General features: G+C 45.3%; 3 protein-coding genes and 1 long non-coding RNA gene across 7 annotated transcripts; 1 reads left to right on the top strand and 3 right to left on the bottom strand.

The window, feature by feature from the left end:
• Positions 1–28,187: 28,187 nt before the first annotated feature.
• On the bottom strand, positions 28,188–30,547 carry LOC147005817 (uncharacterized). 2 transcript variants are annotated; one of them, XR_015046226.1, is made up of 3 exons: positions 29,200–30,547; positions 28,449–28,516; positions 28,188–28,313 (listed from the first exon to the last, which is right to left on the bottom strand). It is a non-coding gene; the product is annotated as an uncharacterized LOC147005817 (long non-coding RNA). The 2 variants fall into 2 exon arrangements; XR_015046227.1 differs by having other exon boundaries at positions 30,025–30,547.
• A 277-nt stretch (positions 30,548–30,824) lies between these two features.
• Positions 30,825–44,324, top strand: Slc20a1 (solute carrier family 20 member 1). 2 transcript variants are annotated; one of them, XM_029473964.2, is made up of 12 exons: positions 30,828–31,058; positions 31,522–31,671; positions 31,775–32,131; positions 32,259–32,399; positions 32,577–32,662; positions 36,633–36,729; positions 38,850–38,969; positions 40,097–40,363; positions 40,467–41,025; positions 41,534–41,716; positions 42,345–42,429; positions 43,397–44,324. In XM_029473964.2, the coding sequence occupies exons 3-12, from the start codon at positions 31,792–31,794 to the stop codon at positions 43,556–43,558; spliced, it is 2,040 nt and encodes a 679-aa protein (XP_029329824.1). In that variant the 5' UTR covers positions 30,828–31,058; positions 31,522–31,671; positions 31,775–31,791; the 3' UTR covers positions 43,559–44,324. The 2 variants fall into 2 exon arrangements, with proteins under 2 accessions (XP_029329825.1, XP_029329824.1); XM_029473965.2 differs by lacking the exons at positions 38,850–38,969; positions 40,097–40,363; positions 40,467–41,025; ... (1 more) ...; positions 42,345–42,429; positions 43,397–44,324 and adding an exon at positions 36,820–38,843 and having other exon boundaries at positions 30,825–31,058; positions 31,522–32,131.
• Positions 44,325–100,062: 55,738 nt separating this feature from the next.
• Ckap2l (cytoskeleton associated protein 2L) lies at positions 100,063–128,637 on the bottom strand. 2 transcript variants are annotated; one of them, XM_021153963.2, is made up of 9 exons: positions 128,572–128,637; positions 127,782–127,848; positions 122,412–122,463; positions 117,427–118,670; positions 114,478–114,685; positions 107,440–107,595; positions 104,253–104,313; positions 102,423–102,606; positions 100,063–101,104 (listed from the first exon to the last, which is right to left on the bottom strand). In XM_021153963.2, the coding sequence occupies exons 1-9, from the start codon at positions 128,606–128,608 to the stop codon at positions 100,879–100,881; spliced, it is 2,235 nt and encodes a 744-aa protein (XP_021009622.1). In that variant the 5' UTR covers positions 128,609–128,637; the 3' UTR covers positions 100,063–100,878. The 2 variants fall into 2 exon arrangements, with proteins under 2 accessions (XP_021009622.1, XP_021009629.1); XM_021153970.2 differs by having other exon boundaries at positions 102,423–102,603.
• Positions 128,638–131,158: 2,521 nt separating this feature from the next.
• Il1a (interleukin 1 alpha) lies at positions 131,159–141,589 on the bottom strand. Its single transcript, XM_021156519.3, has 7 exons — positions 141,523–141,589; positions 140,649–140,703; positions 139,506–139,554; positions 138,121–138,349; positions 136,277–136,450; positions 134,584–134,708; positions 131,159–132,394 (listed from the first exon to the last, which is right to left on the bottom strand). The coding sequence occupies exons 2-7, from the start codon at positions 140,693–140,695 to the stop codon at positions 132,206–132,208; spliced, it is 813 nt and encodes a 270-aa protein (XP_021012178.1). The 5' UTR covers positions 140,696–140,703; positions 141,523–141,589; the 3' UTR covers positions 131,159–132,205.
• Positions 141,590–142,804: the final 1,215 nt, after the last annotated feature.

Raw genomic sequence — 142,804 nt, 5'->3', positions numbered from 1 at the left:
CTCAGAGATATATCTTGAAATACCTATGTCCAGGTCATCCTAGATTTTAAAGTCTTGAGTTAACAAATCTACTACTATTTTTATGGGCCTACATTTATATGTGACTTGGTGGTTTTCTCTTGCTACTTTCAATGTGGATTCTTTGCTCTGTATATTTAGTGTTTCAATTATAATTATAATACAAGATGGGACATGATCTTATACCTGGATTGGCATCTCCTTTCCCAACTCTGGGACGTTTTTAATTTTTATTCATTTATTTAATATGTATATTTTTATGTACCACATGTGTGCAGAAGCCCACAAATCAAAATAGGCCACTGGATTCCCTGGCACCAGAGTTATAGATGGTTGTGAGTTGCTTATGGGTGCTGGGAATTGAACCCTGGTCTTTTGTAAGAGCAATAAATCTCCCTCCAACATCTGTAGTGAATCTCTTTTTAAAAAATGTTTTTTATGCCTTTGGAAAGACACTGTTTTCCTTCCTCTACCCCTGTTGTTATCAGGAGGCTTGGTCTTTTCATGGTGCTACATGTAACTTGGAATTCTCATTCACACCTTCTTATTGTTTATCATCGTCCTTGTTTGTTCCATTTCTGTCACCATGCTTAAAGGCTCCAGCATTCTGTCAGTTGGTCCTATTAATGAGATTTCTGCAGAGATTTTTCTCTGACTTACTATGTCCTCTATGTCTATTATTTCGGGGTGGCTTTTCCTCAGTGTTTCCATCTCTTTGTTGAATTTCTCTCCTGTCTTGCAGCACTTCTTACTTCATTCGTCTGTTTGTGTTCTCAGCCAGGAGCTTATGCTCTTTGATTTCCTTGAACACACTTAGAATCTTGAGTCCACAGTCTGGGACTTCATCTAACTCACCCTTATTATACACCGTTACTATAGGAGCAGTGGGTTTTTTGAGAAGAGTTTTGTTGTCTTGTTTTGTGTGTATGTGTATTTCTTATGTTACTGGGTTGGGATCTGTGCATGTGGTGTTATTTCTTTGCTTGGTTTAATTTTTTTTGTTTGTTTGTTTTTTCGAGACATATTCCCTGTATAGCCCTGGCTGTCCCAGAACTCACTCCATAGACCAGGCTGGCCTCGAACTCAGAAATCCGCCTGCCTCTGCCTCCCGAGTGCTGGGATTAAAGGCATGAGCCACCACACCAGGCTGGTTTAATTTTTTAAAAAATTATTATTATTATACATAAATACACTGTAACTGACTTCAGATGCACCAGAAGGGAGCGTCAGATCTCATTATAGGTGGTTGTGAGCCACCATGTGGTTGCTGGGATTTGAACTCAGGACCTTCGGAAGAGCAGTCAGTGCTCCTACCTACTGAGCCATCTCGACAGCCCCCTTGGTTTAATTTTTTATCAGTTTTATTTTCTCAGTTGAAGCATTTGCAAGGTTCCTGTGCGGTCTGGATGTGGTAGAGCTGAGAATACAGTTCAGAAAACAGTTCCTCAGCGCTGGAACTCAGAGGTCCTGGTGGAAGCTCTGGGTTCTTCCTGAGTGTGACATTGCAGGGAGAGCCACTACCATGCAAGTGTCATGCCAGCCAATTAACAACAGTAGTCCTATAGCTTTAATAACTGCTGGAGGGTAACCAACTAAGGATAGTGTGGTACCTACTTCGACTTTACTTAATAAGATTAGGATGGGGAAGGAAATGAAGTGGGTGAGGAGAGATGTAAGTAAGTATACCAAGGTTGGGAAAGTAGCTAGGGAGGGAAAGTTGCCTGGGACTCTGTTAGGGTCCACAGATTTTAGTAACTGTTAAAGCGATGGAAGGTTATAATTCAGATCTAAAACAAGAGAAACCAGAGAGATGGCTCAGAGGTTAAGAGCACTGGCTGCTGCTCTTCCAGTTCCACGGGATCTGACACCCTCATACAGAAATACAAATAGGCAACATACTAATGCATAGGAAATTAAAATAAATAAGTCATTAAAACAAAATAAAAGTAAAAAGAAGCTTTAATATCTTTAATCCCAGCATTAAGGAGGCAGAGGCAGGTGGATCTCTGTGAGTTCCAGGCCAGTCTAACCTACATATAGAGTTCCAGGTCATCCAGGGCTACAAAGTGAGACCCTGTCTAGGAAAAACAAAAACAAAAAGAGGAACAGAAATTGTAAGAGCAAGAAGACAAGACATAGGCATAAGGTGGGACGTGTCTGAGATGTGGTTGAAGAGTATACTAAAGAATGCCTTAAAATAGCCAGGCGTGGTGGCACACGCCAGCACTCGGGAGGCAGAGGCAGGCGGATTTCTGAGTTCGAGGCCAGCCTAGTCTACAAAGTGAGTTCCAGGACAGCCAGGGCTATACAGAGAAACCCTGTCTCGACTCCCCCCCCCCCCCCCAAAAAAAAAGAATGCCTTAAAATAAGCCGGGTGGGGAAATAAAAACCAGTTCTGCTTTGGATTCCTCTTTTCTAGCACATCATGGTGGATGACAAGTGATGCTGGAAGCCGGAAGTGACCAGAAAGTGCCAGTTCCCACTGAGCATCTCCACAATGCCTGGGGCGGGGCGGGGGGGGGGGGGTGGTGCCTTTCAGCTCCAGGCTCTTCCTGAATTATAGTCCTAACCAAGCAGGCGCAGATCTATGTATCTTAAACTGAGCATGAGCTGGAATGGACCCTTCTGAAAGTGCCGTCCCCCCATATGAATATGTATAAGGCTGCCTGCCAATTCCTTACCCTTTCTCTGTGCTCTCCTGCCTGCAGGTGATGAGAATCCTGCCCGGTTTTGTGTCCTGGCTGGGATTTTCAGCCTTGAACTTGAAGTTACCTACACAGCCACGGCTGGAATGCTGGCGCCAACTTTGCTGTCTTCATTTTCTCCGTTATATTCAGTGTAGGACCCCACTCCACAGGATGGTGTCTCTCACTTTCAGTGTGAGTCTATCGCACTCCGCACTCCGTTAAACTTCCCTGGAAACACCCTCACAAACACACCCAGAGGTGTGATTCCATGCTGAGTTTAAAATCTTATTTGCCAGGGAAGATGAACTGTTACACTTACTACTGGATAGGAAAGCACATGTATTAGAATTTCTATGCTGCAGTGAACTCCATGACCAAAATTACCTTAGGGGAGAAAGAGTTAATCTTATCTTACAACTGTCAGGTCACACTGCATCAGTAAGAGAGGTCAGGGCAGGAATCTGGAGACATGAATGGAAGCAGACGCCATGGAGGAATCCTGCCTCCTGCCTTGCTTCTCAGGCCTTGTTCTGCCTACTTTCTGATACACCATAAGACCATCTGCCCAGGGGAGCACTCACTCACGTTATGGGCTGGGCCCACTCACATCAACCTAGATAGAGGCATTTTTCTTAACTGGGTTTCCCTTTTGCCAAATGACTACAGTTTGCCAAAACCAACCAGCACAAGTGAAAGAAGCAGGACTAATAAAAATATGAACCCCTTTCCACCAAAAAAAAAAAAAGATACCGCAGTTGTATGATTCTGTGTGACACCTGAGCCAGACTTCGTGAAGGTTCTCCATTGACTAAGTATCTTGTCACATGGCCTGCAGGCCTGGATCTGAAGCCTCACCCTAAAGTAGATACTAACAGCACAAGGAGAGGTCCAGGGAGATGACCGGATGCAGTCAGTGCTCCATCGGGTGCCTTGACTTAGAACGTCCCAGCAGAGGGCAGTCTGAACTCAGGCACCACTTTCCCTAGCCCCTGGTTAGCCAACAGGGCAGATGGGTACCTTGCCCCCTCACTGTCCACGGGAGCTTGGATGTGGTGCCCACTGCTGGCAGCAGCATCACTAGAGAAACAGGACCCACAAGGATGCTGTGTAAAAAGGTTGTTTTGAGTTCTCCCCAAGCCTGGCATCCCTCCACACTCCCCATCTAGGATCCTGGGTTAAAGGCTCCTCTTGGTGCTGGCCGCTCTCTATTCCAACTCACTTTCAGATTCTGTTTCTCTGAGGCATAGACTCTTAGAATCTCGGAGGTGGAAGGTTGGTGGAAGTCTAGAAGTTGGCATTTCAAATAGCTTCAAAGGGCAGGTGGGAAGCCTAATTGGTGAAGCTGTTTCAGGAAGATGGTGGCAGCTATGTTGAAGGAGGGAGGTGAGCCTTGTGAAAAAACAGCTCAATTCTATTGTTTTTCTAACAAGAAACTTGGCTGGGGTGGAGGAGGAGGAGGAGGAAGAGGAGGAGGAGGAGGTAGCTTGAGGGATGGATCAGTGGTTAAGAGTATTGGCTGCTTTCCCAGAGGACCCTGGTTTGGTTACCCAGAATCCACATGGTGGCTTACAACCATCTGTAACACCAGTCTCTGGGCATCTGATACCTTCTTCTGACCCTCTGGAACACTAGGCACACAACAGGTACATAGACATACCTATAGGTAAAACACCTACAAAATTATTTTTTTTTGGAGGAGTTGGGATGGGAAAGAATAAGATCAAAATATATTGTATCAACAATTTTTATTTAAGAAAGAGAGAGAGAGGGAGGAAGGAAGGAAGGAAGGAAGGGAGGGAGGGAAGGGGAGGGAGGGAGGGAGGGAGGGAAGAAAGAAGAAAGAAAGAAAGAAAGAAAGAAAGAAAGAAAGAAAGAAAGAAAGAAAGAAAGAAAGAAAGAAAGAAAGAAGGAAGGAAGGAAGGAAGGAAGGAAGGAAGGAAGGAAGAAAGAAGAAAGAAAGAAAGAAAGAAAGAAAGAAAGAAAGAAAGAAAGAAAGAAAGAAAGAAAGAAAGAGAGAGAAAGATGACCATGGGCTGAGTTGCATCATTGGTGATCAATTACTTCCTGATTTAATAGAAGAGAAGGTTAAAGGTCCAGAGAGGAGGAGCTGCCTACCCAAGGAGGGCTCTATGCCCTCTCTCACTGGAACCTGGCATGTTAATGTCGTGGTACCCTGGAGGAAAAAGGTGACTATAAGCAGAAGTAGTTGGGCATGGTTGAACTTCCAGATCTGTCAGGCTGGTGGCTGCTGATTAATCCGAGATTACCTCATTTCCTTCCTTAGCCAAAGACAGCTTGTTTGGAGAAAGCAGCCTCCCCTAGGGCACAGGGCACTCCTTTTCCTCAGTGAGTCACAGCCTCTGAACCCACTGTGGACAGCCTGACTCCAAGGCAAGAGTCCTCCCATTCCCACTTTTTCCAATGGACACTCCTGTCAGAGGCACTCCACTCTTAGGCCATCTCTCTATAACTTAAACTAACTTACTCAGACATATTATATCCGCCTTGAAATGGGATCTTACGGGTCCAGAGGATTGCCAGTCTTCAATTATTTTTTTTCTTCAAAGATTTATTTATTGTATGTATATGAATACACTGTAGCTGTACAGATGGTTGTGAGCTATCATGTGGTTGCTGGGAATTGAACTTCAGGACCTCCGCTCACTCCAGCCCTGCTTGCTCTGGCCCAAAGATTAATTTATTATTATATGTAAGTACACTGTAGCTGTCTTCAAACACACCAGAAGAGGGCGTCAGATCTCAATTACGGATGGTTGTGAGCCACCATGTTGTTGCTGGGATTTGAACTCAGGACCTTCGGAAGAGCAGTCAGTGCTCTTAACCGCTGAGCCATCTCTCCAGCCTCAGTCTTCAATTCTTCAAGTTCATGTTTTTAAAAGGTATAGACATTGCCTTAGCTGGGGTCCCTATGGCTGTGAAGAAACACCGTGAACAAAAGCAACTTGGGAAGCAAGGGTTTGTTTCATTCTTAGTTCTGTAGAACAGCTCACATCAAAAGTGGTAAAGGGAGGCGCGCATGCAGGGCAGGAATTTGAGGCAGGGGCTGATGCATAAAGGGGTGCTGCTTGCGGGCTTGCTCATCATGGCTTGCTCAGCCAGCTTTCTTATGTAACACAGGACCCCCACCCCCCACCCCCCCCACCCCCACACAATGGGCTGGGACCTCCCACATCAATCACTAGTTAAGAAAATTCCCCATGGGCATGCCTACAGCCCAATCTGGGATTAAAGGCGTGCGGGAATTTTGGTATTTTCTTTATTGAGGTTCCTCCCTTTCGGTTGACTTTAGCTTGTGTCCAGTTGACGTCAAACTAGCCAGCACAGATGCAGAGCGTGGTTTTCCTACAGCATGTGCAGAACTCCTGGATGCTGCATGAGCTTGTAGAGGTCTTACAAGTGGTTTTTAGGACGCCAGTGTACACTGGCATTGTGTCCTCCTCTAGAGGATGAGCAAGGCAGAAGCGTGCTTGTGGATGCTTCCTTTGCCTCCTCAGTTGCAGGGACTAGGCTGTGGCTACGTAACCCCTCATGAGGCTACACCTTTAGGTCTCTGGCCAGGATTTGAAATGAAGCTAGCCCTGGGAAGAATGTTATTTCCTTGTCACTATGACTAACTCCAGTGAGGATTAACACAAAACAAATCCCTTTGTCATGGGCTGTCCCTTGTCCTGATCCTCCCAGCCAGCAGACACCAGAGGAGGGGGGTGGCAGAGTGGCAGGACAAGGGGGAGGGGGAGGGGGAGGGGGAGGGGGAGGGGGGAGGGGGAGGGGGAGGGGAGGGGGGAGGGGGAGGAGGAGGTAGTTGTGGTGGTGAGGCAGTCGTGGAAAAACTAGTCTTGAAAGAAATTACCTCAAGAATACCCTCTAGGGGAAGAAGTAAGAACAGGTACCTATTTGTTCAAGGAAAAAGGAACAAAAATAGAAATTTAAAAAGAGAAAGAAGCAGAGACTAATGAGTTTAGCTACCTGCTGTAGGCCATGGCAGAGACAGGACGGGAGGGATGAAGCAGATGACGTGGGAACAGAACTTCTCCACAGAGCCTTTTGTTCTGACACGACATTTAGGAGCCACTGCAAAATTAAACCTGAGAGTGACATTTGGAAGAATATGGAGAACCCTAAAATCAAATGAAAAACAGAAATAAACAAATTAAAAGATAATGCCCTTTGACCTCCATCTTGCCTCTTTATAGTTAAAGCAATCAAACTTTTTTTTTTTTTTTTTTGTTTTTTTTTGTTTTTCGAGACAGGGTTTCTCTGTGTAGCCCTGGCTGTCCTGGAACTCACTTTGTAGACCAGGCTGGCCTCGAACTCAGAAATCCGCCTGCCTCTGCCTCCCGAGTGCTGGGATTAAAGGCGTGCGCCACCACGCCCGGCGCAATCAAACTTTTATTACTCATGAAGCAATTAATTAAACAATTCATTTAATCTCTGTGATTTCCTTTAGTCATGGCTACTTTGACAAGGCCTGGGGATGGGTCTTGGCGATTTAAAAGTGCTCTAGGCCTCTGTGGGAGAAGATGCTCCTAACTGGCAGAGACTTGATGCCTCAGGGTTGGGGAAATACCCTGGTGGGGTCAGAGCGGGAAGGGGCGGGGGGAGGGGCTCCCTCACAGAAGAGAAGGGTATGGGGGAGGGTCTCTGGGGGGGGTGGGGCACCAGGGGCAGCATTTGGCATGTAAATAAATAAGTAACAAAAAACAAAAACCATTGAAGCTGAAAGACCCACAACTTGAGGACTCCCTCACGTTCTGACTCAGGAGAGGCGACACCCCAAAATCACCCACAAGAAACGATCTTGCTGCAACTGCAAGAGGATTTTTATTCGAGAGCGTTCTCGGGCCCATGGTCATACACCATGCAGGGGTAGAGGACCATGGCGCCCCGAGTAGCTGAGTAAGGGGGTATTTAAAGGAAGAAACCACAACTCAAGGAGGTGGGGAGGGCGTTGTTGGAAAATACCAAAAATACCAGTTAAGAGTCACAAGGAAGTATAAAGTCACAAGTGTCAGGTTATCTCTCAAGACAGTTTTTTTTTTTTTTTTTTTTTTTCGAGACAGGGTTTCTCTGTATAGCCCTGGCTGTCCTGGAGCTCACTTTGTAGACCAGGCTGGCCTCGAACTCAGAAATCCACCTGCCTCTGCCTCCCGAGTGCTGGGATTAAAGGCGTGCGCCACCACGCCCGGCTCAAGACAGTTTCTAAGAGCAAGAGCCCCTAACAATCTAAGAGCCCCTAAAGATCGCACATTTGCATTGCAGGTTCCAGTAATGGTCAGGGTGCCATTCTTTGAATTGAACCCAGGAAGCGGGTAGGTGGAGGAAGGAATGTCGCTATCTGTTTTATGACTAGCACCTGGAGCACTAAGCCACAAAAGCCACACTCCCAAGCCTGGGCCCAAAAGCCTCGAATTTTGTTTTTACTTTGCTATACTTTTTTAATACTTCTTCAAAGCCAGGTTTTTCAATCAGGTTGATGTTAGAACTCAGCTCTGGGGCAGGCACAGAGAGAGTTAAGTGTCCCCGGGTCCCAGGAGTCTATAAACTCAGTGACAAACATCACAAGGTCACACATAAGGAGAGGAATGATTCCTTTTATTACCCATAAACATTTAAGTGCCATAAGGAGATTTTTATGCATTTTGAGTGTCCTTTGTGGATTGGCTTCCTAGAAGATAAGAAAACTGAGCTAATCCCTGTGGGTTGGATTCAGACAGGGAAAAAGATGAGGGGAAACAAAGAGCAGAACTCACTGAGAGCAGAGGGCGCTCGGGCAGGGATGAGGGGTAGACAGTCCATGCAATGGAGGGGCTCATATGTAACTTTCTGGTGACATCTGTGTCCTCAGTCCCACGGGAGGAAGTTGTCCACAGGGGCTGGGGTAAAGGTGTTGAATTTCTGATCCCCAATCTCAGTCCTTTGGTAGCTACATCTTGGTAATGGGTGTTTTGCCTTGCCGCTTTCCAATGACTGGCTCAGCAATTGCTGAGGAAAAGGCAGACGGACAGGCGACATTTTGCAAGTAGAGTCGTCAACAGTCTTTTTGCATAAGGGAGAAGGAATGCGCTCGCTCTTTCGGTCGTTTGCACCCTCCCCCACCCCCGGGTCTGTGCGGAGATGCAGAAGTAGGAGTTGGGCCACTCCCTGTTTGCAGAGTAGGAAATGGAGCGCTCCAACCTGCTGTGATTTTCTATAGTCAACGGGTCTGCAACCTCAGGAGTGTCAGGGGAAGGGCCAGGAGACAACACTTCTCCTTCGAAATCCTTCCAGCTGTGCTGGGGCTTGGTAGTGAGAATTTTGGTTTCTCTGAAAAACACGGACATATTATAAGACTTTTAATCCCAGGTGTGGGATGTGCGGCTGACGATGACTTGCCTCCTGTTCTAAGAAGGGGCGTGGTTTTGCCAGCTGCAGTTAGTTTCTGTGATTGTGTGAGATCTGGAATTCTGGCGACCTTTCAGAGGATGTATAAATGCTAGCATCCCAATAGACGGGGCTGACTGGCCAGTTGTTGGTTCAATGTTGTTGGTTGGTTGCTATTTGTTAAGTAGTTGTGCACAAAGAAACAAGAAATGAGATATCCACCGGGCAGTGGTGGCGCAGGCCTTTAATCCCAGCACTCGGGAGGCAGAGGCAGGTGGATTTCTGAGTTTGAGGCCAGCCTGGTCTACAAAGTGAGTTCCAGGACAGCCAGGGCTATACAGAGAAACTCTGTCTCGGAAAAAAGAAAGAGAGAAAGAGAGAGAGAAAATAGAAAGAAAGAGAAAGATATCCTGACTGTGAAGATCAAACTTGCCCTAAGGAACTCAACAGCCCTAATCAGCAGGAATTATCCTAACAATATCATCACCCCCTTTCCCCGCCATTCTTTTCTCTCTTCTATCTAATATTAAGGGGTTGAAAAAGTGGAGAAGGGTAAAAGAAAGAAGCACCCACAAAATAGCCGAAAGGACTGGCTATAGGGCTCAGCAGGGAAACCCAGAGAACATGAGAAGAGAAAACCCCCGTTGCTTTGTGAGGGAAGGCACAGCTGAGTCTGGTAACCAGACGGCAACACTGGCTCTAGCCAGACAGGAACATACAAGGAAAATCTAAATGTAGAAATTCCTATCGGACCATGGACTCATGTATCATACATCTTAATCAGAATCAGTAATGAGGTAAGTCTAAAAAGGCCTTGAGGTAGAAACAAAGGCAACATCTGGCCTTCAAGTGGCTGTCCTCCACTGTTCCACCTCCCTTTCCTTAAAAAATATTATATATATACATATATACATACGTTAAATATATAATATAAATACTCAATTATATATATATATTTATATATCCATATCTCCCACTTTTGTTCTTCTCATCCCTGTCTGTTCCCAACACTCTGGGTCCTTTCCCAGCATTCATACCAAGGTCTTGGTAGCAGCTCCAGCCATGGGGCTTGGGGCTGTGGCTTGGTATCCGTGCTTCATCAGAAACATACCTTTTCCCTTCCCTCCCTAGCCAATGTCAGAACCAGCCACCAGGGCCTAAAGAAGGAGGTGGTTTCTCCCATGACACCCCTCAGACTGTGGTTTTTACATCCTGTGCTGGTGGCGTTTGTACTTACCCCATCCGGAGCTTTCCAGATGTGGTAGCCAACTTTTGTTTTTCTCTTTCTCCTAGAGCAAGACACAGCTCTGATAATATTTGTATACTATTTGAGGAATGGATATTTTCCTTTAAGTCAATATTTTCAAAACTTTTTTAACCTCCACCCACACAAAGAAATACATTTTATATTATGAACAGTTTACACACACACACACACACACACATGCCTTATCACAATTTTCAAAAAATCATACTCACAATGTTGAATGTGCTCTGGTATTTTCTTTCGTTTCATTTTTTTACAAGGCTTCCTGTGTGGGTTTGGAGATGCAGCTCGGCGGTAGAGCACTTGCTCAGCAAACATGAAACTCTAGCACTTGTTGGGACCTTAAGGTAGAAAGCTCTGTCCTAAAGTGCAGGGATACTCCAGTCACTGTTAAACTGAGAAAGCTTTGCATCCAAACCTGATCAGATTAGGATTAAGCTATAATCAAATGAGGGCTCCTGCCAGTCCTGCTTTGCAGACTGTGAACTTGACCTTGTTGCCAAGAAAGGAGCTTCTCCAGGGTTAACTAACAGTGGCGATGGCTTCATGGTCTGGATATAGGACTGGCTTCATGGTCTGGATTTGGACCTGCTTGTGCTTTTTGTATTTTTCCTCTTTGGTTCCTTGTATTTTTTCCTTTTGTATTGTACCCTTTCGTATTTTTCTAGGGAGACTTAGAGGGATCCAGCGGGCCAGAGAAGGACAAAGCAGGCCGCTGTCTGAGGCCGGAAGAAGCTGTCCTTGGTCACGGAGTAGAGAGTTAACAGTGGGTCCATAGATCTCAGGAATGCCTACAATAGTGTACTTAGACTTACTAATCTAAGAAATTAAGAAAACAAACCTGGGGCTGGTGAGATGGCTCAGTGGGTAAGAGCACCCGACTGCTCTTCCAAAGGTCAGGAGTTCAAATCCCAGCAACCACATGGTGGCTCACAACCATCCGTAACGAGATCTGACTCCCTCTTCTGGAGTGTCTGAAGACAGCTACAGCTACAGTGTACTTACATATAATAAATAAATAAATCTTTTTTTTTTTTTTTTTGGTTTTTCGAGACAGGGTTTCTCTGTATATGTAGCTCTGGCTGTCCTGGAACTCACTTTGTAGACCAGGCTGGCCTCGAACTCAGAAATCCGCCGCCTCTGCCTCCCAAGTGCTGGGATTAAAGGCGTGCGCCACCACGCCCGGCTTAAATAAATAAATCTTAAAAAAAAAAAAAAAAGAAAGAAAACAAACCTGGACTTTAGAGACGGGGAGGGGGTGGGTGGGGGTGGGGGGGACAATATACAAAGTGGCTCTTAGGCCCAGAGAGGCAGAGGTGATTGGACATTCAACGGGAATAATGGCAGGTGATAAGCAGCTGCCCGTCCTCCTGCCTAGCATAGCCTCACCTTGAGCAAGAGGTGAGAGCAATGCAGGGCTGGGGGAGGATATTCCAGTCTTCCATCCCAATATAGCAACATTCCAGCTATAAAACCTTTCAGTCAGTTAAAAATAACTTCATAAAACATAATTGATATATAAATCATGAAATTACATTGCAAGGTGTTGTCATGATTCTGTTTGTGTGCTGGTAACACTACCTACACATCTTGTACAGAGAAAGAAGTTGCAGACACGGGGGTGGGGGAGCGGCTACTTTCTAGCCATTCCGATAGGGGGCACTCCACCTCCATGAGGAAAGCTGATAAGAATGGCCGAGGCTAACTTACCAGGGTCTTTGTTCTTTTAACTTTATCAAATACTTTCTAGGATAGCAGTGTTCAGTCTGTCAGAGGGACAGCATTGGGCTGGAGAGGTAATTGATTGCTCTTACAGAGGATCTGAAATCAGTTCCCAGCACCTACTCCGTAGCTAACAGTTCTCTGTAACTCCAGTTCCAGGGGAATCTGACACCCTCTTCTGGCCTCCTCCACACACAGTATACATATGGTACACAGACATACATGCAGGCAAACCCACACATTTTAAAAAAAAAAAAAGATCTCGGGGCTGGTGAGATGGCTCAGTGGGTAAGAGCACCCGACTGCTCTTCCGAAGGTCCAGAGTTCAAATCCCAGCAACCACATGGTGGCTCACAACCATCCGTAACGAGATCTGGCGCCCTCTTCTGGAGTGTCTGAAGACAGCTACAGTGTACTTACATATAATAAATAAATAATTCTTTAAAAAAAAAAAAAAAAGATCTCAAGGGCGGGAGAACTAGGGGAGGGAATTTAAACTTTTTGAGTCAGGGTCCAGGATGGTCTTGAACTATGAAACCTAGGACAACCTTGAATTTCTGCTCATCCTGTCTGCACCTCCCAAGTGCTAGGATTACAGGTCCACACCGCTAAGCCCAGTTTATTTGATGCTGGAGATCAAACTTGAGGCTCTGAACAAGCAAGCTAAGCCAGCACTCTACTGAGTGAACTACATCCTCAACCCGGGAATTTCATCTTTATACTGAATTTGAGGGGCTGGTGAGACTGTTGTCCAGTTAGAGTACTTGCTTGTTCCACTGACATGAAGACCTGGGTTCCGTAACAGGACACACATGCACATACAAGCACACACACTCGCACATGCATGCACAGCAACTCTGTAAATGAAACCAAAAACAAAAGCCTAACTATTTACCTAGTGCTTTTTTAAATTTTTTATGTAGAGTAGTTATAACCCATCTGTAGTAGACTGTGTGCCTCAGAATTCGAGTGTTGAGCCTGACTCCAAATATGGTAGCATCAGGAGGCAGGCCTCTGAGTGATGATCAGATAATAGGGTGAAACGTTCATGGGTCGATGCTCTCATAAGAAACTCCCAGAGAGCTCCCTCAGTCTTCTGCCATAAGGACAAGAAAGAGGATGGATTTCTGTAGGTCAAGTGATGGGCCTTCAGGAGACATAACCTGTGAGCATTCTGATCTGGAACTTCCCTGCCTCCTCTGGGCAATACATTTCTGTTGCTTAGAGTCCACAGGTCTATGGCGTACTGTCTTAGCAGCCTGCATAGATTAAGACACTAATGTGCTCATTGTTTGCCAAATATAGGAAGTGAGGATGGCCCATGTTCCCGTGTGCTTTCACTTCAGTGAGGGAGACTGGGATGACCTTAACCGGTGAAATAAACAGGTCCTGAGCTGAGACTAGAGCTCTCTGGCCCAGGATTCTTCCAGCTGAGGAGGAACCCGTGTCTTCTGAGACTTGAGTTCTCCTCTGTGGAATCCAGGTAGCTTCATTGTTGCTCAAGATTGGTACAAGGCAGGAACCACAGGGTGGTCTGTGAAGCAGATAAGACTTCTGGGGAAGTTATTTTTTCCTAATTTTATGAATGGTGGCACTCAGTAGATAATTATGGGAAAACCCCCAAGAAATAAAATATAAAAATCTAAGCTTGCCTTTTGCTAAATGACTGTGTACAACTGTGCAGAAGGGAGTGGTGGGAAGGACAAGCCAGGCTGGGTACAGTCGATCCCCCCCCGCCCCCCCCCCCCCCCCCCCCCGTAAAGCAATGGAAAATAAAGCTGGTCTGGATGGAAGGCACAGTCGTGGAAAGCCAGCCCTGGCTAGACAAAGCCTTCTGGATTCTGTCCCATGGGCAATGGTAGAAAATAATGGCTTAATTGTGTGGGTTGGTTCCAGCGAAGTGTAGAGCCAGGGACAGAGCTGAAGATGTCATTAGATGAGTGGTTAGACCCACGGAGCAGACAGTGCAGTAAGGGCTGGAGAAACCAAAGTCTAGTCCCAGTGCCTGGTTTCCATTCGGTCTTGTCTTCTCACACCTCTCCATCTGCTTTCTCCTCTTGCTCGCCTCCTCCTCCATCCCCACAGCCCACACCAGGCTCTCATCCCTCTACCACTTAAGTCAGTGTGTTGATGGCACTTAGCAAACGCTTAGGATGATCCAAATGTTGCCAGCATCAGGAGCTCAGGCTGGCTGCCTTTGAGTGGGTCATGAGCTGAGGAGAGGCAAGCCCACTCTTCTCTTTAGTGAGAAAGGCGACTGGGAGTCTAGCTCACAGGAAGCCCAGGCCCTTTGGCAGCGCCTGACGTCAGGTGCGGTGCAGCTGCTTTGGTGAGAAGAGAAGCTGACACCTCTGGGCTAGCTGAGGGCCGCTGCTTCCTCTGCTCGCTCTCAGGCTGAGGAAAACAGGTCATCTTGCACCCTGCCAGACACCAGTGCCTCTGGGGACCCAGTGGTAGTGAAGTATGGAATGGCTGCAGGCACCTCAGTAAGGAAGTAAAAGTGGTGATTCAGTCTAGTGGAGCTGAGTTGGCTCTGGCCACCCTGGGGCCTTCTGCCTTCCTTGGTACCTCATATCTTACTCTTCCTGACTTGTGAGCTTGTGAATTCATCAATCCCTCGATGCCTGTGCTCTGACTCCAGGGCACAAAGGTGTCCACCTCAGTATTTTGCTGGGACAGTTCTATAAGTGCATGAGAGAAGACAGCTGACCAACCAGACCCAGGGCTTGGCTAGGTGACACCTATGTTTTAGAGTTAAACATGCATAGAAGGAACAGACATAAGGATGAGGGGTGGGAGGTCTTCATCACTAGGTCACATGCCACACAATGGACTGATGATGATTGTGGTAATGGCACCAGATGGCTATAAGCCATTTAGTCACCTAGCATCCAAATAATCCAAGAACGAGGCAGGAGTGAGCGTGGAAAGAGGCAGGAACCTGGGTAAAATCTCAGGATGTAGACTGCCCAGATGTGGAGTTCAGAGACTCAAAGAGCAGTAGGCTTGAAGCCTCAGAATACCTACCTGGGAAGGATGCCCGTCTGGTTATTCTCTCAGGGTGTGGCTCCGGAGATGGCTGCTATACAGTGGGACTTTTGGCTACTTTGTGAGTTCTTTTTTCTTTCGCTCTTCTTCTCCCCTATTCTTCTACCCCAGTAATCCCCTAACACTAGGAAGGAGAGAAAAAAAGGATAGAGGGGAAAGGGGGTGATGTTATCGTTAGACTACTTCCTGCTGTTTAGGGGCTTCAAGTTCCTTGGGGCAAGTTTGATCTTCGCCTTCAGAATATCTAATTTCTTCTTGCTGTTGTTTCTTCTTTGTGCACGACTACTTAACAAACCATAGACAACCACCAAGCAGCCAAGCAGCCCCTTCTTGTGGGGCTCTGGCATTTATATATCCTCTGAAAAGTCCCCAAAATTCCAAATGTCACGCATTTGCAGAAACTATATGCAGCTGCAAAAACACATCTCTGCTAGAACATGAGGCAAATCATAGTCAGGTGCTGTGGACAATCTGAAGCAGCCCCATGTCCCACACCTGGAATTAAAATGAAAACACATTCTTGTAATATTTGTGTTTTCTTAAAGAATCCAGAATTCTCACTCCACTGCTGCTCTGAGTCACTGAGACTTTTGGGGTGACTATGCTGCAGTTGTTGGAAGAGCTACATAGCTTGAATTCAAGTTGGTGGGGAGGAAGGTACGGGTTTAGTGGAAACGGGTCTAGTGATTTCAGTGCACACAGATTAGGTGAGATTCTACAAGGAGACTGAGGAGAGACAATGAGGGCTGGCAAAGGAGGCTGCTGTGGCCTCGGATAGGTAGAGAGTACACAGAAACCATTGGAGACTGTGTTAAAAAGGAGCCTCACTTGGGCTAGAGAGATAGCTCCGTGGGTAAAATGCTTGCCTTACAAATGTGAGGACCTGAGTTCAATTCCCAGCACCGTGAGTGGGGAGTGGGGGGTGCATGATGGTATGTACATGCAATCCCAGCGCAGGGAAAGCAGAGATGATCAGCTCCGGGGCTTCGCTGGCTAGCCTGCTTCAGGGAATCGGTGAGTTCCAGGCCTGTGTGTGCTCGCACATGCACACAGACACACAGACACACACACACACACACACACACACACTCACATACTCACACACTCATACAGGGAACTCCATACTTAGGAAGTCTTGCAAAAAGGCTGAAGTGTTTGGGCGTGGAAGTTGACATGGAGATGGAGAGGCAGGAAGTCCGTCCAGTGGGTAGGGACTACTATCAGGGAACCTGTGGTACAAAGGAGTTCCAGTCAGAGCACAGGCCACTGAGAGACGTTTAGAGGTGACATAGATGACAGTGAGAGTGAGTAGCCCTGGCCTTTTTCTGGGAACAAAGAAGACAATTAAGGGTGAGAGGAGCTAAGAGACACCTCCATCCCACCCCATGCCCTGGTGTTACCCACTTTTACTTCCTGTCACCCTTGGGCATCTCACCCTGGGCCATCCAGACACTTTACTGGTCAGCAGTTCTAATGGTGCCCTGGGATTGTGGGGGGGGGGGGGGGCACCATTAGCTGGAGATGCTAACCTTGGAATTCACAATAGTCTACAGCTTCCTCATTCCCTCAGCCTGTGTCAAATCTGCTAGCCCAGGGTCCCTTAGGCTCTGGTCTTTATTCCTGCAGGCAGAGGAAGCCGGCAGGCAGCAGGATGGACCAAGAGCACTGAAAGTGTTCTTAGCTCAAGGCTGGGACCCTGAGAACCAACCAGACGCTACTCCTTTCTCCTTCTCCATTTATCTCCCCCTCTTTCCCCATCCCAGGGCACCATTAGAACTGCTGGTGTGAGCCGGGTGGTGGTGGCGCACGCCTTTAATCCCAGCACTTGGGAGGCAGAGACAGGCGGATTTCTGAGTTCGAGGCCAGCCTGGTCTACAAAGTGAGTTCCAGGACAGCCAGGGCTACACAGAGAAACCCTGTCTCGAAAAACCAGAAAAAAAAAAAAAAAAAAGAAGAACTGCTGGTGTGTCTGGATGGCCTGGGGTTAGATGCCCAAGGGTGACAGGAAGTGAAAGAGGGGAACCACCAGGAGGCGAGGGCAAGCACTGGCTTCATCCTGAGCTATTCATTGGCAGCAAGATTCTTGAGCCAGCCCGAGTCTAACCACAGACTCGGAGTTGTTGGCAGCACAACCTTGTCTCTTCAGAGTTTGGTTACCCACGCTGACCCCATAACAAGCGCCATGCCAACGGCAGGCTCTGTGGAGGTTGGGATGTCAACAAGCAAGGAGGCGAAGGCGAGGATGACCTCACTGGATAAGCAAACATACACCCCACATGGCTGGGGGAAGGAGGTTCTCATCAGCTGGCCTGTGGGAGGCTGTTTGGGAGAAGACAGGCTAGGAAGAGGGCGGGGTGGGGGAGAGGAAAAAAGAAAGGAACCTTGGTCTACAGAAGCAGGGGTAGTGAAAAGCAGGGAGAGACAGGCTTGTGAGAAAGGACAGGTCTAGGCTGGAAGGGGGAGGCACAGGGAAAGCTGCTTGGATGAGAATAATAATCAAAAGATTTCAAGAAAACGGAGAGTTAGAGAGAGCCTGGCACTGGAAAGGGAGATGTGGGTGGCCACATTTGATCTGAGAGAGACCTGAAAACACCCTTAGCCTTGACCTAGGTGTTTTCTTGTGTGTGTTGGGTAGGTGTCTAAGTTGCCACACTATTATATAATGAAAACATTCACACAGCCTATGACTCACCTAATATAGTTGCACAAGGACTGATAGACAGACAGACAGACACACACACACACACACACACACTTTGTAGTAGACTATTATTAGGCAGATAGTCCAAGAAAATAATCAGGAAGACTGCAAAGGAATAGTGGTAACAGAACAAAGAACAAGTTACATAATTCCATGGTATGATTTCATTTGGTTAAAAAATGAAAAACAAGCCGGGCGTGGTGGCACACGCCTTTAATCCCAGCACTCAGGAGGCAGAGGCAGGCAGATTTCTGAGTTCGAGGCCAGCCTGGTCTACAGAATGAATTCCAGAACAGCCAGAGCTACACAGAGAAACCCTGTCTTTAAAAACCAAAAAAAAAAAAAAAAAAAGAAGAAGAAGAAGAAAGAAAGAAAAAAGAAAAAGAAAAAGAAAAACTATACATTATTAGAAAATATAAATATCAGCATGTGAGTGTGTGTGTGTGAATGTGTGTATAAAGGTATGTTCCTGGTGAGTGTGCATGTGTGTTTGCATGTGTGTGTGTGTGGATTGTGTGTGTGTGTGTATGTGTGTGTATGTGTGTGTATGTGTGTGTGTGTGGATTGTGTGTGTGTGTTTGTGGATTGTGTGTGTGTGTAACTGTAGGTGTACTTTGGAACACTAGACTCACCATCAGGATCTGTAGGACCAGAATCCTGGGTCTTACTCTCCTCTTACTTGGAGAGTAGAAGGTTGAGATTACTAGGAAGTGCCCTGTTAAGTGTGGCTGGTTTTGAGACTGTATTTTTTTAATATAAAATTTGGAGTTTCTCTTTCTTGCTATAAATAATTTTACTCATTGTCTGATAGGCTTTGCCCTTTGCCTTTTGTACTAGGGATTGAATCTAGAGCTTTGTGCATGCTAGGTAAGTGCTCGGCCATTGAGCTATATCCCCTTCCCTCTTCTTTGAAAGTAAGCAATGTCTGTGTATGAGGAGGTCAGTAGGGTATCAGCAGATCTCCTGAAGTTAGAGTTACACGCAGTTGTGAGCTGCCTGGTATGGGTGCTGGGAACTTAACTCAGGTCCTCTTTAAGAACAATATATGCTTCTGACCTCTGAGATATCTCTCCAATTCCTGCAATCCCCTTTGTAAATTAAGACAAGATCTCCTTATGTTGCCATGACTGCTCTTGAGTGAACAATCTTCTACCCTCAGCCTCTCAGTATCTAGGATCACTTTGAGAACTAAACAGTCAAGGCATAAGTCTGATCTAACTATCTATCTATCTATCTATCTATCTATCTATCTGTCTGTCTGTCTGTCTGTCTGTCTGTCTGTCTGTCTGTCTATCTATCTATCTATCTATCTATTTCCTGTGGGGACAATGGAATGCAGTAATCATAGTGAAGACCATCTTGGAAAATGATGTATTCTCATACTTTCCCTCCAGGCCTGGCCCTGTAGGTGGATACTTTGGAACACTGGACTCACCGCTAGGGTCTATAGGTCTAAAATCCTGGGTCTCACTCTCCTGTTTACTAAGTATGTGACTGTGGGCCCTGGGATCCTCATTTTTCTATAAGATAGGGTGCTAACACTTTCTCTGCATACATTAAATATTAAACATAAACATACACAAAAGTTGTGAAGATGAAATGAAACAATGCTTTTGAAGGTATCTGGAATCCAGAAGATAAATTCTGAAGGTTTATTTAAGTCTCTTGCAAATTATTGTTTTGAAAAGGCAAAGGAGCTAGGTATGGTGGTGCACACTTTAAATCCTAGCACTCAGGAGGTAGAGATAGATGGATCTCTGTGAGTTTGAGGTCAGCCTGATCTACAAATCCAGTTCTAGGACAGCCAGGGCTGTTACGCTGAGAAAAGATGTCTAAAAAAACATCGAGAAGAAGAAGACGAAGAAGAGGAGGAGGAGGGGGTGAAGGGGAGGGGGGGAAAGGAATTGTATAGGGTGACATTTAAGAAGTTCAGTTCTGCCGGGTGGTGGTAGTGCACGCCTTTAATCCCAGTACTCAGGAGGCAGAGGCAGGCAGATTTCTGAGTTTGAGGCCAGCCTGGTCTACAAAGTGAATTCCAGGACAGCCAGGGCTATACAGAGAAACCCTGTCTCAAAACAAACAAACAAACAAACAAAGAAGTTCAGTTCTTTCAGTGGTGGGTATCACATGGTAAAAGAGATAATCCAGAAATGTGAGCATCTATATACATACATACATACATACATACATACACACATATATGTACACACATTATAAATGAATGTATGTATTTTAAGACAGGGTCTTGTGGTGAAGGGTCCGTTGTTATTCCATTTTGACTCCACTCAGAAACTAGGCCATGAACCATTTGCTACCCAGCCTAGGTGTAAGGTGCTTTGCTTTTGTAATTGATCTGCTTGTCTGGGTTGCTCTGAGGGGAGAAGCTGCAGTCTCTAATTTGGTTTAGCACCTCATAGTAAAACAGCCAGAGGCTAGGTAAAGCAGACTTTGTTCTATCTATGTAACTCTATGCTGAAGTCTTGGGAAGAGGGAAGGAGGGAAACCTGTCTCTGCTCTTTGTTCTCAACACTTGTATGACTTTCAGATTGTGTGATCACATGGTAAAAAGTTCACTAGGAGTTTGCACATAAATTCAGGTTATAACTTGACTAAGAAGTTTATAACAGACAATGTCTACATGCTTATCCACTAGGAGTAATTACCTGACGTTCATCATTTGTTATTAGCTTACAGGTTCATGGAGAGTAATAAACCATAACTAAGTTGTCCTTGAAGTTTTGTATAGATAAGCTCAGTCGATATTTTATTTCCCGTCCTCGTACCTGTGGTATATATTTCTAGCTCCTTCTTTATGAACTTTGGTTAATGGTTTTTATAATCCCTTGGAATGTGCTTTAGGTTTTAGAAGTCTGTTTGTTATCTCAGAAGCAATTTAAGCAGCTCTGTTATAAAAGGGGCTCTTTGTCTGGGTCACCATTCTGAATCAGTAGTGACTCTAGCCTGATGGTTGTTTCTGAAGAATAAACACTCATTGTTCTTGCTACTATTTGAGACTGGGGTCTTCCTTCAGTGATTATCAAACCCTAACAATGCTTTTTTTTTTTAATGAGCTTAATTATAGATTTATTGACATCTCAACCTTGTTTCTTTCTTGTGCTATTCTTCCCGTAGCTTTCAAAAGGGCCACCCTTCCTGAAGATCCACCCTGAGGGTAATCTGGTAATCCAGGTTTGATTCTGACAAATGCTGCAGCTTTCCAGAACTTTTGTCCAATAAGAATTTTGCTGTTTCATTCTATTTAAATGAACTTCCTGAAGACCACACCTTCTGGGATTCAAATGCAAACATGCAAACATTTTCTAAGATTCAAGGCAGGGTCTTATTACACAAGCTATCTTAACTTAGAATTTGTAGGTTTTCCACCTCAGCTTCTTAAGTGCTAGAGCTACAGGTATGTACTACCAAACATGACTAAAATGAATATCTTTTAATTAATAGTTAAATTGCCTCCAAGAAAAATAGTCACTTTGAGCCGGGCGTGGTGGCGCACGCCTTTAATCCCAGCACTCGGGAGGCAGAGGCAGGTGGATTTCTGAGTTCGAGGCCAGCCTGGTCTACAGAGTGAGTTCCAGGACAGCCAGGGCTATACAGAGAAACCCTGTCTTGAAAAACCAAAAAAAAGAAAAAAAAGTCACTTTGGGGGCTGGGAGTGGGAGACCCGAACATGATCTGAGAATAATGGATGAGCCAAACTACAGAATCATTTCATTCTAAAATATGTAAATGTGGTTGCTACAAAATATGAATGGCTGGGCAGGATGACACATGCACATAATCCTGTTATTTGGGAGGCAGAGGCAGTCGGATTTCTGAATTCAAGGCCAGCCTGGTCTACAAAGTGAGTTCTAGGACAGCCAGGGCAATACAGGTCTCGAAAAACCAACCAACCAACCAACCAAACAAACAAACAAACAAAAAAACCCCCAAAAAAAACCAACCAACCAAACAATAAATAAACAAATGGACCTGGGGGACATGGCTCAATTAGTAGTGGATTTGCCTAGAATCCTTGCAGCTCTGAGATCAGTTCCTAGCCCATCACTGGGTGCAGAGTGAGTTGAGTCTGAAGCCAGCCTGAGATTCATGAGACTTTGTCTCAAAACCTAAAATCTGGGGACACTCAAATACAATCAGTTTGCAAATGAGTGCTTCCCAGATGCCAGACCCAGTGGCAAAGACTTTACTTGTAGCCTTGTAACAATGCTATTATCTCCACTTTATGGACTAGGAAGAGGAAGGCCCAGGGAGGTGAAGCAACTTGCCCGAAGTCACCGCAGGCAAGTAAGTGGCAAAGCTTCCAATTTCAGATAGTCTAACCTGGAAGCCAGTATGGGAGTACAATAGCAGGAACTCAGGAAAATAGGGCTGAATATAGAAAAGCATGGTGGCTTTCAGTCTCTGACTGGAAAAGAACCTATAAACATACTGTTTCTACACTCACCAGTTAACAAGAACCATCATTCTTTTTTTTTTTTTTTTTTTTTTTTTGGTTTTTTCGAGACAGGGTTTCTCTGTGTAGCCCTGGCTGTCCTGGCACTCACTTTGTAGACCAGGCTGGCCTCGAACTCAGAAATCCGCCTGCCTCTGCGTCCCGAGTGCTGGGACTAAAGGCGTGCGCCACCACGCCTGGCTAAGAACCATCATTCTTGTAATTGCTTCCCCAGAGAAACCATGAAGAGCTTGTTGAGTGTTCTAGGGGCTGGGGCTGCTGCACAGTGGCCGAGTGCTCTCTTAGCATGCACAAGGTCCTTGGACTGATTCTCAACGCTCACCCTCCACAAATGCAGTCTGGTTCTGGAGGAGGTCTGGGGTGGGGACTTGGCCAGTTTCCTTGCTGCAGATCTATGGCCATACTTGGAGGAACAAGGCTATAGGCAGAGGAGAAGACCTTTAGCCTCCATCACTGGAAATAAATTTCTCCAATGAAAATAAAGAAGTAAAGTTTTGCTCACAACCCGAGTTTCCCCCAACAGCTGAAATCAAATCTTATTCTCTCTCTCCCTCTTTCTCTATTTTCTTCTTCCTCTTTTCCTCTCCTTCCTTTACCCCTTCCCTCTGTTGGGAATATAACTAACCCAGGGCTTTCTATCTACCATGTTAGGTAAGTGCACTATTATGGTGCAACATCCCAAGCCCTTGGGTTTTTTGTTTGTTTGTTTGTTGTTATATGGTATTGCTATGTAGCTCAGCATGGTATTGAACTAGCTTAGGACAGATGACCTTGGTCTCATGATCCTCCTGCTGTTACTTCTTGAGTACTGGAATTACATATTTATACCATTATCCAAGCAGCTCTTCTAAACACTTACATTATAAACTAGTAAAGCTGAGGACTAGAGAGATGGCTCAGAGGTTAAGAGCACTGGCTGTTCTTCCTGAGGTCCTGAGTTCAATTCCCAGTAGCCACATAACCATCTGTAATGACATCTGGTCCCCTTTTCTGGCCTGCAGGCATATATTCAGGCAGAATAGTGTATTCATAATAAATAAATAAATCTTTTAAAAAATTTTACTTATGATATTTTTAAAAGATATATTTATTATATATAAATACACGGTAGCTGTCTTCAGACACACACCAGAAGAGGGCATCAGATCTCACTACAGATGGTTGTGAGCCACCATGTGGTTGCTGGGATTTGAACTCATGACCACTGGAAGAGCAGCCAGTGCTCTTAACTGCTGAGCCATCTTTCCAGACCAATACGTCTTAAAAGGAAAAAAAACCAAAACAACAACAACAACAGCAAAACCAACAACAACAACTTAGTAAAGCTATGATAAAATTTCCCTCACCCAGCCCCAAGACTGGCATTAGTTTTCAACCCATTGGACTGTTGTTAGAAAACCCTCTTTAGGTGAAAGGATCAAAGGGATGAGTGGTCCTGACTTGACTGGAGGGGATGCCAGTAAAACGGGTACCCTGCAGTGGTACGGTGGCCTGGGGGACAAGTGTTTGCTGAGTGACTGATAAGTCAGGTATAAGTAGGGGAGGCATGTGGTTCAGGTCCAGAAGTGGCAGGCCTGGCAGGGGCAGAGTGGGCACCAGGGTAGGAGGTTGACTTCGCTGGCTCTGCTGGTGTGCTCATGGTTGGTGTTTAAAGTGCAAGGAAGGAGTCTGTGTTTTGTAAGGACACAGGCTAGTCAACCTTGTGGATGGAGATCCGCAGCAGGCTATTTGGTGAATGATGGAAGAGCTATGGGAAGCCATGCTGAGCCCAAAGCTGCCTCTCTCCTCCTGGATATGACTGTGTGGATGATTCATGTCTTGCCACCCCCTCATTTTCTCAGGCTAAAACCATATGTCCTGGGGCGTGGGGACAACAAGCAGACTCCATTACACGGGTTCCAACAATCCTCTCACCTCGGCTGAAGAGCTGAGAAAACAGAACGTTGGAGAAAAAGGGGGTCTCAGTATAAGCTTCCTCAAGCAAGACCTCCGAGGCCTGATCACTGAAGAAGAAGTGATCTGAGAATGGTGTGTGGTCCTGAGGTTGGCTCAAAGGGGAGCCAGAACATTTGGACCACTTCAGGATGTCAAAGAGCTGTGCTCCCTTCCCACTGTCTGGATCCTTGGCCACATCACACCCACGTGTGTGAAGACAAGCCAAAGGGAGCAACCACAGGATGAGTCGTCAGGAAGGAAGCACATGAAGTCTGGAGTGGGTGGGGGTCACCTCCTGTGGTGACAGTGACATGGACCACTACTTTCCCACTACTACTGGATCAACAAAGTGCAACTGTTCATGCTTCAGGATGTTGGCCTGAGATCCACCTCAACTCTGCTCTTCACATCAGAGATTGGGTGGCTGGGTATTTCAAAGCACTCTACCTGTGTTTCAGGTTCCAAGTTCCCTGGGATCTAATGTGGAGTCATGTAGACACTGATGGTCTGGTTGTCTGGTCTGTGTGATGGGGCTTAGGGAGATGTGAATTTGTCTGGAGATGGAGAGGTGAACAGCATCCAAAACAGGTGGAGAAGTGATGACATAAGGCTCCTTTCTTGAATTATTATTTTTCTTGATGGTATTTTTATTTATTTATTTATTTATTTATTTATTTATTTATTTATTTATTTATTTATTTTAGAACCAGGGGCTTGCTGTGTAGCCCAGGCTGCCCTAGCATCCCAAGTGAGTACTGGTGGTTCTGTCTGCCAGTCTGTCTGTGTGTGTGTGTCTGTGTCTGTGTCAAGGCCAGAGGGAGACATTAACTGGTTTCCTCTGTTGCCTTCTACCTTACTAGCTTGGGAAGGGTCTTTCATTTCATTGGAAGTTTGCTGTTTAGGTTAGGTTAGTTGACCATGGAACTCTAAGGATCCCTCTCTGTCCCCTGCTCCCTCCGTGATACTGTTATAGACACACATGGGCCATGCCTGGTGTTTTACATGGGCGCTGGGGATTCAAACTCAAGTCCTCTGCTTTGTACAGCAAGTGCCCTTAGCCACTGAGCCATTGCCCCAGCCCCACAGCAAGTTTTCACCTTGCCAGACAGGTTTTCTTTTCCAGGAAGACTTAAAGAGAACAGGGTTTTCAGCAACTCCAAGGCAAGGTCAAGGCACAACTTTATTCTAGAGTGAGCATGCGCTACTAGTTCCCTGCCTCTTCTTACTCCAGGACTCCTGGGGCCAATCTTGGAGATAGGTCTTTCCTATTCCAACGAGGCTTGAGAAAGCTTAAATACGGGCTGTAAATGAAAGAGCCTAGTAGAAGAGAGATAAATGCATCAAGTGGAAATAAGAGTTAGCAGCCAAATCTACCTAACTTGCCTCTGGGCTTCCTGGCATTCTGGGGATAAAGTACTTCATGCACTGTGCCTTAGTTCCTATGTAAAACAAGATGAAAGTGCTCACAGTGTTTTACATGGGATATGTGCACAGGACAGGAAACAGAGCCCGGCAGAGTAAGCATGCAGGCACACTGCAGATTTTCTAATTCTCCAACTTCTCTGGGGAAAGACATATGTGGCCATGCCTGATGGTTTACATGGGGAAAGGGAAAGGACTGTAAAGCTAGTTCTCCCTTAAGGAGTACCTTCTCTTCCAGATGTTCTCTTCCTCTGTTCCCTTCATGTCCTCTGGGTAGCCTTGGCAACTGCCCTTGCCTCTGGCTGCACAGTGAGTGTTTCCATGTCCGCTTGGGTTTCCTCTCTTCTCAACAGTCTTTTTCCAGGATGTACATTCATGTGTACTGAATGGTAGCTGCAGATGCATTTCCTTGACTATTCAGTCTCCCTGAGCTCAGAATAACCACGTGTGGTATTGTCTCCTTTTTGTTTGGAATTCTGTAGCCTTGGAAGGTCTTGGTGCACACAGCCTAGCTTTGTGTACTGCTGTGCCAGACAGGCTGTTTTGCTCTGACCTCTGAAGGTCAAAGTAGGTGGGGTGGGGGTGGGGTCTCAGACTCATGGCTTTGTGACCGTGACTGACTTATAAAGATCCTGTGGGCAGGGTGTTGAAGTTTGGCTGAGCAGTAGAGTGCTTGCCTAGCTATGGAAGTCCTAGGTTCTATCCCAGGTACTGCAAATAAGTAAATGTGGTTAAGAGCTCATACTGTTCTTAGAGGACCTGAGTTTGATTCCTAGCACCTATAACGGGCAGCTCACAACTGCCTGTGACTTCAGTTCTAAGAGTATTCGGTGCCTCTAGACACCACAGGTATTCAAGAGCACATATCCACCCACATATACATATTTAAAGATAAAAAGAAATATTTTTAAAAAAAACAGGACACTCACACTCCATGTATCTCATTGTTGCTGCCACCCCTCTGGCAGCAACCGATTCGCTTGGTCACTCTTCTGCAGCAAGAAGTTTAAAACAACTTGGTCTTTGTGGCTGGAGAAAGGAAGGTGGTATGGGGGCTCTGCTCTCAGCTAGTTGTTGAATAAAGAAAACCAGTGTTTGGATATGCTAGTACCCTTAAGGGAGCCTTACACGGCCTGATCATTTACTCCTTCCAACTTCTCTTTAGAGCTGAGGTAACCAGGTGAAGGATGGTATTTGTACTGTGTCAAGAGACTAGAGAACTACAGAGAAAGCAGTTTGGCTTCAGATTGTTTTTAACTACTTATTAATAGGTTCCCTAAGACCCGAGAGCACATTTGTACCACAGCCTCCATTTTAACGTGGATTAGTCTTCTCAGGCTCGCTGACTCCTTTCCCTAGCTTTAAGAGTACTGGAGGGGCTGGTGAGATGGCTCAGTGGGTAAGAGCACCCGACTGCTCTTCCGAAGGTCAAGAGTTCAAATCCCAGCAACCACATGGTGGCTCACAACCATCTGTAACGAAATCTGACTCTCTCTTCTGGAGTGTCTGAAGACAGCTACAGTGTATTTACATATAATAAATAAATTAATTAATTAATTAAAAAAAAAAAGCCGGGCGTGGTGGCGCACGCCTTTAATCCCAGCACTCGGGAGGCAGAGGCAGGCGGATTTCTGAGTTCGAGGCCAGCCTGGTCTACAAAGTGAGTTCCAGGACAGCCAGGGCTACACAGAGAAACCCTGTCTCGAAAAACCAAAAAAAAAAAAAAAAAAAAAGAGTACTGGAACCAGTGCCATTTTGTGTAGTAGTTAGGGTTCCTCACAGTTCCATTCTTCTGCTGTAATAAAATCCTGTCAGGAAGCAACTTGGGGAAGCAAGGCTTTGTCTTAGCTTACAATTAATTCCAGGTTCCAACCATCACTGTGGGAAAGGCCAAGTTGACAGATGCTTAGAACTAGTCACACTGGATTCACGTGAATGCATGCATGCTTAGTGCTAGATTAGGTTTCTCCAGTTCCTAACATTTTACTTTTATTTGATGTGTACGCCTGTTATTTTTTTTTAAGATTTATTTATTTATTATGTAAGTACACTGTAGCTGTCTTCAGACACTCCAGAAGAGGGTGTCAGATCTCGTTACAGATGGTTGTGAGCCACCATGTGGTTGCTGGGATTTGAACTCTGGACCTTCAGAAGAGCAGTTGGGTGCTCTTACCCACTGAGCCATCTCACCAGCCCATGTATGCCTGTTATGTCTGTGCACCATGTGCACACCTAGTACATGCAGAGGTCAAAAGAGGGTGTTAGATCCCCTGGAACTGGAGTTATAGACAACTGCGAGTCATCGTGTGGGTACTGGGAATCAACCCGGGTCCTCTGTAAGAACAAGTACACCTGAGCCATCTCTCCAGCCCCTTACTCTTGTATAGTCCAGGGACCCAGAACCAGGCATGCTGGCTAATTTTATGTCAACTTGACACAGTGCAGAATCATCTGAGAGGAGGGAACCCCAACTGAGAAAATAAATTTTTTAAAGATTTATTTATTTATTTTATGTACAGGAGTACATTTCGCTGTCTTCAGACACACCAGAAGAGGGCATCGGGTCCCATTACAGGTGGTTGTGAGCCACTATGTGGTTGCTGGGAATTGAACTAAGCACCTCTGGAAGAGCAGTCAGTGCTCTTAACTGCTGAGCCATTTCTGTAGGCCAAAAAGAATTTTCTTAATTAGGGATTGATGGAGGAGGGCCCAGCCCATTGTGTGTAGAGCCATCACTGGGGTGGTGGTCCTGGGTTCTATAAGACAACTGGATGAGTAAGCCAGTAAACAACAGACCTCCACGACCTCTGCATCAGCTCCTGCTTCCAGGTTCCTGTCCTTGTTTGAGTTCCTCTCCTGACTTCCTTAAATGATGAAAAACAACATGGAAGTATAAGCCAAATAAGGCCTTTCCTCCCCAGCTTCCTTTTTGGTCATGGTGCTTCACCATAGCAAAGAAACCCTAACTATGATACCAGGAAAAGGTGCCACATACTTTCAGACTTCAGCGTTCCACACTGAGACAGTCCACTACAGACCTGCTCACAGGCCAACCTATCTAGACAAGCCTTCACCAAGATTTTCTTCTTAGGTGATTCTAGGGTATGTCACGTTGAATATTAAAACTGGTAACCATGTATAGAAGTGCAAGAATCCCAGCACTTGGGAGGCAGAGGCAGGGGGATCTCTGTGATTTCGAGGCTAGCCTGATTTACACAGTAAGTTCCCGGACAACCAGAGAGCTACACAGTGACACCTATCTCAAAAAAAAAAAAAAAAAAAAAAAAAACCAAAAGACAAGACAATCTAAAACCATCTGACCAACCATCACATCACCCCTCCCCCGCCCCTCCTCCCTCCTTGATTTCTCTCTAGAGACGGAGAAACCTGTCTCTGCCTGAAAATACATGGATACTAAAGCACCATAAAGCCAAGTCTCAAAATACTATACTCTCCCTGAACCACAGTGATGCCTTCACATCTGGCAAACCTGCCTCTCGATTCTGCTCTTGTACCTGGATGGGCCTTATTCACCATGGCTGCTCACCTTGGTTGTCTCAATTTCAAGAGGCAAAAGCATGGTCATCAACAGACTGAAGCAAAACACATCCAAACAGTGGGCAAAGTCATGAGCAATTTCCTCACAAATAATTACTTCAAAAATTGTTTTAATTGGCAGGACACTAACAACCTTTTAACAAACCAGTCCTTTTATTCAATGTTTTATGACCTTGGAATGAAGTAAGGGCAAAGAGTGCTGCATTTGAAGATGCCAGAATTACACACTGGGGTCAGTGTCCTAGAACATGAAGGTTGTTTTCCAGCCATGACCTTGAGGTCAATAGACCTGTATAACCTATATGAGATTCTGAGTCTACCAGACTATAGGTCACAGGACACTCCTGTGAAGTTATAATTTACAACATGTTTGTTTCTGCTATTCATTGCCCTACCTTTGGAGAGCAGGGAGCGTTTTAGAGCATTCTAAACCGGGTATTTCTGGCTGGAATTCTTAAGTTTCTCTATAACCCACATAACTTAAATCTCCCAAGGAGTGGTGACTAGTTAGTTCTGAGCTTAGGCAATAAAACGAAAAGCCAAAGGTGCAGAACTAATCTATTGTCAGAACTACAACCGTATGCCATGGAGGGGACCAGGAAGCAATCTTTATTTCAAAAGGATGGGAAAACTTTCAGGATGAGGACATCCTCTGTAACCTTTTCCTATATTCTAAAACAGGCACATTAAAAAAAAAAAAAGTAACGAGGAAATGAACGTTCATTTCCTGAACATCTATTGAGTTCCAGTCACATGCTTAATATCTTAGCTAATATGATTCTCCTTACTGGGTAAGAACTTGTAACCAGAATACCTGAATTAGTACTGCCTGTCGCCACAAGCCCCGATGAGCAGACAGGAAATGCATCTTTGTTGTGCTTTACACACAATTCCAACCCGTCCTCCAGTCTCCTCTCACTCTGCTATTATTTCACGTTCCAGAGCACTCGGCTTGAGGAGACCTAGGGTTTGTTCAAGGTGACACACTGCAGTTAAGAATTCGAATCCGAAGTAACATCCTCCCCGCTGCGCCATAGCGGGGGCTCCTAAAACGGAGGTCCGGTGCAGGGAAACTAATGACCCATGGCTCTCCCTCAGCGCAGTGCCACAGCTGGGAACGCAAGCCTATCCTCGTGACTCCCGAATCTTTCCGTTTTCACCCAAGTGCGTGACTGCGGGAGCGAGGTGGCCACGTGAGATCCCTCCACCCCCCTCTGGGCGAGGTACAGATCGGGTCCGGCCAAGGGCAAGTCTCAGCACACGCGCTCTTCCGCGTTGCCACAGAGCTGACCTGGGCCTGCGTGGGAGAAACTCGGAACGACCTTGGTGGCGGCCTCTGAGTCCCCGCGTGTCTGGGCGAGACTCCCCCACAGTCCCCGCCCGCAGCCACCCGGCGTGGCCAGCGCAGACAGGATAACCCGGGCGAGGCTGCAGGGAGGCGGCCAGCCAGTCCCACGTGGACCAGCTCCTCGTTGGGGGCGGGGCCCCGGGGACGTCCAGGCCAATCAGCGCCGCTGCCCAGCTCACCCGGCTAGGCGCGCCCGGCCAGCCTGTGGTTGCGTCACATCGGAGGCGGGACTTCGGGCGGGCGCGAGGCTCGGCAGGTCACGTGGGGCGCAGAACCGGCTATAAATAGGAGCCGGCGGCATGCTCGCTATATGATGGCCGCCGGCGCGCGTTGCGTGTTTTCATCTCTCGCCTGCTGAGGCGCCCGCGGCTGCTTCACGAGTGGGTAGTGAGTCCCTCCGTGCTGTGCTCGGTGTTGCCGTCCTGGGTTGTGCGACCGTGGCTCGAGCCTGCCTCAGTCTCGTTCTTCTGGTCTCTCTGTTCGGCCCTCAGTTTCCTTTGGTGAGTGGCGGCGCGGCACCGGTGGTGCAAAGGTCCTTTCTTCTCTGGAGTGGGCTCGGGTGTGGGGAGCTGGCTGGCGGGAGTGGGATGAGGGCTGCAGGACCCGGCTACGATGCTGTCCTCCTCCCGCCTCCCCACGCTCGCCGCGCCCTTCCGCGGGCCTTTTCGGCGGTCCTCGGCAGGCGCGCGCGCGGGAATGGTCTTTTTTCCGATCATCCACGGAGGGCGCGCGCGGGCAAGCGGCCGGAGACTGAGCCGAACGCGTGGGGCGGGGCGGGGCGGGACGGGGTGGGGGGTGGGGGAGCACAGAGATCGCCCTGTGCCCCACCTTGCACGGCGTTTGGGGGACTGAAGACAGAAGTGACGGGCGGGGTCGGGGGGGGGGACACTCTGCGGAGTCCCAGGCTGCCCTCTTCCCAGAGATGCGCCGCTATTGTTATTTTCTCCCACTTCGTCCCCCCAGGATGAACTTGCGTCCTTTCTCTAATCCGCCATGGAATTCTGCTCCGTGCTTTTAGCCCTCCAGAGCCAAAGAAACCCCAGACAACAGACGCCCAGACGCAGCAGCGTATAGCAGTAACTCCCCAGCTCGGTTTCCGTGCCGTAGTTTACAGTATTTAATTTTATATAATATATACTATTTATTATAGCATTTTGATACCTCATTCCGTTTACACATCTCAAAAGCCGCTCAGTAATTCTCTTATTATTTAAAGAACCACTACACTAGAGAATGGAATCTACTGTGGCAACGATTACTAGTACCCTAGCTGCTGTTACTGCTTCCGTTCCACCGAAGTATCTGTGGATGCTCATCCTGGGCTTCATCATTGCATTTGTCTTGGCATTCTCCGTGGGAGCCAATGATGTAGCAAATTCGTTCGGTACAGCTGTAGGCTCAGGTGTAGTGACCCTGAAGCAAGCCTGCATCTTAGCTAGCATCTTCGAAACTGTGGGCTCCGCCTTGCTGGGGGCCAAAGTGAGCGAAACCATCCGGAACGGCTTGATAGATGTGGAGCTGTACAATGAAACTCAAGATCTGCTCATGGCTGGCTCCGTCAGTGCTATGTTTGGTAAGTTGTACTTATACCTTATGTTCGCTCAAGTCTTGAACCTTTTTCCGCTTCTCTCCGTGAGGACGCACAGCTTATGTAACAGTTTTGCCATCTACCTGACAAAATCTGATTAATTCTGTTTCAGGTTCTGCTGTGTGGCAGCTAGTGGCTTCGTTTTTGAAGCTTCCGATTTCTGGGACCCATTGTATTGTCGGTGCAACCATTGGTTTCTCCCTCGTGGCAAATGGGCAGAAGGGTGTCAAGTGGTCTGAACTGATAAAAATTGGTATGTTGAATTCTAAATGGTTTTATTTTCGTTGTGTGCTGCTGTGTGTCGTGGAGTGGGAGTGAAGTTAGAGGGGCAAGTTGAAGAGTATCAGAAATGGAGCACCTACCATTTCAGGGTCTTGTTAACAAAAATGTACTTTCCAGAGCTGACACTTCATTTTGTGTTCTATTCCAGTGATGTCGTGGTTCGTCTCTCCGCTGCTTTCTGGTATTATGTCTGGAATTTTATTCTTCCTTGTTCGTGCGTTCATCCTCCGTAAGGTAACCTTTCCACTTGCGACCTTTCATGAGTCACATTCAGTCTTGTTCAAACTCAGGGGTATTCTCTCAGATGTGACGGGTGTGTAAGTATTTAGTGGCTTTGGAAAGCTACAGAGTTCTTTGTTCTGTATACCTCCTGTATGTTGTGAAGTTCTGTGAAAGAAGCAAGTTTTTAATGCCCCAGAGGGCATTCAGGAAGGAAAGACTGAGTAGTTCTATGGTCTGCCAAGAAATAAAGAGACTGGGAGTGAAAACTAAGAACGTTGTTTAAGGTGGCCCTGTCTGTCTAGGTCACTACATCCAGGACAAGTGGAATTGTAACCTTTTAGTTCAACAGGTCACAGAATCCTTTTCAAATTGCTCTCCCATGTTGATTGTCAAGTATATAGAAGTTTCTAGAGGAGGCCTTCTACTTGTAGGGACTCCACTTTCTCAGTAAAAAGAGAGGGATGAGTTGTTAGGGGGGTTTGTTTTGTTTTTGCTTAAAAAAAAACAGGAAGCCATTGAGTTTCCTGACTACTTGAAAATCCCTTTTGAGAGACTTAGTGCAATTTCTTTTATCATGGAGACTGAGCCTGGCTCCATTAAAAAAAAAAAAAAAAAGAAAAGTAGACAACAAGGGATTTTGTTGACTCTGGGCTGAATTACAGTAAGAATAAATGAATTTTTCTCCGGAGACAGAATTGTCCTATTTTCTAGGGTGAGTGGCTCTTAACAGTCCTTTGTTAAGCTCTTTTAAAATTCCCCTAAACAGTAGAAATCTGAGTGAGGGGAGATAGGTACCTTATCTTAATGGAAGGTGTGTGTTTAGACTCCCTGCTTCTTGATCTAGTTCTCGGAGTCTCTGGGGAATGACTTCATGTTCTTCTCAATAGAAGTCCTTCCCTGACTCCTTCTTGATCCTATACTTACCATTAGGTGTCTGGCAGAATGTGTTTCACTTGTGGAACATTAGAAATATCTCTAGCTTGGCACAGTGTGACTGAGTAAATAAATAGTTCATTGATGTCCAACCTCTAGATATGGTATTCTTTCATCTAGCAAGCAGGTATGATATGAATTCCCCTGACCCCCCTGTCTGTAGCATAGGGAAATCTGATTCTCACCGGTATTCAGGAATCATAGATTTTAGTGTTGCTGTTAGAGCCATGCATCTCTTGACATACCAGAAAACCAGAATAACTAATAGGATGCTATTTGGTTTCATGGTTTTTAAAGGTTTATTCTGACCCCTTTGATTATTGGGAAATCGATCATTCTGATTCTGGAGAGCCTATGCGAACTGCTTAGTGGTCATTCCTGGAAGGGGGAACAGAGATGCAATGGGGTTCTCAGTGCCCAGAACCTTTGATTGACATGTGCCAAGTATCTTTACTCTCACTGTGTTATTGGAATATCAAGTTGTGTATGTTTAATAATTATTCTGTACGGTCTCAAGTAGCCCAGGCTGGCCTTGAACTTCTGATCCTCCTGCATTCACATCCCAAGTTCTTGAATTACTGATGTGTGCTCCCACTCCCAGCTTAAAGAGTATGGGTGGGACGGGCATGGTCGAGAGTCACGGATGATATTTAATACATACAGTGCTGACTTGGAGGCTCTTCCCCTCTGTCTCTCACTTGCTCACGAATCCCTCAGTAACAGATGAGGGACCCTTTCCTGTCTCCATGTAACTGAGTGAGAGGTTCACATCCTTTCTAACTAAAGCTTTAACTTCGTTGTCTCATTCCTTCCTATATCGAGCCCAGAATAGTTCCTGGAAGTCTGTTGACTTGACAGAAAGACCTAGTGCATATTTGGTTTTCATCTTTATCACTATATATAAAAGATAAAGAGTTTACACGATGAGAAAAGCATTTAATAAAAATCCCTAGCCTAGCTATGAAGACCTGGGAGGAGGCTGGAAGGGAGAGACCTTTCCTATTTTACCATTTTCCTTGACTTTTACAAAGTTATGCTGTGGTTTGTTTTGGTTTTTACCACTAAGTCTTTATCATCGTGTATTAGGGCTAGTCCTTCCCTACCCATCCCAGGCTATGCACTCGGATTTCAAATATATTATTATCTTGTGACTAAGTCTTTGTAGCCTAGGTTGACCTTTGACTCCGGGGGTCTTGTGCTTCAGCACGCCCAGCACTGGTATTACAGGTGTATAACACCATGCCCACGGCAGCCCCAACCATGCTACTATTTCAGGGAATATTGAATTTTAGACCCCAAGTGGGGGAAATGAGTGTAGAGTGCTTTTTACCTGATGGTTTAATTACTAAATATAAATAGCATTTGAAAATTGATGAGAGAGTCCCTACCTAATGCCTACAGAATATTCTTGAAGCCTTGGATTAGCTTGTGTACCTCAGGCTCTTGTCTGCCTTTAGGTGTAGCCTGCATCTGTTTAGTTTTTCAGGGTGAGTCAGGGTTCTGTAGGTTGCTTTTGATCTGATGTCTTACTGTTAGTGTCCTCCTAAACAATGAGTAAAACTTAAAATTAATGGAGTTTTGTTTTGTTTTCAAGACAGGGTTTTCTGTGTAGCCCTGGCTGTCCTGGAACTCACTCTGTAGACCAGGCTGGCCTTGAATTTAGAAAACCACCTGCCTCTGCCTCCCGAGTGCTGGGATTAAGGTGTGGGCCACCACTGCCCAGCTAAATTTTTTTAGTGAGTGTCTGTACTCACTTGAAAAGCCATGCTTTATGAGGGGCTTTAACTTCACTGATCTGTAAGCTCCCCCGCCCCAAAGTCTTAATGATTGTCAGAAACTCTGGTATCTCTTCTGGATCTTTACCTCTGTCTGAACCTTAAGATTTTCAACTGGTGGTGTGACTAGGGTAGCATTAAACTTTTGTGCTCAAGGTTTGGCCTTCCTGATGAGACCTATGTTCTCATTCTTTTAAATGTTTGGCTTGGAAGTTTTTCTGTGGAATTGTAATACATACATGGGAACTATTTTCGTTTTCATTTTCAGTCACAGGGACCATTGATGATTCTTTTTTTTTTGTTTTGTTTTGTTTTGTTTTTTTGAGACAGGGTTTCTCTGCGTAGCCCTGGCTGTCCTGGAACTTACTCTGTAGACCAGGCTGGCCTCGAACTCAGAAATCCGCCTGCCTCTGCCTCCCGAGTGCTGGGATTAAAGGCGTGCGCCACCACACCTGGCCCACCATTGGTGATTCTTAAACATTTCACAGTTTTGCCTTGGGGTCTTTGTACTTGCTATGCCTCTGTCCATTCCCCCTCCCCCTAGTGGACAGGTGGCTTAAACTTTCCATACCCTGAGACATATGTCAGCTCAACTGATTTCGTTCCCACATTTTATTAAAATGTCCCTCCCCATCAACATCCTCTGGCCTGTTTTTGTTTTTCCTTTTAAGGCATTTGTCAGCCCAGTATGTTATTGTGTAGTAGAAAATTACTCAGTTCTATGAAAACGGGGACTTAGTCTGGCCCCTGCTCTATTTTAGTGCCCTAAAAAGTTCTTGACAGGCACTAGACTGAGTGGATCGATGGTGAGGTTCACAATTGATTTAACTTTGCACTTTGGTAAGGCCTTATGTCACATTGATCAGATATATATAGATAAGATGGTTGTGTATAGTCTGCAGATTTTTAAATTTAAGGCGGCAGGACATCAGGAAATAAGCATTTTACCTTAGTCTGTTTTTCTCCAGTACAGTAGATCCTGGGGGGCCTGTACTCAGGTTTACAGATGGACTTTGGATAACTCAGAGAAACTGGTTATTTGTGATATTAGCTACATCCTTGTTACTAAGAATATGGAGAAACTGTTGCCTATGGATGGTAGGTGGCATTAGCTTCCTTAGGTAGCAAATGTAGGACAGAGTCCAGTTGGCTTTGTAGAAATTATGGTGGGAGGCTGTTGCTAGCACCACGACTCCTAGTTTGTCTTGCCACAGGGTGCTCTGAAAGAGATCTACATTTACAACTTTTAAGGTACTGATCTTAATGTCTTACAGGCAGATCCAGTTCCTAACGGCTTACGAGCTTTACCAATTTTTTATGCCTGCACAATCGGAATCAACCTCTTTTCCATTATGTATACTGGAGCACCGTGTAAGTACGAATCAAGATGCTTAAATGTGAATTTAAGGTTATTTACAAAACTTTCATTAAATGCCCAATTTACCCCTTTTTGCTTTACAGGGCTGAAATCTCCTAGAAGGTGGCTGGCCTGCACCCATTTCAGAAGGCTGCAGGCTAGTGTATGCTGAGTTAACCTAGATAGGTTTTCAACCAGAGAGACCTGCTCACACTCTAAATCACTACAGACTTTCCTCCCTAGTCTTCACAGGATCCACTGATAATGTGACCTTCTCCCTCCCTTGCTTGTGTCTATGCTAACAATGCTGGCAATGATGCTGGCCTCAACCACTGAAGAGTCATTAGTTAAATCTGCTCTTCAGTAATCAGCCACTTCGAGCCGGCTGTTAGATGTCGCTTTTCTCTCCCAGTTGGAGCCATTTCATTTCCTCAGTTCTCAGTTTGCCCCTGAACTGACTTGAGTGAGAAGAGGTGGGATGGGTAACTCCTGGTCTAATTAATTACACTCGGAAGAAGAATGTCCGCAGCTAAGAGAAAGCACTGAGAGGAATATGAAGGCTCTGGTGTTGATTGCTTTCATATGGGGACTAAGGGAAGGCAAGGATTCAGTTGTCTACTGAGAGATGGATAGATTGGAGCTCGTGAGGCAGAGCAGCACGGTTCTGGCACACTCATTCCTCTGACTGCTGCCCAGGGCACACTGTCTGTGTGTTAAACAGGACTGAAGTAGCAAAGTGATTGTCCTTATGTTATGTGTGCTCTCATCCTCAATTCTTAAAGGATTTTCATGCTTGTGACCACCAAGTAGGTTCCGCCTCTGGTTCATGGATTGTGACCTGTGTATTATTACCACTGAAATGATGTAGTAAGTCACCGAACAAAACAAAACAGCAGGGTATTTCTCACATTGTCGTTCTTGAAATGTCAGTAAAGAAACACAGGATGGGACCAGCCTTGGTGTGGGGGCTTTGCTTCTTTTGCCCTTTAAGATCGTTTCTAAGAAAACCCAGTCCTTTCGTTCCCCCTTTTGACTTGGAATGTAGACAAACTTTAACTGATGAATACTAATTAGACCTCATGGATATTTTACTTTGTGGGACATAACTACCTAGTCACAGTTGAAAGCAGAACTTAAAATGAAAAGACCAGCAGATGGAACTTCAGGTCTGAAGGATTTCAGCTAATGTCTGATTGATTCTTAAAGGCTACTTCTTAGTATATTCTGTCTCTTTTACAGTGCTAGGGATTGAATCTAAGGCTTTGTGCAAGCTAGGCTGAGCTGCAGCCCCGACATAATAGTTTTGACAGTACAGTAATGTTCCCATTTTATAAGTGACTTACTATGCAGTAAGCAAAATCAAGTGAGACAAGCACAAGTGACTTTGCTGGGGGAAGGGACATTCAGACAGTGGCCTGGGATTCAGTGCTGTGAATGGTCTCCACTCTAGGATAGATAGGCCAGCAGTCCCTGTTGCCTGTGTGCAAGCTGACATTTGCCAATACTGCTGATCCTGAGGTCCTTGAGCCAAGGGGGAAGAACTGGAGGACAGGTCTCTGCCTTGTTACGAACTAAACTTGTCCTGTGTGAAAGGCAACATTTAAGCAAGTGTCTTCCCGTAGTTAATACCCTATTTTCTGTTAGCTTGATGATGCTTTTGTGGAGACATGCAGTTCCCCCAAAAGCTGCCTGGTACAGTGAATGTAGTAACTTTCCTTTACAGTGTGTGGTGTCTGCATGACACTGACTTGAGACACTCCCTTTTGACATTAAAATAAGTCATATGTAAATGTAATGTGGGGCGGTTAGGATGAGGAGCTGAGTGCAGAAAGGGATGCTGTGATTGTTTTTATAGTTACAGGTCCTTACTGTAGTGATTCTTGAAGAAAGTTAGCACATGAGTCCAGCAAGTGTTTCAGTGGCTCTGGTTGCTGTGGGTTTAAGATGGTCATTCACGTTTTCTCCACGGTCTGCATAGCCAGTAGCCTGATGAAACTCTGGAATGGCAGCAGCTGAAACGGGTGACGGTGACGGGCTGGCTTGGGGAAGCCCTCCTTCCCCTCAGGAGGGTTTACACATTGTTGCAGGGGGCTGTTGCCCTGGGGTTTTCAAGATGCACCATTTTATCTCGTAGTGCTGGGCTTTGACAAACTTCCTCTGTGGGGTACCATCCTCATCTCGGTGGGATGTGCAGTTTTCTGTGCCCTTATCGTCTGGTTCTTTGTATGTCCCAGGATGAAGAGAAAAATTGAACGTAAGTAATATAGTTTAATAGTGTTCCCTCTCCCTCTCTCTACTCCTCTGTTCCCCTCTTCTCCCCCCTCTCCCTTATCTATAAGACTATTTTGGGATAGAGGAAGCATTTGCCTCAGCTACCTTTGCATACTCAGCTTAGATGGCTGTGTGACAGTGTCTATACACATATTCACTGTAAGTACAGACACACTTTTGCACATTATCCTTGTGCTAGAGCTGTAACAACACATGAAGAAGTAAACACTTTTAGATATAAGAAACCTTAAGTTATCGAAGGATGTTTTTGAGGTAGAATTTAATACCAAGTAAGTTTATTTGGTACTAGTCTCTGTGTCTGTTGAGTGGTTAAGATAGTTTAGCAGAGTCCCCTTCTGCCTCTCAGTGTGTGGAATGTTGGTTTGCCAATACACAGCAGACCAGGAATGCATAGACTGCAGTGGCGTTAAAAGAATGCTGCGTCATTGCAGTTCTGAGGAGCCGCCCAGAGCTCTGTGCTAGTCAGCTGTGCGACACGCACAGTGGGAATGAGGCTTCCAGGACTCTGACCTCATTTTTGTCTCAGTCTGGAAGGAGAGACAAATCTTACTTTAATGCTATACTAGTGTGAGGTGTCTGAGCCAGTAGGTGACTGGTGAGCTGGCCGTTAGGCAGAAATCCTGCCTGGCTACCGGGTATGGAAGTGTTTAAGCCTGCCGCTTGCAGCTCAGTTGTCTGTACTCTTGACCTACGAGTTAGGAGATTCCTTAGGGAAGGCTGACAGTTTAGTCAGCTGCCACCCCAGGGCTTGAGCCTCCATGTCATGACCAAGAGCTGAAGATGGTTTTACACTTGTAATTATAAAAATAAAAAGCCAGAAATGGACCAGAACCCTAAAATACCTGGCAGTTGACAGCAGTTTGTCAGCCCCCATTTCTGCAAGCAGACCGTGTGCTACTGCAGGGCTGGGTTGTCTTGCTCCTTCCCAAGGGAAAGATATATCCCTCAAATAATAAAGAGGGCAGCGATGTTAGCTTGAATTTTAACTAGAATTTATACCTGTTATTTCAAGAAGGGTTTCAGGAGTGGATAGAAAGGAATGTGGAGCAAGGTAGTACCGTCGAGTCACAAACCCTCTTTATCTTTTAGGAGAAGTAAAGACTAGCCCCTCTGAGAGTCCCTTAATGGAAAAGAAGAGCAACGCAAAAGAAGACCATGAAGAAACAAAGATGGCTCCTGGAGATGTTGAGCATAGGAATCCTGTGTCTGAGGTAGTGTGTGCCACTGGGCCACTCCGGGCTGTGGTGGAGGAGAGGACAGTGTCATTCAAACTTGGTGACCTGGAGGAGGCTCCGGAGCGAGAGCGGCTTCCCATGGACCTGAAGGAGGAGACCAGCATAGACAGCACCATCAATGGTGAGTTAACTTCCCAGGGTTTCTAGTGTCTCGGGGTGGTGGGAAGGCTGCTACTCCGGCTGATGCACTTTGCATTGAATGTTACCTTTTTGGTCTCGGCTAGGTGCAGTGCAGTTGCCTAATGGGAACCTTGTTCAGTTCAGTCAAACTGTCAGCAACCAGATCAACTCCAGTGGCCACTATCAGTATCACACCGTGCACAAGGATTCTGGCTTGTACAAAGAGCTGCTCCATAAGTTACATCTGGCCAAGGTGGGAGACTGCATGGGAGATTCTGGGGACAAGCCCTTGAGACGCAACAACAGCTACACTTCCTACACTATGGCAATATGTGGCATGCCCCTGGATTCATTCCGTGCCAAAGAAGGTGAACAAAAGGGAGATGAAATGGAGACGCTGACATGGCCTAATGCAGATACCAAGAAGCGGATTCGAATGGACAGTTACACCAGTTACTGCAATGCCGTGTCTGACCTTCACTCCGAGTCTGAGATGGACATGAGTGGTAAGGCTGAGATAGGCCTGGGTGACAGAAAAGGAAGCAATGGCTCTCTTGAAGAATGGTATGACCAGGATAAGCCTGAAGTGTCCCTCCTCTTCCAGTTCCTGCAGATCCTTACAGCCTGCTTTGGGTCATTTGCCCATGGTGGCAATGATGTCAGGTTAGTCCACATGACTCTTAGTGTTACTGACTATTTTTAGACAGTCTTACCCTCCTGTGTGTGCTGCTCTACTTCTGGGGGGACACTGACTAATCTAGACAGGATGAAGTGGTCGTAATAAAGTAACAGGAAGTTCACTTGGATTATAAGACTGGTTTTTTAGCTTTATTTCTAGACAGGATAAACAGATGAGAACGAGACTTTGGTAAATTGGGACTTCGGTGATGAAAAACTTAGGATCACGGACAGCCCTGAGAATAGACTTAAGGGGTTAATATTAGCCTTGTTTCTCTGGCCAGTAAGCGTCATTGGAGCCTGAGACTTGCTCTAAGCTACACATGGGAGGAATGAGGCTACCAGTTACATGTATGTGCCTTCTGTCACAGCCACTGTGTTTGGCTTCTGTAGGATGGTTTGCTAAGTGCAGTGGTCAGTCACTTAACAGATTGGGTCTCGACAAGAAGTGGTTCTGTCTAAAAAGTCATCAGTGCCCCCTTTTTTCTTCCAGCAATGCCATCGGACCTCTGGTTGCTTTGTATCTTGTTTATAAACAAGATGCCTCTACAAAAGCGGCCACACCCATATGGCTTCTGCTTTACGGTGGTGTTGGCATTTGCATGGGCCTGTGGGTTTGGGGGAGAAGAGTTATCCAGACCATGGGGAAGGACCTGACCCCGATCACACCCTCCAGGTGAGTAGTGATCAAGCTTCTCAAGAGATGGAGTTGTGTGGAGGGCAGCACGTGGGTCTCCAGCTAAAGGACTGTATGGCAGCTGCCGCTGTTCTTCTCTCTCAGTTGCTCTGAACCTTTCTGATGCACTTACCGTCTGACTTGTAAATCAGTCAATCTGCTCAGCATGTGATCATGTAATTTAAGTTTTCTGAGAAAGATGTAGTGGAGTAAATAATTATATACATGGCTTGGATTTGGGAGCTAAAACCTTATACTTTATTCAGAATAAAAGTTCCAACATCTTTGTTTGCTTTTTGAAACAGGGTCTCTCTCTTGGCTGGCCTGGAATTTACTATGTAGAGCAAACTGGCCCTGATCTCAGAATTCATCTGCCTCTGCTTTCCAAGCCTTAGCATTAAAGCGTGTGTCACTAGGTGTACCCCAGCTTTTAAATAAATCATTCCAGAAATACTTAATCCTCAGATCTTAGGACCTTGGCTCAATTTAAGTAGGTTTTTGGGGTTAGAGGAGATGACCAGGCTTTGTCACTGAGTAGAGCAAAGAGAGATTAGAACCGATGGCTTTAGCTAGTGTTGGTTTCTCAGAAGACCCTCCATTGTTGACAAACATCCTTTTGTATCAACAGTGGTTTCAGTATTGAACTGGCGTCTGCCTTAACTGTGGTCATCGCATCAAACATTGGCCTTCCCATCAGCACAACACATTGCAAAGTAAGTGGAGTGGGGACGTCATGGGCCCTTGAAGCCGATCAGTAGCTTGGGGATGTCCATGGTTCAGGTGGATCTGCGGGGTGAGGGTGTGTGTGTGGGGGGTGGGGGGGGGGTCCTACTACTTGTGGTAGTAAATACACTGGTTTTAACAAGTTTGTGAGGCTTATTTGTAAGGTCAGTCTTTTGGTGAAAGCATATAGACAGGGCCTCTTGGACCTGTTGTGCTGAGACATTGACCTGTAGGAAGTTGCTTGGTGAACGTATAACATAGTTATTGGATAAAGAACAAACTGACTTCCTTGGAAGAGCTGAATCTGGTCCAGGTAGGGCCTGCCAAGTCACTCTTTCTGCTGGGGTGGTGGATCACATTGGGTCACATACCAGCCGCTTTCTAGAGTAATTGTTGAGAAATCAGAAATTTAGCTTACAAAAAAGCAGGGAAGCCGGGCGTGGTGGCGCACGCCTTTAATCCCAGCACTCGGGAGGCAGAGGCAGGCGGATTTCTGAGTTCGAGGCCAGCCTGGTCTACAAAGTGAGTTCCAGGACAGCCAGGGCTACACAGAGAAACCCTGTCTCGAAAAACCAAAAAAAAACAAAAACAAAAAACAAAAAACAAAAAACAAAAAAACAAACAAACAAACAAAAAAAAAAAAGCAGGGAAAAGGAGTTTTGTCATACTTTAGCACATTTAGCAACAGATCTAATGGCTGAATATTTATATCGCTTTCCTTCACCTTGCCATGGGTAATTTTAGCTTGTTAGAAGTTAGCTTCTGGCTTGTGTCACATGCCTGTAATTTCACCTCTTGGGGTTCTGAAGTAGGAGGATCACAAGTTCAATCCTGTTTGGACGACAGTGAGAACAACTGTGTCTGTTTTCCAGACAAACTGCTGGGTTCATCGCTTGTCTGGGTTCCCTGTCCCAAGTGTCTTTTTGCTGAGTAATGTCTGGTCTGTTTCTCTCCTAGGTGGGCTCTGTTGTGTCTGTTGGCTGGCTCCGATCAAAGAAGGCTGTTGACTGGCGACTGTTTCGAAACATTTTTATGGCTTGGTTTGTCACGGTCCCCATCTCTGGGGTTATCAGTGCCGCTATCATGGCAGTATTCAAGTACATCATCCTGCCCGTGTGACGCTGGGGTCGAAAGCTGTGTCAGTGTCTGGGACCATTGTACACATTCCTGTTCCTAGGAGAACGCTCACAGTGTTGCTGAAGACAGGCAAGGGTCTTAAAGGAGCCGTGGGAAGGAAGTGTAATTTACACTATAATTGCTTTTGTGCTAAATATGACTTATCTCAAAATTAGCTATGTAAAATAGCCAGGTTTCCATTGATTCATTCCAAGGTCCCTTTTCTCCTGGGCTATGAATTCCTGTACATATTTCTCTACTTTTGTATCAGGCCTCAATTCCAGTATGTTTTAATGTTGTCTGTGAGATAACTTAGGTGGGTTCTTTTTAAACAGCCAGGCAGAGCCATTTGATGGCACGTACTGCTTTGTCGGCCTCACCAGCTTCTTCCCCAACATGCACAGGGATTTAACAAACCTGTAACTGAAGCTTCCTCCCTCATAGTCTCTCATAGAAATAGTCACGGCACTCTGCTCCCTGTCACTAGTGGCAGGTTCTGTTGATGTGTGACAACTTCTTAGAGGGCCGAGAATCTTTGGCACAGTGGAAATATAAGTTTGTAGTAACTTCTTTGCAATCAGTTCACGGACATGTTGCTAAGAAGTCGGGAGACAAAGCCTCCTGGCGGTTGTGGTTCTTCTGAGATTTCTGGCAGTGTGGGATGGGTGAATGAAGTGGAATGTGAACTTTGGGCAAATTCAATGGGACAGCCTTCCATGTTCATCTGTCTACCTCTTAACTGAATAAAAAGCCTACAGTTTTTAGAAAATTTTCTCTTGTGCTTTTTGTTTTTCTTGAGTCCTCATCGTTCATCCTCGCGACATTCTTAGGAGGCTGTGTGCACCTCCCAAATGGAGGTGCTGTCGGGCTCCTCACTGTCTTCTGTGGTCCCCTAAACGATGTCGCCCCACACAGCACCGTGGTGCATGGGGTTGATGGTTCCTATCCTGAGAATTCCTGGACAATGCTTTGACTATTTTAGTTTCAAAATATTATAATTAAACTCATGACTAAGCCAGCAGAAGGCTATGCTCAGGAAGGTTGCTCACTGGAGAATTCTCAGTAAATGTTTGCACTTACCCAGGCATGGAGCACGTCAGTGCTTGGTGTGTATTGTCAGAGAAGAAACATCTGGAGGCTCAGGCTGGCTGGCGGTAGAATGGGAAAGGTGAACTTGACTGTTAAATCTGGATGTGAGGGTTGAAGGAGATGCTGAGAACTGGGCCAGGCCTTCATTCCCAGGACTGATCTATGGCATGAAGGTCCAAGTCCCTCCACACTGTTGTGACGACAGAGCACAGTGCTTTCCCCAGCTCTTCCTAGCCTAGGAGAATGGACTCAGACCAAATAGGAGGAGTCCCTAGAGGTGGGAGGTGACACCATAAAGGCTGGCACATGCTGGGAAGAATGCTGGCCTTCCTTTATTTTGGTTATAGATGTTTCCTTAAACATTAAGGTCGTTTGTATATTAGAATCAGCAATAAGATTGAGTAAAAGGCTGAGGTCCCTTGCTGCCCTTTTCCTGTCCTGAGTAAGCTACCTCCAGATTGGTTGGTTGGGTATTTGCTGCTGCATAAACACATCACTAGTTGTCCTTTTGTTTAGTTATCTTGGCAGGCATCTGTTTTTCAGCCCCAGGGGTTCTCCACAGGGGTGATTTTTCTTTCGGTCTCAACATACATTGAGACACATATTTGATGCTACTGACAAGAAATGTCATGAGCATTCTACAGAATCTCTAAGATGGAAGAAACCTGATATGAGGCAGTTATAGTTGGGCTGTGTACTTGGGGAATCCCATAGGAGAGTTCAGAAGGGTGAAAGTCCAGTTGCTCAGGAGCGTGGTCACCAGTCTACCCACAGGCAGCCTTTGCTTTGTTTGGCTGACTGGGTTCCAGTTGCCGTGGTTTAGGTACATACGGGTCAACAACCTGGTTCACACATCAGTCACCCTGAGAATGTGCGTCATTGCGTAAAGTGCAAACTTCAATGCTAGGTCTTGAGTCTGAAAAAATCACATTTAGAAAATACCAGCTACTCATGATCAGCTTCCCAAGTCTGAAGATGACTGGGCTGTGTGTGTTGCTTCATTCAAGGATGACAGCGTTTTGGCTGCCTTACCTCCTCGAAGTAGAAACACTAGGCCAACTTTGCTGTTGGGCTTTCCTCAGGCTTGAATGGAAATAAATTGCTTCTTACCATTAGACACAACTCAGTCCAGCCAATGGACAGTATTACTTCAGTCCTTAAAGCTTCTGTCAAGATGGCCTCTTGTATAACTCTTTGCTATCATATCTAGAGATCTTACACATTGTTTAGCTGAAGTGGAGAGTAAGTGGTACTGTGGCAGAGATGAATAGGAACCCTTAGTGTGGCACTGAATAACTGTAGGAAGCAGGTCGCACATAACTACATAGATGCTCGCTGCGGGAGTTTGTGGAGGGGTTGTTCTTGTTTGTTTGGGTTGGGTTGGGTGGGGGTTTTTTGATTTTTGTTTTTTTGTTTTGCTTTGCTTTGTTTTTTTGAGTCCAAGGTCTTAGTATGTAGTGCAGATTGGCTTGAGGTTTCTGGCTCCTCTACCACTGTCTCCCCAGCACTGGGATAACAGGAATGTATCACTACTTACATCTGGGACTGCCATTTGAGAGATTGTATATGGACAGCCAGAGGGACTAAGTGATGGTGAATTTAACAAGAAAAAAGGATGGGATTGTGATGACAAGAGCGCAGATGTCGCCGGGCGTGGTGGCGCACGCCTTTGATCCCAGCACTTGGGAGGCAGAGGCAGGCGGATTTCTGAGTTCGAGGCCAGCCTGGTCTACAAAGTGAGTTCCAGGACAGCCAGGGCTACAGAGAAACCCTGTCTCGAAAAAACCAAAAAAAAAAAAAAAAAAAAAGAGCGCAGATGTCTCAGACGGAATGACACTCTCCAAACAAAACAAAACAAAACAAAACAAAACAAAACAAAAGTTAATAGAGGAAACCATTTCCACAAAGTTTCCCTCTGACCTACATACACACACACACATACACACACACACACAAATAATGAATTAAAAACTTAAGTTTTTCTTTTTTTTTTTTGTTTTTTTTGAGACAGGGTTTCTCTGTGTAGCCCGGGCTATCCTGGAACTCACTTTGTAGACCAGGCTGGCCTCGAACTCAGAAATCCACCTGCCTCTGCCTCCCAAGTGCTGGGATTAAAGGTGTGCGCCACCACTGCCCGGCCAAGTATTTTTTTCAAAGAGTTAAAAAAAAAACAAAAGCTGTCAAGATGACTTGACTTAGTGCGAAAGGGTATTTGTGGCCAATCCTGATGACCTAAGTTTGTTACCCTGATGCCTGGGTCCACATGGAAGAAGAGAACCAACTCCCATAAGCCATCCTCTGACCTCCACATATGTACCATGGCATGTGAGTACCTTGCCCCCCTAAAATTATTATTAAATTTGAAAAAAAAAATTGAGTCTGCTGGTGTATTCCAGTAAACCTAGCGCTGAGGGATGGAGACAGGAAGGTGGCGGCCTTGCTGGCTGCCAGGCCAACTACAGCACTAGGTGGTTAAGACCTGTCTCAAAAAGATAAGTCAGAGGACAACAGAGGAAGACAGCTGAAGTCAACCTCTGGCCTGAACATGCGCACACATAGGTGGGCCCTCCCTCCCCTAGTACGTACACACACACACACACACACCCCACATGCACAGAATGAAGAACATACTGAATGTTTACATGGAATTTTTTTTCAACAATTAGGTGTAGGAGAGATTGAGAGAGCTTCATTTCATTCCCCTTCCCAGACGTATCAACCGAGGGAATGGTGGTCAGACATCTACATGCCTTTTAAAGAATGCTGTTCACGCATCTATGTACCGACGCACTCATGTGTGGGATCTTTCTGACAATGAAACTACTTTGAAAAATACTCATCCTTTGACAATTTCATTCATGTTTATAATGTATTTTGACCACATGCACACAAATGCCATTCCTTCCTCTCCTATTCATTCTGGAGTTCCTCTTTATAGCATATCCTCCTAGTCTCATTCTTCTTGAAGAATGACCCACTGAGTTTAGCAACAGTTGCCTGCCTGTGCATGGGTGTGCTGTTATATATTGGATCACGGGCAACTTATCAGTGGCTATACCACTTGGGAAGAAAATGATTCTCCCTCTCTTAGGAGTTGCTAACTAACTGCCAGGAGCCCCTCAGCTAGGGGGGGGGAGCCTCATGTCCCTTCCCATCTTCATGCTGGACTGCTGCACGGCACTCGGCAGGTAACCACAGGACTGGGAACTCATGCAGAAGACAGCATTTTATGGCACTCCTCTCCACCCTCCAACCATGTCCCATTTAGAGTGGAGAACTTAACAGTTATTTATTCTTAGCACTTTGCCTAATTGTGAATCTCTGCATTAACTGCTGTCCACTGCAAAACAGCTTCACCGATCAAGGCTGAGCCTAGCACAGACCTATGGGTGTCAGCCAAATGCTTAGAAGGCATTCTGACAACTTGTCCATGACTTGAATCACAGTAGGAGATTCCTACCTTGGGTCCATGACCTCTTTGGCCATAGGCTCTTGGGCAAGGGTATAGGACCAGACATTTATTCTCCCTCCTGTAGCATTAGCCTCAGTCAGAAAGTGGTTGCTCACAAACTTCCATAATCCTCATGCCACGGATGTACCCACAGGCACACCTTGCCTGGCAGGTTGGTGTTGTAGCCCCCAGGATCCAACTCTGGAGGAGGAAGAGTGATGACTTCTCCAGTGGGCTGCACAGCCCCTTCTAACAGTATGAAAGCACCCAGCAAAAGGCACTTCCAGGTCAGTCCTAGCTTGATGCCCTACAACTGACCTATGTAGTGTCTTCAGCAGTAGGTGAGTTCTAGACGGTAGTCAGGAGCAACAGCCATAGTTTATACTGCTTTGGAGACCTCTGTGGCCTCTGTGAGTGACAACTCATAGGGAGGTAGCTGGATCTTTGTTTAATAATCCATGGTTTGTAGGAGTAGCATCATTCACCATCCATGCCTGGTGTCTCCATTCAAACTCCCTCTATAGAAATTATACCTAGCCAGTGCTTGGGCCTAGTTCGGTCAGGGGCCTTAGAAGAGAGTCTACTGCCATCAGCTTGCTAGACCAGCACAGTTCCTTACTATATTCTAAATCGTATCCTGCACGCACAGGAAAGTGTAGCTCTCACTCCTCATCAAGCAAGCCTCTTTTTACAGCAAAAGGCAACCAGAACAGAACTGCAACTGGACACATGTAGAGATCAAGAGGATGCGAGGAACCCAGGCCCCAGTGAATTCATCCACACCACAGCTCCCGCATCCATGGCTCAGGGGACATTGCGGAAGAGGGGGGTGGAAAGATTGTGAGAGCTGGAATTCCAGCAAGTCTGCTGTGAAATATAAAAAAGACCAGAACGAGGGCAATATCAACGGACAATTTCTGTTTTGTCCCACTTCCTAGACAAAGAAGTATAAGTAACTATTGACTGCTGGGAGAAAAAGAGGACTGGCCTCTCCCAGGAATGAATCCCCCTGATCTAGAATGATTAGCCCTGAAACTATATACATTTAAACAACAAAAAAGGGCTCAGCAGGTTGTATTTATATATTTATTTGTGTATGTATATACATATACACAGACATGTACTCACCAATAATCACATAAAAACAGGCTGTCAGCTTGAGAGTTGGGGGCATGGGAGGGGCTGGAGAGAGGAAATAGAGGCGGAAGTGATGTTACTATTTCAATTAAAATATATTTTAAGGCTGGGCTGTGGTGGCACATGCCTTTAATCCCAGCAATTGAGGCAAACTCAAGATCTCTGAGTTTGAGGCCAGCCTGATCAACAGAGTTCCAAGACAGCCAAGGGCTACACAGAGAAGCCCTGTCTCAACAAAACAAAAGCAAACAAAAAATAAAAATCATAGCATATGAAGCAGTGGGTTTGCACAGGGCTTCCTTCCTGTGCATTCTTAGTTTTGGTTGACTCACCTCTAACCCCTTCCATTCCCTTTCCCTCACCCCTGAGCTGTTTATTCTTGGTAAGCCCCCTTGGAGTCTGGAAGTCAGATGGCTTCATTCTAGAATGAATGCCAGTCCTGAATCACTGTCACCAGTAAACTTCCTGTCCTAAGAGACACACACTACACAATCCTGCCACTGCTCATTTGCAAGTGGCCTTAAGTGTTGCAAGGTAGGTCACGCTGGGCCACGACAGGTTTTCAATCTTTATCACCTGCTCGGCAGCAAATAAAAACGCCTGCTCTCCTCTGCCGCCTTACTCTTTCACCTCCAGGCGTATAAAGTGCTGGCAGAGCAAAGGTGGCCCATTAAGGCTTGCTCAGTAAATGCTCTGGTGTTCTTTGTAAGACCTCTCAGAACAGAGTGCCTGCTCTGCTGAGCCTCCCCTCTTCTGTAACACAGGATGCTTGCACACATCTTAATTACCATGCCCTGCCCTTGCTTTCACTGAAGCCGTGTTTCGTGCTTTGCCCTTCTTAATACGGTCACTGCATCCACTCTATTCTATTGCTGATCTGTCTCAATCTTTACCTGGTCTAAGAAACCTAAATTCTTTAAATCTCTGCTTTTCTTATTTCTTCTTTCTTTATCTGTGCATGTGTGCATGTATGGAGGTCAGAGGTTCCTAGGTGTCTACCTCTATTGCTGTCAAACTTCCTTTTTGAGTCAGGGTCTCTCAGAACCTGAAGTTTGCTATTTCAATGGGGTTGGCTGGCCAGCAAGCCCCAGGTGATCTACCTGTGTGTGCCTCCTCCGAGTGGCCGGGTTAGACACATGTTGCTGTGCTCGGCTTCTATGTAGGTGCTAGAAATCTGAACCCAGGTCCTCAGGCTTGTGCAGCAGATGCCTTGCCCACGGAGAGATCTCCTCATCTCCTACACTTTTGCTGTTTCATGTGAGAGACAAGAAAATTCAGAGGGCTGAGAAGGGTCAGGCAGCTGGGCATCAATGGAGAGTGTGAAGATGCGACTACCAAACCTACTTTTTGATGGAGTATACTTGCGGCTGTGAAATGAAACACAGGCTGCTCACGGGTAGAACTTGCCTTCCAGAAGACTGGGCTGTTACAGCCGGGGATGGTGTTGAATGGTTGGTCCCTGCTGAGTACACTGCAGTGCAGTGCAGAAAGCTTCTTTTTAAAAAGAGTGAGATGGTTATTTGCTGGGAAATGGTAGCAGGTCTCCCTGCCTGGGATATTATTGCTGAAGACCTAGATAGCAGGTCTCCACTTCCATTCATTCTATTTCTGGAAGCAAATGTTCTCTAATTGCAGGCTGGAGCTGAATGCTTCACAGTGTTTCCCACTGTGCTAATTGGAAAAATATAATTTTCAACTCACTGTGTCCTGCTTTGCACAATAACGGCTGGCAGCTGGGTTCCCAGTTCAGTTCTTCAAGTGAACTAGTATTTTGTAGTTTAGTGTGAAGGACAGTAGACCCTTGAGGGTCCCAGAGAGAGCCTATACTGTATAAAGAACCATTGGAGAATGTCCTCTGGTCTGAAAACATATACCCATTGACTTCTGGGTTGTCCTAGGAGTCTTTATTAAATTCAATTTCTATTAAAATGTTTGGGGAGCCAGCTCCTGGGAATACTAATCAATATTAGTTGAACAGTCCCATGATGAATCTTACATGCACCTTATTGATCTGGAATGAAGGTAATTTTCTTTTACCTGACATCTTGTCTGTCTCCTGGCAAGCTCTCCGTTGGCCTCCATGTGTTCAAACTCACCAGCATTTTGAGACTCAAGTCAGCATGGGAGCAGAGAGCAGGTAAGTAGTGTTTGTGTTTAGAATCTGGTTTTCCTTTAGAGCAGTGGTTCTCAACCTTCCTAATGATGCTCGCCCTTTAACACAGTTTCTTAAGCGGTGGTGACCCTCAACCCTAAAATTATTTTTGTTGCTACTTAACTCTTACCTGTAATGTTGTTACTGTTACGAATGTCTGTGTTTTCTGATGGTCTTAGGTGACCCTTGTAAAAGGGTCCTTCAGCCCTAAAAGGGTCTCAACCCACAGGCTAAAAACCACTGCTTTAGATGGCTCTATCTCTTTGTACATAGAAACACCATCTACAGTAGAGGAAGGCTTTGCTCTCAGAGCTTCCTGTGGAAGTAGCGGTCTCGCTGTCAGTGGCATGCCTCCCCTGTGCAGCCTGTAGGCTGAGAAGTACAGGCTTTGGGACCGGACATGTCTGGGCTCACTCTCCAGCTCTACCACTTACAGTTGGGTGGCCCAGGAGGCTAACTCATTCATTGATGTGTCCGTTGCTCATCCAAAAGTTGGGGATGACGACACCACTGACATCCCAGGGTTTTCATGACGATTAAATAAAATGATGCATGTGATCTGGGCAATGACCTCAGCCCTCTCTGTCATGTTTCTGAGAGGCTGCTACTCTCTGCGGTTTTGCTGTGTCCCTCAGGCTGGTCTTGTGTCTTGGGCCTCAGCTTCCTAGCTACTGAGATTACAAGCTTGCCTGGCTTTGCAATTCTCCCGACAAGGTAATAGTCTACTAGGCACTGATTCTCCGGGCATCTTACCTTGACTGTGTGATGTGACAAGCAGGTTTTCTGAACTGGTAGCTTCATCTCAAGTCTGAGCTATGAGTGTATGACCTTGAATTGCCTCAGTTTAGGTTGAGCTGTGAATGATATGAAGAAATGAAGATGGTTTCTTTCTCTCCCCAGCACAAGGAGTCTCAGGCTATTATAACAGCTCCAGAATGATCAGGGTACAAAGAGAGGATCTTTCTTTCTTTCTGGTTCTATTTTTAACATGTGGTTACCATCTCCACAGATAAGTACCCAAAGTCACCAGATATCTCATGAGTAATAGCAGCTTTCATTGCACTGGGTTCTAATGAGTAGGAACTAGTACATATACCTTATTCAGGCATATGTGTAAGTCAGTGGGTGGGTACACACCCCACTCCTGGTACCATTCTGCATCAGGATAGAAGTTAGAAGTTAGAAGACAGAAATCATAGGTTTAAACCATATGGGTGTTTTCCTCAATTACTCTTTACCTTATCCATTGAGGCAGCTTCTCTCAGTTCATCACAGAATTTGTCATGTTGTCTGGTTTTGTTAGCTAGCTTGCTCTAGGGATCCCCTGACTCCACCTTGGGGAGCTGGAATTACAGGTGACATTTACTTAAGAGCTAGAGATCTCTGGTTCCCTCACTTGGATGGGACTGCTTCACCCACTGAAGTGTTGTTCCACATCCTGCCTCCAAATAAAAGTTATTTCAACAGAGAATTTAGACTTTGAATTTTAGTTGTTAAGTAGGTATGAAGTGCTAACCAGGCAACTGAGACAGGGAGGGGGACTCTGAGGCATCACTGATAGCAATGAGAAGGCAGGAGGAGGAAAGAAAGGATGGAGTTGCCAACAGGAGAAGCCTAGGACAAGGACAGGTCATTGCCTAATTTGTGTGCTGTGTCCTTGTGAAACAGTCTTATAGATGAAGTTTTTTGGGGGGATGGTGGTGCAAGATTGCGGAGAACAGAGTGCTAGTGGCCAGTGAGGTCAAGCATTGTGAGGACTGGCCAGCTCTGTGAGAGCCAAAGGATATACATGGGAACTGAGCACGTGAGAAGAGACTGCTGAATGAAGAAATTCGAAGTCATCTTTCTGGAAGAGGAAGCAGACCTGGAGGGAATTCCTTTTCCTTTTTCCAGTCCCCAAAGCTCTCTTTAGGCAGCCATTGGCAAACAAACTTGGAAGAGTTCCCGGACCACCAGCAGTGCACAGCAGGCTGGGCTTGAAGTTGAGCTGCCACAGCTCCCCAGGCCACACCCCTGTTACCTGCTGGCATCCCCCTTGCCCACTCCCCACGTTAATGTATTTCATACTCCGTGGAATGGTGTGTTATCTGACAGGTGAGACTCAGACATGGTCACATGACCAGCCCATACTAAGTGACTTCACTATCTGTGGGTGGATCTTGCCTGGACCACTAATCACTACGGTAACTTTGTAAGTGAGTTTCTATTTTTCTTGTTCCTCGCACAATTATTAGGCAGCATTCACTGTAAAGAAAAATCATCTTCTCCCTTACACTCTGCCTTGGGATGTGGTTTTCTTGTTGGGTGGATTTGGAGTTCTACTGAGGATTATGAGGAGGTCAGATACACACATGTCAGCCCCCAGGGTTCTCTGTGACACAGCTAAGCTTGCACACTCTCTTCATGGTATTTGAATCCTTGATTAACTTAAATTGTAGAAACTTCAAACAATAAGAAGGAATGGCAGCTTGGACTCATGTTAGTGTCCTTTATTTAGCACCATTATTCTCCAGGGCAGGCAAAAGGTCCAGTGGTTCTCAGCCAGGGCTGTGCATTGGACTCACCTTGATGCTTGGATATAGGTTTCTGGAAGAGACCTATGATTCCATATAGGTAAAGCCTGGGTGTCAAGATGCTTAAACCCTTCATGGGGACTCAGTATTCTTGCAGGTCTGAGAATCCACCCCCCCAAAAAAAAACAGCCTAGATAGCATATACCAGGACTTCTGGTTAGAGTCCATTGGGCATGCTTGGCTAAATGGAACCAGGAATGTATGTTGGTGTGACTTGCTTTTAAATCAGCATGTTCAAAGATCAATCTGCTGTTACCGTGTGGCCACTGGCATCGCTACAGATTTGATTTATTATCGTCAGGAAGGTCACTGTTCTCAGCATTTACTGCAGTTCCCTTGGTTCAGGTCCAGGTAATTGGCCTTAAGTACTTTCATGACCCCAATTTCAAGCTTGTTTGAGTTATGTGGTAGTGGGAACACAGTTAGTTCTCTGTCTTAAGGATGGAGTGAGGGCCAGCTCAGTAAATACAGGGGATAAGTAGGTTCTGCTATCCACTGGGCCTTGTGCTATATACTGAATATTGGTGTGTGGTGGCTCACCCCTGTAACTCTGGAACAGCAGAGATGGAGCCAGGAGAATTGTTGTGAATTCCAGGCCAGTGTGGGCTGCAGATTGAGATCCTGTCTCACAAGAGCAAAACCTGGCAAAGCAAAACAAAAACCCTAAAGATAAAGTAGCAATTTGCTGTCAAGTATTTTATCCATAAAAAGGTATAAAGAATCAGGTTTGGATATAAGTAAGTCATGAAGTATGTGCTTAGCATGTAGGAGGCTTAGTGTCTGTCTCCAGCACCTGAACACAAAACTACCCAAACAATAACAAAGAATTAAATAAAATAATGAACACCTTGGCTCCACACACTGGAAACATTTATTTCAACATTTTCATAAGATCATGTTTGTAACTTGATGTTCAATAGTTTACCCAAACCTGCATGGAGTTGCAAAATGCAATGAAGTCACTGCATGGAAAGAACACACAAAAAGAACCCATAAAATCCCTGGCAGCATTTTCAAAGTTGCATAGCTAAAAAACAAGTTTTATTTATTTATTTATTTTGTTTTTCAAGACAGGATTTCTCTGTGTAGCCCCTGGCTGTCCTGGGACTCACTCTGTAGACCAGGCTAACCTCAAACTCAGAAATCCTCCTGCCTCTGCCTCTCAAGTGCTGGGATTAAAGGCATGCGCCACCAACGTATGGCAAAAACAAAATGTTATGGGGTCGGTGGGATACTTGAATGGGCAAAGGGGCTTGACTGGAGTTTGAACCCAGGAAGAGGGAGAGACTGAGTCTACATCATGGTCCTGTTTTTCACATGTGCTATGACTTGTGCACCCACATACACACTTCAAACACACACTAGTAATAAACAGCTTTTAAAGGTTGCACGGCTGTAACGCGATTAAATGACAAGCATGTTAGTGCCCACTTCCTAGTTTTCGGGTTCAGAGCCTGGATGCTTCCTTCCTGTTTTTTTTTTTTTTTTTTTTTTTTAAGATTTATTTATTTATTATACATGAGTACACTGTAGCTGTCTTCAGACACTCTAGAAGAGGGCGTCAGATCTCATTTCGGGTGGTTGTGAGCCACCATGTGGTTGCTGGGATTTGAACTCTGGACCTTCGGAAGAGCAGTCCGGTGCTCTTACCCACTGAGCCATCTCACCAGCCCCTTCCTTCCTGTTTTTAACTGCACACAGCACATATCCTTAAGGCACGTACAACCCCATTTTGCATGTTTTTAGGCCATATGCAAATGATCTTATAGTTCATGTCGTCTCATACATGTTATCTTTCCTTTTGCTTGACATGGCAATGAAATTTCCCCTGGTTAACATGTGTAGATCTGGCCACTCATAACTAATTTGTTATTTATTCTAATCAACATATTGGTGATTTCATATGTTGGGCAATTCACAAGAGCACTTCTGGTTTGAAGGTATGATAAATAATAGAGTCTTTTTGCCTAGCATGTGAGAGGCCCTGGGTTCAATCTCTGAGGAAAAAAAAGAGTGATTTTTTTTACTAGCACCCTTTGTGGGTGGGGTGCAGGAGATAGAACCCAAGGCCTTGAACATGCTGAGTATGATTTCCCCAGCAATTAATTAACTTTAAAAAATAGTTTCCTTGGGTGTTTCTATCCAAGGCTAGAGTTGTGTGTTTTATCATATGTTTGCCTTTGGTTTTAGATACTGGCTAAGTCAGGTGGCACTCTCATGAGCAGTAAGTTTTAGATCTACACCTTGGCTAACACCTGATATTGGCAGACCTCCCCCACCCCCAGGGGGACCAAATATATTATTTGTTACACCTAACAATCCTATCAGGTATCCATTTCATTTCAGATAAAGACTCTAGTATCCAGTGTTAAATTCCATAAAATAAGGTTTATTAAGTAATAAGCAAGTTGGATCTGACTCAGTTCTGCTAGATTCCAAAGCTCTTGAACACAAAGTCATGGAAACATAGAGGAACTTCTCAGACTGTCACTAGGGCAGAGTACAAGCAGGTGTTAGAGATGGGTGGAGACTCAGGATTTAGGAGGGAATGCAGGGCATAATGGGAACCACTTGTCTACAGTTCCAGCATGCAAGGATGTCGTTAGGAAGGGATAACTGACCTCTGAAAAATGTCATAGATTCTTTGACCCTCTTTCCACACTTGTGTAACCTGGGCTGATCCTCCCTGAAGGCTCTTCAACTGCCTTGCTGCATGGACACTGTCAGAGATGTCAGTTTCCCTGTCCACGCCTGAGCACTCTGGAGCATCTGCTTCTCTCAGACTGCTTCCTCGGTGGGAAAGGTAATTGCTGTAAAAGAATTCCGACTGCTGCAGGGCATAGTAGTGCATACCTTTAATTCCAGCCCCTGGGAGGCAGAGGCAGGTGAGTTTGAGACCAACCTGGACTACTGAGTGAGTTCCAGGTAGCCACGGCCACGTAGAGAGAACCTCTCAAACACAGAACAAAACAACCTCCGAAACTGGTGCTTTGTGGGATACCAGCTACCTCCCACGTGCCACCATGGGAGTCAGCCATCTTGGAAGGTAGTCTTCCAGCCCTAAGGGAGATTTTCCATATTCAGGAAAAAATACAGTTTGATTTGATTATTATGTTTTGTGATGTAGCGATGCTAGGGCTCTAGCAATGGTAGAGATTGAAGTGAAGATTTTTTTTTTTTTTTTTTTTTTTTTTTTTGGTTTTTCGAGACAGGGTTTCTCTGTGTAGTCCTGGCTGTCCTGGAACTCACTTTGTAGACCAGGCTGGCCTGGAACTCAGAAATCCACCTGCCTCTGCCTCCCGAGTGCTGGGATTAAAGGCGTGTGCCACCACGCCTGGTGTGAAGATGTTTTTATTCTTCGTAGCTACCAAAATATGCGGATTTCAAGGCTGAAATACCCAATTCAATTTTCATGAGTTTACATTCCTTGTGCTACGTAAACAGTACATTGCGAATCTCCAACCTGTGACTTCCGACCCTCTGTTTTAATTTTCCCATGTTCTGTTCTGGCCTTTGCTTGAAGTGCACACTTAATTTATAATTAAATATGTAATTATGGGAATAGATAAATACAATTTAGATTTCCTATGTTATATAATTTTTAGATGAGTTTGACCAAAGGGGAATCAGATGATAATTAGGATGGCACAAATTAATCAGAACCGGCTCTAACTGACCCCCCGCTTGTCTGTCTCATTTACTGCTCACAGAACTCAGTCGGGAAGTCACACAGTCCTGAGGAGAAGATTAAAGTACTGCAGATATCGAGAAAGCCACTTGAGGTCACAGTCTGCACAAGAGGGAACATGTCACCCAGGGATGGAGGAAGTACAAGGAGGGATTCAAGTGGCACACCAGCCCGAAGGCGACAAGGCGTCGGGTACCCCTCAGATTATTTCGTCCCAGGTGAGTGTGTGTTCTGAGATCATTTAGAAGCCTGGTAACCTAAGCTTGGTCCCAGGAACCACGTGGTAGAGAGAAAGAACTGACTCCTGTAGGCTGTCGTCTGACCTCCATGTGTCCTCCATAGCACGCGTGTCCATCATATCACAGAAAGCAAAAGCTACAAATGCAGAGAACTCGGTGTGTACTTTCTTTTTTTTTTTTTTTTAAAGATTTATTTATTATATGTAAATTCACTGTAGCTATCTTCAGACACTCCAGAAGAGGGCGCCAGATCTCGTTACGGATGGTTGTGAGCCACCATGTGGTTGCTGGGATTTGAACTCTGGACCTTCGGAAGAGCAGTCGGGTGCTCTTACCCACTGAGCCATCTCACCAGCCCGGTGTGTACTTTCATAATCCTTCCCAAAGAAAAGCCTGCAGCCTCAGGAGATCTCGAGGCCACAATGGATACCGAGAAGGCTTCAGTGTGTGCAGAGAGAGAGAGAGGAGCGACCACATGAAATTTGAGGTCTGAGTGCATGATCTGAAAGAACAGGGAAATGGAATACAAGGGGTTATTTTGGGCTATTTGGGAGCTAGGTTGTTGAGGTATCAAAGTATTATTAAAATTTCCTATATTAACGAATGACATAAGGTTGCCTGTCAGTGGGTTATAGGTGTCTGTTTCCAAGACTGATGGGTCTACGTCCTGGCCAGGGGATCTACATGGTAGATCCTACAATCATCCTCTGACACAGAGGAGCTTTGGCACATACCTCTCCCCATCACAAATAAACAAACGCATAAATGAATGAATGAATGAATGAATGAATGAATGAATACATACATACATAAATAAATAAAGCGTCCAAGAATGAGCCAAGATACAGTGTTAGACTGAAGACAGCCCGATTCACAAACACGACTAAGGACAGCGATAATGTTACTGAGTGGTGAGCATGCAGTGTGGGCTTTTCCAGTATGGCCTACAGGAGGTCCCTGAGACTTGGCAGCTTCACAGGCCAAGCCTGGGTTTGCCCCCCCCCCCCCTTGAGTTTCCGAAGTGTTCTACTGAACAGAGCAGAGAGAGGGGCACTGGGTTACTTGAAGAGGTGTGGTGATCAGAAAATGCCAGGCCAGCGGAGAGGATGCGTGTTTTGTAGAGATAGGGAGGCTGTTCCTGGTACTGCTTTGCAGAGCCCTAGTCTGGCGGACACCAGGTGGTGGCTGCCTCATTGTTCCTTTCTTTCTAAGCCTTCCAGTGGCGGGGGCGGAGGCAGTGGCTGGGGCCGGGGTGGGTTCAAGAGCAGGCCAGTTCATCAAGGCCCTTCGGCTCTAATAACACCAGACTGTTTCCCAGACACAATACTACACGACCTTTCTCACAGAGTTTTGCTTGTGCCTTGTGGTGAAGGACAAGCCAGAGCACGCAGTAACAGCAGGAATTTGGCCTTGTCAGCTGTGGCGGCCACACACATTTCCTATGTAGTTAGCCTTACCGGGTGCTCATACGGTTTTTGGATCCTGGGGCTGGAGGGAAATGCTCAAGATGAAGGTGAGGTTATGAATCTCACGATGTTGGAGGTAGCATCTTCTATGAGACGAGCATTTTGAGCCTCCTTCCCTTTGAGTTGCTTCAGTCCTGAGGGCAGCACACATGGGGTGTCTGCGTTTCCAGCCCTTTCCCCTTCCCAGGAGCTGAAAATTTCTGTTGGGCACATAAGTGATTCCCAGTTGAAGCCAGTCAAGACTGGTCAAGTCTGCCCTCTTCCAGGACAGACAGGTGACAAAGTCTAGTCTGTCTGTCAGGGTGATTTTGGGGACGTTTGCTGGGATTTTCTGTGAGGAGAAGGAACATGCCGTCTCCAGTTTACACGGAGCACTGGTCCAAGCCTTTGTCAAGGACCTGAGGCAACAAGCCGGTGCTGGTAAGCTACTGGGTCCTGCCCTTTATAAGATGGCTGGGGGTCCAGGCCAGTTTGGGGCTGCTTCTTTACGGCTGAGACAGTCCTGAGGCAGCCCCACCAGGTGCCAGGCATGCTCTGAATAGAGTTGCCTGGAAGAGACAGAAATCCCTGATGCTTGGGAGAGAACAAAACAGTCAGGGCCAGAGCCCTGTGAGCAGGCAGAACTCTTACAATGTGGGCTCCTGGGCAGGCTGCCCTGGCTGCCCTGCTCATCCCAGAATCCCCTGGCAGAGCAGAGGCAAGAACCTTTCTTCCTAGAGGTTAGAAAGGCTTCATTTCATCTCTCTCTCTCTCTCTCTCTCTCTCTCTCTCTCTCTCTCTCTCTCTCTCTCTCAGAGGCAAGAACCTTTCTTCCTAGAGGTTAGAAAGGCTTCATTTCATATCTCTCTCTCTCTCTCTCTCTCTCTCTCTCTCTCTCTCTCTCTCTCTCTCTCTCTCTCTCTGTCTCTCTCTCGTATGTGTGTGTGTGTGTGTGTGATGCTTGGGGTTGTGGGCAGCCGAACTGTATCCACGCTATGAACAGTCACCCATGTCCTGTCTCCAACCTTCCCCATCCCCACTTAGTGCCTGCAGGTCAAAACTCTGCCTCCTCCCGCTCTACTCTCTGCAGCTCCTTCCCTCTGGGTCCCACCAAAAAGCCTATCTGGCGCCTTTTCACCTATCAGCCCCAGGCAGATGCAGGCCTGCGGGGCCCCACCCCAGCAGCACTGCCTGGCCTTAAAGGTGCTCTGCGGGTGATCCCATCTTGCAGGCCTGGGTCTTTCTTGTTCCATTTCTGTCTGATTTTCAATAAGATTATATTCTTAGGAGGACTAGAAAAGGAGGAGGAAGAGTAGGAGGAGGAAGAGGAGGAAGAGAAAGAGGAAAAAGAGGAAAAAGAGGAGGACACAGCTAGGAGAACAAGAAATTATTTAAACGGGAATATAAAACTGCAATAGTGAAAATAGTTGAATACTACTAACCCATTGTCTTATTGGATTAGAGTTGAAAATTATGAAATAGACATACATGCTATGAGAATTTACTCTCTGGGGAAAGTGGGCAAAGCCTAAACCAGTGTTTCTCAGCTGGGGCTGGCTTCTCCTGCCAAAGGACAATTTAAAGTCCGAGTTTGAAAAAATTAGTCAGTGAACCCTTTAACCATCTCTAATAAGGTCCAGAAGAAAACATTTATCCTTGTGATAAGAATTTTTACAGGGCACAAGTAATGGAAGTAATATCAGTACAGGTAACCCACAATCATACAAGGGCACAGATCAGCCACATACAAAACAGGAGCTGTAATAGAGGAGGCAAAGGGTTAATAGCCTCAACAAGCAAAGAGCTTGCAAAAATAACTAAGAAAACAAAAGATCACAATGAAAATGGGCAAAGGAAATGCATGACTAGAAATGTTATTTTAAAAAAAAGAAACACAGAGCCCAGGCCTGGTGGCACACTGGCAAGGGCTTCCAGGGCTCGGGAGGAAAAGGAGGAAATGGCTTGCTCAAAGTTCGAGGCCAGCTTGAGTTACATAGTGTGGTCAGATCAGGCAAGGCTCCATGCAAAAACCCGCAGTAGGGTGAGGGAGGGAAATGACGGAAAGAAATAAAAAGAGGGAAAGAAAGAGTGAGTGGCCGGCCAGAAAGCACCATGGTAAATGCTTTGTCATCCAGCACTGGGAGGCAGGGGCAGGAGGCTCCACACTTTGAGACCAGATACCAGTGGGGCTTCGTAATGAGACTGATCGTTTCAGCGGGGAGGGGACTACCGAGGGCTAACAAAGGGTCTTCAGTCTTCTGCAATGAGCAGAATTTTGTGTCTTTATTGATCTGAACAAGTTGAGAAGCAGCTTAAAAAGACACCATCCTGTGTCTGCATCAGCATAGCATCCAAGAGAAAGGCTCTCTTGGATGATGAACGTTGTGCGGTTACAGCACTTTGGGAACCATAGACTTTGCATGCAATAAAATGCACCCGTTTTCAGTATATGGCAAGATAGAATAAACTTTCAGACCAAGATAAATAACATCACAGTAAAGTTAAGCAAATTTTAACTGGTAAAGTTCAGGATCTGTCACCTTCCACGTCCCCTCTTACTCCTTTGCCACAAGCCTCTCCGGGACTTGCTTTCCTTTGGCCTTTTCTAGAATTTCATGGAATTTAGAGTAGGCAATTGTGCCTGGGTCTTTAATCCCCCCTTTTTATTGCTGAGTAATATTCTGTTGTATAAGCATACCATAATTTTTAACGACTTTCATTTTTGAGCTGCAAATATGGTCTTTTCAGCCCCTCAGCAGTGACCTTTGGAGCGGTTGGCGGGCTGCGGATGAGATGCGATGGATCTTTGCACATCCTCTCCTGATAAGGGAGGCTTATTGCCTCTCAGGGTCTTACATAATGAAGAGTAGACCTTCTGCTTCTTGTTTAGTATATTTAAAAATACCATTATTGAACACATAAAAGAAACAAACTTGAAGATGTTCAACTAAAAAAATAAAAATGAAAAGAATAAATTGTCCTATCAGCTCCACAAATTGATTTAGATGTTAAAAAGACAACCAATCTCTCACCACTTGCCCCTTAAAGGGCCCACCCTTTTTTTCTAGAATGCATATTTTATCTTTCCCTTTATGTAGACATTAATATATTTGTAGAATAATATGTTGTCTTTTATTTAAAAATTTCAAAACATTTAAAAATAAGACAAGCTAGGCAGTGATGGTCCGTGCCTTTAATTCCAGCACTTGGGAGGCAGAGGCAGGCAGATTTCTGAGTTCGAGGTCAGCCTGGTCTACAGAGTGAGTTCCAGGACAGCCAGAGCTACACAGATAAACCTTGTCTTGAAAAACAAAACAAAACAAAACAATTTAAAAAGTGACTGGAGAGATTGGCTCAGTGGTTAAAAGCACTCACTGGCTGCTCTTCCAGAGGACCTGGGTTCAATTCCAACACCCAAATGGTGGCTCACAACTTTCGTTATGACTGCAGTTCGAGGGGATCAAACAGGCTCTTCTAAAGTCTGAGGGAAATGCTCATACATGCATACTGGCAAAGCACTAATACACATATACCACCACTACTACTACCACTACTACTACTAAATACTAAAAACTAAAAATAAAACCGTATTTCCATGTTCTTGACTTATACAGCAACAGGGCAATCTCCCTTATCCCTGATACCTGGATTTGCGTATTTGTTTGTTTGTATGATGTGCGTGCATGTGCACACTGCAGAGACAGAGCTTGGTCATTCTGCTTTGTCATTTTCTGCCTTATTCCCTCGAGACATCCAATGGAACTCTCACTGTTTGTCAGCAAGTGTCTTTACCCTCAGAGCCACCTCACTGGCTCCAATGAGTGGCTTTTACAGAGAGCTTCATGCCACCAACTTCTGAGTCAAATGCTGTGTGGGTTTATCTGATTGGTGGAGCCCTAGTCCATGGCTTCCTATAGAGAAACTGGGAACTCCAGCCTCTGGCATTTCAGCTTGTATTGTGAAGGGAAGTCTGCCTTAACATAGGGGCACAGAATTTAGGGGCACAAAGAGGATGGAAACTGCCTACTATGGTAGCACCCTGCAAAGTCCCAAACATCACGTTTCATCTGTCCCCAGTCTTCCTCTCCTTATTCCAGGTCCCTCATCCTCACCTTGGGCTGTGAGATGCCCCTTTCTCCTTAGATGTGCTCCAAAGGCAGATGCTTAGGATTTAAGGATCTTCCCATGCTTCACACACACACACACACACACACACACACACACACACACACACACGCCTGGGACCTATGCTTAACTGTAGAGAGGAGTCCGTTCTGCCTTTTGCTCATTGGCGTAAAACAGTGAATGGCCATATATATGTGTGTGTGTGTATATATATGTATATATGTATACGTATATATTTGTATAGGTATAGGTGTATATATGTATATATGTGTGTATGTACACACACTATATATATATGTATATATATGTGTGTGTATATATGTATACATATATATTTGTATATGTGTGTATATATGTATAGATATTTGTGAATACACACACACATACAGGTCTTTTACAATTTCATAGATATCTATAGTGGTTATATATATTTTATTATATTCCCTTGTTATCTTTGCTTATTGCTTTTCCTTTCCCACCAAACTCTTTCTTTGTTTCAGTGACCTCCCTCCTACCTGTGTGTGTGTGTGTGTGACTAAACCACTGAAAAACATGATCCACCCTACAAGCAACCATTATCCATATGCCCTCAGGTGGAGGGGGGCACCTCATGATTCCCTTCCCCAAACATGTTGGAATATTGATGAAGGAGATTTCATCCTTTTTAAAAACAGATTTTATTTTTAATTATGCATAGGTGTGTGTATCTGTGCATGTTAGTACAGGTGTCAGTGGAGACCAGAAGCGCACACTGGATCTCTTGGAGCAGGAGTTACAGGTGGTTGTGAACTTTGAATTTAACTGGGGTCCTTTGGAAGAACAGAGCATGCTCCTGGCTACCGAGCCATCTTTCTACCCCTGAGATGAGTGCTTTCTTGAAAACAACTTCTACTGGACACAAGGCCTCCTCTGTCAGTCCTCAAGAACCTGACCAGAGCTGCACCCGTGTGCCTGTCATTAGGGAGCTTGTTTAGCCCAGCCGCAGAGGAATCCTAGTCCTTCACACCTCTGGTGTGAAGTCCTACTGTGCCAAGTGGGCTTCCTAGGAGCAGTTTCTAGCCAAGTCTCCATATGCTTGGTGGGCGGGTGTGGGAACCCGGGTAAGGCTTGGCAGGAGATCTGCAGAGGGAGCTGTTACAACCCAAACAGTCACTGTGTGCACAATGCTTCACTCACATGTCTCTTTCATATGCCTGGAACCAGTTACTGGAAACTGCAAGACTCTGTGCAACCCCTCAAAATGACAGAGAAGATGCCTGGGACTCACGGGACAACTTGGTCTAATGTCTCCTAGGCATCCTAAAAGCCACTGAGTATTTAAATTATCACACAGAGGGAGATACACCCAGGTCAGTCCTTCCACTCTTGGACTGGAATAAAGATTTTTGGTTACCAGACTTCCTAGCCTTGCTCTGGACGTGACAACTCTCTTTCCTTCTGACGAGTTTCCAGTCCAAGGTCAGATGCGGTTTGGGAGGAAGCATTTCTCACAAGCCAAGTGTGAGGACATGTGCTCCGTGCGAGCCACAGCCTTTGGACTCCATTCTGGACTTTGACTGCTGCGTGGAGTAAGGCTGGAACTAGAGAGATGTCGCTGCGCTGACTCACACTGCACATGCTCCCTCCCAGACAGTGAGCGGGATCCCCACTGAGAAGTGCAAGGCTCAAGCTGATAGAACCTGGTCACTGGCTCTGCAGTGGAAGAGAAGGTAGCAAGGGCAACCACGGGAGCCCCCCTCCCCAGTTCTGCGGGGTCTGCCTCTCTCGCCCTTCCCCGCTGTGGACCACCTCTGTTGCCTGCTGCCAAGGAGCCCTCCTGCCAGCCCAGCTTTCTTTGCTCCATCCTCCAGAGCCCTAGACTCCTGGGTCTCACCCACAGTAGATGCTGTGCCAGTTTTCCCCTGCCTCTGTGACTTATGTCCCTGGACACTCTGGACAGCTACGTGTGAATGGGCTAGTGTAAGAGAGAGGACACAGGAGGCAAAGAGAGAAATGAGTGTATGAAGGGCTGAGTGCCTAGCTGGTGAACATTGATCTGAGACTTAAAATATCCCAGAATGTTCTCCCCTTCAGCTGGACGATGTTACTACAGGATCTTTACATCCTTTGAGAAAATGAGAATATTCCTATTGTAAACCTATTGTGTCATTTGGGTGTTTCTTCCTAATGCTTAGTAAAGAGAGCTGGAATGCTGGCTCAGCGTCAAGAGCATTGGGTGCTCTTGGAGAAGACCCCATTCAGTTCCTAGCACCTACATGCTGGCTTACAACCATTTCCAGTTCCAGGGGGGTCTGACGCCCTCTCCTGGCTTCTGTGTGATGCATAGACAAACATGGGTAAAACACCCATGTGCATAAAGTGAAATAGAAAGGAAAAAAAAAAAAAGACCCGGTAAAGAGGCCTGGGAAGATGTCAGCAGGTAGAGTTTGCTGAGCCTCAGACTTCTGATCTCAGAATCCATGTAAAACCTGAGCATGGCAGTGTGTGTATGTAACCAGCCAACGGCTTACCAGAGACTGGCAGGACTTGGGGGCTCGCTGGCCATACTGTCTAGCTGAAATGATAATCTCCAAGTTAATCAAGAGACTTAGTCTTAAAAATAAGGTGGAGAGTGAGAGACGATGACACCTGATGACCTCTGGCCTCCACATGTGTGTCCATAGTACATAGGTGAGTCCTCTCCTCCAACACGTGTGGGCATTCACACACACACACACACACACACACACATACGGGAGAGGGTGAGGGGAGAAGGGAGAGGGAGAGAGACAGAGACAGAGAGAGAAGAGAGGAAGAGGAGAGAGAGAGAGAGAGAGAGAGAGAGAGAGAGAGAGAGAGAGAGAGAGAGAGAGAGAGAGAGAGAGAGAGAGAAGGGTAAGCACAGAGAAGCACAGAGAGGACATAGGCTCCATGCTTCAAAAATAAAGAAAAGCAAATCTGAAGCTGGGTTTGAGAGCCGGGGTAGCATGCAGGGCATTCCATCTTCCTCGACGCTGACTTTCTCATCGAGGCAGGACATGCCAACCCCTCACGTTCTTTGCTTTGTAGGGTATTTGGGTGAGGAGCTTTGACTGTTAGTGCGAGTGAGTTCAGTCCCTGATGCTGCTTTTCTCCAATAGAAGAAGAAGCGCGTCTGCTCTTCTGTGGCCCACCCTGAGGTCTGAATCTTATGGTAACAACAGCAGATAAAAGCGGCTTTGTCTGGGCAGCTTCTTCAGACAGAGCAGAGACAGAAGCTGGGCCCGTCTTTAGACTGAAGTCTGTGATAAGCCTCTGAGCTCAGAGACACAGAAATGGTCTCTGTGTGCCTGTCTAAAGTGCTCTGTCTGTCTGGGCTGTTTTGTGCTGCTAGGCTTTTTTGTTTGTTTGTTTTTGTTTTTAAATTTTATTTTGAGATGGGGTCTTCCTGGCTGTCCTGGAACTCACAAAGTAGACCAAGCTCGCCTCAGACTCGCAGAGATTTGCTGACCTCCGGAATGCTGGGATTGAAGGTGCAGGTCACTGTGTTCAGCTCTTGGTTGGTGTGTCTTGTAAACAAAATATCATGGGCTGAGTAGTGAACAGTAAAAAACCTTTCTCCTCACCTTTGAGAGACGGGGCAATGGGAGGTCAAACCATTCTCTGATTTATAGGCACTATACTGAATGGTAGGTAGCTCTCCAGTAGCTGTTGTGAGGAGGGCAAGGTCCAATTCCAGAGGCTCCTGCCACATGACCTCATCTTCTAAACACCCCACTTCTATCGCAACCAAGTAGAAGTTAAGCATTTTAACATATACATTTGAGGTGACATAAGTTAAGAGCCTGTTAGGCCATCTAAACACTCTCTGTCTCTGTCTCTGTCTCTGTCTCTGTCTCTGTCTTATCTCCGATAGTTTTCAACTTCCTCTTTTGCACCTGAAGCCATAGAAGAGCATCCCCAGAATGGAGAGTAAAGGGGCTTGGCAGGACCTGGAGGGGCTTCCTGCCTGCCCATTCTGCATCAGCCTGCATCTGACCCTGTCCTGGCAGTCCTCTGGCTAAGGAGAAGCACCTGTCCCTTCTGGAATAGGCAGCTCTCCAGTGAAAGCTGAAAGAGTTCTGTCAAAATTAGGCCTGGAATAGAAAAAGATGGGGTTCTGGGAAGAAGAGAGGAAGCTGGCTAACCCAGTTGTGGAGAGCCTTTTGGGGTGCCGCTTGGCAGGGATCTGACATTGGCCAAGGACAAGGAAATGCGCTGCTTGGCAGGAATGTGACATTAGGGCATGGCAAAGAAGTAAGTTCAGGCAGGGACCTGACGGTGGCCAAGGACAAGGAAGTAAGAATCTGGTTTTAGGGTAGAACAAAGTAGGCTCAGATAATCTGGATCATCCTTAGAAACAGCATCACTGGAGAGATCAGGGGACTTGGTGTGTATTGTCTTGCTTGTTACTTGATTATTGTCTTGCTTGATGCCTCATTGTACTACTCAACACTTGCATGTAATTAAAATGGTATAAAAGCAGACAGGAAAAAATTAAACCGGCCTTCAGTCTCAGAAGTGACTGAGGTCATGCTACAATGTTGTCTAATTATCTTTTTTCTTTTTTAATCCTCACTCCTTTTTTTTTCTTTTGGTTTTTCCTGTGCTGGAGAACCTGTTGACTGACTGAGTGGGCTTGGTCAGGTGGCGCCCCAGGCTTTATTGGATATGGTGGTAGAAGCAAATTTACACCCCCACCCCCATGATTGGAAAGGAATTTTGGAGTAGTTGTTGCTCCAGAGAAGATTCAAAGGCAATATCTTTTTTTTTTTAAAGATTTATTTATTTATTATATGTAAGTACACTGTAGCTGTCTTCAGACACTCCAGAAGAGGTTGCCAGATCTCATTACGGATGGTTGTGAGCCACCATGTGGTTGCTGGGATTTGAACTCTGGACCTTCAGAAGAGCAGTCGGGTGCTCTTACCCACTGAGCCATCTCACCAGCCCGGCAATATCTTTTTTAATATTAGGGGCCTCGGTTATATCCTAGAAAAACTGCGGCACAGAAAAATTCAAGAAAGAAAGGGTGACTTACTTCAAATTATTTTCAAAAGCTTTTAGGAGATATTAATTGGCTAAGACCTCCCCTTTGGCAAAAGGGACCATTAATGTGGATTCATCTTTCTTCGTCTCTAAAGAAAGTTTTCACCTTATTATGAAGCTATTGCTGTATTAATACAGAACTCTAGGATAGAATCATCTCTAGTTTGATAATTCAGGTTTATTTAGCATGTTTCTATGACAAATTGTTTTGAAGTCTGAAGTGTTTTTTTTTTAAACCTTATGCATGATTTTATATCTTGTCCACACAAATTTTTCCTTTGGTTTCTTGAAGCAAAGTTGGAGTTTATTGAGAAAATGTTTTAATATAGATTTAAGCATGAGGGGGTGAGAGAGAGAGAGAGAGAGAGAGAGAGAGGAGAAGAAGGAGAAGAAGAAGAAGAAGAAGAAGAAGAAGAAGAAGAAGAAGAAGAAGAAGAAGAAGAAGAAGAAGAAAAAGAAAGAAAGAGAAGGAGAAGAATAGAAGAGAAGAGAAGAGGAGAGGAGAGGAGAGGAGAGGAGAGGAGAGGAGAGGAGAGGAGAGGAGAGGAGAGGAGAGGAGAGGAGAGGAGAGGAGAGGAGAGGAGAGGAGAGGAGAGGAGAGAGAAACGGATTTAGAGAAAGACCAGTACACACCCAAGTGTCAACATAAAACTTAAAACCCATCTTTTATCCTAGGGTGTGATTGTGGCACTTGGGGTATAATTTTGGTTTTGGTTATAATTGCCTCTTCTTATATGATACTTAACCACAGTCTTTCATTTACTTTTATGAACAGGTATTATAGCACATGGCTCACAACTGCAAAACCCAGCCCAGGCATTGCGGAAGACAGCCTTTATCCCTTACTGATTTGTTCTTCCCATCATTTTCTCTTTCCTGAAGTTCAACTTTTGGTTGCTCACATACTCTCCCAGCATCCCTTTATACAAACACGGACTCTCATCCCCTTCTTTCTAGAGACCAAGACACCCTATTTGTTCTTCAGGTCCCCTGCACCCCCAGTTATTGCATGTCTTAGAAACATTCTCTTACTGATAGGTAAAGGGCTATTCTACTCTTCTATTACAAATATGATTGACTTTTAGAAAAGTTGTATGTCAGGCTGGGCGGTGGTGGCACACGCCTTTAGTCCCAGTACTTGGGATGCAAAGGCAGGTGGATTTCTGAGTTTGAGGCCAGCCTGGTCTACAAAGTGAGTTCCAGGACAGCCAGGGCTACACAGAGAAACCCTATCTTGAAAACCACCCCCCAAAAAGTTATATGTATCACCCCATCTTAATGAGTTGAAGAAAAACGTATGGGATGCCATAAACTTGGCTCTTCCCTGTAAGTGTTCCCCCTCTGCCTTCTTTCCTGGTGACAAGAGCTTTTTAGCCCAGGCTAGCCCAGATGGAGCTCACTATGTGTATCAGGCTGATCTTTACTGTCTGCCAATCCTCTTGCCTCCTAAATATTGAGGTTACAGGTGGGTCCGCCATGCCAGGCCTTGCCTCGTACATCATGGAGCACGTGGTTCAGAAATGTGACCTGTAGGTACCGTGCTGCTCGGCAGATCTCTGGGACTCCACATCTCCTCACAGCCATGTCCTTCGGCTCCTGCCCCTGCCCAGGAGCCCCCTCACTCATTGCCCTTGTTCTTTCTGAGGAGTTGTCTCCACATACGTGTATCAGGCAGCCATTGTGGAGGTGTCTCACTGTACCTGACTAGGCCTTCATGGCGGCAGAGATGAACTATTCCTGCTACTGTAGACACCACAGCCCTCAGTATCTGCGGCCACCTGGCTGTTCTGGATATCTGTAAGCCAGTCTCATGTGTGAAGAGGATTTCTCTCAGTTTTGATAGATGCTGTCAAGTTGCCTTCCCAAAGGGGCTGTGCCAATTTACACTTCTACAATAGGAAGGCCCACCTCCTCATGTATCATGAGAGTGTGTTCTCTACTCGATGACTTCTCCCCAATCTCATAGGTGAAAATTGATGTCTGTAGCTTTAATTTGCAATTCCCTGAGTTTGGTGGGGTTTTTTTGTTTTTTTTTGTTTTTTTTTTTTGTTGTTATTTTTTGATTTAATACAACCGAGAGCCACTTGTTTGTTTGTCTTTATTTATTGATCTTCTTTTAGAAACTGCATATTTAGAAAACTTCACATGTGACATAAGACACAAAGCCCCCTTCCCTGCAGGTTGTAACGAGCCTTTTGTCGTTAGTTCTAGGGTGTTCCTTGACTTTCTTTATTTACTCACCCACACATAGATAAGATCTGATACCATAGTTCAGCCTGGCCTGGAACTTACTATGTGCTTAAGATGACCTCGAACTCATGACAATCCTCCTGCCTCAACCCCTGCTGGAATAACAGGTATGCACCAACACTTTAACAATTATAAGCTAGCCGGGCGTGGTGGCGCATGCCTTTAATCCCAGCACTCGGGAGGCAGAGGCAGGAGGATTTCTGAGTTCGAGGCCAGCCTGGTCTACGAAGTGAGTGCCAGGACAGCCAGGGCTACACAGAGAAACCCTGTCTCAAAAAACCAAAAAAAAAAAAAAACAAAAAACAATTATAAGCTACTATACTGGATGTGCACACACTCACACACACACACACTCACACACATCACACACTTTTCTTTTTGAGACAGGGTCTTGATATTTAGTTCATGCTGGCCTCAGACTCACAAATCTTTCTGCCTCAGCTTCCTGAATGCTGGGGTTACAGGTGTGTGCCAAGACTCCCGACTTTGCTTACAATGTATGTCATCATACTACTTAATCATGTTTTCTTTGTTCCACGGGATCCTGAGGATGTCATATTAACCTTTGGATCAAGGGGCCTGGGCATTTGTGGTAGTCTGTCTGAACTTGTCTCTGCACCGAGAGTTTAATCAGGAAATCTAGCAAGATGCTCCAGTCAGTGCCTCAGCGACCGTGTCTTCTGCAAATGCACTTTTCCTTAGGGCTTATGTAGTCTGGACAGAGTGGACAGAAGGGTTCCAAGCACTCGAGCGTCTTCTAACAATCCCCACAGCACATTATCAGTGGTGCTCTGCAGCCCCTCCAGCATCCGTGTAAAGCCTTTCTGTTTGAGCCCCTGTGCTCATGCCTTACTGACCACTGTGGGCTCCAAGTCTTTTACTGTCTTAGTCAGTTTTCTGCCACTGTAACAAAATTCCTGAGATAAAATTCACAGAGAAGAAAGGTCTATTTTGGCTCATGGTTTGGGGGGGGGGGTTCAGCCTATGGGTGGTTGGATCCATTGATTTTGGGTTTGCTGCAAAGTGAGACATGATGGCAGGAAGCTCACAGTGGAGCAAAATTGTGCATTCCTTAGTCAAGCCAAAGAGAGGAAGAGAAAAGGGCTGGGGTACCGGTGTCCTCTTAAAGGACATGGCCCCCTTTGGTTCCCTGATTGACGGATAGGCTGGTGGTGACTAACACATGGGATCTTTGGAGATCCTGAACGCACATCAAGCTGTAGCTTACTTAGACACAAGTTTGTCTGAATTCCAAATCTGACGCCTTCTAGCCATTGCCAGCCCTTTCCAAGGATCCCACTCTCTCCTTGGGGCCTGTGTCCTCAGGCTGCTATCTCTGGCTTCCACTTCCGTGCCTTCCATCGGTGCTGTCTCTGTACTTTGCACCCAGATGGCAAATCCCAGGCCTTTCCATTTTTGCAAAGGGAGCTGCCCACACAGCATGAAGGGCAAAGAGGCTCGAAGACTGGGAACAGGAGTGGGATGTGTGGGGGACGGAGGAGGGGATCTCTGCATGGAATGCCGGCATCTGTAGATTGCCCGACTTGGGGGACCACTGGCCTTGGACTTCAGCCAGCCAGACTGCCTTTGTCACATTGCTCTCTTGTTTACCGTCTTTGCTTCTCCTTGTCAGGGTGGGACTCCTGACTCATGAGTGAGTTTAGCCTAATCTTTCCATCTTGCTCCACTCAGGCAGGGCTTATCTGGAGGTAGCGAGTGGATCATTTGCCATTCACTAAAGGGGCCGCCTCTGTTGGAGTGTGAACCCTTTGGTTTTTGCTTTGTAATTGTTGATGTTTGTTCTTATTCCCCCACCCCCACCCCACCCCCAGTGTTTTCTGAAAACTCAGTTTTCCCAAACTCTAGGTCTGGGGTCAGGACATGTGCCAATAAGGGATCCCTGAAGGAAGGAAGAAAAACAGAGTGGGAAGGCCAAGTGAGAGCCTGAGTCAGAGAGAAGGGACAAGGAAAGAATTTCAATGAAAAGAAAATCCTGAGGAGGGAGAATGTAACACACACAAGCCAGAAGCTAGGAGACAGGTGACAAGCAAGCCCCTCCCCCACCTTCAGTCATTGCGCTTCGTGCCCCCAAAATGACTGTGGTCACCAGAGGTTTTGTTTTGATCTCTTGGGAAATATTCTACCCTTGAAAAAAGACAGACAGACATGGTCATAAAGCTGTGGTGGAGTCCAGACTCCTCAAGGCCTCCAGTTCATTACCCAGAACTGAAAACCAAAAGCAAAGCAAAATGAAACATGAAGGTGGCTGGTTACACACATGGCTTTACTCTTTTAAGTAACCTAGCAATGCCTTAGTACTTTTAAATGGAGCTCCTTTTAAAATGTGTGTTCATAAACGCACACATACACACACACACACTTGTGTTTTCTGTTTCTTTGCCCTCACTGCCTCTTACCTCAACCTCTCAAATGTTGGGATTACAGGTATGCACACCATCTCTGGCTTGAGGCTTTTTTTTTTTTTTTTTTTTTTTTTTTTTTGCTTTTGCGCAGAGGGACACCTGAGTAACACCCTCACTGGGGAAGTCAGCCTCTCAAATGTTGGGATTACAGGTATGCACACCATCTCTGGCTTGAGGCTTTTTTTTTTTTTTTTTTTTTGCTTTTGCGCAGAGGGACACCTGAGTAACACCCTCACTGGGGAAGGCATCCAGGGCGAGGTATTTTCTAGAAGGAAAAGAGACTCTGGTGGCCAACATCCCTGGTGTCAGATTTAGTACCAGGGTGTGACAGAGGTCTGACTGCCCATCTCTGTGGGGGCTGCATTCTTCCTGGCTGTGACTGACCCCTCTGTCAGGACATTCTGAATCCCCCAACCCCTTTCTGAGGGAAAGCTGAATTCTGTCCTCTCATTGGGTTGGCTGACCACATGACCTCTTTGGGCCAATGGGAAGAGAGCAGAGTGATGCATACCACTTCCTAAGCACCAATGTGGTTTTCTACTTATGTCATTAACCCATGTCCTTGAGGCAGGAGCTAGGGCCTGGGCTGTTTCTTCAACATGACCCTCAGGATAAGACAAAAACAAAAGTCACAGTTGATTTCACATCTTAAGTAACTGACCATGATATTTTACTTGCACTAATCCCCCCAAATTCTGGGGTTGTCTCTACAGCCTCACCTCATGAAAGCTGACTAAGGTTGGGAAAGGGTGCTGGGTTAGGCTTGGTCACAAAGTCCTGCATGGATCCAGGATGACGTCACCTGCTCCACAGCAGCCTCCGGGTTTCATCCGGTTTGAACTGGATCTACCACTAGCTGGTTAAAACAAAACTCTGACTGTTATTACAAGAATCGGGATGTGTCACAAGCACAGTGGCTCCCCTGACTTTACTAGTGGTGATGTCAGGTGTCATTTTGTAACCTGTAACAGAGTCCTAAGTAACATCTTACTTCTAAAATCCAGCATAAAGATGAGGAAATTCACTGAGTTATTTGGAAAACAAAAAACAAAAAAAACAATAACCAAAAAACCCTACACGCCCCGTCACAAGGAAATATTGTATACATCACTCTGTATGGTTGACATTTGAAGTCATTAAAAGTCAAGTTACTGAGCTGGGGAGATGGCCTGTTGTGCCATACAAGTGTGGGCCTGCACTTAGCACCCCAGGACCCCTATAGGGAAGGAAGCCAGGTATGGTAGTACATGTTAGTAATGGCGGTGCTCTATGGGGAAATGGGAGGCGTGTGCATATGTCTTGAGTTACGTGAGCACAGGAACTTGCACATATGCACACCTATCACGTGCCCTCCCCTCATACACAAATGAAATAGCTAGCTGTGTAATGACATGGGACAGATGTTTCCATAACCATGAGAGATAACCATGACAAGGAGCTACAGACATGTGCCAGGCTGAACTTACATAGCAGGTTAGGGGCCATGCAAGCTCATAGTTCTCTTGTTTTTTTTTAAAACTTACATTATGTGAGCAAGTATTTCCCCTCGATTATCAGATACATACATAGGTATAAAAAAGACCAGGGGATTTCTGCCAGGCATGGTGATGCACACCTATACTCCCAGCTTTTGGGAAACAGAGGTAGGCAAATCCCCGTGGGTTTTAGCCAGCCTGGTCTACATAGGTCAACTAGAGCTATGTAGTTAGACTCTGTCTCAAAACCAAACAGAACTTGAAAACAATCAAGCAACAACAACGTGGGGGGGGGGAGGGGGGGAAACCAACCAACCAACCACCAAACAAACAAAACAAGACAAGGAAAAACAAGCCCAACCTTCCCGTTTTTCGGGCTAACCTATTTGTCTCTGCATTTACAAAGTTTTGCAATTGTCCTGCTATGAGTGTGTAGTACTTCAGTCATCACAAACAAGCAAGTGCCATTTAAAAGTCCTGAGCGGTCACTTCTAGGCCTGTGCCTCCCGGCTGGGCCACCCAGGGGCCTTAACTGGGCCTCCTGGTCTAAGAATAAGCTTGTGTGTTTAATTAGGTCACTCTCCCAACGACCTAGAATCTCTTTCTTCTCAGGGCTTAGTGTGGGCTGCCAGAACCCGGAGGAGCCCTTGCAGGTCCTTTGAGGCTGTGACAGGCAGGCGCCACTGTGGTGCTGCCTGCCTGTAGCTTCCTGTGAATTTGAGAAACTTGTCAACTGTCCCCGGGCGGGGCTGCCACCCTCTTGCCTCTCTAGCACATCCTCTTTAAAAATTAATTTAGCCTGCTTTGTTGAAGAGAGAGTGAAGGCGGATGAAGTCAACATCAAAACCACACGGGACCGAGAATAATTCACTAATTCATAGTCCCGAGGTGGCAGGCAACCATTGTTAATTGTTCCTGCTCCCTTCCTGGTGTGTCCTGTGTCACATACATTCAGGCCTTGGCATCTGAGTAAGTTGGAGGAGGAGGAGGCGACTTCTCAGAAGTTGCTCTGCCCGGGCACAAAAAAAAAAACCAAAACCAAAAACAAAAAAACACCTCCTGGAGGAAACATTCGGTGGGGTGAGGGAGCAGCATGGCCAGGGGTTCCCGACACAGGGCCTTGTGTGTTGAAAGCAGGGCTGCTTCTTATTCCGTTTCTCTAAAATCATCATTCCGTGTGCCATTGTAAAGTGTGGGACATGGTGTGTGTCCATAAGGAGATTGCGCACACGCACATGTTGTGCGTGTGTCTGCTGGGCACTGTGCATGTGAGTGCAGGTGCCCGAGGAAGCCAGAAGAGGGCGTTGGATCCCCCGAAGCTGGCGTTACAGGCGGTGAGCCACCCACTATGGGTACTGAATACTGAACTCCTTCCTGCCCCGGGCTCCTCTGGAAGAGCAGTACATATTGTTAACCACTGAGCCGCCTCTCCGGCACCTCTTGTAACACTTCTGTATGGAAGTCCTTCCTTTAGTCTTTTGGCTGCTCTCTAAGAGTCCTGGTTCTCTTTCTTGGCGGAGGCTCCAGCAAGGGAAGCTTTTCCACTGAGCTGCTTCCTTTGACCCCTTACCCCGCCCAGAGTCCCACTGCTACCAATGACATCTGAGCCTTCCACTTGGCTGCTCTGCAGGGTTCGTCCCTGCTCTGGGGCTAGGCATTTCTCCACTTCTTCTCCTGGCTTCCTGCCTAATTCCCCAGAGCTTCCTCTGTGGGGTTCTCCCTTGTCTCCATGCCTCCCCGTTATTCCCAGGCTTCTCCATCCTCAGCTCTCAGACCTCCTCTCTTCATTTCACTCCAGCCATCTTCCTGTTGCTGAGTCTAGCTGCCAAGGACGCGGATACAAGATCCCTTAGCTCAGCGGCAAGCTCTGACCGGCCGTCATCTATCTACATTAGTTTTTTTTTTTTTTTTTTTTTTTTTAGATTTATTTATTTTATATATGTGAGTGCACTGTTTCTGTTTTCAGACTCACCAGAGGATCCTATTATAGATGGTTGTGAGCTACCATGTGGTTGCTGGGACCTGAACTCAGGACCTCTGGTAGAGCAGAACTGCTGAGCCATCTCTCCAGCCCGAGTTTTTTTTTGTTGTTGTTGTTTGTTTTTGTTTTGTTTTGTTTTGTTTTTGTTTTTGTTTTTTTTTCCTTTCTATATTCGCGTAGTGGGTTGAGTATTCAGCCATCCATTGACTACGGTGGCTGTTGTTCTGGGTCCCACCAAGGATATGATTGCATACATACAGTAAATCATATTACTCTCACACTTAGAAAACATGGGCTTCTGAGGCATGTCTGGAAGCTGTGTTTCAGATTAGGCATGACAGACCAGCAACTCCCACATCTGTCCTGACCTGAGTCGTCCCAGTTTTATGAGTAGTACTACGGTTAACTCTCACCTCTCAACACTCAAAGTATAAGAACCGCTGAGCGAGACCGCAGAAGCCTAGGCAGGAGTCTGCCTGGTGAGGCCCCTGGATGGGCAGCCAGCCAGGAACTAATTTGGCTAATCAGGACGTGGAGAGTCCAGAGCAGGAAGTGTCTGGAATGCTAGAGAAGGTGAGCAGGTGACAGAACACTCCCTCCACCTCACCCCACCCTGTGACACTGAAATAGCTAGCTAGCTCCTCATGAGTAAGTAGCACCTGTCTAGAAGAGAGAATCTGTTATTTTTAAGCAGTTGGGCATACTACCTAGATTAGTCCTTTTGCACAAGGGGCTGGGGTGGGCACAGCGAGGGGGTCTATTGGGGATGCATCGGTGTATTCGAATGTTGATTTCCATATCTGGAGCTCTGGATGTTATGGGATTTTAGTATTGTCATTATTATGAAGCATTTCCTGACTATTGTTTTGTAAAACATTGTTCTTCTCCACCTCGGATTGCTTAATAGAGAGCCAATCAGCCTATAGCTGGGGAGTAGAGTTAAGGTGGGCCTTTCTATTCCAGTGAGGGGTCCTGGGTAGAGAATGGCCAGGGGAGGTCACCTGGAGAGAATCAATATAAGGACATGGGTGGAGCAGGACCTGCCAGGGCAAAACTAAGATGGTAGGCACGGGGCACATGGCTGGCAGCATAGCCAGGTTGGAATAGATGAGTATCTATCCAGGTATGACGCTTTAAGATTATTAATAAATATATCAGGTCTCCATGTCTTATTCAGATACAAGGAAGGATGTAAAAAGCCCTGGCCTTTTACAAGGGCTGCTTCTCCAGAAGTCAGAGACTCACAGTGAAATTACCACTTCTGTCCCAGGGGGCAGAATAGGGAGGTCACACCCATGCATTCCCGCCTGGTGCAGTGTTGGCCCTGGAAAACCTTTCAGTTCACTGCTGTCTACCAGGGCAGTGGAAGACAGCCTTCTTGGACTGTGGACAGAAGGATGACGGGTAACGCTGTGATTCAGTTTTGACTCAGCTCCTAGCCCAGACTGGGCATGAGGTGAATGCTCCACGATTCTGTCTCACTACAGTGACCTCTGTGTAGGAAGCAAAGGACATGTGTGGTGTTTCAGATTCCCTTGACGTTTCCTTGTCCTCCGAGTCTCTCTGCTCTAGCCTGTGTTTGACTTGGGTCTCAACCTGTGTATCTCTATATTCACTCCCCCTTCCCAGTTGCTTTGTGTTGTGTTTGTGAGGTTCTAGAAATCACACCCAGGACCGCACACACCGTCAAGGTTTCTACCATAGGACCGCATCTTCAGCTTGGTTCCCAGGTCTTGAAGGTTGCAGTGAGGAAAGTTGGGGATGCTTGTTGAAGAGGTCCCCTTGCTCAGATGCTCAAATTATCCTCTGTCTAGATCTCAGTAGAACCGATGCCCACACCCCTCTCCCCCTGGTTAGAGCCTTCACATGGGCCTCACACGTCTCTCAAACACCAGACATAATTGCTCCTGTGCCCTCTGCCAGTTGTGACTCTCAGGCTCTTGCACAGAGCTGCACAGCTGCTGAGCTGTTTGGCCCCTCTGGTTTTCCAGATGGAGTAGCACAGCATCTCCTTGGTAGTCAGTTTCTACTAAAGAAGGAGCCCCGAAGAGTCTGGATTTTCGTTTCTTTTTTTTTTTGAAACAGACACTCTTATAGCCTAGGTTAGCCTCAGACTTGCTATGAAACTGGAGGATGACCTTGAACTACTTAAACCTCCTGCCTCCACCTCCCAAATGCCGGGAGCATGTGCCAACATGCCCAGCTGAGAGCCTTGCTTTGATGGTACAGCACAGTGAAGAGCCCTTGGCTTCTGGCTCCTCAGCACTCAAACTTGTGTTCTCTTTTGACAGTCAGAATGGGCTGTGTGGTTGGTATGCTTGTTCTTGGCTCCCTTCTTAACTCTTCCAGTAACTGCAGATTTTTCCACTGGTTCTAGCCTGAGCTCAGTGGGCAGGGACTGGCACACCTTCTTCCTATCCCGGGCCCAATATGCCCTGCCTCCCATATTCTCACGTGCACACAGATCCACCCTCACACACACCCTCATACACGCAAGCGCCTACACTCACCTCACATAACTCCCAAGCAGCTTCCGCCGTTGCCATGGAAGGAGCAGTGGTCTTGGGAATGTCCTAATCTCTCACCCGAAAATTCTCCCTACACTCCACCCAAGGAAGGGAAGCAGCCTTTGTCCTGGGAAGGGCAGAGCTATTTCTGGGGCTTAGTGTTCCACACCTTCCCTAGCAAATGGAGTTTACCCTCTGGCCACAGTCTAGTCAAGGTCCCTCATCAGCTTACCCATTGGCAATGCACCATATCTGAGTGCAGAAGGCTGCTGAACCCAGAACCCCAGTGGGTTTTTGGTGGCCTGGCCATTGCCTCAGCCCATCCTCGACTGGGTCCTAAGGTCCACTTCCTTCATACCTTCCAGAATTGCCTGATTATCGAGTATGTGAAAATAGAAACCCTGTTTTCTTAAGGACCTCATCTCAGACTCGTCTGTTATAAAGATTTCCTGATATACAGCCTGTGTCCCTGTTTAGCAACCGACTCTAGAGTCACACCAGAGGGTTTTCTCAAGTTCAAAGGGGCTAGAAGGCCCCTCCAGCCCTGGGGCATGGGTCCCATACTGTCATAGCCAGACTTCAGTGATCTAGGGTGAGGTGGAAGGTAAGGCACTTGGCTGCTCTGTTGACCTCTCTGAGTGCAGGCATTCAGGAGTACAAAGCCATTGCAGGCTTGACTTGGACACTTGTATTTGTGTATGTGTTGTATTCTTGTGTGTGAGCGTGTGCATGTGTGTGTGTGTATGTTAATATGTGAAAGCCTGACGTCAGCACCAAATATCTTCATATCTTCTTTCCTTCCTTCCTTCCTTCCTTCCTTCCTTCCTTCCTTCCTTCCTTCCTTCCTTCCTTCCTTCCTTCCTTCCTTCCTTCCTTCCTTCTTCCCTCCCTCCCTCCCTCCCTCCCTCCCTCCCTCCCTCCCTCCCTCCCTCCCTCCCTCCCTCCCTCCCTCCCTCCCTCCTTCCCTCCCTCCCTCCCTTCCTTTCCTTCTTTCCTCTTTTTTTTTTTTTTTTTGAAACAGTCTCTCCGTGTAGCTTTGGCTGTCCTGGAACTCCTTATATAGACAGGGTGGTCTTGAATTCACAGAGATCCACTGGCTTCAGTCTCCTGAGTGCTGGGATTAAAGGCATGTGCCATCACACAGAGCTTTGCTTTTCAAGCATGGTTGGCATCTCACTGAACATGGAACGTACTGATTGGCTAGACTCGTTGGCCAGCAAGCCTCAGGGATCCTCCTGTCTCTGTGGTGCCCTCCTGACCTGCAGGGCTCCGGCTACAGATGCATACCATTTAGTCTGGCATTTTATGTGGGATCTGGGGCTCTGAACTCAGGTCTTTACTGACAGAGTCATCGCTCCCAACCTTGATATTTCTTAAAAAAAAAAAAAATAGGGCTGGAGCGATGGCTCAGTGGTTAAGAGCATTGACTGCTCTTCCAGAGGTATTGAGTTCAATTCCCAGCAACCACATGGTGGCTCCCAACCATCTGTAAAGGGGTCTGATGTGTGTCTGAAGACAGCTACAGGGTACTCACATACAAAAAATAAATAAATCTTTTAAAAAATTATTTAAAAAGAGTAACCTTTATTTTATTTTATATTATATGAATGGGTGTCCTGCCTGTATGTATATATATGTATAATATGTCTCTGAATTGCCTGCAGAGGCCAGGAGAAAGCTTTGCATCCCCTGGGACTAGAGTTACAGCTGGTTGTGTGTTACCATGTGGATGCTAGGGATCAAACCTGGGTCCTCTGGAAGCCAACCAGAACTCTTATCTGCAGCTGGGCGGTGGTGGCGCACGCCTTTAGTCCCAGCACTCGGGAGGCAGAGGCAGGCGGACTTGAGTTCGAGGCCAGCCTGGTCTACAGAGTAAGTTCCAGGACAGCCAGGGCTACACAGAGAAACCTGTGAGACCCTCCCCCCCTCCAAAAAAAAAAAAAAAAAAAAAAGAAAGAAAGAAAAAAGAAAAGAACTCTTAATTGCTGAGCCACTGTTCAGCCCCAGTCTTGACACTTTGTAGACATACAAATGTAGAAAGGCACTTATGGCCTGCCTCTAGGTGGGAGATTCAAAGGCACTCTGAGCACTCTGGTCCTGTTTCCACTTCCTGCATCAGCAGCTAAGCAGCACAACTAAGCAGGGAGCTCAGCAGACTGGCTGGGCAGAGGGGAAGAGTTCCTGAGCAGGGACGGGGGTGGGGGTGGGGGTGGGGAATTTGGGGGCGGTGTGTGTGTGTCTATACATTTCTAGTTTATGAAAGTTACAAAATGAGAGCTATACTGATACTAACTTTATACATACTTTTAATTTAAAAACAAAGATTGATCTATTGCAAGCATTAAAATGTTTAATTTTACTATATTTATTTGTATGTTTTGTGGTGTGTATGTGTGTGCATGTGTGAGGTTTGTATGTGCTTACATGCACACACACTCGGTAGTGCAGATGTGTAGGTCAGAAGAAACCTTGCAGGAATTGATTCTTTCTACCATGTGGGTCCCTGTTTGAACTCAGGTATGTATGCCTACATGTATGTATGCCTACATGTGTGTGTGTGTGTGTGTGTGTATGTCTAGATGCTTGATTGCTTTTTCTGAAACATTTGAAGGTTAGTGACCCCACTGTGACAATTATCCTAAATCCTTCAGTAGTATTTCCCAAGACTCAGGATATTTTCTTATATTACTGCAGTAAAGCCATCTGTATCTTAGGTTTACATCAAGACAGAACTTTCCTCTAATCTAGCGCTCTCATTCCAGCTGTGTTTGTAGATCTAACACTGATCCCAGCACTATGTTATGTCCCTGCAATAGAACTCGGTTGCAATTGATCGTCATAATTCTTTAGCCTCCTTTAAGCCGAGAACCTTTGCCCAGCCTTCCTTGATCTTTTAGGACATGAAAAGGCCAGAGGACTCTTATGAGGCCATTGGGCAGAGGAGGTGTTGCCTAGTGGTTTAGAGTGAAGACATTGGTGCCCAGCTGCCTGGGCCTAGCCCCATGCTTCCACTCTGTAAGACTGGCAAGGTTGTTCTAGCACTGTGTAATGGCTGAACACCTTTAAATTCTACAAATGATGGACCTACCTGGAGGGCAGTTATGAGACCTGATATATGGCAAAATCTCTTCTTGAAGTGGCTTGGAGTGCGGCCCCTGCCCCTGTAGTCAAGGTCCAAGGTCAAGGCCAAGTAGGGCCTTATGATGACAGTTTGTGGTCCACCCTATTGGCTCTTCAGTTATTTGAGGGGTTCTGTAGTCTAGACAAACAGCCGTATCTGGAGGTAGGGGCAGCTGAGGACACAGTAGGGACATGCCAGTGCAATAGGTTTTAACCCAAGGAAGTCCCAGCTGCCTCCCTGTGGCAGTGCAGATCAATAGTACCCACAAAACGGTACCAACTTCAATGAGTGGCTAATTGTATACCTGCAGAAGTGACCTAGGAACCATTGAAGCCATACACTGCCCGAGCATCAGTGGATGGGGGTTCAGACACAAGGGGAGTTCCAGACAGGCCCAAGTTCCACCACAGAAAAAAGATCTTATTTATTTATTTATTTATTTATTTATTTATTTATTTATTTATTTATTTATTTTGAGACAGGGTTTCTCTGTGTAGCCCTGGTTGTCCTGGAACTCACTTTGTAGACCAGGCTGGCCTCGAACTCAGAAATCCGCCTGCCTCTGCCTGCCAAGTGCTGGGACTAAAGATGTGTGCCACCACGCCCGGCTCCCTTTCTCTTTCCTGATCTAAAGAAGTAAGTGTCTAATGTGGGGAAGAGCACTGGAAAGAATCTGTGAGGTCAGCGGGTAGTGAGGGATCACCGGTGGAAGGGACACAGAATTCTCCATTCCTGAAGCTTGATTTTTCTCTGCTGTCATCAATTCAGGCTGCCCTATATGGCCTGACAACTCTTCCTCCATCCATGCAGGCGTGAATCCACCTTCTTCTGCATCCATCCAATCAGAACTAGGGTCTGTGACTCTGTCTCATCTCTAACCTTTGCTCATCTGACATTGCCAACAAAGAAGGCACTCATAGACATGCCTTTTATTTTTTGTTTTGAGCTGTTTGCTTATTTCTGAATGTGTGCGTGCCTGCTTGTTTTCTTGGAAGGTATTAAGCTGCCCCTCTACCATACTCCACCTATTACTTTGTGAGAAGGTCTGTTCTTGTTCCTGGGCCTTCCTTGGGTTTCAGTTAGCTTGGAAGCCAGAAAGCCACTGCGTTCTTTCTGTCTCTGCCTCCTCAGAGCTGTTACAGGTAGACAAGAGATGCCTGGTGTGTTACATAGGATCCAAATTCCAGTCTTCATGGTTGTTCAGCAAGCGCTCTTAACCGTTGAGCCATCTCTCTGGTCTTCTTGTCTCCAGCTACTTAGCCTCGTGTAGCTCAGGCTGCTGGCCTCAACGTCTCTGGGTAGCAGAGGATGACCTTGAACTTCCAACCTTCTGCCTTCACCTCCTGAGTGTTGGACAGCAACTGTGTATCACTATGCTGGACTCTGCAGGGCTGGGGCTGAACCCATGCATCCAAGGGGTCCTAAGAACCCAGGGAATCAGCATCTGCCGAGACCTGTTTAGAAATGTTTCTCCATTTTAAAATGCCAACTTTCACTTACTTTGGTTGTTTAGGAGAGAAAAAACTTCTAAAATAAACCATAAGCCTAAAGAACTCTTTTGAATTTTTTTATTTTATTTAAAATTTCATTTTCATGTATGGGCATTTTTGCCTGCAAATATATCTGGGAACTACTTGTGTACCTGGTGCCTGTGGAGGTCAGAAAAGGGCTTTGGATGCCAAGGAACTGGGGTTGTGGAGGTTGTGAGCTGCCACCCGAGTTGCTGGAAATTGAACCCGGTTCATCTGGAAGGGTCCTTAGTACCCTTAATCACTTAGGCATCTTCCCAGCCTCAGACTTGTCTCCCTTTTAACGAGTCCACACCTGTCATCTAAGCCTCCTTGGATGATCCAGGTCGGAGCTCCTGAGAAAAGTGGCCGTTTTGTTGTAAGAGCGGATGTGTGTGTGTGGTGTGTGTGTGTGTGTGTGTGTGTGTGTGTGTGTGTGTGTGTGTGTGGTGTGGTGTGTGTGTGTGGGCTAGGGTGTTGGGGAGTGCATCAGGCTGCTTACTCTCTGCACTAGGTGGTCCAGTTGCTCTCTCTGCCTTCTTTGTCTCCCTTTGGTACCCAGAGACTAGGATTCTACTCTCATCACCCCTCCAGCAATTTCTCCTTTAAAGCTGGGAAATTTACTGACCAATTCTAGACTTGTGTATAAAGAAGAGCCCAGGTTCTTTGGGTATTTACGAAAGACTCTTTTATAGTTTTATTGTTTATTGTTAAAGCACCGAGTCCCCACCTTGAACTCCCATGTTTGCTTGACTTCCCAACTGCCTTGATTTAGGAGGTCCTTGGCGGCCTAAGTCCTGGAATTGGCCTGGGTAGATTAGGTGTCCTTCCTTGATTCTTACTGCCCCTGTCCTGAACAAGGGAGGAGATGACATCTTTTTGTCTCCACCCTCAGAGGAGGGCAGCAGGGATAGGAATGCAGGGTGGGGTTACCTGTGACCCAAATTGCTGAGGGACAAGGGAACAGCTTGGCCACACAGATAGTATGCAGGTGACAGGGGAAGGGGTTGCTGGCTTTTCACTCTGGTGATGGCTGGTGTGAATGAGCCACCAGAGGCCACCAGGGAGCCCAGGCAGAACCAGGACAGGGGGCTTGGTCTCCTCTCAAGGCCTGAAGCATGACTAGCATCAGAAGCGACATGGACATTTAGGATGGGGATAGGTCAGCGTTTAAATGTCCCATGTGTCACAGTAACACACAATGACTCCTCTCAATACACAGCCAGGCATGGGCATCATAGGGACACATTCTATAGATGGCAGTGACTTGTCAAGTAGAAACACTGACAGCAGACATTGGTAGGAAATCCCTTTCATGATTTCCCCAGAGAATCTCTGCCTTTCACCTAGTGACATGTGCCACTCAACTGTGACAAGCCCATGTCTGAGCCTGGACGCCTTGACCCCATTCAGAAACTGACAACCCCGTACACTGTTAATCACACATCTCCTTCCAAACATGAATGCTCCTGACAAGTTTCTAAGCAAGGAGGTCGTGAGCTACTGCTGTGTACATTCACTAGTACACAGATATCCACAATGCACGCTCACATGTAAACACAGATGTGTACACCAATACTGCATACTTGTAGGCTCAGCACATGTGCCCCTTCTGCACCCTGACATACATAGTTAGACATACATACCAAATCTGTCCACTCTCATGATGCCTACACAGACATTAGCACCCACTCTATATGCACATGTGTTCTCAGACACACCTATTTGACACACTCACATGTATGTTCCTACACGTGCACCCATTCTCAACCTTTGCATGCATGTATTGCCACATGTACCAATTCTCACTCTTACACGCATGCGTAGGCACACACTCCCATTCTGCGCACCTATATACATACTCAGACATGTTCACCTACTCCACATGCTAAGACATGTGAAATCATTCATCCTAGCACACATGTGGAGAAACCCTGGGCCCAGCTGAGGATTTACTCTTTATCATTTTTGCAGTTACAAGGGCATTCTGCCCTCCTACTGGGTCCCTACCAGCAGGGTCTTGGATGCTGGAGTTTGGGGGTTGGGATTGGGGTGGGGAGGATCAAGTGAAAGGCAAACAGGCACTTGTCAACCTGAATCTTGCTTGGCCCTTCTGAAGCATACACATCCCTAGCCCATGAGAGACTCTTGTGTTCAGTTGATGCTGGAATGGCTGGTGAGCACTGGGTATCCCCAGGACATACTATGTGACACACACTACGACACACTATGACCCCATCTTCCCTGTCAGGTGCAGGAGCTCTACTGAGTGGAAGGCTGTGGCTACTCTGGAACCCTCATCAACAACTCCCAGACTCTTTCCCCAGAGGACTGGTGTTTGACTCACTCTGTGGGAACCTGCTGAATGTGTGCTCTCGTGGAAATGGGCCACTGGATGTCCATGGTTTCATCTTCCCTTCAGAGTAAAGGCTCAAGAGGCAGAGGTAGAAGGTGTGACAGAGGGGAGGCAGCTGGAGGCAGGAGGGACTATGAGAGGAGAGTGGCTTTGGCTATCTGAATAGACACCACAAGACAAATGCTAGCCGGACAGGATAGCGGTGGGGAAGAATAGTCAAGGTCTATAGGCCTGTAGGAGGCTGAGAGGGGATTGTGTGTGCGTGAGCGCATGCGTGTATACGCGCATGCGCTCCTCCCACGTCTCTGCGGGCAGAGATACGGAGCTTCTACCCCCCAGGTTCATTCAGAGGGTCACCTTTTCTTGCTTCCGTGTGCTCAATGTGCTCTTCCACCTGCCAGGAGAGGGAGGGCAAGCTGGGGACGGAGGCAGTCCTCAAGAGCCTGGCTCTGGCCTGGTAGACTGCTGACTGTCTAGATTCTCCCTCCCAGAGACCTCTATGCCTGTCTGGGGGACTGCAGATGTTCCCATAATATCAAGTGTGTCTTGCCTTACCTATCCAGAGCTGGAGGGGCTTCAGGAGCTCTGGAGGAAGGCCTCCACTGCAGGGTAACCTGTAACCTTGCTGACCCCGAGGGTGGTTCTCAGCACAGGGTGAATTTCTTCCCCAGAGATCTGCAGAGGTCATAAGCCCAGGCTGCCCTCAGTGAGGCTAGAGGGGGTCATGTGGTATAGAGAGGTCATGTGGTGTTGCCCTCAGTGTCAGGAGCCAACAAGCTTATAACTTGCAGGTGATCTTCCTGAGATGAGTCTGCTTTGGATTAGTAAATAATCCATGACAGATTTGCTCCAATAGGCAAGGCCCAGGGGAAAACCATTTTAGGAAAGATTCCTGCTATTAATATGCTTTTCCTGGTATAACAGCACTAGGTATTAGCCCACCCTTTTGAGCAGATCTCTGCAGAACAATGGAGATGAACTGTCTTGTAGTGATGCTATATAGACAAATAGATGACTTCTTAATTCTGAATGACGATCCTATAAGAATTCCTAAAATTATATCAGTATTTATTAAGCTCTTTTATAGCGGGGCTGCTATTAGGTCCTTTTCTGATAGTCAAAACTGCAGTGAGAACTCTGCTGGTCTCTAGTGTCACTTCTGATAGTAAGCAGGCACCTACTCCTCAGAGCATGTTCCAAGAGGCTATAAAAGCATTAACCAAAGGTCATACAAAGGGAACTGATGATTTATTATAGGCATTAAGACAGAAGATAAAATATTGACTGGGTTTATCTATACAAAACGTCACTAATAAGTTAGTTATGATTTTTAACTCTCCCTGACCCTGTGGAGCTGTGACAGGTGATGAAGGTTTAGTGGGGCAATTACTCCTAATGGATCTGCATGTAAACCTTTGCTGTTGTGAGCTCCTTATTCGACTTATGATTTGAATATGTGTGAACTTGTGATGAACTTTTTTTTTTTTTTTTTTTTTTGTTTTGTTTTTTTTTGGTTTTTTGAGACAGGGTTTCTCTGTGTAGCCCTGGCTGTTTTGGAACTCACTTTGTAGACCAGGCTGGCCTCGAACTCAGAAATCCGCCTGCCTCTGCCTCTCAAGTGCTGGGATTAAAGGCGTGCGCCACCACGCCTGGCTGTGATGAACTTTTAACCATGCGATCATGTATTCTGAAAGACGTATAGGTATTGAGGACAAGGAGCGGAGCACGGATTTCCCTTGTCCCCGGTAGGATCACCGTGATCATTCCCCTTTCCCTTTTCTTAGAGAGCGTCCCTAGGAAACTTTTTACAACTTAGAAATAAATGCTACATTCACTTTTCAAAGTGTTCCTTTTTCTTCCTGCGACTTCACCTAGCAGGCTGAAAGTTAGAGCCACACAGCTCCTGCTGAGATAGAATAAAATTACTGAATCCCCCCTGCTGTTAGGCTACAGGTGTTAATCGCCTAAACCAGCAGCTTTTAGCACTCAGAACGAGCAAGAAAGTTTTTAGGACTTTTTAGAAATTATCCTCACATTCAGTATAATTAGAGAACTACCGCATCTGGAGACCATCAGTCTTAAAGGCCACACCAGAGTCCTACTTGTTTCAACCCACTCCAGGCCAGGAGGCTCTCCTCAGGGCTGGTGGACACTTCCACCCCACCTCAGCTGTTGACTCTGTTTTGGTGTGATACTGGCTATCATCACAGGAACCTCTTTGTGTCCTTTTGAAGCCTCTTCCAAGATGCAGCTGATGTCATGTCCATCTGTCAGCGAGTGGCTGGAATCCCAGGACCCCCGATCTGTCTGTTGGTGTTCCTGAGCAAACCACAGACCTCCAGTTACCATAGACCTTACCCCATTTTCTGCTGAGGATTTTGGTCCATGCTTTCTAGGCCAACACCCAACACCCATGCCTTGGACATAGGCATGCAGGCATGTGGGTATGCATGCAGGTATATGTGTGCACGCTTATGTACATGCAGGACAATGTACTGTCTTCTGCAGGGCTGTCTTAAAGAAACACTTTGAAGGACTTGGAGAAATATGTGGAGAAAGATATGAGTGGCCATAGATCACAGATTCTGATTGGCTCATCCCTGTTTCCCAGGTAGCAGGCAGCCAGGCCCCTCCCTGTTCATCTCCCTCAAGGCTTACACAGACCTCTGGCTTTCTACTATGGAACCTAGGTTGTAGGTGACACCCAGGGCTTGAAAGCCATGAAAGACAGGTCAGCAGACCCCTGGGAGGCCCAGAGCTGGGAGGTTAGGAAATCAGTACCTTGCCCCAGGCAGGCATCTCCATCTTGCTGGGTAAGATGGACGTAATTGGGAAAGTACTTTCGGCCAACAAACTACAGCTGTACTGACGTGAGTGTGTGCACAGAAGGGAGGGGCCCTGGTTTCCTTATGGCCCCAGGGGACCCTGAGACACTCAGAGGGGAGGAACAAAGGCCTTTTTACCCCCATCACCCTGCATCTTGGGTTCTAATTTCTTGGCCTTTCAACTCCAATTTTCCTACCATCTTGTGCCCGAGGGCCCAGAAGAGGGGATGATGTAGTGAAGGCGGAGGCTGGATGCCCTCCGGCCTAGCATAGCCATGACCCTAGATCCCTGTCCCTCCCAGGCCGTCACAACTTACCTGTTTGCTGTCTCTTGAGTTTGAGGAGCCGGGGTACAGGGGTATGTATGTGGAAAGAGCAGGAGGGCCGGCCTCTCCTAGTCCAAGCTTTGTCTGAGGAGAGGTGTATGACTCGTCATTTCTCGTGGGTAAGCCTCCCTGGAGTCTCTGAGTGGATGGGGCAGAACCACTTACATCCTCCTATTAAGAGACAGTAATGTATTTGAGGGGGACTTGGGGGGTGGGGTGGGTAAGCTAAGTGTCTGGCAGGTCCAGGAGATCAAAGGACAGGCCTTGAACTATGGGCATGATCAGTATTGCTGGATGGGTGGTGACTGTGGTCCTGTTCCATGTCCTTGGGGCTCTTCACTATGTGTAGCTCTGGAGGCTTGCCTGAGAGTTCACATGAAAGGAGCCCCCCTCACTCCCCCAATTACCATTGGTCATTTACTGTCTGGCTTGGCTGGGGGTGCTGTGGATAGAGACATCCTGGTTCCTTGGCCCAGGGATGTCTCACTAGACTCTTATTAGGTAGGCAGGCAGCAGCCAGCTCACTTCTTGGACTGTATGCCCATGTATACTTCCATGTTTCTGCACCCTGCCCCACAGGTAGAGGCCCACAATTTGGAGGTCCTACTTTGCCTTGATTGTGGTAAACACACAAAAGCCCCACTTCCTTCTTTCCTTCCTTCCTTCCTTCCTTCCTTCCTTCCTCCCTTCCTCCCTTCCTCCCTTCCTTCCTTCCTCCTTCCCTCCCTCCTTTCCCTCTTTCTTTCTTTCTTTCTTTCTTTCTTTCTTTCTTTCTTTCTTTCTTTCTTTCTTTCTTTCTTTCTTTCTTTCTTTCTTTCTTCCTCCTTCCCTCCCTCCTTTCTTTCTTTCTTTCTTTCTTTCTTTCTTTCTTTCTTTCTTTCTTTCTTTCTTTCTTTCTTTCTTTCTTTCCTCTTCCTTTCAGAAGAGACAGTCTTGAGGCAGGTGGACATAGGGCAGTTGTTGATGTCTTGTGTTTCATGGATGGGAGGCTCCCTGACCCTAGATTTTACCTTACCTATGGCTGCTGCTGGCTCTACTAGCTTGCCTGTCTCTGGAGACAGGGATCTACTTTTGGGCCTGGTGACCCTTCCTCATCACTGCCAGACTAGTCTTACCACACAGACCTCCCCACCCTCCTTGACCAGGGATGGCATGGTTCTCTTGGCTCAGGGTTCTCTCAGCCCCTCCAGGACTCTAGAAAGCTCCATGTGGGTAAATACACTGGTCCCCAGCAGCCCTGTGCTGTCAACTCCGGAGGTGCCAGCTCCAGCTACTGCCTATGCCATCAACACCCCATGGCTTCCACCCTGGGGCAGAACGGTGAGCCAGTATTCAGTCATTCTTTGTTGAGGTAGACTCATCAGACAAGGTATGTGAGTTTCTCAGAGTTTGTCTCTATGGTGTGTGTGTGTGTGTGTGTGTGTGTGTGTGTGTGTGTGTATAGGCATTCTTTATACTAGAGACCACAAATTTGGGAATATTGCCAAACTTAAGAAGTAGCAGGACTGGAGGACTTGCTTGGGAGTTCCCGAGCTGTCCCAGGAGCTGAGCATCTGGGAGAAAGAGAAGGATGAGCCAGGAGGGCTGCCATGTTTCTGTCTTCTGGAAGGGAATCTCAGCTACTATGTGACATATGGAGATCTGTTTTTTCTGCACAAGGAAGCAGAGACCTAGAAAGTTAAGAAGTTTGTCCAAAATCACACAGGCGATAGGGATCAAGCTGGGACTAAGGTCCCCATTTTCTAACTTGAGGTCCCCAAGTGATTCCCATAGTGGGCTTCCTCTCCTGCCCTCCCCACCTGCCCTGAGAAATTAGTGTGTGGAAGGCACACTTCCTCATCCATGAGAGAGCGGAACTTGTTTGCTTTGAGCTCAAACAACCTCAGGTGTGCTGTTAGCTCTGTTGGGCCTGAGTCATTGACGCATGACTTATGGAAGGTTGGCCACCTGACTCTCTGGCTGCCTCTGTCACACACAGCCCATGTGTATCCTCTTTGCTCTGGGTTTAGTCTTATCTGACCTAAGGGGGTGGCTGGGGTTCAGAGTCCTCTGGTTGGGGGCTGACAGACAAAAGTGACCAGAGACAGTGGGTAACCCAATGTTACTCACCACTGCTGTCTCCTGACCCTGTTCTCCAGAGTAGTCTAAGCATCCGGAGAAGCTACACACACACCTGGCACATCTGTACAAGAGTGTGAACTTTCCTGAGGGGAATCAGGATGAGGAATGAGGACTGGGGCCCTGGCACACAGAAAGCAAGAGGGTGTGATTTGGACCAGACTCCCCTAGAGCCCCCACTGAAGCCTCTTGGGGGTCACGCTCACGCTAGGCTTCCCTAAAGCCTTTCCTTCTAACCCACTGGGCGCAGACGCAGGCGCACACACAGCCCATGGGTGTCCTGTCCCTCCCCTCCTCCTCTGGCTCTCACTCCTCATGCGCTGTATCCCCTAATGTTCTGTGTCCGCCTTCCCATATGGGTCTGAGGAAGTTTATATGTTCTCCTCTCCTGGATCATGATGCTGTTTTTGGAAGAGGAACATTGGAGCTGTTAAGGGCTACAAGCCGTCAACTCCACTAAAAAAGAAAGTGCTGTGTGGCAGGTGAGGAGGGGTAAACCAGAGAGGAGATGAGCGAGCCTTCCCTAGCCTGTCTAGATATAATTTGTCTCCATTTGTGCCCAACCATTTGATTTTCCCCAGCTTTGTCTAAGTGCCTCCTGACCTTGTCCTACAGCGCCCTCTGCTGGCTATTCTACTAAATGACAGTAACATGCTTTAGTGGAAGGATTGCCATCAACTCTGTTTCTAGGACTTGGCCTCTCTCTGGCACCTCAGTCCTCACCATGAACTCTCTCCAGACATGCCATGCCTGACTGCTGGACTGGGCCTCATGCAGATGACCAGATAGCTGTCATGGATGTCTGGGGTCAACGGAGAAGAAGCCTGAGAAGATGGGATTCTGGGTCAGTGACCTGATGGGTCTTGGGAAAAAAGAAAAGAAAACATTCCCTGTGGCATACTGAACAGTGAACCTGGGAGATTCCCACAGACCATTGAGGTTGAGAGTTACAGAGAAATATGGCAATCTTAGGCTCAGCTGGATCTTGGCAGAGACTTATAAAGCTTAAGGCAACTAGAATGTAGCCATCTGAGTGGTCCTTTGGCCTGGTCATATCAGCTGGCAGGATCTCAGATTTTTACAGGTGAGGAGGCTGAAGTCTAGAGACAGAAAAACTATTTGGAGACAGCTCTCCAGTTTGAAAACAGGACTGGGAGGAGTCTAGGGAAGCAACTGTAGGTCTGGGCACATGGGCCTCGCCTAGTCCTCTGCTGTGTTCAGCCATGGCTGCGCTGATCACTCTTTTGAGCCAGTCAGGTTACACCGAGGGAAGGCAGGAGCAGAGCCTGGGCAAAGTGGAGAGGTATACGGTCTCTAAAGTCCCATACACGAGCTTGTATAGCATGCATGAGGTCCTGGGTGCTAGCCCAGCACTGAAAATAAAAACTATAGGATGAGCCCTGGTTATGAGGGATATTCTGGGATCCTACCACAGAGTGCTGAGGCAGGAGAACTGCAAGTTCTAAGCTAGCCTGGGCTACATAATGAAGATCCCGTTTCAAAGAAAATACCCCAAAGAAACAAAACAACCCATAAACCAGTCAACCAACCCCAAATACCTGAACTACTCGTGTGCATCCTGTGGTTTTAAAAGAGGCAGCTTCTTTCCCGCAGGTGGATATGAGCCTCAGTCCCCAGAGGGTTTGGACACTGGCAGGACTGCCTGGCTTGTCCCCATCAAGGGGTCACCCTCAGGGAGCATGCTCAGGGGCACAGGAGGGTCTGGTTTGGATCAGACTTCCCTAGTGACCCCACTGAAGCCTCTTGGGGGGTCACACTCACTCTGCACCTCCCTTAAGCCTTCCCTCCTAACCCAGAGACTTGGAGGCCTGTCCTCCCATGCAGGTGCACACACAGCCCATGGGTGTGCCCTCTCCATCCTTCCCCCTCTGGCTTCCAACTCCTCATGCACTGGGCAGGAATCTGTATTCATCATGTTTCCCTCTGGCCAGAGGGTAGTCCAGGAGCTGGACCTGTGCTACATCATCAGGGGTAGCCTTCCACTGTGGCTTCCTCCAGACCCTCTTCTCCAGCCAGCTGCACTCTGCAGACCCCGAAACCACCACCTACCTCACCTTCCTCACTTCGCACTCAGCTCACTATTTCGAGCAGTCCCTGAGCTTGTGGTGAGTCTCTGCCTCATCTCTCTGAGCAGCTCTCACTCTCTACCCAAGTAGGACTCACTGGTTCTCTACCCCCTCAGGACTTTGCAAGGTCCTCAGGCCCATTAACCGACTTCTAGACACCGTGGGGGTCGAAATCTTTCAGATGCTTGCTCCTGACTCTTAAAAGCAAACACAAGAACAAAAAGCAGGAGTTAGGATTGTGTAGAGAAGGTGCTACCATGGCTGACACTCCTCCTCATGTCCAACCTTACCCTCTGCTTTAGAGTGCGATCCTGCTGTCTGGAAGCAATGCCTATAGTAAGGGAGGGAGCACAGCCCTCCCTTATCAAGCATCCAGTGGCTTCTGGGGACCAGGCAGGAGATGATTTGCAAGAGGCTGTGGCTGGTTTTCCTCTGGGAGACCCTAGGATACTCCTGGGTTAAGCCCAGGAAGGTAGGATGGTTGTGACCACACAGGGAAGGGTCCATGGGGACAATCCATGGGTGGCTTCCTGGAGTTTGTTGGTCCACCCAATGAACCCCCTTATTTTATCCTGTAAGATAGAAACCTAGGTTAAGGATCTGGACTCCAAAGTAGATTTTGGGGTTTTCCCTGATGCCTGCTTTTTCCCACCATTCTCCCATACCCCAGATGTTCAGGAGGGGACTGACTATTGAGTATTCCCAGGGCTGCAAGGACATGTTGTGTCGCTGTCTACACTGTCTTTGATGGGCAGTGGTAGAGAGTTCTTGGCAAGGCTGAGTTGCCCAGGACATTTGTTAGGCATCATTACATATGGCAAGGGAAGGAAAGACAGGTCTGAGTGACAAGGGGAACAATGAAAGAAATAAATTTGACCTCTTGACCTGGGGATTTCGAGGAAATGAAGCTGCCAGAGGCTTCCTTGCTCTGTGCACTCTGTGGGCTCTGTCTACAGCATATGTGGCCAAGCACTGTGGGAGGAGACTGCATATCTCAGAAGCCACAGGGGTTCATCTACATCCATGTTCATCCCAATAGAAGCCTCATGACTTGCTTGTGGAGTAAGAACGGGCTAGCCTGAACCCTGCCTCCTGATTCCTCCCCTACAGTCAGAACGTGAGTGACTGGGATGAAGTGGGGTCTGATTTTTGTAGCAGAGCTGAGAGGAGCCATTTCATTGTGGCTGAGAAGCTCTGTGGCTTGTGGCTACTATGGGGGAGAGCAGTAGTGACCCACACAGGGGCACTGGGAAATTCACAGAGACTCTTTGTTTCCAAGTACAGAAATACATAGTTATGTAGAAATACATACACCTATAAATTGCTTTTATTTTTAATTTCCCTGTTTGATTTTGATTAGGGAATTATATTGATTGTTAAAATCATGGAGATAATGACATTGTTTATGAATTCCAATTCAGGTTAGTCTTGGGATTTTGCTTTCAGAATTAGGGACATTCGGGTCTTCAGCGCCGCTGCGGGATCTGCTCACCATCTGACTGTTGGCGTCCTGTAATCACCCTTTACAGATAGATAGCTGTTGGTGGGTCCATCATCCCAACCCATCTGCTGTACTCTGCAGGAGAGGGTAGGACATGCCCTCTCCTGAGTGGGAGTCTTTAGATGCCAGTGGCCAAGGAGGAAGATCTTTTGATCTTAGAGCTGAGACCCCTGCTGTCACGAGGGACCTTATTTCTGCTCTGACACTTGTGGGGCTTGCTTGCTATAATGTCCTGTCAGGTCCTCTTCTGCTGGGGGTGAGCAGATGGAGTGTGTGTATACTGTGCCCGAGCATCTCCTGCTTGGCGTTGGGTTGGTGTAGAGCAGGAAGGGACTGTAAAGTAGCCCTGCTCGGGGTACCCAGGGCAGACTTAATCTTGAACCTGTGCTTTGCCTGTCTTTTCGCAACTGACTCGGTCCTAGACATGGGCTGGCTAGACATGGTCTATCACCTGCTCCAGACAGTTTTTAGAAAACTGAAAATGTATGGAAGAAGAAAAGCATCGAAAACTTTTTGTTGCCCTCCCCCCTTTTGAGATAAGGTTTCTCTATGGAGCCCTGGTTGTCTTGGTACTTGCTTTGTAGACCAGGCTGGCTTCGAACTCATGGAGTCTGGCCTGCCTCTGCCTCCTAGAGATTGGGATTAAAGGCGTGCACCACCACATCTGGCCACATTGAAAATTCTCAACGAACTGATTTGGAGCTCGAGATTTCACTCGGGGGCCAGTATAGCTGTTACCTTAGAAGGCATCTTTGGTGGCCACTGAACCTTTTGAAAATGTGTGTAACAAGAAGAAATGGAAATCTTCTAACCAGCCCTTCCAGGGTTACATTGTGTCTACATATGATTTTATTTCTAAATACGTCTTTTAAAAATAGCATTTCTGTGAACTTTGTGTTTCAAAATTTCTAAAGCCTGCCAGGCTGGATCGTCTTGCTAGGCCGGGTTGGGTTGTCTCACTAACTGTCCTGTCATCCTGAGTCACTGTGGCAGATGATTCAGACATGAGGCAAAACACACCAAAACTCATCGCATAACTGGATTATTTTGATAGGAGCCTCACACGCAGCCCTGGAGCCTCAGAGTTCTGAGTCCTGACTTTAATTCTCTCCCACTGTTCTGTGTTTGTCTTAGTGGAGATGACTGTCATTATGTGGTGGCTCAGACTGACCCTGCCTATTGGAGGTGACAAAGTGGACCTTTGAAGGGACAGCTCTAACAATGCAGCTCTCCAGGTTCGCTCTCAGGAAGTATGAGCGTTTAGAACGAGGATAGCAGTTCCCTTTTCCTACTTCCTGTGTATCCCAGAAACACCCAGGGTTGGCACTTGTTAAGGCCTCTCCTCAGAGTGCTCCTGGGCCCCAGAGTCTACAGGGTTACACTTTTCAGGCACAGCTCAGGTGCCACCAGCATTGTGTCTTTGGACACAAATTCATCCCTGAGAAGATAGCGATATTTCTTCAGCTATATTGTTTATCCCTTAAGAGCCACACTTTTCTGGAAAGGTCCTGGAAACCACTGCAAAGCCAATATTATAAAACCTCACAGAATTTCCTTCCTGGGCAGAGGACAAAGGTATAAACCATCAAAATACCTGAGGGGCTCAGGGAGGGAGGAGAAAGGGGTGAGGAGGGGAACAGGAAGAAGAGGAGGAAAAGAGAGGAGAGGTGACCAAAGGGCCTTTATACACTCTGTCCAGGCTCTCCTAAGGCATCCCCCTGACTCTCCTGTTATTCCTGTTCCCACTTAAGGCTTCAAGGCATACTGCTTCGCTGGCTAGACTTCTGTGTTCTCAGCTCCTGACCATAGATGGCTCTTGTGGGGCCTTAAACATGTATTTGCGACTCTAATTACAAGTCACCACTAGCTCCTCAGATCCTTGGGGGTCAGGCTGTTTGGCCCACCCTCCTTGTCTCTAGTGCCTGCAGCATCCTGAGTATTTTACTGAATGAGGAGTTGCTCCTCTGGGTTGCCTTGGAGAACTGCAGGGGAAGGGGTGGAGGAGCAAAGGATATGGAGTAAGGGAGAGGAGGTAGGAACAGGCTATGAAGGTTTGACTTAGGAATCTGCCCTCAGGAGCTTGTCTGGGGCAGGACAGGGTGGGACAGGGACCTCGACTTGAGTCATCTGCTGCAGGCTTTAGTTTTAACCCTGACGTACCTCATTTATCTGTACTTTGGGGATGCATGGCGTCACTCCCAGGGATATGTGGCAGACACTGAAGTCACCTCTCCCACACATACATACCCTTTAAGTTCATAGATCTGACAGACATTGCCAAGCTTTCTTTGAGGATGAGTAGGGGCATGTGACCTTCTCTTCTTCCTTCCCATGGCTAGAGCTTGTTGTGACCGACTTTGGCCACCTCCATCAGGCTCCCAGGCAGGAGGAAGAGCCCCAGGATGGATCTGGACTGTGCCTGTTACCGTCTTAGTAACACACACTTTTTCACTGGGCCTGCTGACGTGAGAGCTGAGTTCCAGCAACCGAGCCAGTGCTTTAATTCTGGCCCCGTATTTCCAGCAGCAGGAAAAGTGAGTGGCCTAGCCACTGTACTTACAGAATAAATGACAGCACTTCCTCTTTCAGTGACCCTTTTTCTGCCCCATCCACTTTTGCGGTGTTTGTGTGTGTGCGCGTGTGTGCATATGAAAGCGTGATATGCATAGATATATGAAGGCCAGAGAACCTTAGGCATCCTGCACAGTCTCTGTGGCCACCAGCAATTCTGGTGTCTCTGCTCCACACAACTCTAGGGTTACAGGTGCACTTATGACTCTACTCAGCCTTTCTTTTCTGTAGGTGTTGGGGATCTGAAAGCAGGTTCTTGTATTTATGCAGCAAGTGTATTCACACTGACTCGTTCTCTCAGCCCAGGTGGCTCTCACTTGCTAAACTAGGAATAGTTCAGACTTTCTCAGGTTTGCTATTTCCCGACCATCACTCTCTCACTCCTCTGTGGTAGCTAAGGTGTTGAAAGTTCTGGACCTGGAGCCAGATGGCTCAGAGATAGATTCTACCTTGTCACTTAATGTCTGTCTTACTTTTCTATTGATGTGACAAAACACCACTGACCAAGGCAACTTATAGAAGACATCATTCAATAAAAGGTTACAGTTTCAGAGGGTGTGCCCATGACAGGAGCCATCAGGCAGCTACCAAACTGGAAGCAGTAGCTGAGAGCTCACATATAATCCACAGGCAGGAGTCAGAGAGACAAACTGAGAATGGCACGGGTCTTTGAAACCTCAAAGCCCACCCCTAAAGACACACCTCTTCCAACAAGGCCACACCTCCCAATCCTTCCCAAACAGTTCCATCAACTGTGGAACAGACATTCAAATATTATGAGCCTATGGTTTATTTTGCTATATTCTAAAGATTTATTTTTATGTTTATGGTTGATTTACCTGTGTGTATGTGCCCACAGTGGCCAGAAGAGGGCATTGAACCTGGGTCCTCTGGAAAAGCAGTCAGTGCTCTTAACCCCTGCCATCACTCCAGCCCAGGCCTCTTTTTCAAAACCATCACATTGTCAAACTGTTGTTTTCCTCTGTGTCACAGTTAGTGAGAAATATAGTGAGTGGATGTGTGGGGAGCAAGCACTGAGCCAGGCCCTTGTCCAGTGTGTGTGTGTGTGTGTGTGTGTGTGTGTGTGTGTGAGACCAGCTCCATGCACAGCATTGGCCGTATTCATGCTACTGATATAATGTGATCTCATTTAAATTGTGCCAGAACCGTTTTCCAGAGGTTTTGCTTACACCTTAGACCTTGGATTTGCAGCTTACAGTTTCAGCAACTCCATCAGGATGTCTCTTTCCAAATGAGTGTGAGAAGGGTATTCCATGGTTCTGACTGAGGCATGACTCCCTCCTCCAGTCCATGTCCCTCACCATGGTGATGCTAGGCTCTCGTTGTTCAGGTGTGGGTCACATAGACACTGACAGAAGAGTCCATTCCTCTTAAACCATTTAGATTGGGGGTGTGAAAGGCGACTGAGACAATGGAGCTCTTCTTGGAAATAGCATGTTCTGAGTCTTTTCTAGTATGTGGACGACTGGGCAGCTTTCCTTGGCAGCAAGGACTTGGTAAGTGCATCTCCTTGTCTTCTGGCTCAGTTGTTCTATACAGTGATAGAGCGGTGGCATATACAATCTTAGCTTCCAAGAGTCACTCTAATAATTCCCTAAGAAGCCACCTATTAATCCCACGAGCTGCACCAGCCCACATTTCTGTCACAGTTGCCTGTAGACTCCCAGGTGGTTAAGGCTTGCCTCCTTTCTTCCTGCTCTCTCCCTGCCCTGCTATCAGGAAACATCCATTCAGTAATGAGAACTTTAATATCTAGCAAGTAGTTTGCTGCAGGCATAGCATCATAACCGGAAGGCTCTATTCAGTTTGACCAGGCTTTGGAAACACTCCAATTAGTCCTCTGGAAATTAAACATTTTCAGATATTAACAGTTCAACCCATACTGAATTGTCAGTGTCGGGAAGGAATGGCCAGACATCTTACAAGGAACTGGTGATAAAGAGGGAAACTGCTTTGGCAGCAAATGATGGTTTTGAGAAGTAAAGCCAGTGCTAAATCAAGTTAAGTCCCAGGCCTGGGAAGGAGAGGGTCCAGACAAGTGTGCCATTCCAGCTGAGTCTGGCACTGTAGCCTCCACCTAAGGCCTGTGAGGACTGAAGCTGGAGCCTGAGGTCTGAGGCAAGTTCCTTCCTCGCTGGAGGGCCTGCCTTCAGACTCTAGCTTGCTGATTTTGATGATTCTGCAAGCCTTGTGGTCACTAAGTAACTGTCTGAGCTGGCTGCCCGCATTCCTGTGTGCTGCTGGGGATGGACAGCTGTTCTCAGAGGCTTCATCTCTGGCAGGAAGACTTTCTGGGTTAGGTTGGTGAATCTTGGTGGTATAGCCTGATCTTGAGAGGTGGACAAACAAATGCTGTTTCCCTCAGCAAAAAGTCCACCTCCTGTTGAGGTCACACCTGATCCTTTATCCAGGGTAATAATGCACCTCTTGGGAACCCCTACATGTCTTACTAAAGCCATCACCATGATAATAAAGAGAACAACAGGCAGAGATGAAGAGAATTCAGTGGTTTTTATTTTAGATATTACTTAGTACTTAGTAATCATAGGAACAAAGCTAAGATTTAAAAATTGCCAACCAGGCTTTCCTATGTTACATTTACAAAACAACGCTGCTTTTCCTTTCCAGGAGCAGTTGTCCAAGGTGCAGAAAAGATTCCCTGCCATAGTCTCTGCGGCGCTCATGGCCTCCTCAGGTTACCAGTCCTCTGGCAGGGAGAGGAATGGACGCAGCAGGCTCTGTCCCCACATTTGTCTTTACTCGAAGCATTTCTCAGAAACAAGTGCAAAAGGAGGACTGTAAATAGAACCTGGGCGGCCACCTCAATTCTGGACTGTGCTTCACTAGAGGAAAGCCACCCAGAGAGGACAAGTGTACCCCTCATCTTTAGGGTCACTGTGGTGGAAGTTGAAGGTCTCCACAAATACCTTCTGGGATCTGAGTGAAGACGTGGCTAGCCCAAACGTCTCTGTAATCTGTGGAGTTTGACTTTCCGCCTGGTGAGCTGGTGTCAAAAGTCAACCCTTTGTATTCTAGGAACCTGCCCTCCAGGTAGGGTGGATGCTGAAAAACTATGCTATAAAACTTTTATAAAGTATATAACAAATACATGAACCAAACGTTTTCTCATGGGGATATACAATCTGAGAGCAAACCCAATGCATTCCTTCTGAGACCATCTGCATCGTGGGGTCTCAGCAAACATTTATTTCATGTCATTTTGACAAGGGCATTTATGTCTTGTAAGCTCTGAAAAAAACCTCACTTAAAGTTAAAGAAAAAAAACAAACCCCACAAATATCAAAAGATCATGATTCAAGGACTTCAAAGCCCAGCGTCACAGGCAAAGCCTCATTTTCACGAAAGATGAAACACTCTGTTTTGTCCACTTCCAGTAGCTCGTTAAGAGAAGCCACCACCACGTCATGCTCCTGCAGCATTTCTGGGTAGCGAGCCACCGTCCGCTCGATCCTTGCTGAGCGCCTCACGGGAGTGATAAGCTTCATGTCTTGCACTTCTGGCATCCCGCATATTCTGAAAGAGACCAAAGGAGGCGTTCAAAACCTTCCCAGCTCCAGGAACATCCCGCTCTCCTTCTTTGTTTCTTATGCACAACTGGTACTTCAGTGTAAGCCTACACTGGCTGGCTTACCCCTGGTGCTCAGGAAGCCCTGGATGGTGGTGTTAGCATTACAAAGCTATGAATGAAGGTGAAGATGGTTTTGATGTGAAGTCAACTGCTTTACAGTTGCCATTTGTTTATCTTATAAATATTTACAGGCTGTGAGGAAACCAGGCCTAACACAGAGCTTGACTGCACTAATGACTTCTAAGATTCCTTCTTGTGTTGACTGTCAATTACTCAAAACCTATTAAGATGCCGCTCCAAACATGTACTGAAACAGGAACCACTGGACATCTATCTTCTTTGTAAAGTTGCCAATGCAATTAGGAACCTTTCCACAACTGACCTAAAATTCACAAAACCACGGCCGCATTAGCTTATGGGAAACTAGCAGGCAGGTCAGCTGAAAAGCTTATAGGCCTGCACTTGGAGCCCGTGGAGGTGAGCTTGGGGTTGACTGCTTTCATGTTTCATGAGCTAACAACAGTGGGCAAATGAAGGCTAACTGTGCTTCCAGGTAGAGGAAGGCACAGAACTGCTGCCCTGGCTCGCCTGTGTACGGCCCTTCCAGAAGTATGAACAGGGGACAGAGATATTAAACTCACTTTTTGGAAACAATGCCGTACAGCCTTAAAATGACTGTAGTTCTGCTGAGAACAGAAGGCTCTGACTGTAACAGACTCAGTTGCCCCCTCCATGTTCTCCCAGGGCTGGTCACCGCCCTTTCCTTCTCTCCCACACTAATTTGGGAGATAGTACTACCCGGCTCCCCTCGGTGTCAGGCTGGTTGGACAAATGAGTGGAGAGGAGGTACTGCATGAAGGCGGGGTGTGGATCTGTGCCAACACAGCCTGACTGCAGCACTCCTTCACAGCAGTCTTAGGGCGGCAGGAAAGGACAGTATACACACAGAAAAAGAAAAAAGAAAAAAGAAAAAAGAAAAAAGAAAAATGACACCCTGCTTGGCTGTCCAGTTCTAACCTCTACTTACCCTCAGCCCCTTCCTGAGGGCCAGAGACCGTGATCTGGGCATTTCTGCCAATGGAGGCTGGATCCCAGATCTCCTCTCAGCACAGACCTTTTGCTGTCTGGAGAGCTCTGACACTAATCACTGACCTACTCTTTTCACCACACCTGAAGCAGAGGTCTCTAAACTGCTTCTCTGGATGTGTGGAAGAAACAGAACTCGACCAGAATCAGGTCAGAAGTCTGCTGGAGTCTGCTTACCTAGGGATCGGAGCAACCTGTAATTTGATACCAGGGTTATCCCACTCTGAAACAGGCATCCGTGGTGCTGCTGCAATAGGCTCCATTTCTGTTAGAGATGGGCAGGGCTGCTCAGATCCCTCCTTGGCCAGCTCTTCTGCAGATGGGGTATTAGTTCCAGCAGCTGAGGTGTCAGAGGTGACTGCTATGCACACAAGGCCAGGAAGGGAAGTAAGGGAAGCAATTTAACAGTTAAACTAAAAATCAATAAAGCAAGGCAGTGTGGCCAGCGATTCCCAGTAACCCTCATGGACTCTGCAGAGCAAAGAAAGAGGTGTGACTCCAGCCGGGTGTGGTGGCGCGCACCTTTAATCCCAGCACTCGGGAGGCAGAGGCAGGTGGATTTCTGAGTTTGAGGCCAGCCTGGTCTACAAAGTGAGTTCCAGGACAGCCAGGGCTACTCAAAGAAACCCTGTCTCGAAAAACTCCAACTGCCATTTATATGGTTTTCTTCCTTGCTATAGTTTACAAAATAGCATTTATTTTATTCTTTAAAATTTCAAATATTGATAAAATGCATATGATCATATCCATCCACCAATACTGCCCTCCAATTCCTCATCCCCCCACCCCCCCTTCTTGCCAAGCCCTACTGCAATGGCCTATGACATCAGGCGCCCCACCAGGCAGCCTTCCTGACACCCTTCTGGGCATATTTGCCAATTGAAGATGGACCCTCAATCCCCTTACAGCACTGACCACACTCTCATCTCCTACTCTCATGAGAGCTCTGAGAGACCTAATCACTCTCCTTCTCCATGACCTGGACCAATTTTCTTGTCGTTATTAGAATTAATCTATTCAATCTCTCTCTCTCTCTCTCTCTCTCTCTCTCTCTCTCTCTCTCTCTCTCTCTCTCTCTCTCTTTTGAGACAGGGTTTCTCTGTAGAGTCCTAGTTGTCCTGGAACTCACTCTGTAGACCAGGCTGGCCTCAGAAATCTGCCTGCCTCTGCCTCCCGAGTGCTGGGATTAAAGGCGTGGCCACCACTGCCCAGCTAGACAGATTCCTTAAAGGTTCCAAATAGTGACTGTCAATTAAGTAAGGAGAGACTCTCGAAAGAACATGAACTGAGATGAGTGAGTGATAGCAACTTACTGTGGTAGTCTGAGTAGGTATGGCCCCCATAATCTCATGTGCTTGAATGCTGTGAATGCCATTGTGAGTGGCACTATTAGGAGGAGTGGCCTTGTTGGAGGAAGTGTGTCATTGGGGAGGTAGGCTTTGAGGTCAAATATGTTCAAGTCATGCCCAGTGAGACAATCTCCTGCTGCCTATGGATTAAGATGCAGAACTCTCAGCTCCCCCTCTAGCACCACTTCTGGCTGCACACTGGCATGTTTCCTGCTATGACAATAATGGACCAGACTTCTGACACTAAGCCAGATCCAGTGAAGTGTTTTCCTCTTTAAGAACTGTGGTGGCCATGGTGTCTCTTCACAGTAATAAAACCCTAACTAACACACTTATGATGATTAAACATATTAACATGTCAGGGCATCTCTTCCTTTTGTCTTTGTCTCTTTTGATAAGCTGTTATTTTGTTTTCCTGAGGGTTCCAGGAAAGCAGGACACACTAGTCCAGGCTGCTGTGGGGGAAAATAACCTTTGCTCAGAATTGAGCACATATTTACTGTAATTATAGGAGTCAATCAGTGGATGATTACAGCTCAAAAGGCCAGGCCATGGAGAGCAAGAGGCGGGAGTGTTTCATTCCTCTGATCTACGTGCTCCACAATGATTTTACTTGCATATCTCAAGGCGGTGAACTGAAATGCAGAAGTAACCATACCTTCTGTGCTTCTGCATGGGTCCTGCAGAGTGTTCAGAACTTCCTGCAGCTCCTGTATTGGCTGGAGGCAACAAATTAAACAAACGGCATTAAAAGCATTCATGCAAAGACTGAGCTAAGGACTTCTACTTAATATCAAATAAACTTTCTGCAATAAAAATGTTTTCTTTTTCAATCCCATATTCAGTGATAAACACTTAAAATGATTCAGTTTTAAAGATTCATAAGGAAAAAATGAAGAAACTGAACATGTCAATTTAACACTGTCATATCTAATTTCAGTGAAAAGACGTGTTCAAAGTTTCTTTAAACCAAATTCTTTTTTCCTAATAATTTGTATCATATCATTAAATCATACCATATCTGCCTCTAAGACAGAAAGCTAGACAGACAGACAGAAAGCACACCACGCACCCCTGCTGTCTGTTTAGTTCTTGTTTTCATGATAAAATTTGGGCACTGTATTTCACAAAGATTGAACCGCAGGTTCAACTCCAGGGAGATTTTCCCCCACAAGTCCCATCATGCAGGCGTTTTAAAAGCTTTTTCTGTATCTTCTCTGGCCTCCTCTTTCTCACCTTTATTTAGTTACTGTATGTAAAGAGCAGGAAAAAAAAATAACCAAGGAAAGGAAGACAAAAAGCTCCACTGCCCAGAAGAACATGCAAACTCCATCACAGCACACCACTAGGTCAGCTGCTATTTTATTGTAGGGATGCTAGATTTAGAATTTTTTCCTGACTTGGTACTCTGTATCAAATTAATAAAGCACACACATGTACACACACACACACACACACACACACACACACACACACACCTGGCCAACAACGGTGATACACACCTTTAATCCTAGCATTCTGGAGGTAAAGTCAGGTAGATCTATGAGTTCCAGGCTAGCCTGGTCTATATAATGACACCATACATTTGTCTCAACAAAACAAAACAAAATAAAAACTCCACTCCAACCAAAACAACAAACAAAACCCAAACCAAAGAACCAAGACAACCAAACAACAAGTTAAGTTGTAAGTGTCTGAAGTTGGAAATACACACACATATTGTAATGAATGTGAATTATAAAATACTTGCATCAAACATATTTTGTTATTAATTTTTTTTTTTTTTTTTTTGGTTTTTCGAGACAGGGTTTCTCTGTATAGCCCTGGCTGTCCTGGAAAGACATGGTATTACTATGTACTCTAGGCTAAGCTAAGTCAGGCTATGTAGACAAAGTGAGTCTCAAACTCATGGCAACTCTCCTGCCTCAGCCTCCCAAGTGTTGATGTGTGATGAAGCATGTTTTGCATTTGTACAGGTTTCTGTTAAAAATGGAGACTGCATCTCATTCAATTCTAACCTGTACTGAAATTCTGCTGAAATGAGAGTCAAGGATTAAGAAGAGCACAGGAGAGAATGAGAAGCCACAAGGCTTTGGAAGTGGAATGCTGGAGAGGACTGCCAACTGGCCCCTCAGAAAGCTGGGTCTCGGGCTGGGAGTGTGGCTGAGGAAATTATATGTACCACAGAGCTTCCAAACTCAACAACAGGAGATGAGGCCCCTGGAGCACCTACCAAGGAGTCAGATCTGCAGCCAGACCCGATACCTCCGGCCCCATGCAGCCTGGTGACTGTGCCCTGCCCCTCTGTACTCTAACAGAAAACTCAGGCATATTTCTGACGGAAGACTTGGATGGGTGCCTACTAGAAAACAGGATAAATCAGAATCTGCAGGCTAAGGAGATTCCCAGGTCTCTTCTCCTCAACGTCTATCCACTCCAGAACAGTTTCTAGCTCACAGGAAGGAGTCTGGCACACCTCCCCACCCCAAATACTCTGACCAGCTATAGAGGAGAGACCTGAAGATTATACTGGTTCTAGTAGAGGGCTTTCTACCAACCACTGCAGCTAGATCACCCTACTGAGTACCCCACAACATGTGGCCAGAGCCTTTGCTTGTTTTTGGTGTTTGTACAAACATGTTAAGTGTGTATGTATCTGTGTGTACACAGTGTGTATAAATATATATGAGGAGGCCAGGGGTCAACCTTTGCTGTTGCTCAGGAACCATCCATCTACCTTATTTTCTGAGACAGCATCTTTCACTAGGACCATCAATCAGGCTAGGCTGGCTGCCAGAAAGCTCCAGGGACCCACCTGTCTGCCTCCCCAGAGCTGGGGTGTAAGTGTTTCCCCACTACTGGCTGCTTTACATGGGTGCCAGGGATCAAATGTGAGGAAAAGTCGTTACTGAGGAAACTGAGCAAACTGCGCACAAGCACAACACCGCGAGCAATCCCGGAAGTGAGCACCAAACTGCGCACAAGCACAACACCGCGCGCAATCCCGGGAGTGAGCACCAAACTGCGCACAAGCACAACACCGAGCAATCCCGGGAGTGAGCACCAAACTGCGCACAAGCACAACACCGCGAGCAATCCCGGAAGTGAGCACCACGGGACTCGAGGGAGGGAGAGAAAGGACTTTTAAGTGAAAAGAGTTATGAAGTCATTTGATATCTCTTTGTTAAATAAATCTGCAGAAGGTGATTTCTCTTTGGTTTTAGAATTAAGGAAGTGCTTGATGTAATGACTCTGCACTAGTGAAGCTCTGAATTTAATGCATTGAGTTCTTTTTAACTATTGGAGCTTGGTACTTTATTGTCACTTTCTACATTTATTTCCCAAACTACTTATTTCTGTAATTAGTGTTAAGTGAGACCAGGTACTTGACAAACAAACACACACCACCCAAATTCTACTGGTATAAATGGAATTTCTAAGACGGAATTGATGCATTAGTAAAGAACACATTCTATGGCTAACTGATGGTGGTGCAGCTTTTATTCCCAGTATTTGGAATGAGAAGCAGGCAGACCCTGTCTTGAAAAAACAAAACAAAACAAAACAAATCAAAATACAAAGCCAATACCTTCTACCTCAGATTCTGTGACTGCTTTTTGAGGTGAAGTAAGTTTCTGCAAGTGTGTTAACTGTACAAAACCCTGGCTTCACTGTGCTATCACCAGGGATGTGCCTAATGCACTTTGATCACACTCACACTGTTACTGTACCCTTACCCCTATGAATGGAAGCTTAACAGTGCAGTATAGAACCATATTACTGCAAACAACAAAGAAAGCCCACGAAGGAGAATTTGACATCAGGCATCCAAGACAGATACTCACTGCTGCCCCATTCTGAATGGCCTCTTCGTATAGTCCAATAGCATCAAAGGTGCCTTTGCTTGCCAGTAACTTTGCTTTGCACACCCAGAACTTGGCAAATTTTTCAGCCTCAGGAATACTGGATACTATGGTGAATATTTCATTAGGAAGTACACCCTGGATAAAGAAATGCAGGATATAATTTTTACCACATCACTGTTAATGCTTTTATCTCTGAAGGTATAGTCACTCATTTTTCTGAAGTTAAAATTTCAATTTTGCTGAGGTATAGTAAATACATAATAAACATAAAAACATCCCCATCTTAATTATACAGTTCAATAATTTTTAACATGAACCTTTAAATCTTAAAGAACTTTTTTTTTTTTTTTTTTTGTGGTTTTTCGAGACAGGGTTTCTCTGTGTAGCTCTGGCTGTCCTGGAACTCACTTTGTAGACCAGGCTGGCCTCGAACTCAGAAATCCGCCTGCCTCTGCCTCCCGAGTGCTGGGATTAAAGGCGTGCGCCACCACGCCCGGCTAAGAACTTTTAAAAAAAGATTTATTATTTATTTCATGTATGTGAGTACACTGTCACTGTCCTCAGACACACCAGAAGAGGGCATCGGATCCCCATTGCAGATGGTTGTGAACCACCATGTGGTTGCTGGGAAACTGAACTCAGGACATCTGAAAGAACAGTTAGTGCTCTTAACCACCATCTCTCCAGCCCCCAAACCTTTAAATTTTAAGACAAAAAAACCCATGTACCACAACATAAGGTAAAGAATATGTTCTCTATCTTTATGGGATGAAGGACACAAACAGGATCAAGATCTAATATAGTAAATACTTCTTACATATTAAAAATATTCAGAGTACCACATATTAATAGAATTATGAACTGCGATTCAAGGCTACCTTCCACATGATTAACCACAGCGTGCATGAAGAGCTGCAGAAGTATGCAAAGTGAGTGCAGGTGTACTGGAGACTCATGCAGGCAGATATAAAAGAGGGTCAATTCCATGCACAGGCACTTAGAAATGGCTTCTGGCTTGGGCCCGTGGCAGGGCTGTGACAAGGACTAGGAGAAAAGGTGACCCAATAAACTATGAAGTCCAGGCTCAGCTATGCTTAGAAGCTCCTCTGGTGATGTAAAGACACAACTGTACACTCCCAATCAAGAATAACCACTGGCCCAGGAAAGCTACACGATAATAAAGGCACAATCAACTCAACAAAGAATGAACGAGGCACAGAGAGTGAGGGGCGGAGAAGACAGTATCAGCCAAGTGGCAAACTCCCTACCATAGAACGAGCATAGGTGGTTACGAGGGAGGGATTCTCCCAGAACCCAGTGAGACACAACAATGAAACAAGCAGTGCAAATTCAGAGTTCCCACGGTCATACCTACTACTCACCAATTTCAATATCTATAGAAAAGAGTTTCTTGAACATTGAGAGCAAAGTTAGACACACTCAAATAAGCCATACAAGAATAAAGTTCAGGTGGATTTCTGAGTTCAAGGTCAGCCTGGTCTACAAAAGTGAGTTCCAGGACAGCCAGGGCTACACAGAGAAACCCTGTCTCGAAAAACCAAAAAACAAAACAAAACTTGAAACAAAAGAATAAAGTTTAAGACTAGACAGATAAACAATTGTTTGCATGAAGGTTCTCAGAGAATTAACTAGTGTATATGTATATATGTATCTATGTGTGTATATTTAGAGTTAACTAGTAATATATGCATGTATAGTTGGAGTTAACTAGTATATACATATATATGTATAAATATATGGATATTTGGAAAATCAAGATAAAAATATAACGTAAAAATATAACTTAAGACCAGGCAGTGTTGGCGCACACCTTTAGTCCCAGCACCAGGAGGCAGAGGCAGGTGAATCTTTGTGAGTTCAAGGCCAGCCTGCTCTACAGAGTAAGTTCTAGGACAGCTAAGGCTACACAGAAAAACCCTGTTTTGAAAAACACTAACTAACTAACTAACTAGCTAACTAACAAGCACCTAGAGAAGCGGAGGAGATAAGGGATTGCTTATAAGGAATGAGACTCAGATAGATGTGACTACACTAACTAACTAACTAACTAACTAACTAACAAGCATCTAGGGAAGCGGAGGAGATAAGGGATTGCTTATAAGGAATGAGACTCAGATAGATGTGACTACACTAACTAACTAACTAACTAACTAACTAACAAGCACCTAGGGAAGCGGAGGAGATAAGGGATTGCTTATAAGGAATGAGACTCAGATAGATGTGACTACACTAACTAACTAACTAACTAACTAACTAACAAGCACCTAGGGAAGCGGAGGAGATAAGGGATTGCTTATAAGGAATGAGACTCAGATAGATGTGACTACACTAACTAACTAACTAACTAACTAACTAACTAACAAGCATCTAGAGAAGCGGAGGAGATAAGGGATTGCTTATAAGGAATGAGACTCAGATAGATGTGACTACACTAACTAACTAACTAACTAACTAACTAACAAGCACCCAGGGAAGCGGAGGAGATAAGGGATTGCTTATAAGGAATGAGTCTCAGATAGATGTGACTCAATAAGTCAGGAATTCCAGACACAAGAGAAAAAGAAACCAGGAGCTTCCAAATTTTTAGAGAAAATAACTTGTAGTTAGAAATTCTTCCCAAACTATGAATACAGCACAAGGGTGAAATAATGGTGCTTTCCAAGCATAAGGACTCAAAGTTTGCATGCATCATTAGTAAACATGTTTGAATTTACATCTACCAGCAATTTATAATTTTCTTTTTCTTTTCTTTTTTTCTTTTCTCTTTCTATCTATCTCTTTCTTTCTTTCTTTCTTTCTCTCTTTCTTTCTTTCTTTCTTTCTTTCTTTCTTTCTTTCTTTCTTTCTTTCTTTCTAAATTTGCTTATTTTATTTATGAGTACACTGTAGCTGTCTTCAGATACACTAGTAGAGGACATCTGATCCTATTACAGATGGTTGTGAGCCACCATGTGGTTGCTGGGAATTGAACTCAGGACCTCTGAAAGAGCAGTCAGTGCTCTTAACCACTGAGCCATCTCTCCAGCCCTATAATTTTCTTTATGAAACATGAAAACAATAGTAAATATAGAAATAAAAGAATGTGAACACAGGAGAACCCTCTAAGTGGAATTACAAAGTCAAGTGTCAGGAGTGAGTTTATATATATGGGCAATTGCTAACTGTGGAGGGCAAGGCCTGCTGTCTAAAGCAGAGTGTCTCAGTGTGTACACACCCGGGATATACCCTAATATAAAGCAGCCCAGGGGTTTAAAACCAAAGGGATGAGGAAACTCACAAATGAACAACAACCAAAAAAAAAAAAAAAAAAAGAAAAGAAAAGAAAAAAGGAAGGAAGGAAAGAAAGGAAGGAAGGAAGGAAGGAAGAAAGAAAGAAAGAAAGAAAGAAAGAAAGAAAGAAAGAAAGAAAGAAAGGTTTAGCAATATTAATATCAGAGAAATCAAAGCAAGTCATGAATCTGTGTACCACTTAGAAAACTAGAGAGCAAACATGACAAATATAAGGAGAGACCATCATTAACTCATCCTCCTGGAACACTCTGGCATAATTCCTTCAGAAAGGAAGCCATTGAGTAACAAACAGAAAACATTGTTTTAAACACTTTTGCAATGGTTACTAAAAAGGATCAGTCATTAAGACAACAAAGAAAAGCTCAACCAACAAATTCTACTAAGTAGAATCCAGAGAAGTACAGCTGGAACTCTGTAAAGGCTTCTGCCTGGCGGTGGCTCTGGCTGGGCCCTGCCCGCACAGGAGAACAGAGGAAGGCTGCCTAGGTGAAGGACAGAAGTCTTCCATCCACTTCCATCACCCTAGCAACAGTCTCTCACCAGGGACAGCAGCTGGTTCTAGCCCAAGAAGAGGTAGGGGACCACAGGGTAGTGGACTTTTCTCAAAGTCTCAACTCCAGGCCCACAGGCTCCCTCCGCTCGACCTTAAAACACTAGCAGTTGTTGGGTAGTGCACCCTCCTGGAAGTTGGAGTCCTAGTCTCTCAAGTTCACCTTTTCTAATGAGATACTGTGAATTACATATGGAGTCTTCCTCCACTTCCTGGCATATAATTCCTAAAATCCTTGTAATCTCCAAAGTCTTTGGCATGATAACAAATTGATGACTGGCAGTTCCTAGGGTAGCCTCAGGATGGTGGCTGCTCATAGGACAAGAGACAAGTAGACAAGTAGGGGGCTCCAGTCCTACCCACAACCTCTGGGGTGGGACTGAAGAATAGCTAATGGTCTAATATAGATCAAAGTTATCAATTATGCCTATGTAATGAGGTCTCCATAAAATCCCTCGATAGAACACAGGAGGGTTTCTGCAGGGCCGAGCTGGACAAAGCTATTCTTTTTTTTTTTTTGTGACTTAACCTGGTTGATGAGTATTTGTTAAATATGGCAGATATTAGACAGTAAAACCAGGAGGCAAGTTTATAGCATTCACCATATTCATGAGAAACTAAGACTGATTAAGTCAGCCAAACTTTAAACTAAAAGCTAAGAAAATATCAATTGACAGAACAAACATAGATACTACAAATGAGAAAAGTTACTGGACTTGAAAAGTTTTTATAACCTTTAAAAAGATCTTAGAGAAATTGTGAGACCCTGACTTAAAGTGTTTCTTCCTAAAAGGTAAAGCCCCTAAACGTTCCCCCAAGCTTGTTTTCCTTGATTTCTAAAATTACAGCCAGAAAGAAGCTCTTTGTTCTCTATAGCCAGCAAAAAGCCTTTTTGTTTCTATACCTTACAACCAGAGATGCAATAATTGTAAAAAGACCAAGTCAGGTGCTTGCCTGGCTCCCTATGCCAAGGACACGGAGATAAACTCCACAAAGAAGAGCTACAACTCACTCCCCACTCCTCAGGCCTTGTAATTTTATCAAGGACACCCACCAGAGAAGAGCTGTAGCCAAACTCCTCCCAACTCCTCCCAATTCCTCACTTTTCCTTTAAAATCCCCCTACTGTTACCACTCAGGGTTGAACTCCCCTGCCCTGCCCAGCAAGATCGTCCTCAGCTAGCTGACAATAAAACCTCTTGCAGTTTGCATCAGGTGTGGTTTTCTCTCGAGTTATTGGGGTGCCGGCCAGCTCATCCTGGGACTTGAGCGGAGGTCTCCCCAGTTTTGGGGGTCTTACAAAATCTCCAATAAATCTGATAGCCCTACCTTGCCCCTTTATTTTTTGAGATAGGGCTCACTATGTATTTGAGGCTGGCTATGAACTTTCTATGTCCCCCTGGCTGGCCTTGAGTCTGTGATCTACTCACCTTAGCCTACATTCTATCCATTCAGCCCAAGAAACAAAAAACACTTATCGACTACAGGAAAATGTGAAAAGATGTCCAGGCCACTTTCTGGGTGTAGACAGAAAGGGAAACAGCCAAGTCATTTGATTGAGACTAGGAAAACATAAAAAAATGTCAAGTCCTGCAACCTGCGAAACAAACCAATCTGCCGCACTTCTATCTACACTGTGTGCACACATATAAAGACGGGAGGGATAGCCAACAATGGGTGATCACCACCCTTCAGGGAGCAGAATGGGATGGAGGTCTGGTCACTAATCTGTATTATTATTTAAAATTATTTTAATATTAAAGGTACTGATTGGGGGAGGGGTATGTGCAGAGAGAGTTTAGTCGGTGAGTGCTGTTCTGCAAATAAAAGGCCACTGTGTAATAGCCAGAAACCGACCAACAGCTGGGACTGGTGGTGCATGCTTACAATTTTAGCACCAGGGAGGGGAGATCCTTGGGGCTTACTAGCCAGTCAGCCTTCAGCCTAGCCTACTAGGGAGTTCTAGGCCTATGAGACCCTGCCTCAAACAACAGAGCCAAATAATGACGACGACTACGACAGCACTCAATCCAACCCATCCCCCCTTCCCACAACAAGGAAGCCAGTTGAGGAATGGCACTTGAGGCTGTCCTCTGGTCTTCACATAAATGCGCACATAAGTCTAAGTGTACCCACCCCTTCCCCCCACCCCCTGCAAAATAATGTATTCATGTATTTGTTTTTTTTTTTTTTTTTTGGTTTTTCGAGGCAGGGTTTCTCTGTGTAGCCTTGGCTGTCCTGGAACTCACTTTGTAGACCAGGCTGGCCTCGAACTCAGAAATCCGCCTGCCTCTGCCTCCCGAGTGCTGGGATTAAAGGCGTGCGCCACCACGCCCGGCTTTTTTTAATGAAAACAAAATAAAATCAAAGAAATAAACCAAACTCTGAAGTTTAATTGCACAAAGGAGAAACATTAGAATAATGTCCCCTGCGTCCCCCAGGTCAGGTCCAGCACCAGCACACGGGCTTACTTCCACTGTCAGTGCGGTATTCCTGCCTAGAGGTTAAGCACGGCAAGGTTTAGTACTGCACTGTTTAGTATGGCAGTCACTAGTCACATACCCGTTGTCTACTACCTACTTTATCCTGGTGTAGACTCCAAGACACAATTAGGATGCCATTTCTGGCTACCATTACTCAGAGGAGTTAGAGATGTTTCACTGATTAAAAGCACTGAGTGCTCTGCCAGAGGACCAGGGTCATTTCCCAGCACCCACACGGTGGCTGGCAACCATTTGTAATTCCCCAGTTCTGGGGGATTTAATCCCTTTTTCTGGCCTCCATTGTCAATATATATATATATATATCTCACCCAAAGCATTCACATGCAAAAACTAAAACTAAATAAATCTTAAAGCACCCCTCCAACAAAGGTTAGTATCTAGGAAATGCTTCCAGTGCAAATGTCACTCACCTTTTGGATCCTTATGGCAGAAGAAAGACCCTGCTGTCTCTTTCTGGAGCCAAATGGTCTGGGTTAGTTTCCTAAGATCTGAGCAGCCACCTAAGTGCATGGCATCATGCAGCTGTTGCTATCACTGTGGTTCTGTGTCTAAGAGTGGCTGGGTTTCTGCAGAGGTGGAGGCTCCAGAGGAACCTGTCTGAAGCGCCAGGACTGAGTGCAGCCGAGCTCTGCACCCTCTCCCTCTCACTCACCTCTTCAATGAGCCTCAGACACTCTGTCAGAGTGCTGTCGATTTTCTTGGACAGCTCCAGCTGAGCTTTCTTTTCTTCTTCTTCTCTTTCAATGCTCTTCCAGAAGGAAGTGTTCATTTCCTCTATGACTTTTCTTTTTGTTTTAAATTTCATGGGAGGCCGTTTATAGGTTTTCCCTTTGGATTTCTGCCATTCTTCCAGCTGTTTCCTGAAATGTGATGGGGGAGGGCCGGGGGTTAGTTCTTTCCTTAACATGTCTGCTTCTAAAACACATGACTGGCAGTGACTATCTAACTAAACCTTCTACTACACACAAGGTCAGGGGACAGAGTGAAGAACGGTGTGTAGAGGGGCAGTGTCCACGCTGGGTTTACTCACCACTTATGATTGCTAGGATTACTGAGGACTGACTGGTGCTTCAGGTTTTTTTTTTAAGGGTTTATTTATTTATAACATATACAGAGTTCAGCTTGCATGTACACTTGCACACCAGAAGAAGGCATCAGATCCCATAACAGATGGTTGTGAGCCACCATGTGGTTGCTGGGAATTGAACTCAGGACCTCTGGAAGAACAGTCAGTGTGCTTAACCACTCCATCTCTCTAGCCCAAGGGTCAAGGAATTTAAAAACTGCAGCTGGAGAGATGGCTCAGTGGTCAGGAACACTGACTGCTCTTCCAGAGGTTCTGACTTCAGTTCCCAGCAACCACGTGGTGGCTCACAACCATCTGTAATGGGAACCAATGCCCTCTTCTGGTGTGGTGTATCTGAAAACAGCAACAGTGTACTCACATATATAAAATAAATAAATCCCTTGCTTGCTTTGCATTGTTTTTCTCTAAGTCTTCATTTTCTCACCTGCTGCCCTGGGCAAAGTGCCACCTGCCCTTAAGACACCTCAGCACTCCATTTCTGTCCCCAGAAACTTCCCACCACTCAGACCCACCAAGCTTGCACTCTGTCTTCATCAGGGTCTCAGTGCTGAAAGCAACCCACTCTCCTACAGTTCCTCAGCGATCTTCTGACCACACGAGCCCTGGGCCCGCCTCTGCCTCCCGAGGGCGCCACCACGCCCGGCTCCCTTTTATCATTAATTGATAATCTTAGGGTTCTCTTCTCCGTAAGCAACCAGTCTCTGACAATGCCAAGTCCCAAGGCTGGCTTTTTGCCACCGCTTACATTTTCCACTCACTCCTACAAATAGACCACTAGACGGAGTCAGGGGATGGATGTAGACACAAGTGTTCAGAAGGAGGATGTCTAGCTTTGTTACATCACAACCATATTAATGATCAGAAAATGCTCATTTCAGCATTTCAGATCACTCCCTGGAGCCCCAAACCACACTAAACCCATGGCCTATTTGTACCTTGCATTTGTTGTCTAGCAGGTATTTTATATCAATACCACACCAGACAAAGCTCTTGATATTTACCTCCAAATCCCTTCTATATTTCCCTCATTTGATCAACATAGTCCCTAAACTCAGGCGTTGTCTTTGAGTAGATGCTTTTCCTTGTGTCTGGCCTATCACTGTACTGATTGGTTCTGTCCACATGATCACGATGCTGAGCCACACGTTACCTTCTGTCTGAAATATGAAGCATCTACTCTAACTCTTGTCACCCTCTGTCCGTAGAGTTTGTCACTAACATATAGAGTAGACTGTGCTGAAATAAAATTAACACGGTTCTCTGTGGCTGTCCTGCCACCCTTTCCGACCTCCATCACAGTCCTCTCCCTCTCCCTCATGGAGCTCTGGCAGCCTTTCGGTCTCCTGATCCAGGTTCAGTCCTGATTCAGGCTCAGTCCTGCCTCAGGCTTTTGCATCTTTGGTCCTCTGTTCAAACAATCCTTACCTGAAGAATAATGATCTGCAATTATTCTGTCTCATTTAATCAGTATGTTTGTATTCTGCCTCCTCCAACAGGGCCCAAGCTCTATGAAGGCAGAGCTGGATGTTCAGTGCCTAGCACAGTGCCTGATACACACAGGATTTCAATGACAAGACAGTAAACCCCACCTTTTAGAAGTGTAATTCTGTGGGTGTAAATTCACAAGACCATTTGACTGTACCTACAATCAAGATATAATACAGGCCCCCCCAAACCCCTCAGAGAGCAAAGCTTACCTTTAACCTCTAGTTCCTGACTGCTCTGCCTTTTGTCTTTATGGCTCTGCCTTTCCCAAATGTCAATGATTATACACACATGAAAGTTCTTAACTGTCATTTTCCTCTGACTCTATCTAGAAGACAGGCAATCTTACAATCTATGCAGTGCTTACAATAGTCATGATTCTTCCACAATAACAAGGCTGAGACACATGATCTTTGTTTCCTCCAATCCACTGGTTCTCAACCTTCTTAATGCTGTGACCCTTTAACACAGGTCCTCATGCTGTGGTGACCCCCAACCACAAAATTACTTTCATTGCTATATCATAACTATAATTTTGCTACTGTTATGGATTACAATGTAAGTATCTGATATGCAGGATGTCTGATATGTGGCCCCCAAAGGGGTTGCGACTCCCAGGTTGAGAACCACTGCTCCAGTCCCTAGCATCCTTATCTTCCTAGTCTCCTTCTAATCATAATGAAGAAAAACGTTCTTTTCTAAAATCAGTGTAGTTCTAGAACTTCAATGCCACAACTAATTTCTCTAAACTGTCCATGTATACTCTGGGCCTTCCTTGCTCACTTGAGCCTGGCATGATGCGAGCAATGACAGAGCACTCACCAGGAATGGGTGGATGTAAGTCTTTCCAGACTTTATTCTCTTTGCAACCACATGCCACTGTCATAAGCCCATCTGTGACTCAGGTTGAGAGTTCTAGAGCCGACACTCCCACCTACCCTCAGCTGTTGCTAGGTAAGTGCTCTATCACTGAACTACAGCCCCAACCCCAATCACTATTAGTAAGATCTTGGAATTAAGGCAAAGTACCTCCGATCCTCTCCTTCTGGGTTTTTACCATGTGGGTGAGTCTGGGTCGCACTTGGGGCTCCCTTCCTACTTGCAGCTGCTGTACTGGCTTGAGTCCTGGGAGCAGTCTTGTTCAAAAAATGGCTCTGGGGAGGAAACTTTCTGAACTTGGAGTCCAATGTCTGTGCCTGTTGTTGAAAGATGTTATTGTACTTATTGTTAAGTGTTTTATTTGCTCTCATGTTAGGCGTGCTTGGGATGACTGAATTAAAGTTGCTAGCTGTCAAATTAGGCCTCTGGCTTATGGCTCTTGATTTTTGCAGAATGCATGACTTCTGGGGTCCAAGATGAGGCTGTACAGGCTTCTGATCCTGCTTCATATTGGGATGTCTACTGTTATGTCCTCCCTGAAGCACATTGAGCTGGGAACTAGGTTTAGTGTGTTTTACTTTCTGTTCAGTAGCAGGGCATGACTCTATCTTAGTTTCATTTGGTTTTCCGTATCTAACCCTGTTAACCGTTATGTCCTGTGTGTTCTTGATCACTGGTTTCTTTGATGTCTGAGTCTTATTATGGGCTGGAACGGAATGAGAGAGAGCTGTTTGTGGGGGTTTTTCTCTTGGTCGTGTAGAATCTGCAACTGTAGGGCATGGCCGAGACTTCACTGCTTGAGCTCTGATTTGTGTGTTTCTAATGAACTGTTTGTTAGCTCTGTCTTTCAGAGCAGTCTGAGTAATTGAACTTTTGCTCAAGATCTGTTTAGGAGCCAGACTTTTCTGAGTTTGATTAGAAGAGCCAGTGTTTGGCTTTCTTATAGAATGTAAGTCAGGATCTGGCTTCTCAGGTTTTGGCAAGGTTTGGGGCAAGTTTTCTTTGTTTGTTTCATCTAGAAAGCCATCCACAGATTGCTTTGCAGCCTGGGTGTTAGTCACGGGATGTGTACATTTAGCATTTCCTCCATGTGCTTGCTGTTGCTGTTTGGCTTTTAGTTCCTGTATATCCGGGCACTGCCTGGGGTTTCTTGACAGTCCTGCAGTGGATGACACTGCTCTAGGTTGCTGCTGAGGCTTGCTGGACGGTTTACAGTCTGTGTTAGAAGAAAAACATCTTGACGTGAGTCCTCTGCTTGGAAGTTTTGGTGGTTTCAACTCTGGCTTCTGGGATGCTGTGATACTGGCTGGTTTAGCCTGGAATTTAGTGTTGATGGGTCTTGTAGTTTTGCTAGGCAAAATATGATTGGAAACATCTATTTTAGGTCCAGGAGTCTGAAAACACAAAGAGAGAAATATATTTAAAAATTCATAGCAATGGCTCACTTTTAAAAATGATGAAAACAACTGAAACCCAAGCTAGAAACCATCTTAGGATGTCATTTAAGAAAGATAAATGTGGGACACAAAGGCTCACCTTTTGTAATTTGACTTTGTAAATTGTAAAGGTGGCTTTTGTAATGTGAGTTTCTATTAGAAGTATGCCAGTCTTTTTAACTTATCAGTCAATTAAAAAAAAGTTGTTTCAAAAAAGAATTTCATATTTTTAATGCTACTCATGTTCCAACGAAGAATACTTCTAAGCAGCCTGAACAGATATACCACAGTGTGACAACATAATAACTTATAGTAGCTATCTCAGCAAGTCCTCCCTTGTGCTTCCAGCCACACTAAACATTGTTTTCCTTTTAGATACTTACCTGGGAAACTTGTTAACCCTGGAAGTCAGTGCTGTCTAGTTATCAGTGGTTAAACACAGGGGGAGAGAACATTGCAACATGGGGAGTCTTCTCCTACCTTCAACAATTGCCAAAATCCAGAAAAACAAAACAAAACAAAACAAAAAAAAATATCTGAGATCACAGTTCTAAAGTCAAGATAGAATGTTTTCTTCTATAGAGAATAGAGTTTTTTTCATATAATAAATTCTAATCACAGTTTCCCTATCCCAACTCCTCCCAGGTTCTCCCACCTTTCTTCCCATCCAAATCTTTACCCGTTCTCTCAAGTTAGAAAACAAAGAGGCATCCAAAAATATTAATAAAATAAAATAAAATAAAAAGGAAGAACTGAAATAGTATAAGGCAAACAGATGAAAAATAGCCAAAGAAAATACTCAAGAAAAGCTCTAGGTGCAGAGACACACACAAGACAGATTTTTAAGGTTAGATTGTTTTTAAGGTTTGTAAGTACTTTAGTTTTTATTGTTAAGTTGAACTTGAAAAGAGGAAACATCAGTTGAAAAATTGCCCCGGTCAGATTGACCAGTGGCCATGTCTGTGAGAGAGTGTCTTGACTGATATGGGGTGGATTAGCCCTCTGTGGGTGGTACTATCCCTATGCAGACAGCCATGAGTGGTCAAGAAAGCTAGCTCATAGCTGGGTGGAGTGGCACATGACTTTAATTCCAGTACTCTGGAGGTAGAAGCAGGTGATCTCTGAGTTCAAGGTTAGCCTGTTCAATGAAAGAAAGTTAAGAAAGAAAGAAAGAAAGAAAGAAAGAAAGAAAGAAAGAAAGAAAGAGAGATAAAGGGAAAGAAAAGAAAAGAAGACAGAAGTGAACTAAGCATGATTTCCAGAGCAAACCAGAGAAGCGAGCTGGAAAGCAGCATCTTCATGGTTTCTGCCTCAGGCCTGGCTTGACTTCACTTAGTGATGAACCTGGAGATATAAGGCAATTCAACTTCAAGCTGCTTTTGGGAAAAATGTTTATCACAGCAACAGAAAAGAAACTAGAACAATAGGCAGATGTTTTAGTCAAGTGACTTAGTTTTGGATAAAAAGAGAATTGGTTACAGGAAATTAAAAACTAGGGAGGGGAGAACTTCCTGGTAAGTAATGGGAGGAGGGCACTAGAGGATCCACAGTGTGAGCAATTCCTCAGGAAGGAGAATCTACAAATTAAAGAACATGTATCTCCACGAGAAGACACAGAAAGGTTCAAACTACCACTCTCTTGCTCATGTCATGAAGAGTCACTAGATAAATACACAAAGGAAATCTCAAACAAGGACCATATGGCCCTCAGTGTGTGGTGTTGACGGTGAGATAGAGGCAGAGTGAGATGGTAACCCACACGGCTGTATTTATATTTGGGTTACCACTTGGACTGAACATTCAGAGCTCTCCATCATCCTTTACAGAGGAAGTGGGGATGCTGGTATGAAAATGTCTACATGTATTTTTATGGCTTACATTTCTTATATATTTAATAACTTTGCAATTTCATTAACATGCCACATAATATAGTATTTTAAAGCCTTCAATCAAATGGGTTTTAGAATGTTTACAAGGTTGTATAACCATCCCCACAGACTGCCAGGCATTTGTATCCCCACAGGAAGAGATTTGTTAGTAGTCATTCTCCATCTGCTATTCTCCACAGGTTTTAGCAACCACTGAGCTATGAGTATACACAGGTATACTCAACCACTGAGCTATGAGTATACACAGGTATACTCAACCACTGAGCTATGAGTATACACAGGTATACTCTACCTATTTAGCTGGAACTATTAACTAGGTGAATTCACTGTGCGTGTGTGTGAGTGTGAGTGTGAGTGTGTGAGTGTGTGTGTGTGGTGTGGCTCTATCTGGCCTCTTCGTTTCCTTCCTAGCATAACATTCTCAAGACTCACTCGCATTGTACCATGAACCAGTACTTTATTACTTTTGTTCTGAAAGAGTCTCCTGTAGCCTAGGCTACCCTTGAACTTGATATACAGTCAAGGATACACTAGTACTCCTCCCACCTCCTTCTCCAGAGTGCTAGGATTACAGGCATGTGCTGTCACACATAGTTTATGTGATGCTGGAGTTAAACTCAGAGCTTTGTGTGTTTTGAGCTGGCAACTGAGCTAGCTATACCTCCAGCTCAGAACTTGTTATTTAAATATAATATGTAGGCTTCTTTTTAGAGAAGTTTTATGCTCTTAGGCAAAAAAAAAAAAAAAAAAAAAGGCATGAAGTACAGATATTTGCACCAAACCTTATTTCCAAATATGCCCTCCATTACTTGTTTAGGTTTGAATAATATTAAATTGTATAGCTATACATATTCATCCACTAGTTAATGAACATGTAGGTTGCTTCCTCATTTGGGGTTTTTAAATACTGTCACTATGACTACTCACACACAATTTTCATGTGAGCACATATTTTCAATTTTAGGGGTATATACCTTTCAGAATCATTTGGCAACTCTATGCTTACCTTGTTTTCTCCAAAGTAGCTATATCAGGTTATGCTCTTATCTACCATGTATAAGGTTTCAGTTTTTACACATTCTCCTAAAACTGTCTGTCTTTTTGAATGGAGTTACTTTAGTAAGTATAATGGAGTTTCTCAGTTTTTGTTTGTCTGCTTGCTTTGCTGTTGCTATTAGTTTATATATGCGTGTGCATGTGTGCATGCGTGTGTGCGCCTGTGTGTGTGTGTGTGTGTGTGAGAGAGAGAGAGAGAGAGAGAGAGAGAGAGAGAGAGAGAGAGAGAGAGAAAGAGAGACAGAGAGAGTATATTCTTGTTTTTGTTTTTTTGTTTTGTTTTGTTTTGTTTTTGAGACAGGGTTTCTCTGTATAGCCCTGGCTGTCCTGGAACTCACTCTGTAGACCAGGCTGGCCTCAAACTCAGAAATCCTCCTGCCTTTGCCTCCCAAGTGCTAGGATTAAAGGTGTGCACCACCACGCCCGGCTTGTTTTTGTTTTTTTTTTTTTTCAGTATATTCTTTAAGTGGCCCATGTACTCAACATAATTTACTACTAGAATGAGACAGGACTTGACTCTTACTGGTTGTATAATTAGGCCAAGGACTTAATCTCTTTGAATCCCACTTCTCATATATAAATGGGCACAACAGTAATAATAACAGTAATGCTTATTTCTTTTAGGAGGGGTATCCTAGGTATTTGGGTCTCACCAGATAGTTTTGATTTAGGCTTCTTGGTCCAGCATTTTATTTTATTCTTAAAGTATTCTGGTTTGAATGTTAAATTATAAAATATAGGGCTGTTTACTTACATATTTAGACGGTGGTGGTTTGGGGCAGATATTCTTGGCTTTTAGATAAGGCCTATGAAAGATAAAAATAAAATCAATCCTTGGTACAGAAGAATCAGGAAAGCCTGGAAAGAATAGTGTTAAAACATTAGGATTAGGATTTTAAACCAACAGACTTTCTATATAGGGAAAAAACAAAAACAAAAACAAAAACAAAAACCAAACCAAAACCAAAAAACTTACTTAATAAGAAACATCCTCACTGTTCCTCCCTCTGCCCTGTGGTCTCCTTCCCATGAGCACAGCCGCTCTTACCAATTCCTTTTGTGACTTTTTTGGGGGCTATCCTAGGCACAAATGTAGCATTCTAATATTGATGAAATGTATATGGCCTCTTCATAGCTACAGCCTTATTTAAGTGTCAGCTCTAGAATACTGAGGGCCAGACATGAGAGAAGACAGCTGACTGCCTTGTGAAGAAGCTTCCTTCTCTGCTGTGTGGACCTTCAGTGATTTTCAGACGTGGAGGGGGGTTGCACAGAACAACTCTCTAGACCCAGGCAGTGTTGGTGCACGCCTTTAATCCCAGCACTTGGGAGGCAGAGACAGGTGGATTTCTGAGTTCCAGGCCAGCCTGGTCTACAGAGTGAGTTCCAGGACAGCCAGGGCTACACAGAGAAACCCTGTCTTGAAAAACCAAAAACCAAACCAAACCAAACTCTCTAGATCATGGGTATCACACTTAGGATTTTTAACCAACATTTGATAAAGAAATAGAAATAAAATATAAGCATTTAATATAAATATTTATATAATAACAATATAAATAATTTAAATATTAAAAATTAGATATAGATATAAATGAAAAATAAAACGATAAAATGATAGTATATATAAGTGACCCTAAAAATTCCACCAGAGAACTCCTAAACCTGATAAACAGCTTCGGTGAAGTAGCTGGATATAAAATTAACTCAAACAAGTCAATGGCCTTTCTCTACACAAAGAATAAACAGGCTGAGAAAGAAATTTGGGAAACAACACCCTTCTCAATAGTCACAAATAATATAAAATACCTTGGCGTGACTCTAAGGAAGTGAAAGATCTGTATAAGAACTTCAAGTCTCTGAAGAAGGAAATTAAAGAAGATCTCAGAAGATGGAAAGATCTCCCATGCTCATGGATTGGCAGGATCAACATTGTAAAAATGGCTATCTTGCCAAAAGCAATCTACAGATTCAATGCAATCTCCATCAAAATTCCAACTCAATTCTTCAATGAATTAGAAAAAGCAATCTGCAAATTCATCTGGAATAACAAAAAACCTAGGATAGCAAAAACTCTTCTCAAGGATAAAAGAACCTCTGGTGGAATCACCATGCCTGACCTAAAGCTTTACTACAGAGCAATTGTGATAAAAACTGCATGGTACTGGTATAGTGACAGACAAGTAGACCAATGGAATAGAACTGAAGACCCAGAAATGAACCCACACACCTATGGTCACTTGATCTTCGACAAGGGAGCTAAAACCATCCAGTGGGAGAGAGACAGCATTTTCAACAAATGGTGCTGGCACAACTGGCGGTTATCATGTAGAAGAATGCGAATCGATCCATTCCTATCTCCTTGTACTAAGGTCAAATCTAAGTGGATCAAGGAACTCCACATAAAACCAGAGATAGTGAAAATTATAGAGGAGAAAGTGGGGAAAAGCCTCGAAGATATGGTCACAGGGGAAAAATTCCTGAATAGAACAGCAATGGCTTGTGCTGTAAGATCGAGAATTGACAAATGGGACCTCATAAAACTGCAAAGCTTCTGTAAGGCAAAAGACACCGTCAATAAGACAAAAAGGCCACCAACAGATTGGGAAAGGATCTTTACCTATCTTAAATCAGATAGGGGACTAATATCCAATATATATAAAGAACTCAAGAAGGTGGACTCCAGAAAATCAAATAACCCCATTAAAAAAATGGGGCTCAGAGCTAAACAAAGAATTCTCACCTGAGGAATACCGAATGGCTGAGAAGCACTAAAAAAATGTTCAGCATCCTTAGTCATCAGGGAAATGCAAATCAAAACAACCCTGAGATTCCATCTCACACCAGTCAGAATGGCTAAGATAAAAAATTCAGGTGACAGCAAACGCTGGCGAGGATGTGGAGAAAGAGGAACAATCCTCCATTGTTGGTGGGATTGCAAGCTTGTACAACCACTCTGGAAATCAGTCTGGTGGTTCCTCAGAAAATTGGACATAGTACTACCGGAGGATCCCACAATACCTCTCCTGGGCATATATCCAGAAGATGCTCCAACTAGTAAGAAAGACACATGCTCCACTATGTTCATAGCAGCCTTATTTATAATAGCCAGAAGCTGGAAAGAACCCAGATGCCCCTCAACAGAGGAATGGATACGGAAAATGTGGTACATTTACACAATGGAGTACTACTCAGCTATTAAAAAGAATGAATTTATGAAATTCCTAGGCAAATGGATGGACCTGGAGGGCATCATCCTGAGTGAGGTAACCCAATCACAAAAGAACTCATATGATATGTACTCATTGATAAGTGGAAATTAGCCCAGAAACTTAGAATACCCAAGATATAAGATACAATTTGCAAAACACATGAAACTCAAGAAGAACAAAGTCCAAAGTGTGGACACTTTGCCCCTTCTTAGAATTGGGAACAAAACACCCATAGAAGGAGTTACACAGACAAAATTTGGAGCTGAGACAAAAGGATGGACCATCTAGAGACTGCCATACCTGGGGATCCATCCCATAATCAGCCTCCAAATGCTGACAGTATTGCATACACTAGCAAGATTTTGCTGAAAGGACCCAGATATAGCTGTCTCTTGTGAGACTATGCCGGGGCCTAGCAAACACAGAAGTGGATACTCACAGTCAGCTATTGAATGGATCACAGGGCCCCCAATGGAAGAGCTAGAGAAAGTACCCAAGGAGCTAAAGGGATCTGCAACCCTATAAGTGGAACAACAATATTAACTAACCAGTACCCCGGAGCTCGTGTCTCTAGCTGCATATGTATCAGAAGATGGCCTAGTCGGCCATCACTGCAAAGAGAGGCCCATTGGTCGTGTAAACTTTATATGCCCCAGTACAGGGGAACGCCAGGGTCAAGTCCTGGGAGTGGGTGGGTAGGGGAGTGGGGGGGAGGGTATGGGGGACTTTTGGGATAGCATTGGAAATGTAAATGAGGAAAATACCTAATTAAAAAAACAAAACAAAAACAAACAAACAAACAAATAAACAAAAAACCCCCAAACCAAACAAACTCTCTAGATCATGGGTATCATCACACTTAGGATTTTTAACCAACATTTGATAAAGAAATAGAAATAAAATATAAGTATTTAATTTAAGTATTTATATAATAACAATATAAATACTTTAAATATTAAAATTAAATATAGATATAAATGAAAAATAAAACTGTATTCATACTGAACATGTAGATTTGCTTCCTTATTCTCTAAGCCAGACTATTTCCATGGCATTTACATTGTACTGGGAACCATAAGTAGCTTAGAGATGATTTCAAGTTTATAAAAGGATATGCATATGCTGACAGGAGCCTGATGTAGCTGTCTCCTGAGAGGCTCTGCCAGAGCCTGACATATACAGAGGCGGATGCTCACAGCCAACTACTGAACTGATCATGGGGTCCTCAATGGAGGAGTTAGAGAAAGGATTGAAGGAATTGAGGGGGTTTACAACTCCATAGGAAGAACAATAATATCAACCAACCAGAGCTCCCAGGGTCTAAACCACCAATCAAGGAGTACACATGGAGGGACCCATGGCTCCAGCCGTATATGTAGCAGAAGATGAACTTGTCAGGCATCAATGGGAGGAGAGGACCTTGGTCCCGTAAAGGCTTGATGTCCCAGTGTAGGGAATGAGAAGGCGGGGAGCTGGGAGTGGGTGGGTGGGTGGGGGGCACACCCTTATAGAAGCAGGAGAAGGAGAGATGGGATAGGACATTTCTGGAGGGGGTGGGGAATCAGGAAAGGGGATAACATTTGAAATGTAAATAAATAAAATATCTAATAATAATAATAATAATGATATACATAGGTTACACATAAACACTATTGTATTTCATGGAACATCTGGGGATTCTGATACCTATGAGGATGTAATCTGAAGTTGAAATCTAGCTAGTGAAACAAAAGGAGAGATAGGACAGAGCTCAGTTTAGAAGGATTCCATCTCCATGGACCAGATCCCAAGTCTAACAGAGACTTGGACGAGAGAAGGCATGAGGGGGCAGGCACGTCTCTAGCTTAGTAAGTCCTGTATCTTTATGCATTAGGAGTGACAGACAGGTCTGGGGAATGTAGGTCAGTGGCAGAGTGCTTGCTGTCTAGCATGTGACAGGCCCTGAGTTCCACTCACAGTACAGGGGAGGGGAGGAAGAGAGGAAGGAAGAAGAGGAGTGAGAAGAAAAGGAGACACAGAGAGGGAGGGAGGAGAGAGACATTATGGGTATGTTGAGAAAACAATTTTGGTTCATTTAATCCAGGAAGTAGAGGTGAGGAAAAACCCAAGGTAAAATGACCTGGGCTAGGAAGATCTCCAGCATCCACATTCAATCAGGCATGGTGAGTATCCCTCTAACCCTAGGCACTAGGGGACAGGGATGAGTGGATCATGGGAGAGAGAGTGCTGGCCAGCCTGCTTAACCTAAGCAGTGAGCTTTGCGTTCAGTGAGCAATCCGGTCTTATGGGAATAAGGTGGAGAGCAAGACACCCAACATCCCCCTCCGGCATACACACACCAACCGAGCTACTCAAGTGGGAGGCAAATACACCCATGCTAAGCAAGAGAGAGAAATAACAGGGCAAAGATGGTACAGTGCTGAGAAAAGCAAAGGATGTCTGTCCACCTCAAATATATGCCCAGGGAACACCAAAGGACAAGTTGGCATGCCACTATTGTGGACTGACCATAACCAACTCTCCTGTCTTCGTAAGCACACACCATAGAAATGCCCTCCAGTTTTTTGGTCAAAATCTGCGCTGCTGGGAACCAACTTTCCCAGGAGAAAGAAGGAACCAGAAGAGCTTCCAGAGATGTGGGTAACAGTGTAGTGTAGAGCCTTCCTTCCTTTGGAGACTGTTAGGAAAAAAAAAATGCTTAAATATCTGCCAACAGACAGCACTGCCTAGGGGTTGCTGGTTTTTTGTTTTGTTTTGTTTTTTAAATCATGTCTGGACTGAAATGCTCCTTTTGTTATTACAGGATCACCATGATGCAAGTCAAACAGACTGGAAACAGAAGGGCTGGTCCGTTCATTGCTGTTAGCAACTGGGGCAACAAAGCCAGTGTAACTATGGGAAGGTAAACTCACTTGGCGTTGGGGTCCTTTAGCTTTCCCTTGGCTGCCAGGTACTCCTGGAGCTTCTGCCACCGTTCTTCTGTAAAACATGGACACAGACAAACACCAAAAACGTTACAGAAAACCCTTGATATCTTTAAATATGATACTTCCCTGTAGCTATTTTGGCTTCGATAAAGTCACCAGTCCTGTTATGCTTGCTTTCAATACCAACGGTATCAGCCTGGTGCCAAGCTCTTTACTAAGCTGTTTACACTAACCATCAATCCTATGAGGTATTTGGCTGTTTGAAACTCAGGTGAAGTGACAGGCTTAAATTTACCCACTAATGTGCAGCAAAGCCAGGATTTGGAATCAAGACTTTTTTTTTAACCCCTGAGTTACAAATTGTGTGCCTAGGACGGTCCGCAGAACGACAGGCCCATAAGTGAGGACAGAGTGTGCATCTCAAAGGTGACACGGGGGAGGGGCATACTGGAGAGGTAGAAAGGGCTCCAGGTCCCTCAGAGGCCAGGGTTCACAGCATCCTTAAGCCTCAGCCCACAGTTTATCAATCAACCTCCAGACAGCGCACATTTTATCAGTGAACCTGCAGAGACTCGGACTGGGGCCGAACCTGCCACCTGGTTGCTGTCAAAGTTTTGGCCATAACAAGCAATGCAGGGGTGTCCCCCTGCGGCAACGGAGCGCGCTGCTCCTCGCTGTGACCCGGGTCCAGCGTCCTTAACCTAACTGAGCTCGGGGGAGACTGAAGCAGGCGGGGGAGGCCTGGCAGCTTCAGGAGGCTGCCGACCACACTTACCCGCGGCTGCGCTGGCAGTGGGGCCGGGCCCCACCATGGCTCTACGGCGACAGTTTCTTCCTTCAAAGGGCGCGCCTTGTTCTAGTACGAGAACAGGGCGCTCGTCTGGACGCTCCTATTGGCTTCCGCGACTTTGAAATTCGCCAATAGAAAGACGGAGAGGGCGGGATAACAGGAAATGGACACTCGGCGATTCCCACTGGGGACCTCCCCTGAGGCTCTGCGATTGGAGAGTTTCTGAGAAGGCCCGCCCTGTGGCTGGGTCACTTCCGCAGCGGTGCTGCTGCGGTGGGAGCCGGTGGGTGAGGCTGGCTGGCCGAGGAGTGGCTCTTATTGTAGCTAAATTTGGGTTAAGGACGGTTGTGACAGTTGAAGAAACGGGGAGAAACAAGCCGGAGCCTAAATCTCTGTGCTGTCTATTAGGCTGGCTTTGGCTGCAAATAATAGCATGCCAAATGAAAATGCCCCGTATCAGTTATTGTTCTCATTCTTGTAGCCGAATACCGGACAGAAACAACTTTAAAAGACATAGCTCCGTGTAGTCTCTGAGCAGCTCGCGGGAGCTGTCAAAATGGCTCCATCTGTCAAAAGTGTCTCAAGGGAAGGGCATCCTAAGACACAGGAGCCCAGGGACCACACAGCGCTGAGGTGGGACAGTGTCCCCTTGGAAAGGCATCCTGAGACTCGGAAACCCAGAAACCACACAGCTCTGAGGGGAGAAGGTATTCCTGTGGAAGGACACCCTGAGACATCAGAGCCGAGGAACCACACAGCTTTGAGAGGAAGCCTCGTCAGCGAGGCACTGCAGTTCCCAGCGGAGGGTATCTCCAGCTCAGCTCAGGAGCTCAGGAGCCTCTGCCCCGCTCCACTTCTTTGCTTCTTCCCTTCTTCTGTCAATTGCTTCTTCGCTTCTTCCAACGCGAAAGTCATATGAGGCAGCAAATCTCATAAAAGATTCTTATTGGAGAAGGATGTTATGGTGGGAAGAGAAAAGGGCAAGGGGTTAGAAGAGTTTTTTTTTTTTTAAAGAATAACAAAGATTTCCTAATAGAAAATGTAAAGAACAAAATTATATAAATTTAAGAATGGAAATAAAACATGGAAACATAATAGTTTATTTAAACAGAAAAGCATCTACAAGGTAAAGTTAAAATGCTAACAAAGGCCTGCTAGAAAGGAAAAAAAAAAAATCATGAAGGAAAGAGAAGGGAAAGGTTATCACGGCACACCTAAACATTATCAGGTGAGTGAAGGAGAATAAAAAAAGGTCACAAAAGTTTTTGCTTTTGTTTTTGCTTTTTAATACGATAAAAAGGGCTGAGATGGCTGGGGTAAGGAGCACGCACTGCTCTCGCAGGCCACCAGAGTTGGTTCCCAGCACCCAAATTAGATAACATAACTGCCTGTAACTCTAGCTCCGTAGGGTCTGACATCCCGACATCCACTTGTGTGACAAGACTTTCCCTGAGGAGATGTAACACATGGCTACTTACTGCAGACAGAGATTCCACGGCAGACAAAAGCTTGGATACCACCAAAGTTCAACACGTCTTATCGGGGCTATGTACAGGAATTTGGGTGAGGGGTTACTGTACATTTCAGCTGTTTAATTATTGTTTCTGTGATTTTCCACCCCCCCCCCTTTCTAAAATAGAGTCTGTCACTCCTGGTTCTGACTTTCTTTTTCATCAGGTCACAGGAAAGCAGCTTCTAACCTGCTGTATTGTCTCTAAAACCACTTCTTGGTTTTGGTGGCACATTGTATGGTGAGTTTGTATGGACATCTACATCGGCATGCACATGTACTGAATATGGATTGTTCCTTTAACTGAGCCTGGGAATATTATAATTTTCAGTGCTATCTATCTGTGAATACTGGCAGCTAGCAAAAAAGAAAGAAAAGCTATGGAACCTGAATTTTTTTTTAAATGCATTTTTTTTGGGGGGAAAACAGCAAAATGTAACAAAATATAGTAAGGAACAGAAACCATCATATATAAGTTGGACAAGCCATGCCAACAGAAAAATGAAAGAGCTCCAAGAGTAGGCAGAAGAATCAGAGGCTTACTCATTTCCATTCAGGAGTCCCATGAGAGCATAAACTGAAAGCTAGAGTGTGTGTACAGAAACCTGTGCAGACCTGTGTAGGCCCTGTGACCGCTGCTTCAGGCTCTGTGAACGCATATGGGCTTTGCTCAGTTATTTTAGAAGGCCTTGTTCTCCTGGTGTCCCCTCACATCCCTTCTGTCTCCCCGACTCCTGTCTCCATTTCCGCAGGGTTCCCTGACCTCTGAGGGGAGGGATTTGATGGCGACATCTCCTTTAGAGCTGTGTGGAATCCTGGTTTTGTAAGGTGATGCTAACTTTAGTGAATTACGTGAGTGCTGACCAGTTGTCCCTAACTTTTAGGCAGTGAAGTAATAAAGACAACAAATAACAAAAACCCCTCCACTGCATCACAACAAAACATAACAACAACAAAAGCCAAACCATCCCAGTGCAAAACCCAAACAAAAAAGATAACAAGTAAACACATCAGCTCAAACTTGTTTTATTTAATTATGATTAATAATAATGAGTTGATTGTTATTGTTGATAGTTACGTGACACTGTGGTTTGAAAAAAAATTGGAATCCAGGGGAAACACTGATTACATTCTAGAAAAGAAACTTCGGGTAACAGTGATGTGGTTGTCCAGTTAAGATCTTTCCATCTTTAGATGGTTGGTGTTAGTTATAGGTGAGACTGAATGATGTAAGAATACCCAGACAGCTTTAAGGACGGGAGGGAAAAAGACTGACTCAATTATCATTTTAGATGAACAAAGTAAACAGTACAGATTAAGAGCATGATGAAAGGGTTCCCAAGTACAAGAATGTACAGAGAGCTTCATGGCTGTGGAAAAAGTGTAACGTCTGTAGCATGGTGCTCTAGAGGAAACTACATCTAATTGATCATCTAGAAAATCCTGCTGCGAGGATGCTTGTCAAGCTCAGAGGATTTAAGGATGTTCCATAAATAATATAATTATCATAAATATATTTATAAATACATATATAAAATAACTTAAAAATAACATTCAACAGTCTGTCTCCTTCTTGAGGTCTGTTACAGGAGGATTTCATCCAAATGATCTCACTGGAATAAAACCCACTGAGGTAGGAAAGATGTAGCTATTGTCCCCTTCCTTTTGAAAATGACAGCATTAAGTTCTTATACCTTTATCCTACTCAACTGGCATTTTGAAGCCGAAGGTGCACAGTGAGATTGGTCTGTGAATTTATATTCCAAATGCATTGAGTGTGCTTTTCAGTTGTTTTATCCCTTTGTTAACCCATCTGTAATATGTGTAGAGTCTTTTTGATCCTCCTAAGAATGCCATGCAGAATAGTAATTAAAATGATTAGTACTGAGCAAACTATAGGGTACTCTTTAAATAACAGATAGTATCATATGTCGGGGTGGCTCCACTAGGGTTTGCTCTTCTCTTACAAAGAGGGTAAACATTCATTTAGAATTACAGAGACTCAGCACATGCTGTGCAAGTGACTCAGGGTGAAGAAGGTTCCTGTACATGGTACATACAGATTGTCAGCACTTCCCAAGTGAATAGACTCCCGAAATAAGGCTGCTTTTATGATATCTGGAAGTCTGTCATAGAGGGCAGTCCCCGTGCCAGGTGCACCCGACTTTGTTCTTTGGTGGCGATAAACAGCTCTGGATAAGCAGCTGATGTGAAGTAGTTCTTAGAGTTGATACTTTTCCAGAAGAAAATGAGGTCAGTCTCACTACCTGTGATGAGTTTTGGTGTTTCTGGCAACTCCTGTGACAAGCAGAATAGAATTCTGTTAGTGCATAAGAAGGCATTGGGAAAAAAAAAAAAAAAAAAAAACCCTGAAGGGCAACCCTCCAGTATCTGGACTTCATGAGAAACAGCACTCTGGAGCCTGCCTCTGTGATCTGGGTTCTTTCATTTGGTCACTCATCAAGCATTTATTGCATGCCTATTTGATGTATGGTCCAGATGATCCGTAAGAGTTGATTACCTTAGTTAATTGGAGAGAAATCTCAGTGAGTCATGAAGACTGTCAATGATATCTGAATGTCCTAAATCCAAACAAGTGGGGGTGAAACACTGCCTGTGTACATCCTGTCTTTAATGCTGGCACAGGGAACTCTCATCAAGTCTGAACACTGAAGATTGTAAGACTTCTAAACATTCTGACCCCTGAGTATACAAATTAAACCTTTACAAAACCAGTGGAGCATGGGATGACGCCTACCTCTGCATTTTGGTTGCAATCTGAAAGTAAACCATGCACATACACACAAAAGCAGGTAATGGGAACTCCACACCGCTTCCCTGATCTGAGCAGCTGACTGCTCTGGGGATAACCCTTTTAGACTGTATTCTTCCTCTGAGTATGAATACCACCTGATAATAACCTCCATGGCAAAATATATTTCGGATTCCATGTTGTTGAGACCCCCCCCCCTTTTGTATTCTTTTAAATCTAAGAAAGCAGCCTGATTAGCTTCCTTTGGGCTTTGAACTTTCAACAAGACCTGTACTATCCAAACCTCTTCATCTCCCCCTTTTGCCCCCATCCTTTGGTCATTCTACCTCCAAATGACTACCCAATCCTCTTCCTGTCTACATGGTCACTGTATTCTTCTACTGTGCTTCTTCTCCAACTTCCCAGCTGGGCTCTCTGCTCTCTTTAGCGCTTTTGTTCTGGACTATTGTCCATTTAAGAAATATAAATGACACTAGCACCCTGCATCCTCTGAAAGCCTTTGGTGGCTTTCAACTGTATACCAAATGACCAGGATCAAAAGTGCTCCGCTGTTACTTGCAGCTGGCCTGTGGGTTCATGAAGCTCTAGGGAACTCAGGTCTTTATGTGAACTGAGATCCTTCTGTTGGGATGTCCCATCCCTACCTTGTATTAGTTGGTCTGTCTCTCAGGGGGTTCTGCTCTTGTCCCTCCCTCTAAATAACACTCCTCCATTTTTCTGTCTTAGTGTCTTGTGCATTTTCTGTCCAACATCTTACTTTGTTGTTGTCTATTTGACTTATCTACTGTACTAGAGGACTGTATTCCATAAGGTTAGGAATTTTGGCTCATCACTCTAGATAGTTTTTAATGCTGTGCTTGAAAAATAGAAGACAGCTGGGCATGGTGGTGCACGCCTTTAATCCCAGCACTTGGGAGGCAGAGGCAGGCAGATTTCTGAGTTCGACGCCAGCCTGGTCTACAGAGTGAGTTCCAGGACAGCCAGGACTACACAGAAAAACCCTGTCTCAAACAAACAAACAAACAAACAAACAAACAAACACAACCAAAAAAAAAAGAAAAATAGAAGACTTTCAGTAATTAATAGCTTGTTGAAGGAATTCATGAATGAAGCCACTGAAGCTACTGCCCTACTCAGTAGATAATACTTTCATTTGATTCTGACAGAGAAATACAGACACCCACATACATTTTAGGACAGGAGGCACTGGATTATACATTTACTGAATGAGAGTTACATTCTTCTCTATGGTAAAAATGTCTAATGCTAAAATGTGGGTGTGTGGGTGTATGTTTGAGGGAGATGGTCACAGAGAATATGGGCATGAGATGAGAGACAATAGTATTATCAATGGACCACTGGAGTGGGAAGGCTAAGGTTTGAGTATTGTGGCTCTTAGCTCTTGGCTTCATGTGAACCAGGGAGCAGTTAATCCTCTGGGATCTCCGTGGGCTTATTTGAGATTTTCAGAGTCTGGCTCCATTGTCACAGTGCTCTGTATTGTGTAAATCAGATGGTGGAAGTCATCTTAAAGATCAACAGAACAAATGGATGCTCTGGGATGGGAGGCAAATAGGGTCAAGGAGGAAAGGTGAGCTGGTGGTGGCTGGCTGTAAGGAGACTGTGCCATCCTAGCAGGGACATCTGCTTACTGTGATTGATCACAAACAGTGGGAGGTGAATGAGGACAAGTTTGAGATGGAAGCCAACTGACCTTCAGCAACACGGGCTGGTCTTCTCCCTGAGCGCTCACGAACAGTTGTGAATCTGAGATTTTTAGAGTAACAGGATATTTAGAGTCATCTCCTCCCGACGAGTAGGCATACATGTCAAATTTTACTGTCAAAGAAAGAGCCAGAAAGGAAGTAAATACACTATTATTTATTTATATAAGAAGAGGGATTTAGATAGAGACAAATGTGTGTGTGTGTGTGTATGTATGTTTAAGATTAAGCTCCCAACTATGGTGTAAATGAATACATCATATTTATTTGTGGAGCTCAGGAGTGGGGCTTTACACATTACTGTATCATTTACAATGCCTTCTACACTTACTAGGTGGGTAAATAAAAGCTTTCTATCTGAGTAGAATGCTTAAGGACCGAATTATTGCTGAATTTCTTCTGTTTACAATAGTGGAATAAGACTTTGACATTTGTTGGTTTATGAGTTCCTAGTGGCTTAAAATGGAGTGATCTAAGAATCTCTCTCTCTCTCTCACACACACATACACACACACACGTCCAGCATAGTAAAATGACTGGTACCACCAGAAATGTAATGTAAATAAACAGTAGGAGCGATAGAGACAGAGGTTGTGGTCAGTGACTGAGTGTGCTTACTGTGTGTATGGCTTGGTTTTGATATCTAGCACCAAAAAGAAAGAGTGTGGGGGCCTAGAAAATATTATTACTAAGTCAGTATGTGGAGGAAATCATGTGAGATAAGTAGGGAATAGAATACACAATAATTTGCAAAAGTCATAGAAAGCCTGTTAACTGAAGTGTGCACAGTATCTCTATTCAGAAAGAACGCTGCCTGCTTATAAGGAGTTCCTTTTGTGGGTCTTTTAAAAAATTTTGTATATTGATGATGTATTCTGCATCTAAAACAGGTTTATTATGGAAACTGGGTCTGTGTAACAAGAAATATTGGGCATGGAATTCCATCCCTCAGATCCCATGGCAGTTAAGGACTTTTGGCTTTCTTGTTACTTTATCAAAGTTAAGAAAAGTTCTTCCTAGATGAACGCTAGCTGTAATTCTGATCATCAGGTTCTCTTAACAGATAGGGACTGACTGCTCCCTGCTCGCTCCATTAAATATCTGTGATGCTCAGTTTTTCTCTTCTTTAAAATTAGGATAGGGGGCCTGGAGAGATGGCTCAGCGGTTCAGAGCACTGACTACTCTTCTGAAGGTTCTGAGTTCAAATCCCACCAACCACATAGTGGCTCACAACCATCAGTAATGAGATCTGATGCCCTCTTCTGGTGCTTCTGAAGGCAGCTACAGTGTACTTACATATAATAAATAAATCTTTGGGGCCAAGTGGCCCGGAGCGAGAAGAAAAAGTGTCTGAAGACAGCTACAGTGTACTTACATATAATAAGTAAATAAATAAATAAATCTTTTTTAAAAATAAAAACAATTAGGATAGGGAATGTCTGTAAGCAGCAAGGAGAAGGCACATCAGGAAGCTATCTGCTCTGGAGTAGTGAGCTGTCTTTTGGAACACATATTCTGTCCTTTCCAGGAATACACTGTGGGAATGGAGTACTTCGTTCTGTTCTAGAAGAATTGTGCAAAGCCAGGGATGTAGATAACTCTGTGCTTTGAAAACAGAAAGTTTGAAAGAGGCAATGAAACTTGGGGGCGGGGTGGGGGGAGAGTGACAGACTGATCATTACCTTCCTGTTGCAGGTCATTTAACCAAGTAGTGCTGAGATAGTGTTTGTCCACATCCTGATATATAGTTTGGTTGAGGGAATCATTCATGACAAACTTCTGCCTGACGAGCTTCATCAGTTTGTATCTCAAATCACTCTGGTAGGTGTAAGGTGCTGATCTGGGTTGGATGGTCTCTAAAATCATTACCAAAAGTTCAGGTTACCGCCTAGTTACAAACCTAGATGACATACACATGCCAGTACAAGCATAAGACATGCTCTGAGAGGGACTGGAGGGTAGCTAATCCAAGTGGAACACCAGAGTTGAAACTAGACACCAGAAGGCTTGATCCTACCTGGGGGTTGTACTATTGGCTTTTCTTCTGTAAATCAATTCATCTTTTACTTTTTAAAAAAAAGTTTTTGAGAAATGTTAACATTTTTGTTAGCCATTTTTGTTTGTTTGTTTCTTTTCTTTTCTTTTTTTTTTTCCTACAGGGTCTCATTATGGAGCCCTGGCAGGCTTGGGATTCACTTGACCGACAAGAATAGACTTGAACTCACAAAGATTCTCCTGCATCTCCTTCCCACTGGGATTAGAAGTATGAACCACCAGGTTTGGGCCTGGTAGCAAGTTCCCAAGTGACAAGGAAGGCTACCAATATTCTCAATCTATATTTTCAGATGAGTATATGCTAAGGTAAAAGTAAAGATGCTAAAATCTACCCATCACAGTATGTCACCATTCTCTATAAATAATACATATGTCACACACATATACATATAGATATGATCAAAGGCACAAGTCTACCTTGGAAAGTAGATATATAAGTAGCCTCACTAGTTCCCAGGTTCTGACTAGTTTCACCTCTAGTATGCTGTTCTAAGGAAGTGGATGGTGAGAGAAATTGAAATCTATAGTCAGTGTTACTCCAGTGCTGAAAAGTGTGCTCTGAAAAATGCCTGTAATATATTAAATGAAAAAAGCTGGCTATGGGATTGTGTGTAGTATATACCATAACAGCATGGGCCATGTTTGCTCCCCTGGGCACCTGTATGCAGAAAAGACTAAGGAAACATTCTGTGCTGTTGGTAGGGCTAAAATCTGGGTGACAAAGTGGACATAATATTTTCTCTTACACTTTATTTTAAAATATTCTAGGCAGAGAGGTATAGTTGTCTAGGTTTTATATTAACTTGAGTACTTGGTCTGTGTTTCCTGTGGAGGAATGTCTAGCAAAGATATGAAAGAAAAATTTAGGGTTCTCATAGTCAGAGTGGGTTGAAATAACTGAGGGCTTCCCACTTAGAGACTGAGTCTTCCCCTCGTATGTAAAAGGAGAGTGGAGGTTTGTTTTGGAGCTTAGAGAGAGTGAAGCCATTAATAAATTAGTAGTGTTGTAGCATTTACAAAGACAATGGGAGTAGTAACAATGGTTGATGATTCTTGGGTGGTGATGTCACACTAGGCATAATTGTAGTCTGAATGTTTTGAAATATGGGCTTATTTAATCTTTACAGGAACCCAGTGAGGTGTAAGACTTGGTCATCTCTACTCACAGTATGGGGAACTGAAGCCCAGAGAGATTAAGGAGCATGACTAAGGCGGTGGCAGCTAGCAGAGGTCATGAGCTAATGAACCACGCTGCTTTCTCTCCAACAGAAGACCTTTACATGACCTTTGCAGTATAGCCAAGAAAGGAGTCCTTGAGTAAGTGTTTAGAAACAGGCTGCTGCTGACCTTTCCCTTATAGTTATTGAGCTAACATTCGGTTGTTATTTTGGTCCGAGGCTTTATTTTCTTTCCACTCCATTCTACCACTTACTTAAAACTGAAAAATTTGATCTCATGTTTTACTCCTTACCTTCCAGATCATTGGTTATGGACTCCAGGTCATCTTCAGTGAAGGTCTCACTGAAACTCAGCCGTCTCTTCTTCAGAATCTTCCCATTGCTTGACGTTGTTGATACTGTCATCCGGCTCTCCTTGAAGGTGAAGTTGGACATCTTTGATGTTTCAGAGGTTCTCAGAGATACAAACTGATCTGTGCAAGTCTCATGAAGTGAGCCATAGCTTGCATCATAGAAGGATTTCTGTAAGGAGGAAAAGTGGAATCTGAGAGGTTATCTATGCCCTTGAGATGAGATTGTTAAGTAGGATCTCTATCCTGCAGGCTTAGTGAGAGTGGTCCCCATTGTGCTTCCTTCCTTCCTCCCTCCCTTCCTTCTAAGCATCCTCCCACTGTCCTTCCTTCCTTTCCCACTGCATTCCTTCCTTTTCCTTGCTTGGATTTTCCTGAAACCATGTGATTTTTTTTTTTTGAGAGGAAGGTATTTTTACCCATCTCTAGGCTCAAAAATAAAACATTTTAATGAAATAGATTAATATGGAATCTTGGTAAGTCAGATCCTTCTATTAAGAGGTCTAACATCTAATTGAGAGTGCTCAAAATATTTTAGAAAATACATTCAGCCCTCTGTTTTGCCTGCCTGCATCCCCAGATTCAACCAATATTAAGATTCAAAATATTTTCTAGAAATAAATGACATCTATACTGAACATGTGCATTTTTATTTCCTAAATAATCTAATCATTACTTCATAAGCATAAGAATTATTTCCATAGCATCTGTGTTGTGGCAGGTATTGTTAGGTCACCTAGATATGATTTAAAGTCATTTGAGAATGCATACATGCTTGGGACTTAAACATCTGCAGAAGGTGGTCTCCCTTGATTCTAAGCTCTCATGGATGCCTTTAGTATGGCTGTTCTTCTGGAAGTAGCTTTTAAAGCTAGTATTACAGATACACAAAACAACATAACTTGGTGAGTGTGTGTAACATATTTACTTTCTCTTGGCTTGGCTCCTCAACCTCAGCTCTGTGGGCTATCTGGTTATCTCTAGCCTCTAGTCTGTTAGGAGACAGACCCCAGGTGAGGTGGGCTGAAGCAACTGGCTAGGGAGGACAAAATTAACATTTTGAAGGAACCTAGCCCTGTTCTTAGGGCTTCAGATAGTTCTCTGTTATGAAAGAGCCAATGAACAGGAAGAATGCCATTTAACTACTAGTATGAAGAACCAAGTGATCTCATTTATAAGGAGTAAATGTATGTATATCTCTAGTGGGGGTGAGACATAAGTATGTACTACTCAGTTCTCGTTGTGCTTTTCTGGTAGGTGAACTAGTGTGGGAAAAAAAGGAAGAAAAAGAGAACCCAGATGAATAAGAATGCTAATCATGTACTTACCTGATTCAGAGAGAGATGGTCAATGGCGGAACTGTAGTCTTCATTTTCACTGTCAAAAAACATATAATGAGACTGTATTTTTGTCCACTACTTTACTGTGGTCAGTGGGTGTCATATCTTAACAGCCACATTAACTTTGGGTAACACAGATAGTAGTCCTAAAAACTGATTTAGGCATAGGCACCATTGAGTTCAAACAGTCAAACACAGTAATGAGTTTTAGTGGATCTCTAAGAGATAATCCATCATCCTTAGGAGAACTTGGTTCCTGTTAGGGTGAAAATAAGCTCTATAGTAACTGAGTACATGAACAAACACACACATGAACACACACACACACATGATCATTACTCTTTGAAAAGTTAAAGACTTCTGTACATTCATGTCTACTACACACATAGTAATTCATTTATCACTAACTTGAAATTAGTAATTATTAGAACAGCTTTGTGCTCTATAAAAATCAGGCATGACTAAGAAATCAGAGCCTTAACTGAGCTCCAGGGAAGACTTCATTAAGCTCTTTGAAAGAGGAGAAAATCTTCTGACGTACCACAGGCGTGCTCGGTCACACGCTGCTCCCGTGTACTCACTACAGAAGACTTAACATTTCACAGGTTGTAGCCTTGTTAGCATTAGCATTAATTGTAAACAACAAGAACATCATAGTAGTTAAAAATGTTCTAGAGTTCCAGCTCTCTGCTCTTTTGTCGTTTGTCTCAGGGTAAAGTGACTGTGGGTGTGAATTCGTGTGCCCAAGGGCTGTTTCCTTCTGGTGACTGGGAACAGGCTCTACTGAGAACAGATTCTCTCTCAAACAGCTCATTAAAACCCACTGCTGATTCATAACACACAAAGTCTTTGGAGTGCCTAAGTTGATGTTAATATACAATTATGTAGGATTCAGTATACCTCAAAAATATTTTCTACAATTTCCATGTTTTCCTGCCAATGAAATACTCTTTTAGCACAATGGATGGCTGGTGTTCCTAGGTCTTCTCTGCCCTCTAGGACTTCAGGATCAGTGGATAGCACCATAGTCTCTGCTAGCCTAGCCCCTGGCCAGTCACATTATTTCTTAGTTGGAGTCAAAGGAACCTTGAGCCCCTTATCGAATCAAAAGAGGAAGACTGCCTTTCTTACCTGTAACAGTTCTTTAGGTCTTCAAACAAGTCAGGAACTTTGGCCATCTTGATTTCTGTAAGAGAACACCAGTGGCTGTCAGCTCAGTCCACTTCTAAACCCCGTGCTTGCAAGGGCAATGACCCTACTTTGCTCTTGAGAAATTACAATGAGTGACTTATCACATGCCCAGAATTTCCTCTATTCTTCTCTGTACTCCCTTACATTATTTCTGTATGCTTCTATCTCCTCCACTAGCTTGTACTTTTGTTTTAGAATGTTTTCTCTACCCTGGTATTCTTTGTGTTCAGTCTATTCCATCACACATAGTAGGCATTTAATAGGTGAATATATTAAGGACAAAATTAAAATCACCAGAGTGGGGTGTCTGCCTTATATAGAGGCAAGGGAGACACAGAATGTGAACCTGGTGACCTCTCTCAGTTTTGCCAGTAGAGACGTCCAATCTCCAGAAAAAGATTCGAATTTGCTGGTAGACTCCCTCCCATGAATCTTGTTCAGCTGCTCCCTAAGTTCCCTGTCACTAGAAAGAGAATTCTTTTCTTAAATCTCTCATCCCAGCCCCTGTACTAAATTAGAAGAAGAAGGAGGAGGAGGAGGAGGAGGAGAAGGAAAGAAGAAGAAGAAGAAGAAGAAGAAGAAGAAGAAGAAGAAGAGGAGGAGGAGGAGGAGGAGGAGGAGGAGGAGGAGAAGAAGAAGAAGAAGAAGAAGAAGAAGAAGAAGAAGAAGAAGAAGAAGAAGAAGAAGAAGAAGAAGAAGAAGAAGAAGAAGAAGAAGAAGAAACCATAGCCTTACACAAGGTGCCTTGAGAGAGGACAGTCAAGGAGCAAACAAAAGACAATTTTCATAGCCTTAGACGTAATAAGGACAATACCTTTGCCGACTCAAGCGCCAATGAGTTGACTCCCTCTCTGCCCTGGAGACTTAAGTCTGAGTCAGGCTTCTCTGCCTTCTTGTAGTCTTCCTCAAGCAGGTAGGAGTGGCCATGAGTGTGTCACTGGGAGTTTACAGGAAACAACTCTGCTTTGTATCTTTCTATGTTCATTCTGCCTGATACCGGCCAGAAGGGCAGATTATACACTTGGTAATAATGTTGCTTGCAAAGATTCCATGGGCCGTTGACTTGATCAGCCTATTTTTTGCTTACTCCATGTGATTAGAGACATGTAGTCTTACAAAACGGGAAGAGCGGCAGGAAGCCCACCAGTGGAAGAGGAAGGAAGAAATCCTCAAATCAGAGTGAAAGCCAAACAAGGACAGGAGCTCCATAGCTGTACTTTGTGTTTTGGTCTAATTTGTTTATTGTGCCCCAGGACTGAATACGGATGGGCAGGATAATTGGCAGCTAAGGTATTTGAGGGAAAATGAGCTTCTTCCCTCCTCTTTGTAGGGGAAAATCTGCTTGAATAAATTTTCAGTTCAAGTATGAAACAATAACCTTATGGTTAAAGGTGGAGGAGGTAAAAGTGACACTTGCCCTAAAGATCTGGGTCCTCTTACTCCTTTGGATAATATAAACACACTTCCTACAGAGATGACAGCTTCAGGAGAGAGTTCTCAGCCTCAGCCACATTATGGCAAAGCAACCTTGTCCCACCACCTAAACACAAAGTCTAGTGCACCTCTGGGTAGATCAGAGCTGAGTGAGGACAGCTGCCCACTTTTGGAGGCAGGGACAAAGGCCCAGCCAGGATAGTGCCTCAGCTCCGGAGTGGAGGCTGTGGGAGAGGAAGATATGGATTCTTACACGGAGCAACATTGCCCGGTCAGTTTTATTAGAGACAGTTTCAGTTCCCAGACGCCAGGCCAGTCTAAGAGGTAGGGCACCAGACTCTCAGCTAATCAGTGTTTCAGTTTTTCTAGTTGGCATTTAAGCCATGTAACTTTTAAATAAAGGAAGTGGGTGGTAGACAAGGAAAGAAAAATAATGGCAAAGAGAGAAAAGCAAACCATTGAAACACGGGATAAAACCCAACCCAAACCAGAAGTGGTGGGGCGAGAGGAGTAAAGCAGCTTATGTGTGTTGGTTGACCCAGTCCCTCTAGTCCTTTTAAAGCATGGAGTGGAGCTCTTTAGATGTTCATTGCTTCTATTGCAAGTGTAAACTCTCCAATTCCAATGCGGCTGCCCAGTCTGTCCCTCCTCATGCTGTATTT

The sequence above is a fragment of the Mus caroli genome, unplaced genomic scaffold, assembly GCF_978045245.1.
Source record: "Mus caroli unplaced genomic scaffold, Mus_caroli_1 scaffold_2, whole genome shotgun sequence".
NCBI classification, from domain to species: Eukaryota; Metazoa; Chordata; class Mammalia; order Rodentia; family Muridae; genus Mus; species Mus caroli.
This window is presented reverse-complemented; position numbering and strand designations above follow the sequence as displayed.

Bases quoted from the DNA above. Each gene is read 5' to 3' on its own strand.
- Slc20a1 (XM_029473964.2), top strand. From the start codon at position 31,792: ATGGAATCTACTGTGGCAACGATTACTAGTACCCTAGCTGCTGTTACT. The intron at 36,730-38,849 runs GTAAGTACGAAT...TTTATCTCGTAG, and splicing joins TATGTATACTGGAGCACCGT to TGCTGGGCTTTGACAAACTT. The intron at 41,717-42,344 runs GTGAGTAGTGAT...TTGTATCAACAG, and splicing joins ACCCCGATCACACCCTCCAG to TGGTTTCAGTATTGAACTGG.
- Ckap2l (XM_021153963.2), bottom strand. From the start codon at position 128,608: ATGGTGGGGCCCGGCCCCACTGCCAGCGCAGCCGCGG. The intron at 102,607-104,252 runs GTATGGTTACTT...TTGTGTGCATAG, and splicing joins CCCATGCAGAAGCACAGAAG to CAGTCACCTCTGACACCTCA. The intron at 101,105-102,422 runs GTAAGCAGACTC...GGTCTCTTTCAG, and splicing joins CAGGTTGCTCCGATCCCTAG to AATATGCGGGATGCCAGAAG.
- Il1a (XM_021156519.3), bottom strand. From the start codon at position 140,695: ATGGCCAAAGTTCCTGACTTGTTTGAAGACCTAAAGAACTGTTACAG. The intron at 134,709-136,276 runs GTAATGATCAGT...TTTCTTTGACAG, and splicing joins AAATGACCTGCAACAGGAAG to TAAAATTTGACATGTATGCC. The intron at 132,395-134,583 runs GTCAGTTGGCTT...TGCTTGTCACAG, and splicing joins ACCAGCCCGTGTTGCTGAAG to GAGTTGCCAGAAACACCAAA.